The following is a 144,179-nucleotide window of genomic DNA, read 5'->3' on the forward strand; positions in this document are numbered from 1 at the left end:
ATCTGACCACACTGTGATACTCAGGGACTGTTAATAAAGCTAACGTGGAATCAAGGACCAAGTCAACAACTAGCTGACCGGAAATAGACATAGAGATTTTGGAGGACCCAAGATACAATATGACAGAGAGGCACAGGAAAGAGTAGGGAGGGCCTTTTGACCTGGGAAGAATGGAGAAAGGGTCAGCTGGGTGTTTCTCTGCTGTTTTCTCCATCTATCAGGTTTTGACCAACATCTGACTTCTGAGCTTTTATTGATAATAGAGCAATTTAGGTAAACACATCACGAGTCAGCCAAGATCCCAGCATGGACTAGGAGGGGGTCATGAAGTTCCACCTCTAACTGGCAGTTGAGGGCTGGGAAAAAAAGGTTGTTTTCTTCAGGGATGTGGGTCCTGAGGCTACCCATGTTCCAGAAGAGGATACCGTACCCATGCACATGCAGGCAGCACTAAATGGACTCAGTGGGTATTAAGTTTAATAATTTTAAAGAGAGAGAGCACATGATGTTGGGAGGGAAAGGGAAACATCCAAACACATATATGCATGCATAAACCTTCAATATTTAATAAAAATAAAGTTTTATTGAGATACATTATGTTTGCTGATTTAAAACTTGTCTATGGCTACTTCTGACTCAACAAAAGAGTTATGAAGTTGCAACACAAAAGCACATGGCCAATATACTCACTGTCTGGCTCTGTCCCAGAAAATTTTGGCCAACTGATGTTAGACCTGAAGGTAACACTGTAAGCCCCACTGCCCAAAGATGAGATAACTTCCTGGGATTCTAGGAGTTGGAGTTCTTAGAAAATAACAACAAAGCCTCATGGAAAATTACAGTAGACTACAGGCTTTGCCCACGTAAGCCCGGGCAACACACGTTCGAGGCTACAGCTGCAAAGCTTTGAGGTGTGGCCCTGAACAAATTCCATCTTGGTCAGTATTTAATATTTTAATAAAAGCTTGCTTATACTCAGCTGAAATGATGGAACTGATTTTTCTGTGAACTCCAGGATCAACACTGACCCCTGCTCTTATATATCTGGGCGCCTTCACAGATGGGCAAAGGGGAAATTATAGAAGCTGCATTGATGGCACAGAAGAGACCACCACTTCTGCCCCAGAAAGAGGCTTAAAAAAGGTAAGTCATAATCTCAGAGGCAGAGGCAGGCGGATCTCTGTGAGTTCAAGGCCAGCCTGGTCTACAAGAGCTAGTTCCAGAACAGGAACCAAAAAAGCTACGGAGAAACCCTGTCTCGAAAAATCAAAAAAAAAAGAATAAGTTATTTTACTGTCAGAAACCCTTCAGTGGTATACAATTTTGCCAATTTAAATAAGAGAGAGTGTGTGTGTGTGGTATGGTGATTCCTGTCATCTCTCTAAAGAATGAGCAGGTCAGTTGTAAGGTGTGGGTGGCCCCATTCCCCTCCATATAGCTTGCACTCTTCTCATAGAGGAAGAACCCCCAGCAAAAAAAGGCCAACTGGCTGGATAACTGAAGTTCAATCTCAGGCAGAAGTCTATAGATCTATGAGTTCGAGTACTGCTGTCCCCGGAACACGAAGGGTGTGTGAACTCTTCTTAGCAGTTCCCACAGCCTGGCATCTGGGAGCTTCTCTTTCATTAGGCCTAAGAGTATCAGTGACCCCCCAGAGCCTACAGAAGCCCTCCTGGAACAACAGAGGAGGGGTCCATGTCCTTCCCATTGCTCATATGAAGCCGAGCATACACAAACCTTTCCCAGTGTCTCCTTTTAGCTCACCCGGAAACCTCTCTACATTCACTTCACTGAAACATGGATGCTTAATCAGCTGGAAGTGATTTCAACGTACGAAGAAGCCACAATGAGAAATATTATAAAGGAAATATACTTTATTTATCTGATCCTCTGAGATGACATGGCCAACAGTCACTGATGTGCATACAATAGGATTATGTATTGACTATTTACAATTTACAGTAGTATTTTTTCCTCTGAAAAATAATATAAGTATAAAAGCTAGGTAAACATGAGGTGCTGCCATTTGGGACTTATCATAGCTTAAAGAATTAGGCTTTAGCAAATAGTCAAAAAAATCAATCTGGGAAATAGAGAATTTTCTCTTAATTTATCAGAAAAAATCCACTAAGTTTCACCTCAAAATATATTGCACAAGTCTTTAAGAAGAAAAAGAAATCACCCTAAAATAAATAAGGAAGATAGGCAGTTCTTTGAAAGGGGGAAGGAAAAGATGACAAGGGCATTGAGTGACCAGTGCAAGCCAGTCAGAACAGCCACAACCACAAAAGACTTCTCAAAGAAAAACTGAAGGAAAAGAACGAAACCATCCCCATTTCTCCACCCAGAACACCTGCTTTGCAAGCAGTGCGCGTGCGGGGCAGGGTGAGACCTGTCTGCAGGACACAGCATGGGCAGTTTGCCAAGCAGCGGTTGCCCAGCCTCACTCTCCCCATTTCTTCAAGATGAAGTTCGGAGCCATGACTGAAAAACAAAAAGGAAATGAGGGTGAAAAAACAAACAAACAAACAAACAAGCTTTTATAGCCAACTTCATGTGAGAATTGTTTTGTGTTTTCGAGGTAAAATAACTTACACTCTAAGAATGACATAAAAAAGTAAAAACATTTCAAATACTGATTCCTAATGGAATCTTCTAGAAACTACTTTTAGAGTAATTTAAACTGATTGAGCAGTCCCAGAGAACAGTATTTAGGTGTGGATTTTTTTTTTTTTTTTTTTTTTGCTTTTTCGAGACAGGGTTTCTCTGTGGCTTTGGAGCCTGTCCTGGAACTAGCTCTGTAGACCAGGCTGGTCTCGAACTCACAGAGATCCACCTGCCTCTGCCTCCCGAGTGCTGGGATTAAAGGCGTGCGCCACCATCGCCCGGCCTAGGTGTGGATTTTGAGGCTGAGACCTGGATCGTGAATCCAGTGCTGCTTGACTGAACCCGGAGGAAAGCCGTTCCTAAGTCCGACCTGTCTACGTGGAGAGCTCCTCCCCCACAGCTCTTCAAACTGCACTTCCGGGAAGGAGGTGGCTCCACTTTCCCAGGGTGTAGATTTCCTATGCCCTGCAATTCTCTCAGCATGATATGTATGGCAGAAAAAAGAATAAATGGCATTGGCATTGTGGTGTAAAAGACTAAGCTTCATCCAGAGTTCATTAAAATGAGACACAACCCCAGGATCTCCCTAAGGGTTTCCTAGATTAAGAGGCTAAGAGCTAGTGCATAGAGAATGTTACTTAGAATGCTAGAGGTCAAGCAGGAGAGACAAACGAGTGTTTTTTAGAAAGCTAGCTCCACGTCTTGCCGGCCCCCAGGACCTGAAAGGGAGCTGTGAGACCCCTGCTAAGGTTCTCCTCCAGTCAGGAGTTTGAAACCTCGGTTCAAACACTTCTAGGAAACAAAATTCATTCAATGAAGTGGCACAACCATGATGTTATGAAAGCAAAAAACCAAGTTCTCTAGTTTAAAGGAGACCTCAGAAAACACAGTCGGCAATGTGTGCACTTTGTGGAGCCTGGGGTCTTAAACATTTATGAAAGATCTCATTCAAAAAATGGAAAAATTGAATATTGTATATAATATTAGATAACACTAGTATTATCTTGGTATTTCATTTACTGAGCATGATAATCATACTTGTAGGTTAATTTTCTTCTTAAAAACACATTTATTCGCTTGTACTTGCAGGCATGATGTCCACAGGTAACAACCAAACATGACAGAAGGCAGAAATAGATGGAGAGAAGGCGAGAGTGAGAACTGGGAGAGTCTCACAGAACGCTATAACCTGGAGAGTGATGGCAGACGTGGACATTCACTCAGTTTCGCAAAGCTTGGGTCTGAAATGTTTCACCTGAACGCTGAATGGACAAGCAGTCGCTGAGCAGAAATGCCGAGGCAGGTGTTTCCAGCGTGAGAGCAGCTGTCTGCAGCCTGTGCAGCTGACACAGCGCTACTTCACTAGCTAGGGAGACATCCGACTCACAGACACTCAAGGCTCATAAACTTGTTGTTCTTTCTATTATATTTTTTTTTACTAAAGTTACCAGCATGTTTTTAATATCTGAAGTAAAAAAAGTTATGTTTAAATGTCCGTGAGGCTATCTGCAATCCTGTCTCCTGTGTCTTTCATCAGTGTCTAGTTAATGCTGTAGCCATCTTTGCCCTACAGGAACTCAGACACTTCCACTTAAAAGGTTTTAGAAGACTCCCTTAGAAAATCATCTCCCAAAGATTGTATGGCTAGATCTACTCTATTTAGCCCTAATCTCTGACATCAGAATAGAGGCCACTCAGCAAAATGAAGGTCATTCTAGCCAGGCCCTATGGCATATGCCTGTAATCCAATCATTAGGGAGGTTGGGTAGGAAAATCCCAGCCTAGGCTACACAGAAAAACCCTTTCTTCAAATAAATATATATTAAAAAGAAAAAAAAACAAACAAATCAGAAGTCATTGCTGGTCAACGCCTGACGTCCTTACTGCCAGGAGACAAACAGGATAATCTATTCCCATTCTTGCCTATCCCAGTCCCAGAAGCATTAAAACCTTGTTTCTTTATCATTTATGGTAAGGGGCTGTAAAGGGGATTTTTGGAAGAGGAGGCAGGGAGACTGTGGGAAGGCCAAGACCTGCTGTTCTGAATAGAAGGGAGAAGTGCTTCTGTCCCCTGCCATATTTCTGTCTGACTCTGAAGGTGTTCCATAAGCTGTACCTAGACTTCCTACAGCCACCTAATAAACCATGCTCTGCACTGCCGACCACTGTAAAGGAGACAGGGATAGGACGGCTCTAGGTAATCATGCAAGCAAGTCAGATGACACACTATGAAGATCAAAAGGAGACTTGATGCAGGCAGTTTGAAAAAAAAAAAACAGAGGGGCTAGAGACATTCTCCACAGAGTAAGAGCACTGGCTGCTCCTGTTCAGGTTCCAACACCCACAGGGTGGCTAAAGCACCTTGTAACTCCAGTTCCAGGGGATCTAATGCCCTCTTCTGGCCTCTGTGGTGTACATGCACATAGACAAACACACAACACATAAAATAAAAGTAAACAAATCTTTTTAAAATGAACGTCTTTAAATTAAAACAATCTTTAAAATATCCTGCTATATTTGTTCATGGCTGAAACAAACCATCATCATGAAATATAATCAGGTTTTACTGACTGTGATTCAATTTATCTGTGAAAATTGCAGCCAAGTTTGAGGTCTGTGTGGACCCTAAATGTTTATGGCAATATTAAATCAAGCTAAAGACATAAATACTGTGTGAGACTCAGAATGCTTAAAGACAGTAAATCATGGGAAACATTTAGATAATTACATTTCATTGTAATAAAATGTTCATCAGAAACAGCCATATTCAATTAAACTAGGCTGCCTAGCAGCATGTGCTAACTCGAATCGAGCTGTGCAATCCTAGGATGCAACGAAACTCTTTATTTTAATCAGCTTTATTAGTTTTCATTGTGTTTAAACTAGCATTATAATTAAGCTTTGTAGCAATTTAGGATCCGGATGTGTGAAATACATCTCTTCATTTGAATCTGAAACACAGTACACACTGTATTTCACCACTTCACATTGAAAAATTATTTTTCATTTCTCTATCATAATCTGTAGTAACTTCAAATGCCATTTTTGTTGGTTTTTAGTCTCTCTCTCTCTCTCTCTCTCTATATATATATATATATATATATATATCAGTCCATTTAACATAAACAACAGAAAGCAATTACATTAACCCAATGTAATAATCATGCTCATTAAAAAGAACAAAATAATCCCAGTGAAATGGTTAATAGCATGCAATATCTGTGATTTCAGTACCAAAGTTACAAGACATATGACTCTCCACTCACCACGCGCTTACTAAGCACAGACTCAGGTATCAGAAGATGCCACTGCGAGGTGAAGGAAACTACAAAGCCAAGAGGAAAACTTGTTGGGTTAGTTTTCAGACAACAGTGCACAGGTTAAATTGTGTATATGAAGTGGAGAATTACAGATAGTACTTAATTGTTTTCAAGCTGAGGGTCACCAGGCGAGCATAAGGACTATGTAATACTTCCCCATCCTAGACTTTTACTTTTAATTTCCATTTAGAAGTTTAAATGCTGAAGATGTACTTCATGCTAACGGTGCCTTTAACTGCCAGGTAAATTAGAGGAGGTTATATTATAAAATGATTTTTTCGTAAGTCCTTTATAGTATAAATTAAAATTTGATTTACCTAATTTTAGTTTATACTCACAAACTTTTGGAAGTTGATAAATTTGAAACACAGTACAATTGTATATTGAACTCTCATTTCTAAAAAGTATCAACTTTATCACTGAGTAATTCCCTTATAATTCAACAGAGTATCAAGAGTGTTTGCTGGGCCGGGCAGTGGTGGTGCACACCTTTAATCCCAGCACTCAGAAGGCAGAGGCAGGTATATCGCTGGGAGTTCGAGGTCAGCCTGGTCTACAGGAGCGAGTTCCAGGACAGGTTCCAAAGCTACAGAGAAACCCTGTCTCGAAAAACCAAAAAAAAAAAAAAAAAAAAAAAAAAAAAAAAAAAAAAAAAAGTGTTTTCAGGAATGAAACAGTGGCAACTTCAAGGTAAAGGAACTTGATCTCAGCCACGCCCTAATGTCAGGTGCCATCGCCCATCACCATTACGGTTTGCTTTGAGATGGCAGTATGACAACAGAGTCTGTTTGCCAAACCTGAGTCTATTTTTGGATAAATGACAAGCTTCTGAAGAACATACATATTTACTATGAAGTTAGTAAAAAGTAGCACAATTAAATAGAAAAATGTTTTTCAATACACACAACATAGTAGGTTAGTATTCTGTAGGAAAATCTGCAGAAGCACACAAGATAAAGTTTGTGGATATCCTGTCTATGCTTTTAAGAAATGAAAACCACTTAGTAAATCAAACAAAGAAAAATCTAGTGGAGCTATTTAATGTTTTATTTTGAGAGAGTCTCCCACTTTGTGGCCCACGATGGCCGTGAACTTGAGATTCTTCTGCTTTACCTCCTAAGTGCTGGGATTCTTGGCATGTTCCCGGGTTTGCCACACTATTAACAGACAAGATCTTGGCATGGGGCAAACAGTCTGGACGTTTAAGATTATAAAAGATTTTCCAAGTAATTTTTCTGAATTGTTTACATTTTAAAAAGCGATCTGACAGAGTCTTATCCTAACAGCGTCAGTCAAACCCACATTTACATATGCACTATTTTTCCTTATGTGCCATTTTTATTTGAATTTATTTTCAAACTCCAGGCATGTATGGAAGACGCCACCTATAAAGATGATTTATTAACTTAAGAGACTTAAAAAATTCTGACTCAAATGGAAACGGGAGAGACCAACAGTACAAGAATGATCGAGAGCTAAATCCAGAACTACACATGAGGCTGCGGATGCAGCTCACTGGTGCAGGGCTCCAGCATGCATGAGGCTCTAAAACCACAAAGCAGAGTAAGCAGGCAACATGGAGGATGAGTGTGAGAGCCAAGCACAAGCGAGTGAGCGAGGAAGAAGACAAACCCTCAGAGACCAGGGAAGGGGGTACCCCGACAGCAGCACAGTCACTCCCCAGTAGTGACGCGTTGATTTACGTCTTGGGATCTGCAGCACTTTACTGAGAAAGCTGGTCTTTTAGGAAAACTCGAAAAGAGGCTTCTTTATAACAACAGAATCTCCTGGTTCCAATTTCAGCCAACTACACTATACTTTATTAATGAAGCTCTCTTGGAGATAGAGGAAATGACCCTGAATCACTCTACAAACACCAACAACCCCTTCAGACTGACCCCCCCCCACAAAGGCCAATCATTTTGATTAATCTGCAGTTTATATTTTAGGATCTCTCCCACTTCATGCCCATAAATTACTTTGTATTTCCTACCTATTTTTATCACTTGAATGATCTATAAGGCCAATTTTCATTATATGTGATTGGATGAAAATAACCATTCTATGTCCTTCAAAGTTTCCACTTTCCTATATTCTCTGTAACAGCCGTAGTAGTAGGTGGCTGAAGACTGAATTTATTCAGCAAGTAAAGTGTCAAGAGACGTGAGGTTTTGTTTAAAGCCTGGGCAGGTCAGCCTCAGGAGCACGGGAAGATTAACTCAAGAGCCAGCCCCAGTTCATTCCTTTCTAGAATAAAAACCGCGTTACTCAAGGATAAATGACCTAATGTTTTCCTTTAGATATGCTTAAATATTTTTTGGTCTGCCTTGAGAGTTGTGTTGTTTGGCATTGCTCACTATCTGCCTTTGTCTGCTGAGTCATCTTATTGGCCCCAAAGATGATTAAAGTCTTTCGAATCAATGCCCATGAAAATACTTTACAATAGGAGAAAGGACATGGTGCTGTGGAGAAGCTGTGCTCTGTGCAGCAGAAGGACAAACACTCCTCCATCCTTACCATCAGCAGCTCAAGCTCTGGGAACTACACACTACACACACGGCACCAATGTCCACGCTACTGAGAAAGACTACTCTTTCCCTTCACATCCCCACCACATCCAGCTTAAACCTTCTTACTGTCCATCAACCACCACTTTCTAAGTTGTAGTACAAAGGACATTCAAAAAATTTCAATTTCTTTTTACAAATGAGGTAGAATATAAACTGTAAGAAAGCTGCTTCCCTACATCTTCCTTCTGGAACTCACCATCAGCCGGGCATCTTCTCTTTCCAAAATTTTCTGAGCCTGATCATCAGGGAATTTCAGGACAGTGGTTATAACTTTCGCCATGGTCTAGAAGCGACAGGAAGGAGATCATTAGTAGACACGAGGCGATGTAGTCTCACACCGTCTGACATGTTCTGCTGAGGGCTCTTTAGTGCTCTCAATGGAAGCCACGAACAAAGAAGTATGATGTGAAGATTAGCAGTCAAGGAAGCACTAGCATTTCAATTCAAGAAGGTTCCTTACAAGGTCCACATTTGAATTACTTTAGACGATGCATCTCCAATAGCATGAAGCTACATAAAGATCTAGCTCTTGGTCTTTTGGCTTAAGATGAAACATCATCATGGATTCATCTGAAAAGGCCTCATATTTGCAGTAACCTACAGTGATGCATTGCAAAATATATGCTCTAAATAACAAGGATTAGAAGCCCCCAGGGTTCGGCTCTAACTAAATCACATCATATATCTCATAAACATGGGCTACTGCATGGACATGAACATGCTTAGTAGTTACTTTTCAGGACATGCAGCACATTGGCCTAGTAGAAATTACATATTAAAAAGGAACACAATGTTTTGTTTGGTAGAACACATGATGAATCAAAACATTACACATGGAGGTTTGCAAAACAAGATCATAAACTGTGCAGATCAGAATAAATATACCGTGAGTCAGACTGTCACTCATAAGCTCCTGGAAATCTCCTCAAAGGTTGAAACTCCCTATTGTGTATCAAGCTGAGATGTTGTGAGGGAGAGAGAGGGAAGAAGATGTCACTTAGGAAGTAAGAAGGACAAGGAGTTCAGCGCTTACATCAAGTCAGGTGGTACACTCTCCTGGGGATTCCTACAGTGCATGGTAGAGCATCCCAGACAAGAGGACCAGTGCTCATGGCTACATGTACTCTGTGTATAGGCCTGTGTGTGTGCTGGCAGCAGTAAGTTTCTGGGAAAAGTTGTAGGGAAAAAAATCAGCACAACATTATCAACCCAAAGTTTTAAAACTTCATTCAAATCACTAGAAAAATTATTACCAGAAAGGAAATTAACATTTTAAAACCTGTAGAGCCAAGGCAAGACATTACACATTCCTAATAACTTACTTGATGCAGACCCCACACACAATAATTTTAGTTTCAGGTATCTTTCTTGCCTTTGCCTCTGCCATTTTAATAGCTTTAAAAAAAAAAAAACAACCTAAAAATGCCATTTAAAACAATTAGGCTCTTGAAGGGTTCCATATCAACTAGACAGAACACAAACTAGTGTGCAGAACTTGAGTATGGAGGTCAAGCATACACATCTGAACTGGCTAAAGGAAATCAGAAGTAGCAACTACTTCAGGGTTTTCTTTTCGTTAACACAGAGGCAACTTCCTGTGTCCCATTTATAAAAACTTTTCCCCCAGGTACCAAAAATCTAAAATTCAGTTATATGGACCATTTCCTTAATTTCAGTATCATACAAGCTAACAAAGTACAACTCACTCTGAACCCACACACACCCACGTCCAAACACGTTTATAATGACACAACCAGGATCTGTGACTAGTTGCCTCTTCACACTTCTAGGATTCACCAGTGACCCAGAATCTACAGCTGACAACCAGTAAAGCCTCCAGCTCACCAGAAAAGCTTTCATGAAGCAGCCAGGACTCTCCCTATACCCTGGAAAGAAATCAGACTGTCTGCTCTCCAAAACACATCCTCAGACCCTGAGAAGTATGGAGACGTTCAAATGGGCCAGCTGATTTATAGGCAAGCTCTTCAGCTACTGCTTCCTCGTGAATGCCTCTTCGATTAAGCTTACGAAGCAAAACAGAAGGCAGTCTGGATGTTGAATCAACAACAGAGTGGAGGACTAAAACCCAGCGGGAAAAGCAGGCTGGGGGGCTCCATGCTACAAGCCTATGTGTACTACACGAGTGTTTTTTAAGCACCTGCCTCACGAAGAATGCTGTAGCCAAAGCAGGTGAAAAAAAACAGGTAGGACGACACACGGAGACTGCTAGGTACAGACGACACACCACCAGGTCCTCCACAGGCTGGTTCACCCTAAAATATAACCTGCTCTCCACTCTGAGTTCCTTGTTAATATAGAGAAACTAAGCAAATCAGCAAAAGTTGTGTCAAAAACCAGCTTCATTCTTGTTGGTAGCATTCAGGGTCATCTTCTCTGTGATATATATACATAAAATTCTGAAACTCTTAAATCATCTAGCCTTCAAGACTGTCTGGTCCCAGCTGGAGACAACTGCACTTCACAGATACAGTGCTCAGCTGGACCAGACTACTTATGACTCAAGGAACTCACACGTCATTCTCTTGGGCCTTCTCTCTCAGCTGCTGCCCATCCTGAATGAGTGCTGAGAGCCTCTCCAGTCTAAAGCCCCGCAAGGGAAGCTCTTACCATCCTTAACTGCACTCCACTCCACAGTGTGGTAAGTTGAGAACAAACTGCTCAGTTCTAAAGTCAGGAGTGGCGTAGCTTCCACGTCCATGAATGAACGAACAGTAGACTACACCTACCACCAGCTTCAACACGCACATATAAAATGAGGGAAGAATTATAGGCTGCTCATCATCAGTAGTCAGAAAATCACAACAAATGCAGACAAAGGCCATGAAGAACCTGTGCCTCTGGGGCGACTGGAGCAGCGCTCTTGTTGCCTTCCACACTGTAAACTGAAGGGAACCACCGGCTCAGAAAGCACAAGATTACATTTGGCTTGGGCTGTCTCTTTTTCAAAGTTTTCAACTTGGAAATGGCATTTCACAAGCTACACTCCCCAGGAGCAACAGGCAGAGGCAGCTAGCGTGTTAGACTCAGGAAGGCCACGGTGTGTTAGCCAGCCCAGTTGCACTCCAACAGTAGAGTCCGAGTGGCTCCTGTCCTGAGAAGATCTCAAAGCCCAGTCTCCCACCTCCTGCGCATGCACACAAAGTTAGCCACCTCCCAAGCTGCCAAGGCTGCTGCTTTAGCTGCATTAAGAGCACAGTAAAGGGGAAACAGTCATTCATCGGTGTTACCTTAAGACAAGGGAAAAACTAGTAAAGCCCTGAAGGAAAGGGGACACTGGACCACTGGGAACTAATAGATTCCTCTCAAGATCACATTAGTGTAACATAATTTTTATCTGAAAGGATTTGATAGTCAGACATGGTAGTATATGCCTGTAATCCCAGCTCCTGGGAGGCAAAGCAGTTAACACAGCAAGACCATGCTTCAAAATCCAAAACTAAAACCAAGCAACAAAAAATACTCCCTAAATCTGCTTGATGTAAACAAAACATAATTTCTACAAATACTAAGGATTCATATGAACTCTGGCTCCTGTGTCTCCAGCCTACAAACTGGGAATACTATTTAAGGTGCTTATCTATGCCTTGCTCCTTTTGGCTTTATACCACCTTTCCAGATCACTGTCTGACTGGCCAGCATCTCTGTGACTCAGCACATATCCATAGCGACTGTTTCCAGGGACAGAAAAGGTCACTGTACCATTCTCAGTCATGACACAGACAATGCAAATCCCAAGAAGAGCCTATAAGTGTCAAAAACAGACAATGATTACAACAAAACTTTTACTGACAAAAAAAAGCTCATGAAACAACTTTCATGTTGTTCCCTAACAATGTTCAATTCCATTCAAGATATATTTGCCAAGTATCTAATATAAGGTTTTAAACCAACTGTAGAGGACACAAATAAGTCAAGACTCTATATCAAGGGCCTGATGTAGGAGCTACATTCTAGAAAGCAAATTGACTAGCCATTCCTACTTCCACAGTGTGGTAATTTGAAGATGATCAATATCCCACACATGCAGAAATGACCTGTAACAGACTTAACTATCCCTGGATGTTCCTTAGCAGTCATTGTCATGGTGATAACACAGTGATTCACAGTGCTATCTATAGTGCATTAAAAACCTCCTGAAAACTGGGCAGTGGTGGCACATGCCTTTAATCCTAGCACTCGGGAGGCAGAGGCAGGCAGATCTCTGTGAGTTCAAAACCAGCCTGGTCTACAGAGCAAGTTCCAGAGAAACCCTTTCTCGGGAGAAAAAAAAAAAAAGCAAAAAAATAAAACCTCCTTAAAATAAAATCACTTCTGCTTTTAAGATCTGCAGTCACACACACACACAAAAACTAGCCATATACTTCACTTTTTGTAATTTATGAGATTTGCATTGCAGCAGTATTCAGTAGCAGCTAATATCATTTTTAAATTTAAATATCATCTTCAAACAAACAGGACTGCCAGTCAGTTCATTTTTGTGAACACTGTCTGAGCATAATGATCTAATGTGTGTGTTAAAAAGAGCCTGACACCAGGTCATGAGGCAGGACCCATACCTTGGTCTCCCGGCCCATCATATATTCAAACAGGACTTTTCGTAAATATTCAAACTCAGTAGGTTCTCCGAAGAGTGAGACATCAGTGTGGTGTAGATTGCCACCTGTAGAGAAAGAAAATCAAACCCAGATAACTCGCCACTCAGAAAGCAGACACATCAGGACACAAAGGAGGGAACAGAAAGAGGCACTGTTTCCCACAGCTGCTTGGTAGAAGCGAAAATAAGAACTGTTATAGAATTTTTATTTCCTGTATCCTTCTCTTACAAGACCAAGTCAGTGTAAAAGTCCCTTAACATCAGTGTCTCTGCTAAATAGCACGTGGGCGACTTCAGGCACCCGATGACAGACACTACCATCTTCATTTTATTAATGAGTTAATATCACAGACATTTCAGCATTCTAATATTAGAGTACCCAGTTCAAATCAAATTTTAAAAAATGTTTTGAAACACAAGATAAATAAAAAACCTGAAAGTGTGCAAAGTATGGTGTCATAGTGATTTTCAAATATTTTTATGTAAACTGTGTCCGGTGGCACAAGCCTGAAATCCCAGCTACTTGGGGGCTCAAGAAGGCTATTAACTGTGTGAAGGGAGAAAACAGAAAGAGTAAAAAAGGCTGTGGAGGCCGGGCGGTGGTGGCGCACGCCTTTAATCCCAGCACTCGGGAGGCAGAGGCAGGCGGATCTCTGTGAGTTCGAGACCAGCCTGGTCTACAAGAGCTAGTTCCAGGACAGGCTCCAAAACCACAGAGAAACCTTGTCTCGAAAAACCAAAAAAAAAAAAAAAAAAAAAAAAAAAAGGCTGTGGATATGGAAATGTCCTGAGAGCTCATTAATTTGTATAATTAATATATGCTAATAAAAATAAAATAAGAGGAAATTTAAGATCTTATGAAAAAGAAAATGACAACCTAACTTGAGGCCACAGTGGTGCCAAGGAAAGTGGACATCAGTGGGCTGAAAAATTTTACATCCTGTGGTGTCCCAATTCCATTCTTAGTTCCGTATTCTACAGAAAATCTTCTACGGGTAAACTACAGGAGACATGGATAAGTATGTAACGAGCTAATGGAATAAAATATACAACCTAGATGATTCTCACAACGAGCTAATAGAATAAAATATACAACCTAGATGATTCTCACAACGAGCTAATGGAATAAAATATACAACCTAGATGATTCTCAAACTTACACTAAACAAAACGAAGAAAATCTAAACAAAATGTTGCTGGAAATTTATACATAGATATTAAATATAAGGGCAGAAGAATAAGTAGCACAGTGTCAGAGGGGTTCAGCATCATGAAGGTGCTGATTATAGATTACAGAAGTACATACAGGGGCTTATACGGAGAGGAAACACTTTATTTCTCCCTATAGGAGGGTGATCATTCAAATCTTAAAAGCAGCAGCATGCACAAGGTCAGTGTACACAGTCAGTCCATCAGACTGCTCAGATTCTTTTCATCATTTAGATGTGCTGGTGTATGCAATGTGTACGGAATAATGTCTGACACTCAGATTTAGTATGTATGTAAGAAATGAGGCTATAAGACACTGCATGAAACAAAGCAGGTCAGAAACAGAATGACAAGTACTGCAGGATCTCACTCACATAAATAAAATCTACACAAGCTAGATGCAAAGAACAGAATAAGACGGTAGTTAGGTAGTTACCACCAGCTGGGAGATCAGGTGGAGTGGGGGTGGTCATTGTTCAAAGGAGACAAGATGTCAGCATCCTAACAGAAACACCTTCAAGACAGCTGCTGTGCTGGGAAAGCAGCAGGTCTAGATTAACTGTGCTCACAGTGTGCTGGTCTGAATGAAAAAGGCCCACACAGATTTATGTATTTGAATGTCTGGTTCCTAGATGGTGGAAGTGTTTTGGGAGAACAGTAGGAGGTGTGGCCTTGTTGGAGGTGTTGTGTCACTGGGGAGTGAGCATTTGAGTTTCAAAAACCACACCAAGCCCAGTGTTTGTCTCTCTGCCTGCTGTCTGTGGATAAGGATCTAAGCTGTCAGCTACTGTTCCAGCACCAAGCCTGCCTGTCTGCCTGCTACCATGCTCCCAGACATGATGGTCATGGACTCTACCCCCCTGACACTGGAAGCAGCCCCTAGTCAAAGGCTGTATGTAATAAGCTGCCTTGGTCACGGTGACTCTGCACAGCAGGGCAGTGGCTGAGATAACCACCACGAAAGGTTACGTGTGTGAGGTGACAGCTGCCAACAAGCTCAACTTGGCACTCCGCCATGAACAAATATTTTAAAAGCAGCATGCTGCAGCAAGTATATAGTTTATACTTGTCGACTACTAAAAAAAGATACAAAATAAAAGTAAAAAAAGAATATGAATCAGCACACACACTCATAAATCGCCTGACAGCAGCCTGCTCACCTTTGTAAGGTGTCCCCACGGTTGTCGCACACACAGGCTTTTCATATCTCTTCAGACGGTCTTCTAAATTATGAACCTAAAGACAATATTCAAACCATACCATAAAGTTAATATGAAGATCACATGTAAGGAAAAGAATAGCTGCAGGAGAAGAGCTACTGGATGCTTTTCAATGCTGAAGGAACAATGTATGCGATAAAATCAAAAGAAATAGTTTCTTTGGCAGAAACTAAAAGCATATTCAATAGAGAAAAATACATAAAATTTGAATTTTATTATAATAAAAACCTTTTTGTATTAAAAGATTACACCAAAAATGTGAAAAGACAAATTACAAAATGGGAGAAAATATCTGCAAATCGCACACCTGATAATAAATTTGTATTCAGAATACATAATAAGCCCTTACACCTCAGCAACAAAGAGAAAACACAACCCAGAACAACCACACATTAATAAATATGACATCATCCCAAAGAAAGAGATACAAAGGGCCAAGAAGCCGATGAAAAGATGGCTGGAGTCAGTAATCATTTGACAAATGTGAACCAAAACCACGGTGAGGCTCCCTCCTAGCTTCTTGGGTGGCTACAGTGAACAATCTTTCTGGTAAGGGTGTGAAGGGTCCTTACAAACCACTGCTGCAGTGCGGAGCAGCTGCTACGGGAAACAGTGCGGCAGCTTCTCAACGAGTTTTCATACGGAAAGCAACCCACTCTTTCCTACACACACACCTGAAAGAACTGCAAATGCTCAAGCAAGAAGGGCACACAAGTTCAGGTGTGGGTATTCCTTTAGTTCCACCACTTGGGCAGGAGGATCTTTGTGCCAATCTGGTCTACAGCCAGGGCTATATTGAAAGACCCTGTCCCAAAAAAAAATCAAAATAGTAAACAAACAAAAACATGGAAACACAAATGTTCTTAACAGCACCACTTGCTACGGGCAAAAGGTGGAAACAATCCAACTGTGTGTGTAAACTGGTGAGTGGCTATCAGCTGTGCTAGGTCCGTACAATGGAATTTGATTCACATCCTGTTCACAGAAGAAAGTAAGAAGTAGCTGGGCATGATAGCACAGGCCTCTTTTCCCAGCCAGGGCAACTGACAGACAGAATATACACCGTTTCCCCGTTGAAGCTAACATCCTAGGCTGTGTACTGTCTGGGCCCATAAGATGAAATGCACAGAGCACACAAACCCACAGAAACAGAGAACAGTAATGGTTACAAGAGGCTGAAGGGAGAGAATAATAAGGATTGATGGTTAAGTAAGTATAAAGTTTAAATAGAAACAGGAAGTATACAATGATGACTTTCTGATATGAGAACTTTATCACAATAAAAATGAGCAATACAAAACTCGCTGTGCTGTGACAATTTTGAAGATTTAAAGACACTTCGGCAGGGAGTGCTAAAGCAGTGAGCTTGAGAACAGTGGCTTTACTGCTGGGAGAGGAGGCAAGGTGACTTACTTTACTTTAACTTAGTGACTGTCTTTATGAACTTAAAAATACAAACCATTTCAAGCATACTCAATGTAAAGTATGTTAATGTCCCATTGCAGCAACTGTCAGGTCTTGCTTATGTGTATTTTAAGAAAACTGGAAAAGTTGGGAGATTTAGTCTCTTACGGTGGCCTAGTGTTCTCCACAGCTCGGGGACAATCATCACTAGGCATCACATACTGTACATAAACACACACTGGCATGTGCTTACGCTGAGTCCCTGGAGAGCACTGAAACTGAGTGACAGACACTGTCCATGGATACTATGTGTAAAAATCATGTAACATTAACTCAATCATTGGGGAAAAGCACTAAAGAATGATTTTCATATTTTTCCTTTGAGAAACCAGAAAAATAATTCCTATTACAATGATAAAAATGCAAAACATTCAAAATGTCAAACACTAGAAATAGCAGGATACAGTGTTCTAGTTTGGGGCTGGAGAAATGACTCAGCAGTTGTGACCACAAGCTGCTCCTCTAAAAGACCAGGTTCAATTCCTAGTGCTCACAACTGGAACTTGTTTTAGGGGACCATGCCAACAGGCATACACACTGTACACTGATATATGCATGAATACAAAGTACCCATACATATAAAATAAATCTTTTAAAAAAATAACAAATGCTCTAGTTTAAATATATACAATCATAAATGTAAAGACCGTCTCAAAGAACTTGTGGATTTAGAAATAAAATTTCCTGCTTAAGACAGAAAGAATTTCACTGGGTGGTAGTGGGACACACCTTTAATTCCCGTACTGGGGAGGCAGAGGCAGGTGGATCTATGTGAGTCTGAGGCCAGCCTGGTCTACAGAGCGAGTTTCAGGACAGTCAGGGCTCTACACACAGAAACCCTGTTTCAAAAAAAAACCAAACCAAACCAAACAAAAATCCATCAACAACAACAAAATAAATGCCAGGCAGAGGTGGCACACACCTTTAATCCCAACACTTAGGAGGCAGAGGCAGGTGGATCTCTGTAAGTACAAGACCAGCCTGATCTACAAGACTAGCTCCATAACAGGCTCCAAAGCTACAGAGAAATCCTATCTCAAAACAAAACAAAAAGGCTGAAGGAATTTCACAGCAAATATTAAATCATTAACTCAATTGTTTTGATATTGGCCAAGACCCAAGCACACATCAACACACTGCACTCGCCAGTACCTGCTCTCTCAACTCCTGCTCCTTTAACTTGGAATCGCTGATCAGAGTGGTCTTCTGAGCTAGCTGTGCCTGGAAGAACACAATCCAGACTGAAATGAGAGTGTCTCATTGACTCGCGGACATGTTTCTGTAGTGCCTGCCAAAAACATTCTTTGTAGACAAAGTGTCTTTATGTTCTAACTTGTTTAAAAAAAAAAAGGTTGTGGGTTGGGGACATGTTTCTAAAATGTACTAGCTTCAGTAAACTTTAATGAAGAACTAATCTTACCTGTAGCTCCATAACTGTTACCTGGAGATGGAAAAGAAAAACAAAACAAACAACAAAGAATGTGAATAATAAAACTGACAAGGAGAGGAAACAACAAAACAAACAGCTATGACATGACAACAAAGCACGAAGCCAGCTTCCCATTGTGAGAGCCAGCGGGTCTGAAATGAAGCAGTTTCAAATCTTTGTTCTTAACCTTGTCTATTTCTGTGACACAGCGTCACACACACATCCACAGGCAGAGAGGCTGTAAGGCTGGGAAGTGAGGCTCCAGCAGCAGGGGATTCTTCACCCCCCAGGGTTACTTGACACGAGAATATGTTCGTGTGTCACTCAGAGAAGTCTGTGAGTAAACGGGTCAGATCTTTCAAAATCCTTCAGGACATTTATAAGCACAACCCCCTCTGATTACAAACTGTTTCTCATGGTGCTCAGCACAGATCCATGTGACTGAGGACCATCTAGAATGCAGAAGGAATACTGTATCAGTGTGATTCCAACTGTCTGGGAGGCGGAGACGAGAAAACTGCTTAAACAGAAGATTCAAACTAGCCTTGGAAACATGCCAGGGTTACCATCTCAAGTAAAAAACAAAATCAAAATATTGAGAAGCACTGAAGCATATTCAAGGAGAATTAGGAGACTATAAAAGAACAAATCTGTTTATAGTTATTATTTTCTGCTTTCTTTTGCAACAAGGTAAAGGGCTCGGCATTAATATCAATTTCACAATGTATCAACACTTTATGGTAGTCCGGATGCAACATTAATACTCTGTCACTAGGGGAAGTTCATGTTAGTAAAATACATGTGTTTTCATGGAAGAAATATTTAATAGCAAGGATGCCTACAGCCATGACCACACACTAAACAAACAAACAGAACTACAGGAATAGCTGTCCTTAAAGGAAAGGGGCCTTTCCGCTAGCTCAATGCTCAGTGTTCAACTGCATCTATAAGGAGTGAGGCTTCTAACTGCTGTTATCAGTGACTGATAATCTGTACGAAATCTTCTCAAGGGTGGAGTCACAGACAGTGTTTGCCAGCTCTGTCATGCTAGTCATCTCACTGTGTTTGTATCTGGTCCAGTAGCCAAGGAAAATGGAACCAGCACAGAATGACTGAAAAACCATCATGTTCGTGCACTACAAGCCAGGATACGCTATAAGGTAGAGTGTAGATTAAATATGCCCAAAGAATGCTGCTGGGGGTATGGAGTCACTCACGACTTGAGTGGTGCAACCACTGCTAGGTTATCCACACTTCAATGGCCAGCATCACATGCACACACACACAATAGTACAGGTTAAAATCAAGGGTCACAAAACAAAATCACATGAAGTGGGAGGGGGATTGTTAGGAGGAAAAGGGAGGGCTCGTGGGAACAGGAAGAGTTAGAGGATGGGGAGGAGTGAGTATGACAAAAATATATGCATCTATGCAATTGTCAAAGAACAAACAGTAAAAGAAAAAAGTGAAAAGCAGACATTTTTTAAGAGGCCATCTCAGGACGTCACATTTGCTGTGGATGGTCTCTGGACTGGCCCAAGGGTATAAGGCTCAGGCTGTTCTGTTACAGTGTCTGTGGAAGACCAGAACACCCTGGCAAACAGGAAGTCTAGGCTTTGAGTGGGAAGCCTGGATTTAAATTCCACTACACTTATCTGAGGAAGAGACTGGTCAGTCGTCTTCATCAATTAGACCATGAAACCCAATATTTACAGGTTCAACAGAACCGCCATATATGGGCTGCCCATGCACGCATCAGCACTGCCAGGGCACACATTTCAATTCTTTTTTTTCACAACATATCATGAGATCTGAACATTCTGTTAACCTTGTTGGGTTTTGGTTGTATTTACTGAAAAAATAAAGCAAGAAGCCTTAAAGGGTTCCTCGGGGTTAAATGAGATTAATATATGCCACAAACCGGGGAAATGGTGATGTTTTCAAGAACCACAAGAAGAAAATCAAAGTTCTCTCACATTGTCCTCCACGCTGTTCTCCTGATCTAGCCTGTGCTCATACTTCTTCTGCAGCTCCTCAAGTTGAGTCTGTAGGTCATTTACTTTTGCAGTCATTTCTTCTTCACGAGCCTTTAGGATGAAAATAGCAATGTGGTAGTAACATTAAAACCACGCAGAGAGGGAGCGGTGTATAACACTCTCCTAGCCACCTTTCCGACCCAAGTGAATTCCACTTCAGTGCTGTTCGCTCTTCCTGAGCTGCCATGGCACCACCCACATGCGCTCTGTCCATTGCCCAAGGTCATCAAGCCTCTCACCCTGGGCTGATCAATCTTGTGCTCTAAGGTTGGGGTACTTTCTACAGTGGGTACCTAAACACATTCAGGAAATAAAGTAGGATTTTTTTTTTCTTTTGGTTTTTTGAGACAAGGTTTCTCTGTAGTTTTGGTGCCTGTCCTGGAACTAGCTCTTGTAGACCAGGCTGGCCTTGAACTCACAGAGATCTGCCTGCCTCTGCCTCCCAAGTGCTGGGATTAAAGTCATGCGTCACCCACTGCCCGGCAAGCTTGGCTTCTGGACGGCAGCATTTTCTCAGGTGGGCTGTTTGCTAGAGTCCTAAAGTAGTATTTTTACGCACAAGAAGCTATGGAATGCTTTGGATTCTTTTTCTTCACCAGCTACTGAGCAGCTGTATAGCTCAGGAGTTGGTCTGAGCCTTGTCTACTAGCCCACACATTTCATCCATCTCCATGTGGAGTTGGCAGTTAAGTAACAATATAACCAGTCTAACATGTTGGTGACCAATGCAATATTCATTTCCCCCCAAATATTGCAAAAACAAACAAACAAACAAAAATAGAAAAGGCTGAACTAGAAAAAAAAATCTTTTAGGCGATTTTTGTCCCCATGGTACTACTCAGAAATTCTGACACACAAGTCATCTCTGTTCTGTCCCGAGGACACTCAGCTCTCCTCGGTCATAAATCTGGCAAGGGCTTTGTGCTAGAGAATATTTAGAGCTAGAATATCAATCTGACTTGAGTAATGAAGATCCATGTCCTGAGTGAAACAACTACCAACAGGTGTCATTTAATAGACACGAACTGTCAGAAACACGAGGAACACCATTCTCAACAGCAGACAGATGGTTAGGCACAGACAATGTAGAAAGCCTGATTTTAATATCACTTCTCATGAAGAAGGCTAATGGGAAACAAAACCACATGACCTTGTTCATTTTTAGGCAATGCTCAGATGCCTCCTCACTGAGGCACACACTGACTGACCTAGCCCCACCTCCAACACCATCAACCGGGAACTGGGCTACTACTGTCCTCAGTCATGGCTGTCTTGAGTCTACCATTGCACATCCCTATGCTTACTCAAGTCAATGTGCCTTAGTTTCTGAAGCCACTTCCTCAGGCACACTGTGACAGTCAGCTATGTCTGAAGCATCCTTTGATAGCTGCAAACTACTAACTAAGCTAAGGTAAGCCTTTTAAGAATTAGAGAAGAATCCCTAATGGATTATCTCTGACCTAAAAAAAAAAATAGTCTGGATCTGGAGACACATCAGTGGTAGGGGGGCTGCCAGAAAGACACTAGGTCCTATGTAAATTCCTAGTTCAGGAAGGGAGGGAGGGGAGGAAGAAAGAGGAGTAGAGAACTATAACTTTCCTGACTGTATTCTTTAAAAACAAACAGAATGAAAGTGATTTCACTGTGCATGATTTTCAAAGATGCATGCGAATACATTTGATTCAAGTTTTTCTAAATAAAAATTAAATTTCAAACTTTCTTTCTTTTTTTTTTTTTTGGTTTTTCGAGACAGGGTTTCTCTGTGGTTTTGGAGCCTGTCCTGGAACTAGCTCTTGTAGACCAGGCTGGTCTTGAACTCACAGAGATCCGCCTGCCTCTGCCTCCAGAGTGCTGGGATTAAAGGCGTGCGCCACCACCGCCCGGCTAAATTTCAAACTTTTAAAGACACAGCACAGAGAGGTTGGAGATCCCACGCGGTGGGTAAATGACACAATCGTCAAGACTCAGGGTCAGGTTCCCAGCACCCATGTAAAAGGCCAGGTTTGATGGCACAAGTCTATACCTCCAGTGCTAGTGGAGAGACCCTGGGGGTCAATCCGTCACGGGAACTCCAGGTTCAGGGGGTGACCACGCCAGGGAAAGCAAGATGGGGAACAGCTGTGGAAGACAACTGACTTGGCATCTCCACTGCCTGAGGGGCTATTCTATAGCTGTGAACAGGTCACCTGACCCCAGCAACTCTTAGGAGCATTTAACCGGGGCTTTGCTTACATTTTCTGAGGGTTAGTCATTTCATCATGGCAGAAGCATGGCAACACACACAGCAGGCACTCAGACAGTAGCTGAGACACATCCTGATCTCAGGCAGCAGGCACAGATCTAGTGACTGTGCCTGGAAAGCCCACTCCCAGTGACCCACCTTGTCCAACAAAGCCATTCCTCCTAATTCATGAACTAGGGATTAGACATTCAAATATAGGGGCCTCTAGAGACCATTCTCACTCAAACCAGCACACCCACCTACACACAAGCATAACAGAGGTGGTAACAATGACTCAGGAAGTCTGAGGACTCAAACATGAGCAGAGGTAAAATGAGTGAAGAACAAGCTCAACCCGCGTCCCCTGGAGACTGGACCAGATGAGACAGCAGCATACAGTAGTAGCATCGGTGCAGAGGAAAGAGGAACAAAAACTATGACTGGTGTGGGAGGTCCTTCTGTCTATGTGCTGCTTTTGGTTTTATTCATTGGTTAATGAATAAAGAAACTGTCTTGGCCTGAGATAGGGCAAAAGAACAGAGCTAGTCAGGGAGAAGCCATTACCCTCACCAGAGCCAGACGGAACTTTAGCTGGAAAGTCACAGCCACGTGGTGATACACAGATTAATAGAAATGGGTTAAATTAATATGTAAGAGTTAGCCAATAAGAAGCTAGAGCTAAAGGGCCAAGCAGTGATTTAATTAACACAGTGTCTGTGTGGTTATTTCAGATCTGAGCTACCAAGCAGCCGGGAACAAACTAACGGCCTCCTTACTACACTATGACTCAATGACAAAGCACATCTTGAGAGTCCAGCGTATGCTGGATAGCATGCTGGGATATAAGCAGATCTCTTGCCCTAACTGGAGAGATGTGCTTATGTGAGGGCCTTAGGGACACACGATTCAAGAACAAGTGTCTCAGGACTTCAGATGTGAAAGATAGGAACACTATCTAAAGAGCCATCAACCCTGGCACTTGGAAGGTAGAAGCTGGAAGATTACACAGTAAGTTCAGGTAAGCCTGGGCTACATGGAAGCCTGTCTCAAAAAACCAAACCAAACCAAAACAACAACAACAACAAGAAATGCCATTGAAGATAGGGAAGGAAAACTGAAATGCTTTGTGCTTAAGTTTGCTGTAACACACCACAGAAGAATGATAACTGAGAAAGCGCAGCACTGTATGGTCAATGTGACAGGAACTTTCCAGAAGGGAGAGGGAGAGGAGAGGAGAGGAGGGGAGTCCTTTGAGGCCTGAAGCCTGGAGCCTGCTCATAAGCTGACTTAACAGGGAAGAACTCACACTTTGATTGGGTTTAGCCAGCTGACACATACTACTAAAGCCCCCTTTCTAAGAATGAAGCTACTAGAACATGTTCAATAATTAAACAAGGCTATCGTGTGGTTTACATTAGGTGTGTAAAGGCAGCGCTAGCTGTGAGGCTAAGGAAGGAGTCTGTCCACCCACGCTGTCCCACACCTGCAGCTTGGGGGTCTATCCCCAGTTCCCTTCACACAGCTGCCAGAGCACTACAGCTACCTGTCTTTTTTTTTTTTCTTCGAGACAGGGTTTCTCTGTGGTTTTGGTTCCTGTCCTGGAACTAGCTCTTGTCGACCAGGCTGGCCTCGAACTCAGAGAGATCCGCCTGCCTCTGCCTTCTGAGTGCTGGGATTAAAGGCATGCGCCACCACCGCCTGGCGTACAGCTACCTGTCTTCTGTGCCTCAGCCCTGGACCTATGGAGGTTTGTCATGGTGAACAGTCTACTCTCTGATGACCTATCGTAGGACACTCGTTTACACTGTGTGAAGACTGTCACTGTGATTGGTTTAATGACAAGCTGAATGTCCAATAGCTAAGCAGGAGAGGTTAGGTGGGACTTCTGGGCAGAGAGAGAAACTCAGGAGAAGATGGACCTATGGAATGGAGGAAAGATAAAGAACCACATAGCAGAACACAGAGTAATAGAAATAGAGTGGATTGGGAACAAGCCTAAGCTAAAAGCCAAGCTTTCATAATTAATCAGTTTCCATGTCACTATTTGGGGGCTGGCGCTCCCAAAACAAGCAAGCAAACAAACAACAACAAAAGGCAGACAGTGATGACACACATGTCCACATACAGAGAAGGGTGACAAAACAAAACAGAGCTCATCCCTCCCTGGAGCTCCCAGGCTTGATTATCACAATAAGCAGCCATTACCCTGCTAAAGTTCCTTCCTTGGGAAGACATTTTTGTTTCTGAAATAGGTGACGGAATGACTCTCTGCTCTAGAACTCAAACAATGACCTGCACTACGGCTGCCTTCCCTTCTGTATAAAAACAAAACAGAAGCACAGTAACAAATACTAGAGGATAAACTAGACGGTACCTTAGGTTACTAGGTACACTGCATGGTCAGATTCAATAAGGAGTCAAGAAGTGACTGGATTTATTTATTCTGAGACAAGGTCTCATATAGCCCAGGCTGGCCTAACTCAGCTTCCCAAGCACTAGGACTACAGGATTGTACCACCAATACCTCAATAGATTTTTAAAAAATGCATTTATTATTTATGTGTATGTGCCTACATGAGATTAGATATAGCATGTGCATGCAAGTACCCATGAATTCATGTGTAAAATGAATGTGCAGTGCCACAGAGGAAAGAGGGCACTGGCCTATGGAACTAGAAGTACAGTTAGCTGTGAACCACCATGTAGGTGCTAGGAATAGAACCTGGATCCTCTGCAAGAGCAGTAAGAGCTCTTAACTACTGACCTATCTCCAGACCCCTGGCTGTATTCTTAAAATACATGTATACTGGCATAAATTCAATCTGAAAGTACAAGAAAACATGCGATTATTTTTTAAAGTTTCCTAGTGAGACTTAAAGCTAACAAATTACAAAAAGATGGCATTCCATATTCCATGATTTCACTCAATTCAATTACATTTAAAATAATGGATTATCACATCTGTTCCTAGCTCACACATGTACTGCTGACAGAGTCAGCTGACATTATGGCTTTTCTAGAACAACAAATACTTCATGGCATATGATAAAGTAAGGCTTGGAGTAGCCTTACAGAGAATAATAAGCCAACAGAGAACAACTGACATTGTTTTATATCTGAAAGCACTGTTGGGGGTCAAAGTTCTCGCCAGCATTTATGGTTTGTTCCACTCTGCTAGCACAGCACCACTAGAGTGAGTATGGTGAGATGGCCGCCCACTAGATGTAACACCCTTGCTGAGGAGCCCCCCTTTCGCCACCCCAACCTGGACCATCCACATGCTGAAAATGAGAGAAGGAACAAGGCTGGCTGGCCTTCCTGGGAAGACTCCAGCCGGCTGATCAGCCTTAGACACTGGCCTGCTCTAGTTCCCAGACCTCACCCAAGCATAAAGCCTCATTTTAATCTAGTTTCTGGCACAGGAAAAACGTCTCTACACCTGAAAAACATCAGCACTACCATAAAACACAGAGCACTTCTGAAGAGAATGGAAATACAGTACGTCAAGGATCTCCTCGTATGTCCTGGCTGTTCTTTTCAGGTCCTCGTCTTTCTCGGCGATCTTTCTATGCAACTGTTGGGTCTCTTCTTGGTGGGTCTCCAGAAGCTCAGCTTCCACCTCTTGGGCCTTGTCTAATTAAATGAGGGACACACATAAGAAAACATGGTTGTGAAAACATGAAAACATGCCAACAGTAGTAGGAATTCTCATTTCAAATTAATGTTCATGAAATTCAGCAGAACAGACAAGGCAAGGAGCGAGGCAGGTTAGAGAAGTTTCTAGAGTCCCTGGGAGAGCACTTTCTTGGACAAGGACCATTTCTCATTTCCCCTCTATGCACCAGGTGCATACAGCACCTGGCACAAGGGCAAACAGAGAACAGGCTTCAGTTGCGGACTTGGGTTTAAAGCTGTACTCACGGATGGTCTCCTGGATGGTCCTCTCCAGTTCCTGCTCCTTCTGGGCCAGCTGGGTGTTAAACTCCCTCATCAGCTGCTTCAGTATGGAAGTGTGCTTCAACTCAAGATCCTCTTGCTCCTGTCTGAGTAACAAGAGTGGACAGCGATGACGGCTGCCTCCACAGAGCACCTTACAAAGAGGTTTCAGAACAGTTTGCACAATGTGCTCTCACTGTTTTGGAGGCAGTGTGGACTGTGCGTGTGTCCAGGTGGAGAAAACTAGAGAGATACAGAAATGATGACTACCTTCGGCAACTAACCCTGGGGCCTGCGGACCTGTTCTTCCCACTTTAAACTTCTCCACTACACACGCAAGGGACAGCCATAGGACTACTACTAAAGACAACCAGCAATGAGCTTATTACTCAAGACATACGGCCAGCAGCTGGCAAGATCTTACCTGATGGAAGAGTTATTTTCATTTAATAAAGAAACTGCCTTGGCCCATTTGATAGGCCAACCCTTAGGTGGGTGGAGTAAACAGAACAGAATGCTGGGAGAAAGAAGTCGAGTTAGTGAGTCGCCATGATTCTCCCACTCCAGACAGATGCAGGTTAAGATCTTTCCTGGTAAGCCACCTTGTGGTGGTACATAGAATATTAGAAATGGGTTAGATCAATATGTAAGAGCTAGCCAATAAGAGGCTGAAATTAATGAGCCAGACAGTATTTAAAAGAATACAGTTTCTGTGTAATTATTTTGGGGCATAAGCTAGCCATGAAGGTGGCTGGGTGCCAGGAACGTAGCCCGCCACTCCCACTGCAACACTTACCTACATGAAAAGGCATGTCCCCTAAATGAACATGGACTACCACTGCCTGCTGCCCCAAATCTTCACTTCTCATCACTATCTAACTTACTGGATTTATGTAACACTTTGGCCAGGTTGGTGTCTGCATCACACACTACACACACTCATGCCCACAAGGTGGGAATATAACACTTACTTGAGTTTCTCCTCCGCTTCCTGCATACACTCTTTCTTCAGGATGTCCAGCTCCTGCTGATGCTCCTTCCTCAGGACCCGAAGATCCTTCTGCAGTCTAGCTACCTCCCTGCTCAGCTTCTGCTTCTCCCGCTCCGCCCCTGCTAACTTCAACTCCAGGTCATTGTGCTGGGTGTCCATGTTATTCCCCAATTTCGGTTTGTTCACATGGGATTTGGAATTTTCCTCAGAACTATTTTCTAAAATTTCGACAGGTTTATTTTCCCCATCTTGCTGTGAGGCTTGCAATTTCTTGTATCTTAAGGCCAACTTGTCCATTTCAAGTCTATGTGAGTCCCTCTCTCTTATTAAGTCTGCCTCCAGCTCTTTTATCTTCTGCCCCAGGGTCTGGCAGGTCAGCTCCTTTTCCTGGAGGGTTTTCTGGACACTCTCAACCACACTTGCCCAGCTCTGCTTCCCTCCTGGATTGTTCTTACTAGTCTCTTCCATGGACTGGGACTCAATGAAGGAACAGTTCATATTCTTTTCTTCGAGTTCTTCTTGAAGACATCCTATAGAAATCTGATGATCAAGTTGTTTGGCTCGGGTGTGGTCTAAGGTCATGGAGAGCTCCATTCCAGATGGAGATTCACCCTCTCCCTGCTCCAGCCTGTGCAGCAACTTCTCCCTCTCAACTAATCTTCTTTGTAGTGTGGAGATTCTTTCCTGGCACGCCTTGTGTGTGCAGCCTTGGGAATCTACTGTGTCTTGTTCAGAAGATGCTGCCATGCTTTGTACTGATCTGGATACAACCGGCATCTCTGATTGGGGAGAACTTTCTAGGTTTTTAAGTTTTTCTTCCAGAATGTGAATTTGCTTTTCTCTGTCTTGTAACTTAGCATTCAGCTCGCTCAGCTGGCTTTCTGCATCTTTCTCATACTGCTGCTTCTTCTCTTCCATCTGAGACACTAACTGCTTTCTGATGGCAGCGATCTTTTGCTCCGCCTTTCTCTTCAGCTCCACTTTGGCGGCACTTTCTAACTCCAGCTTGTCTTCCAGAGCCTTCAACTCCCCATCTCTGCTTTTCACACTGCAAGTCATGTGTTCTAGCTCTTTCTTCATAATTCCAAGCTCAGCTTCTAGGGAGGATACTTGCTTTTCTAGTCTCAGGACCTTTTCCTCAGCCTCCTTGACCTTGTTGTCCTTCTCCTCTCCCATCTTTTCAAAGTGTTGAAGTTTCTGAACCAGTTCATTCTGCTCAGTGTCCTTCTGTTGGTTGTAATTTCTAAGTATTTCATTTAGGGACTCAATTTCTTTTTTCCTCTGAGTAATACAGCCCTCTAACTCAGCAACCCTTGCTGTCTGCACCTTCAATTCAGTCTCTAAGTCACACTCCTTCTTCTCCATCTTGCTCTTCCTATCTTCTATCTCACCCTTTAAACATTCAAATCTTTTATTCTGCTGATCAAGGTCTTCCTTCAGTAAATGTATCTGCTCATCCTTTTCACTAGCTTCTTTGGCTTTTACATCCAGCTGTGTCTGTAGGTCTTTAATAGTGCTCTGGTACTGTGCAAATCTGGGCTGTGCTTTTTTCTTCCACTCTGAGAACTTGTTGGACCAATGAGCGACCTGCTCAAGAGCAGCCGTTTTCTCTTTACTCAGAGCATCAACTTTCAAAGACAGGTCTTGCACTTGACCTTGCAGCTCTGTCTGTTGCTCCTCGTGCTGCTTGCTCAGTGAGGAAATGGCTGCTGCTTTGTCACTTAGGCTGACGCTGTTCTCCAGCTGAGCACGGACCTCACTCAGCTGCTTGCGAAGGCTGTCGATCTCAGCCGTCTTCTCCGAAAGCTCTCCTCTCAGCAGTGTGACTGCATTGATGTTCTCCGATAACTCTTTCTTCAGCCGTGTGATGCACGACTCCTTTTCGCAGGCTGCCTGCTGCTGCTGGCCTCCTTCCTTTCGTAAGGCTTCCTTTTCTGTGACGAGACCTTCGATATCAGCCTTCATGGCCTTAATCTGATTCTCTTTTTCTTCCAGCTGATGGGTAGCCTGTTGGAAAGAGCTCTTTAGTGCGTGCTGCTCGTCTCTCAACTGTGTAAGCTGTGCTTCTAATTCAGAAACTCGGCCCATCCTCATGAGCAGTGCCTCCCTGACTGCGGCCGTGTGCTGCTGACAGCGGGAAAGTCTGGAGAGAATGGTGTCCGTTTTGTCACCGCTGACATTGAGTAATTCATTTGTTTTAGCTTCTAACAAAGCTTTGGTTTTCTCACAGCGACTGTCTAGCTGAGATGCTAGTTCTCCGAGCAGGGTTTTGAGGGTTAAGCTTTTGTCCTCTAGGCTCTTCCTACTGCTCTCCTGTAAAGCCCTGCAGCTCCGGAGCTCCTCCTCTGCAGCCTGCACCTTGCCCATAAGTTCAGAAACCCTGAGCTTCCCCTTCTCTGTCAGCATTTTCAGCTCAGTTAGCTCCTCTTGAAGAGAAACCTTCTCAGTCAGACAACGACCCAAATCGACTTCCAGCTTTTTGACCTGTGACTTCAGCTGAGATTCGTTCTGTGAGAGTGAGGTGACCTGAGCAGCCTTCTGCTCGAACTGCTCCTGCAGGTCGGCTAGCGCTGCCTCTCGCCTGGTCACTGCCTCCTTCAGCCCCAGTACTTCCTTGTTCACCTCCTCTTTTTCAGATTCGACTGTGAGGAGCTTCTGCTTCAGCTCTGCCAGCTCTTGTTCCTTCTCCTCTATCCGGCTCTCATGCTCGTCCCGAAGTTCCTCAGCTTGCTGACTGAGTCTCTTTTCCCAGGACTCTGTGATGTCATCAAGCTTCCGCTGGTGCGCTTCCGTCAGGCTGTCTATCTGCTGCCTTTGGTTGGCCTCCAGTCTTAACACAGTGTCACTGATCCCAGCTGAGTTGGCCTGTGCCATCTCCAGGATCTGGGCACTAAACTGCCTCTCTTTCTCACTGAGCTCCAGGACGCTATTTTCAAGCTCTTTCTTAAGTTTGGCTTCCTGGTCCAACAACTTTTTCTTTGTTTCTTGCATTTCTTTTGCTTTCTGCTTAATTTTTTCCATCCTTTTTTCCTGGTTTTTAAATTTGGTTTCATATTCCTCACGCAAAACACTAATACTCTCTTCTTTAGAAGACAATTTCTGTTTGAGGACCTCAATTTCTTTGGTCTGTTCTTCTCTCATTTGTAAAATGACATTTTCCTTTTCCAGCAGGATTTGCCTTGTCTGCTCCTTCTCCATGTTACTGTCCTTGAGGTGTGACTCGTGCAGCTCGGCTAGCGACCTGCCTTTCTCCTCCAGCTCCCGCTTCTGGTCCTCCAGCTGCTGCACCTGCGCTCTCCGAGTGTCTAATTCCACACACACGTGCTTTGTTTGTGTTTCCATTTCAGCTACCTGCTGGGTAAGAAGGTTCTTCTCTGTTTCCAGACCCAGCACCTTCTGCTGCATTTGGGCCAGCTGCTCCTCGTACGCACCCATCTGCTCGTGTGTAGTGCTCTGCTGTGAATGCTGGAGCTCCAGCTTAGCCAAGGCCTGCTGGAGCTCCCCGGCAGACTTTTCAAGATGAGCTTCGAGATCCTCTATCCGAGCCTGCTGCTCTCTCAGGTGCTCATCTCTCTCCTTCAGGAGAAGCCCCAGCTGGTTGACTTCATCCTTTAAGGCCTTCTCGGTCCTCTGCACAGTTATTTCTTGTTCCTTACTGATGCTGTCGACCTCACGCTGGTGGTGACGCCTCTGCTCCTCCAACTCAGCCTCCAAGGCCTGCTTCATTTTCTCTGTATCACACCTCAGGACAGAAAGCTCCTCTGTGAGCTGCTCACGGGCCTTCAGTGCTTCCGACAGCTCAGAAGACAGGGATTCCAGTTCTGTTTGCTTCACGTCCAGTTTCTCCAAGGTCTTTTCATTCATGTCTTGTATGTGGGCCTGGAAAAGACTCTCCTTTTCCTTTAATAAGGCATCTTTTTCTTGTTCGTACTTCTCTCTGAGCTCCTCCACTGCAGCCTGCTGCTGCTGCGTGAGGTCCTGGAGTCTCTTGGTCCACAGGCTGGTCTGCTGCTGTTGGAGGCACTCCAGCTCTGTCCTGTGCTTCTTGGCCATGGCTGTGAGTTCTTCATTGTGCTTATTCTTCTCAGCTTCCAAATGCACAGCTGAACGCTCTGATTGGGTTTTGCTTTCTTGTAAGCTTTTTTCCAAAGAGGTTTCCAATTCAAGAATTCTCTGTCAATGAAAATAGATGTATTTTTACTAAATCCCATAGCTGTTTATCAGCAACGACACACAGATTGTGTGGGCCTACACAGAGGCTGGAATTTGGACACTTCACGTACCAGACCAAACAGAAGACAAGGCAGACAATATGCTGTTCTCAGTCACTAACGGAATCTTGAGCACAAACTCAGTTCTGTATTTGTTCTACTTACTCAGGTAAACATTTCAATTACCTCTATTTTCAAAAACTGTTGTAATGGGAAAGTCAAAAAAATTAAATCACAAAACAAATAATAATGACAGTGAGTTAAGCAGGAAGATGATCCCCCACACTCCAAGCTTTTACATTACAATAGTATTTCATTACTTTCATAATTTAATTTTGGAGAAAAAAAGTATCTCATTTTTCTATCCCCAAAGGCATATACTTAAAAACTTTAAAAAATTTTTATTATTTGTGTGTTTGTGTGTGTGTGTGTGTGTGTGTGTGTTTAAGAGAGACAGAGAGACAGAGAGGAGGACAGGCAGCAGCTGTGGTTTTGGTTTTCTTCCTCCACTGTGAGTTCAGAATCAGACTCAGAGTGCCAGGCTGTGCAGCAAGCACTGTGCCCTGAGCCAACTCATTAGCCTGGCATGGCTAGCTTTTTAAAAAGCTTCTTAAACATATTTTACCAAAGGTTGATGTCACCTCACAGAGTATTAACCTTCACTTGAATGTCAGAGCTGGAAAAGTCCAAGCTCTCGGAAGCTGGCAAAGAAAGTGAGGTTTGTGCACGAGAGGCAGCGAGTGTTTCAGGGGCATCTGCCCCACCTGACGCACGGCTGAGGTGTGGGCAAAGGAAGAGCACAGAGGTTGACAACAGTGCAAGAGCATGGCTGTCTGTTTAAAAAGAGTAGGAGATCTAAATACCAGCACAATCTTACCATAGGCAACAGGCCAGAAAGCCTTAACACTATGCACACTGACACAGAAACAAACACTTCATTCCAACATCATATTCAATATAAAAAATGGATAAGTTTAAGCATAAAAGTAAGGCATTAGAGTAAGTAAACTATGACAAAACCAGAGCACGGGTTATCTATAGGCACAGTGTATGATGAAGCTGGACGAGCAGGAAGGTGTCAGCTCAGATGCTGCCTACAAAGGGAGGCCACTTCCTAGAGATCAAGTGATAAGCAGTAGAGTGGAGACATTGCAGAGTCTATGTGTGAAGAGGCAGAGTGAAGGCCTTCCAGAAACACGGGGAGCTTGGAGCAAACCAAGGACAATGTGGCAAAAAGAGCCCAAAGTCAGCAAGTACTCCCATGAACACTTCTCACTAAAGATGAAGGGCATGTGCAAAAACACCCAAACCCATAAACCAGCAGCTTATCAGAGCCTGATGCTGCCTGGAGAGTATAGTCCCCATAGACACCCGCTTCCCCAGAGCTCCAGGGACATTCCCCATAGACACCCGCTTCCCCAGCTGCAGGGACAGCCCCACAGACATCATCGTCCCTGGCTCTGGAGCCCACACAGCACATGAACTTACAGTTCGGTAGGCCTCTGCTTCCCGCCCAAGTTCCTGGAGTTTATTTTCACTCTCTGAAAGTATTGCTTTTTTCTGCAGCTCTAACTCTTCTAGAGCCAATGATTCTTGCTGCTCTTTTTCTTGGGTAAGCTTCAAATATTCTGATCGACTCTTTTCCTGTGCCAAAAACAATACATCTCAATCCCACATAAATCTTCAGCATTCCCAAAGCACTTCAACAACTTGATCTGCACCCAGCTCTGTGAGGTGAACAACAACATCTCAAATGCAGAACCTGGGTCCTGAGGCTTTCCAGGGTACCCACTCTGAAAATCTTAAATTCTTAGTACAAGAAGACATCCACAGCAAAGGTAAAGTATGCTTATTTATACTGCTGCTTAAAGAGTTAAGTACTGACGAGTATTTACACATCAAGATACAATGGTGACACAAGTGTTTACAAAATGATTTCATACTACAGAATACACTAATAAGACAGTACTATTCACAACATTGATGTCAGTATTTTTGAGTATACTTCATAGAGTAAATGTTCAAGTCTGTTGAATTATGAAGGGGTTAACCCCTCTGTGTGGACATGTGTTTGTCTTTCTTCCTCTACTTGAAATAGACCTGTGTGTCAGTTCCTAGAAGACAGTATTGATGCCAGGGTTTATGAGCCACAGCAGGCCCTTTTAGCACTATCCCAGCCTCATTTATGCCCCACTTTGTTCCTTAATTCCTATGCCCCTATTTTTATTTTATGTTCTTCTAACATACTTCAAATATTCTTATAAGCTACCTTTCTTTCTGGAGAAAAAAAAATTTTTTTTCCGTTTTGGTTTTTTGAGACGGGGTTTCTCTGTGTTGCCCTACCTGTCCTGAAACTCACTCTGTAGACAAGGCTGGCTTCAAGCTCAGAGATCTGCCTGCCCTGCCTCCTGCGTGCTGGAATTAAAGGTGTGCGCCACCACACATGGGTGCAATTTCAACCACACTATTTTCCTAGCCTTGCATAAGTGTACTCTAAGTCCAAATGTCTATTTCCTTTCCAGAGATTAAAAAATTTGTAATCTCATCAAGAATCAATGTTGCTGCAAATCCTGAGAAACTCAGACACTCAAGAGTCCAGAAGACACAGAAAAAGGGGAGGCAGGGGACCATAACTCCAGCCAGCGCTTCCAATCCTGCACTGAACATGTTTAAAAATCACACACATTATTTTATGGATGATAACTTCACATATTTTCTGGAGAATCTCATATCAAAACAAATGACATTTTGGCATTGGCATTTTTTATAGTGGTTCATATAAAAGGGTTTTCACAACTTAAAAAAATTACTTTTCATTTTAGATTTTCAAATCACATTTTCAGCGAAAATCTGAATCTTGGCTTTTGAACTATTTTGTTCATTCAGTAGTTTGTTATTTTTTATTTTTTTCTATTTATCTCTACTTTTTAAACACGGTATGAGTTCCAAGTTCTGCTCTTTCAACTCCAGTTCAGAATAACCTGTGTACAGCCAGTGTGCTAAGTTCTGAGACATCGACCATCTTTTCTTTTCCCCCTTCTACTTACTGCCTACGGCTAGTATGAACAGAGGCAGCAAACAAGTGACTGATGAACTGGACACATCAGACGCGGACTCTCCGCCATAACTGCTAAGCTAACAAACCCTCTGAACTTGCCTCCTATCCTCCCCTACACTGACGTCAAGGCTGCTAGACACCCCTACCTCACCGCAGTGGATGGCAGCTCTGAGGTTCACCTCTGACTAAACAGCACTTACCAGAGCTATTTTCATCTGCTCATGCAGCTCCCTTTCTCGGGTCTGGAGCTTCCTAGCCAGTTCCTGCTCTTTGCTGGCCAGCTCCTCTGCATGCAACTTCTGAAGTTCAGCAATTTGTTCTTCTGAGGTCTTCTGAAAAGAAACCAAAAGGTAAGTGCAAAAAACCCAGAAAAAGTCATGAAAGACGCTACAACTAAGTCGCCCTTTCCTGAAACAAATTACGACAGTGACTTGTTAAGAGGAAACGGAGAACACACTCCCAAGTGAGAGCAGGAAAGAGGAAAAGCCCAGTGAAGACTGGGGCTGCATGGGGCCCTGGGGGCTGCAGTGGATGCCCCGCTGGTCAGGGCAGAGCCAGACAAGGGAGGAAGGCGGGAGACAGGGCTGCACAGACCCTTCACTGACATCAGGATGCTCCAAGCTTTCAAGGAAGGTGTTATTTATTAAAGAGTTGCTGACTTTGTTCTTTCTTGGAAAGGAAAACTCAACTTTATAAAACCATCAAGTTTCCTTATATAAATGTAAAAAGTTAATGTAATCAAACACCAAGAGAATGGGGGAGGCTGCTCAGGAGACAAAATTTACACGTTAGAAGAGCCAACAATGTCCCATCGCCATTACCAAGAGAAACGGTGCTGAGGGGAGGCTCCCAGGCGGGGCAGCTCCTCAGACACAGTGAGTACAGCAGTAGAGCAGCAGTGCACAGTACACAGAGAAAAACTGGCATGTGCTCAATAGCTTACATTTATTATGTAATAGATATAACAGCATGCCGGGGGCAAAGGGCACATTATTACATACATGGTTTGAAGTCTGATGCCAGTTGCCTGGGAGCACGTTATTAAATACATGGTTTGGAGTCTGATGCCAGTCCCCTGGGGGCACGTTATTACATACATGGTTTGTAGTCTGATGCCAGTCCCATCTAAATACATGGTTTAGAGGTTGCTAACAGTGTCCTGGGAAAAACTAAGTTGGATTTCAACCTTATTCCTCATACCAAATAAATTCAGTCAGAACAAAAATATAAGCATAAACAAATGAAAGTATCTAAATGTCAGAAAAAAAAAAACAACAGAATTTTGTGAGAGAGGAATAACTTCTAAACTGTATCGCTGTAGTTTGTACCAAGCACTCTCTCAGACTCAGGCTCCTTATTCTTAAAAGACAACTCTAAAAGCCATGGGGTGGTGGCACATGTCTTTAATCTCAACACTCTCTTGGGAGGCAGAAGCAGGCGGATCTCTGTGAGTTTGAGGTCAGCCTGGTCTACAGAGCAAGTTCCAGAATAGCCAGAACTACACAGAAAAATCCAGACTCAAAAAGCCAAAAAAGAAAAAGAAAAAAACAAAAGTCCACAACTTTATGGGCCTGAAAGATGGCTCAGCAGGTAAAGCAGGTGATGTGGGAGTCCCTTCTGTCTCAGGCCTGCTCAGAGAATAGAGACAGGCAAGGAAAACTAAACTGAATGCTGGGAGAAAGAAGGCGAGATCAGTGAGAAGTCATGTAGCCCCGTAGATAGACGCCGGAAGTTTACCCAGTAAGCCACAGCCACGTGGCGATACATAGATTACTAGAAATGGATTAAATTAAAATGTAAGAGCTAGCTGATAAATTAGAGCTAACGGGCCAAGCAGTGATTTAAATAATAGTTTCTGTGTGATTATTTCAGGTCTAAGCTTTCGAGCAGCTGGGAACAAACAAACCTCCTTAAAACAAGCAGGTTTGTGTTTGAATTCAGTCTGTGGAACCCACATGGTAGAAGGAGAGAACCAACTCTCTCAAGTTTTACTGACCTCCACACACATGATATGGGACTTATTCATACACACAAATGCAATGGTTTAAGTTCTAAAAAGACAACTTTTTATAAAGATTATTCATTTTGAAAGTATCTATATATTTTTAAGAGTACAGAGAACACAGATAACTATCTTTTCAGGGCTGGGACTGTAGTTCAATGGTAAACAAGTGTTTACCCATATGTAAAATCAAAGGTTTGATCCCCACCAGTGCATAAAACTCAATAAACCAGCAATTACCCTTAAAAACATTTAAATAGCCAACCTTAGTCACATACTCCCAAGTTCCCTTAAACTCATACATGTTAGACAAGCAACCTTAATGACCGAGTTCCGAGGATATGCATGGAAGCAGCTAAGCAATCTGCCTTCCAGAGGCTCAAGTCAGGGAGCCAGTAAGGAGCACTGGAGCTGGGAAGGAAGCAAGGCTTTGAGGGACCCAGGTAACTGTCTAAACCTGGCTGTCTACCTGAGTGCTTTCTCACTGCATCTGAACATCGTTTATGGGGAAAATACAAACTGACTCTTTCTTACAATCAAAGATTCGGGGAATCAACATGGGACTGGAACCATTCTGATCAAAGTCACCCTTACTTTCATCATGCTGACGGCCTCCTGTCTCACCCGACCCAGCTCATTCTGAAGACGGAGGCGCTCCTCCTCGCTTGCTCTCTCAACAGCCTTTATCTGTTCGTCCATCTCTGCCTTCAGTTTTCTCTGTGCTTCTTCAGTTTTTTGGGCTGCACTCAAGGCTTTTTCAAGTTCCTCAAAAGCTTTAACAAAAAGAGCAGAAAACAAGTATCTCAAGAAATATTATCATTGAGCTCAAGTGTTTCACAATCAAGTCACAGGATCTATGAGCAGCTGTAGCAGCAGGACAGGTTAGAAGATGCGCCTCTGTTCTAAGAGATATTTCCCGGCTGTGTCCCGTCACTAGAATCCAAGTGTTGTGGCTGGTGAGTTCTGGATTAGAATGTTACAGCTGCTTCTATGAGCCTAAAGTCAGACTCTGAAAATACAGTAAATCATTAACATTCTCCCTCTCCCACCAAGTCTGCTTTGGCTGACAAATTCAAGAAAAGGGTCAGACCACTACTCTGCACTACGCCCTTCAACTGCATTCTGATGGCTCTCTCATCAACAGGGTCATACCATTGTGTACTCACTAGGACTCTCTCATCAACAGGGTCATGCCATTGTGTACTCACTAGGACTCTCATCAACAGGGTCATGCCATTGTGTACTCACTAGGACTCTCTCATCAACAGGGTCATACCATTGTGTACTCACTAGGACTCTCTCATCAACAACAGGGTCATGCCATTGTGTACTCACTAGGACTCTCTCAACAACAGGGTCATGCCATCGTGTACTCACTAGGACTCTCATCAACAGGGTCATGCCATTGTGTACTCACTAGGACTCTCTCATCAACAGGGTCATACCATTGTGTATTCACTAGGACTCTCATCAACAGGGTCATGCCATTGTGTATTCACTAAGACTCTTTTTCTTTTTTTTTGAGTCAGGGCCTCATGATATAGCCCAGCTGGATTTGAACTTGCAGTCCTTCTGCTTCCTCTTTCTGAGTGCTGGGGCTACAGGCATGTGCCACTCTGCCTGACTAGAACATTTTTAAGAAAAACTGTTCTTTGGAAAATCTTATTTTCAGACTTTTTAACCATAATATAAAAGAGCAGGGGTGGTGTAGGAGGTTCTTCTGTTCATGTGTTGCTTTCATTGGTTAATGAATAAAGAAACTGCTTTGTGCCTGATAGGGCAGAACTTAGGTAGGCAGAGAAGATGGAACTGAATGCTGAGAGGAAGAAGGGCAGAGTGAGAGAAGCCATGGATCCTCCGCCTGAGATGAACGCCGATTAGAATCTCCGGTAAGCCACTGCCACATGGTGATACACAGATCAATGGAGATGGGTTAAACCAATATGTAAGAGTTAGCCAATAAGAAGTTAGAGCTAATAGCCAAGCAGTGTTCTAATTAATACAGGTTTCTGTGTGGTTATTTTGGTGTAAGCTAGCCGGGCGGCTGGAACAAACAAGGGACCCTCTCCCTACAACACAGGGGTTTTGTTTCGTTTTAAACATTTACTGGGTAAATCACATACCTAAACAATGTACTTCTGAAACAAAACATACTATATGCCTAAGTTTCAAACTAGAGCTCTTTTCAGCTGACTAGAAAGAAAACTGCCTAATTCAATGGCATACAGAAGGGCTCTACTAACAGTTCATAGGTAAGATAAGTTAAGGCCCTGTAGACATAATCACCTCTAAGTCTGTAAGGGAGCAAAATCGCTCATTCAGCATCCAACCAAGTCATATAAGCACAACAGCTGGGTAACCTGGTGCCAAAGTGTGTGTGGGTGGATTCCTGTGGATGGATATGTGGATGGATATGTGTCTGTGTGTGTGTGTGTGTGTGTGTATGAGCAGATCCACACACACCATGAACAAACACCCTGTGAAAACCCTATTGCTATTGTCCTAGATAGTCTCCTTTAGCCCTACAGAAGTCCTGAGACTTCCCACTACACATTCAGTGGTCAGAAACGTTTCAAATCTATCAAGAAACAGTCCACAAGAGACAGTTCACCAACATATGTAATGTATCTTATATAACTAATGAAGCTGTTTAAGAAATATAGGGGCTTTAACTTAAGGCACTGACCCAGGTTGGTTTCAGGCAATGGTAGACACAGGAATATCTGAGCACAAACACCTATTCTAAAGCAATTTCTTAACAGTAAACAGCATTAGGTACAGAAGGGGTATGGCTGAACTCTGGAAGCATAGGTCAGTGTTCAACAGCATTATAAAGTTAATCTTTTTGACAACTAATAAGTCTTTGATATAAAATGCAAATCTGCCAACCAGGTATGGTGGCACATGCCTTTAATCCCAGCTCTGAAGAGGCAGGGACAGGCAGATCTCTGTGAGTTCAAGGCCAGCTTGGTCTACAGAGCAAGTTCCAGGACAGCCAAAGATATACAAAGAAACCCTATCTTGAAAAAAAAAAAATTGCCAATTTATTCATCTTGCATATGTAAAAGCCTAAAAACAAGGCTCAAATAAATTCTGTATTTCAAAGGAACAAGAAATTGGCTGAAATCATTTTTCAAGAATCTTAGTTTAATTATACATTTGCCTGGAAATACCAAGGTAATTTTTAAGACATCAAGATGCTGGAAAGTAAAATATTTAAGAAAAACAGTATCTTCGTTTTATTTAGCCATGTTTTTACTATAAATTCTAGTGCCAGGCATACAGCAACACTTAAGTATTGCTACTCCCCAAACATCAGTTTCCTCTCTTAAAACTCAGCCTGAGGAGGGGAGATTCTCTAAGTGCTCACTTGCTAGTCTGTACTGAAGATACAAAGACTGAGAAAGTGGGGGAACGGGACAGGGATGACTGCAGAAATCACCAGCACATTTCCACTGTTGTTTCTCAGGAAACCATCCATCAGCCTTCTAGCCTGCATCCCAGAAATCTCTAAAGCTAACTCTGCAGAACCTGATGATGCTCTGACCCTCACTCAGAATTTAGATGAAATGATGAACAGACTTGATTCCATGGTTCTTCAATTAAATTTACTCTCCTCTTAGCTCAGAGAACTAAATGATTCCACAGTTAGAAAAATGTTTTGTAATCTTCTAATCAAATATTCACAGTCAAACACAGTAATGGAACACCCCAATCTTCTCATGAGACGGTAAATCAATTTTAACATATGGGCTCGATGGGAGAACTGAGAAAGGGAGAAATCAGCCTTGCTCTGCAGTATTCTGAAACCTAAAGGTGCTGACATTGACCAAGCTTGGTTGAGTAGAAATCTCTCCCAGCCAGGATTTCTTAACCAGTCACCCACCATAGGCTCCCAGGTCTTAGCAGGTCAGACTGCACCATGTGCCAAAAGACACAAAACTCACTGACTGTTAGTTCCTTCCTACTTTAAAGAACTATTAAATATTTTTCCCAGAGCATTAATAATAAAATAAATTTAAAATATCCACACATAATAAACAGATGAAACATTCAAACCTACCATGAATTCTACACTATACCACAATGAAGACCACTTTCTCACATTCTGCTTCCAACCGTGAATCCCATTTTAACGTCTAAATAGGAGATAATGGGAGTTTACTGAGGAACCAGACCCTGCAAACACCAACCATAACAAAGTGGTGGTCATATCCTACAATACTATAAAAGTGAGTTCCCAATTCTTCCCCAAGTGAAAATAGGCTAGAATTTCAAAGTACTATAGTAGTGTGTTCTGAATGCCTACGTCCTTTATTTTCTGCTACAACAAAGGATAAGCGAGTGAGCCACAGCCGCTGAGTCACCTCACTACCATGCAGGGTGCAGAAGATCACAGTCAAGCCACACACGGGGCAGGAAGGCTAAGCACGAACAGCCGCGGTATTGGAAACACACACTGTGGTCTTCCAAAACAAAATTCAATGTACCTCAGGCAATTTTTAGTTTTAAAAAAGAAAGGCAAAAATAACACTCTGAATATACTTTCAAAACTTAATAGGCGCCGGGTGGTGATGGCGCACGCCTTTAATCCCAGCACTTGGGAGGCAGAGGCAGGTCTACAAGAGCTAGTTCCAGGACAGGAACCAAAAAGCTACGGAGAAACCCTGTCTCGAAAAATCCAAAAAAAAAAAAAAAACAAAACAAAACAAAAAACAAAAACAACTTAATAGGCAAAAATGTAACCAACAAAGTAGGACTACATAATTGTCTACGAGCTAAATGAGATGCAAGGCTGCGATGTTATTGCAAACTCTTCACTTTCCACTTCAGATAGGTTCATCCTATCTGTGAGATTACAAAAATGGACGCCTGCGTACTACAGAAGTTAGGTGAGCAGGGCTGGCAGCCTGTATACAGTTCAATAATCTCACCACTTACCCATCAAATTCTGACTGGATGTTTACCACATGCCAACTGTATGTTAGGAACTAACATACAAAAAATACTTCACAAAGATAGCTGACCAAGTAGACGAAGGGAATAAAAACAAACACTCAGAGAAACATTGTTTTCAACAGTCCACCACCTTTCCCTCTCCCCCTGAAGCATCCTAATCAATCATTAAAGCAAACAGCAGCGTTCTGGAGTTCCAGAGTATCACTGTTTTGTTCCCGTCCTAGACGGCACTCCATAAAAGGCTTGCAGGACCAGTGCTCCCATCTCAGGGAGTAAACAAAGATGGCAACCTCTAGATTAAATGTTAACCCTAAGACATTGGCTAATGATATCAAAATGAGTAAGCTGGGTCAACGTCTCTATTCCTGGGGAGGGAAAAATGCATGTGTCATTAGGAAAAGAAAAAAAACCTACAATAATACTAATACTAAAAGCAATAAGGAAGGCTTCTATTAGCATCCCACCCAGCTCACAGACCTAGTCTACAACAGAACAGCACCCAGAGCAGCGGTGTCCAGGAGCAAGGCCCTCCAGAGGGCACGGGAGGCAAATAGCTATCTGTATGAAGCAGGCTTTCTTAATGGATTACATGGCAATAGACTGACTGCAGACTAGAAGAGGCACAGAAAACCAGCCGGGTTCCACTATGCCAAGTAACACAATACATCAACACACACTAGATTTTATTTTGAAAAGCAGTTATATTTCATAAAAATCTGAGAATAAGTAATAAACATAATTTTTATTTTGAAAACAAATGAAGAATTTAAAAAACATTTTAGTTTAAATTACTAGCATGACCATCAGGAGTACAGCATCCCTGGAACTGTCCTGAGTTTGAAGTGTTCAAAAAGCTTGAAGATGGCATATGGTTTATGTAAATGAAAATAAAATACTACCACCCAGTGGCAGAAGCAAGTAGTGCAGTGTTCACATGTGAACCCAGGCCTTCAGACATTAAGACAGGATCTCCAATTGAAAGCCACTTCTTGCACTTGGGAGGTCAGCACTCTTGACCTTGAGAGTTCCAGGTCAGCTCTGGTCTATATAATATAGCCAGTTCCTGGACAGCCGGAGTTACACAGTGAAACCTTGTCTCAAAAGTCAAAAAAAAGGGGGGGGGGGGAGACAACAAGCAAGCAAACAAGCAAACTACTTCTTAAGCCACTTCCCAAACATGCACCAAGGCTTGTTCTAATCCCCGTGTCCTGACTCAAACACCTGCAGGTCTATCCGATATGGCATGTGCTTTCTAACACTACCTTAAGAAGTCTCTAATCCTGGAAATATTACATTACAGCAAAGCTAAGCAGATTTCACTGTTAGTCACAAATTTGTTTTTCAAGATGCTGAGGCTTCCCAGCAATAATGATTGTGTTTGGGGCATAAATAAAACAATCTATTTAAAACAATAAGTCTTGCTAACAGATATTTAGTATTAAAATATTACTTCCAAACATAGCATAAAGTTTACTTCAATTCGCTTTTTTTTTTTTTGCCTGAGAAACATGGAATTTTCTTTTAAAGGCTTATTCTAAGTACCCATGATAAGAAGAAAACAGAAAGAAAGCCAGCCTTACCCCAGTCCTGTTCATACAAGGCTTGGGAAAGGCACCGGGTTCACTTATTGGCATGTGTGGACGCACAAAAACAAGACGTTCAGTAAGACTTGAGACTCAAGGAGACCGTTACCTAGCATCAAGGCTAACTCACACACACTGGTTTAGGATGGTTATGTATGCATAAATCTGACACATTAAAGACAGTCTTATTTCAGAGACTCCCCAGACTTCAAATGCACATTTTCTACTTCTGTCTGGCTCGTCAGGCTGCACCATACAAAAGAAAACATATGACAGTAACAAAGCAAACAATGTCATAACTTAACCCAAGTTTTTACATGCAGTCAATCACTTAAAACACATAAATTCAGCAAAGGTGGGGTGTGGAAAAAAGGCTCTGAGAAACATACTAGTCCATGCAAAATATTCTACACATTTGCATAATGTGGGGAGAGGAAAAAGAGTGTGGGGGGGGCACGCGCGTGTGCACACACTTCTTCATATACATGTAGAAGTCAGAGATCAACCTCAGATTTTGATCCTCAGAAGCCATCACCTTGCTTTTTTTGTTTTTTTTTTTAAACATTTATTTATTACGTATGTAATATTCTACCTGTGTGTATGTCTGCAGGCCAGAAGAGGGCACCAGACCTCTTTATAGATGGTTGTGAGCCACCATGTGGTTGCCGGGAATTGAACTCAGGACCTTTGGAAGGGCAGGCAATGCTCTTAACCACTGAGCCATCTCTCTAGCCCCGCCTTGCTTTTTTGAAATAGGGTCTCTAACACTGGTCAGCAGCCCATCAAGCAGGCTGAAGTGGTTGGCAAACAAACCTCAGAGATCTGCCTGTCTCTACCTTCCCAGCACTGGGATTAATAGGTGCGTACCACCAATCAGCTGCTTCTCCGGGTGCCAGGATCAGAACTTCTCACCTTTCTTGTGTGGCAAGCACAAGCACATCACTGCCTGAGTTATCTTATTTCCTTTTACTTGCAGACAGAGTTAATGCTATAATTTATGGTTTCTTTTGTGCAATAGCTAGCTATATTTTAATCACCTAACCGTAAGTAACAAAGAAGACAAGCTTCATGGGTAAAAAATTCATGAGAGAAGAAAAAGCATCAAAGATGTAAACTGTATTACAGAACTGTTACAGTATTTTCAAGAGCAAAAGTTTAAAAAGAAGCTACTAATTATCAACAGAGAAATGGTTACCAAGGAAATTATGTACATACCTATGGCACAAACATGTTAGTATCTTAGCTATATATATATATACAGGGATTCTCAATATTATGCTAAATAGTGGCATAAAAACATACAAAGTTAAATAAATGTACAATACTATTCTAGTAACTGGCTGTTTCGTGTGTCTGCCACTCATCTAGAGTTTTCTTTTGATTGGTATCCACACTTTCCGCTGAAAACACTTTTTGTTTAGGCAGGTCTTCTCAACTAAGGCCATGGGCTGAGGTGCAGGAGTTACTGAGCTGGTTCTCATGGTGGGTTTAATCTATAGTGTCTTCAGAGTGCAGTCAGTCTTCTACAGACTCCACCACAGCACTTAAGAGTTAGGACTACAAACAGAAACGTGTCAACTGTGTTGTCTACAAGCTTTCCAAAATTAATGATCCATTAAGTAATTTAAATCTCTATTCTCTCCTTCAATATTTATTAATCTGTATTCTGATACTGACATAACAAGAAAGTTCTTCAACATACAGATGATAAAATATTTACAAAAGCACAGTTCTTGGCGTGAGGCTGCTGTTCAGTAGTAGAATACATATCTGGCTTCCATGAGACTCTAAATTCAATCTCTAGCACCCTACGAACTCCTGAAGCTGGATCAGACAGTTGTGAGCTGCCCAACATGGGTCCTGGAAACATAACTCAGGTCTCTCAAGAGCAGTACACACTCTTAGCCACTGAGCCACCTCTCCTGGCCACGATGCATTGTGAAAATGACATCTAAAGAGAAAACACATCTATCGGCTGTGTTCTAGAGAAACAAGGAAGGAAAGCTGCACCACTAAGATCTGACTGAAAGTTTCCTGGGGAATTTAATATTCATTAACTGCTTATTTACCTATTTACACTTCTCAACTTAATATTCACCACAAAGCATGACTCATTTTAAGAAAATTTCAAACCCTGACCATCATTTCTTTTTGACTAGCTATGTGGTTAATAGTAAGTTATAGAGCTGGAAGGCCTGATGGCAGGTGCTGTGGCTGCATATGGGCTCCTACCCACTGCGGCTGCACAAAGGCTCCAATGCACTGTGGCTGCACACAGGTTCCTATCCACTGCGGCTGCACAGAGCTCCTATCCACTGCAGCTGCACAGGGCTCCTATATACAGCGGCTGCACACAGGCTCCAATGCACTGTGGCTGCACACAGGTTCCTATCCACTGCGGCTGCGCAGGGCTCCTAGGCACTGCGGCTGCACAGGGCTCCTAGGCACTGCGGCTGCACACAGGTTCCTATCCACTGCGGCTGTGCAGGGCTCCTAGGCACTGCGGCTGCACAGGGCTCCTAGGCACTGCGGCTGCACACAGGGCTCCTAGGCACTGCAGCTGCACAGGGCTCCTAGGCACTGCGGCTGCACAGGGCTCCTAGGCACTGTGGCTGCACAGGGCTCCTAGGCACTGCGGCTGCACACAGGCTCCTAGGCACTGTGGCTTCACTGGGCTCCTAGGCACTGCGGCTGCACAGGGCTCCTAGGCACTGCGGCTGCACACAGGCTCCTAGGCACTGTGGCTGCACTGGGCTCCTAGGCACTGCGGCTGCACACAGGCTCCTAGGCACTGTGGCTGCACTGGGCTCCTAGGCACTGCGGCTGCACACAGGCTCCTAGGCACTGTGGCTGCACTGGGCTCCTAGGCACTGCGGCTGCACAGGGCTCCTATATACAGCGGCTGCACACAGGCTCCTAGGCACTGTGGCTGCACATGGGCTCCTGTGCACGGTGGCTGCACACAGGCTTCTATTCACTGACAGCAAGCCTGCCTGTAGTGTCTTATGACACTTGTGTTTAGGAGCTTGTATTCTTCAAGGAGCTAGTATTCCCCCCGACAGGAATATTCTTAGTTTAACGAGAACAAGTTTATCAACTAGAATCTCCAAACCTCTTCATAAAACAACACAAAGGAGAGAGAGATGCATGGACAACCACAGATGGCACAGATGGCATTAATCAAGTGTTTCTGCCACATGGCTGTTTCCCTCACTGGTACCTTACAATGTGTTTTCTAAGACCATTTCTTAAAAGTGTGTCCTAGAAATCAAATCCTTATCAAATTCAGACCTTTATAAAACTTCATCTACTTCCCACCACCCACTTCATGAAACATCTATTGTACTTCCCCTAAAACCTAAGAGTTCCTGTGACCACCTGGAGGAGAACTTCTTCTCATTTATTTCTATCAGTCAAACTCAAGACCTCTCAACATATACCCTGAAGCCACAGTGCTTGAGTAAAAATTCTTGACTACACATTTACTTTTTGTGCATAAATGGAGACAAATTAACCTTGGGTTCTCCTATTTGTAAAATGAGAATGATAGTATTGTTTGATAGAAAATAAGGATTAAATGTAGGTACAAGTGTAACAGCAGAGCCTGTCATTACGTGTAACTACTGCCACATAAGTGCCAACACATACCTTGCTATTATGCTTAACCACTACTGCAGTAGTGTAAACAAACACCAGCAAGCAGCAAAGACTAAAGCAGCTTTAAACCTCACCATGAAAGCTAATGCGACCTATCCAGTCTCTCCACAGACTGAACCACAGGCTGTGACTCTTAAAAGATGCTCCAGTTCTTACCTCCACATGCCTACAAGTCAATTCCACTGGCAATCCCATGGCTAATTCAAATTCAAAATATCTTAAACAAATGTTCTAGTAGTCAAGCCCCAACTTCCCAATTTAGAGCCCCTTACCATTCAGCACTGTCTTTACTTTAAAATGCTGGACCATCTCAGATCCTTACTTCTCTTCTGTTCCTCTCTCCTTTCCTCCTCCCTGAGCCACCACCCTAGGCAGCCAAAGCATTCTCTTCCTCAAACCTAACTTCCTGCTCTGCTTCCAACTTCATACATACAACACGAGCTTCCATATGCTCACCTATACTGCTTCCTATTGTCTGTTCTATACACAGAGGTCTGAAGGCCACAGCCAGCCTCTTCATTTCCCACTTCAGCAAACAGGTTTCCAGCTGATGCCCATGTGCTCCTCTGCAGACTCGTCTTGCAGGGACTGGCATGTCTAGAGTCCACCTCTCCCTAGTTACACTCTGCTCACTAGCTGAGGCCCTTGATGACCTGCTCACCCTCCTCTTCCTTAGGACTACTCAGTACTCAGTGCAATGGACACTACACTGGCCTGGATTCTAGTCAGCTAATATGTTTAATGCTGGACTGTTTGCTGGGACCAGTGGAAACAGATACATACTGTATGCTTTCTATTTACTCTATATCATCTATAAAGAAACGGTTATTTTAATTATGACTCATGCTGTGATTACTTGTTTGACTGATTAAGCCTTTATTTAACATTCTAAGGTGGAGATCAAAAAACATTTTCTACAATGGATAGATATTAATAGTTCACATATGGTCTCAGTCACATTTTCTTCTACCACTTAGAAATTATAAAGAAAAATCACCCAGGCCACAGAGGCCTTCCCCAACAAGCACTGTAACATCTTAACTATATCAACAACTAACTCATTTGTTAAGATACTCCGTGAATTCTGAAATGATCTAAAGTATACACCCCTGTGTTCTTACCAGCTCTTTCAGACTTCTCTTTCTGTTCCCGCAGTTCCTCTCCTTGGGTAGTCATTTGTTTGATACGACTACGAAGCTGAGCAATTTCCTCTTCTTTCAGTTCCAGGGTCTCATGCATCTGCCGCTTTGTCTCTGTTAATACCATTCCCTGAACAGAAGTGCAGACTCTAAAGCATTTGCATAACAAAACTGCACCACCAACACACAGCACAGCTTAAATGACATGAGAGGCAGAAGAAGCATTTCTTACTAAGGACAGTGGAAGACTCTTCAGCAGCTCACAAACTGAAGCCCATGTTTCTGCTCTGTGCCTTAGCAGACCAGGTGTGTCGATATGGAAATTTTTAACTGTAGGTTTAGTACTTTTAAGCACCCCATGTTTCAGTTACAAGGTTTATTTTACAGTTTTGCAATAGATGCAGTGATTCCCATATTAATAAATAGTAATGAACAAAACTAGCCTCTGCATGTGACTCGGGCAGAACAACCACAGCTGACATCTGTACTTTCCCACACAAATAATTCCAAACATCATGTTGCTGTGGAATATTACTTAACTAGGCAACGATGTGTTTCACCTTGCCTGGCTAAGGCATCTGATTGGTCTAATAAAAAGCAGAAGGGCCAATAGCTTGGGAGGAAAGGGATATGCGAGGCTGGCAGGCAGAGAGAATAAATAAGAGGAGAGAAGAGAAAGAAGAGAACGAGGGAGAAAGAGATACACCCAAGGCCAGAAACCAGGCAGTCATCAGACAGACAGACACTGGAGGAAGCAGAAAAATAAGATGCATAGAAAGAAAGGTTAAGAAGCCTCAAGGCAAAAGGTAGATAAAGAGAAACAGGTTAATTTAAGTTAAGAGTTAGTCAGAAACTAGTCTAAGGTAGGCCGAGCATTCATAACTAATAATAAGTCTCTGTGTCATGATTTGAGAGCTGGTTGATGCCCTAACAGACAAGGACTGGTCCACTATGTAGGCTAGCTGCTGCACAGCTGGATGGAGCAAGGCTGGAGCCCAGCCGTCCCTAGTCCTCTTCTCTCCTGTGACTCCCTCTGGCTCCACACTACCCCTGCCCATGCAAGGAAGGCCCTGCCATGCCTCCACTTTGCTAGAGGCTTCTCTTCCTGCTACAGAAATAAAGGTCAAGGTATGGGAAGAAATCAAATCATCACATACAAAATCAGTCATTCTAGATAAACAAAAAATCTGGGTAGTTCAGCTAGTCTACTGAAGAGGGCACTCAGACCTTCCCTTCAGGGCCTCCTGACCCTGCTGTGGAGCATGACTCCTCAGACGGCCAATGTTAATGTTAACAGGGAAGTAAAGCATAGTCAAGAAAATTAAAACAGAATAGTGGGCCTTCACTGTCTCCAAAACTCATGTCACAAAGGAAAGAAAACAACAGAGAGAAAGGACAACTAAATCCATAGATTAAAAGAAGTCTTAAGAATCTTATCAATTACAATGAGAGTTTACTTAATTTGTAAAAAGAAAAATGTATGAGATACTAAGAAAATTCAGAAAATGACTAGAGAGCAGACGCTATCATGAACTGCTGTTAAACTGCTAGGTGTGATCATTAGGTGGTTTTAGTTCTGTGGAAATAAAGAGTACTTTGTTTCAAAGCTAGGTTAAAATAATGTAGTTATGAACCAACACATTAAACAAGATGATAGATGGCGTGAAATGAACTGGGAGATATTTTACAAAAGGGCCGGAGAACCTGGGATGAAGCAGGGCAGCTGTCCCTGCTAGGTGCTAGCTGCTGTTCTAACTCCACTGCCTACCGTGAGCTCAGCCCTTCCTCACTCCTCCAGGACCCTAAGCATCATAACGTCCACACGTAGGAAGTCTCATGCTAATGTATACATTATCATTTTACTTTTACATTTATGCTTTACTTTTCAGGCAACTGAAATGATCAATCTACTTCTACAATGTGAAAGAAAATACTGAAACCATTTGCAGTCAACAGATCTTAACTTTAAATATTTTTTCTCTGCAAAATAGGTATATATTACAAACAGATTTCCTTTGTAGTCTCTACTATTGTCTCTAAGACAGAATGCTGACTGGTATTAAGAAAGCAGAGAATCAGGCTTATTAATGCTAAAACTACATAAATCTAGAAATTAGAAATAGTTTTCATGGAAGCAGCTACAAAAATTTAGAAAAGCAGACATACATATAAATGCTTCTAGCTGCTTTCAAAGCAAATTTGGGGGCCCCTAACAAATCTCAGTATCATAAATTTGGGAGTTTTACCTTATCTTGTTCAAGCTGTTCAATTAAGTTCTTTGCATCACGCAACTGAGTGATAAGTTTAGTCTTCTCAGCCATATGAAGCTCCTAAAAAAGTTTAGAAATTCATTTCCATCTCTAATATCTTTGCCTCATTTGAGAACTCTATGCAGCTTATCTAACCTAGATAAACCTTATCGTGTAATGGGGAGAAGTACAGAGGACTCTCCAATGTGTGGTGAGTGCTCTAAGACCCAGGGCACGTGGGTGCTCAGACAAGGACACCCTCACCATCCTGTCCAGAGGAGGCTCGGGCCACACTGGAGCCTGTCAATCTGGTTTTACTCATTTAAACAGAACTCAGTGGTCCCTCACCTTTATCTTTTCCAGCTCCTGCAACCTTTCCGCCAGCTGCTCCTGCAGGGCCTCCTTTTCGCTGACTAGCAGTGTGCACTGCTCCTTATGGGACCGAATTGTTTCCTTACAACGCTGCAGCAGATTCTCCTGACGTTTCACTCTTTGTTGAAGCATTTCCAGTGTTTTAGCAGAAGCTCCGCCTCCTACAAATGGTAAAGCAGCATGAACGGGAAAGAGAGATGCTCAGTGGGGGAAGGTGCTCATTCCCATGTGGTGAAGAGAACCTCCTGAGCTGTCCTCTGACCTTTGCACATACATCATAGCATGTGAACACTCACAGACACTAAATCAAGAAAAGGAATGAAATAAAAACATCTTTTAAGGAATACAAGAGAACTCTGGAAACAGTTCATCGTTTTAGAGGTGAGGGTGGTAGGGATGCTGGAAGCTATGTTTAGCCTTCTGCAAGCTAAACACACACTCTACCACTGAGCTACAGGCTCTGTCCCTGCAATGTCCTCTTCTATCCAAACCTACCCACCTTCTGAGACAAATAAGAAGAGAAAGGATACTCCAATAATCCAAGTAGCACTCTGATGTGGGATTTTCCTCTGTATGCTGTGATTATCATTAATGAATAAAGAAACTGCCTTGGCCTTGTGATAGGGCAGAACTTAGGTAGGTGGGGAAAACTAAACAGAATGCTGGGAGGAAGAAGGCAGAGTCAGAAGAGACGCCATGGAACCTCTGCCGGAGACAGATATGTTGAAACTTTGCTGGTAGGCCACAGCCTCATGGGGATGCACAGATTAATGGAGATGGGTTAAATTAAGATGTAAGAGTTAGCCAATAAGAAGCTAGAGCTAATGGACTAAGCATGATTTAACTAATACAGTTTCTGTGTGATTATTTTGGGTCTAAGCTAGTTGGGCGGCTGGGAATCAACAAGCGGCCCCTCCTCTACAGCACTCTTCCAAACTCTTATCCTCAAGTTTCTGTGTGATATGTATATGAAGATGCCAAGAATAAATTCACACCATTAGTGGTTCAACCTTCCCCTGGAATGGATCTAGCCTACTTAGAAGGCTGTCATTCCTAAGTCCCACTACTTTCCATCTCAGAAGTATTCCTAAATATTCTTTCTGGTCACAGTCTGATCTCTTCCTAGAAGGAGCTCTGGTAACTACAGCTTTTATGAGTACATCACACCTGAGAAACAGCTCAGAAAGCTGAGGCTCAGCAGCTTTCCTTAACTGACTGGACCAAAGTCTATCATGAGTCTCTTACTTTGTAAGAGAACAAAGCCATAAGGCAAGTGTGGTGGCACAAACCTGTAAGCCCCAAGGCTAAAGCAGAAAAAAAAATCACAACTTGGGTGATCTAGGTTACATACTGAGACCCTGTCTCAAAACTAAAGTAGTGTAACTTAATTTATATACTTCAATTATTTCAAAATGTGGTCTCCTTAAAGTTTATGTGATTTTCAAGTCTTAAATCAGTTGGTTTTTTTTTTCTCTTAAAAATAAATAAATAAATAAGTAGATGGTTTTAAAAAAACTAACTTAAATCTTTGAAGAAACATTAGGGAGGAGGCTGGAGAGATGGCTCAGTGGTTAAGAGCACTGACTGCGCTTCCAGAGGTCCTGAGTTCAATTCCCAGCAACCACATGGTGGCTCACAACCATCTATAATGAGATCTGGTGCCCTCTTCTGGCCTGTAGGCATACATGGAATAAATATTGTATACATGATAAATAAAAAATCTTTAAACAAAAGAGACATAGGGACAAGGACACCTTACTTTTGCCTAAGTCTACTCTATCAGCTCAAATCCTAAACTCTCTCAACATTCTCCTCTGATTTTTATTTTTTTATTTATTTTTTTGTTTTTTTTCGAGACAGGGTTTCTCTGTGGTTTTGGAGCCTGTCCTAGAACTAGCTCTTGTAGACCAGGCTGGTCTCGAACTCACAGAGATCCGCCTGCCTCTGCCTCCCGAGTGCTGGGATTAAAGGTGTGCGCCACCACCGCCCGGCGTCTCCTCTGATTTTTAAATTATACCCTGACAACAACAGAGCTTACCCACTGGCTCCCCGACATCCTCTATCTTCTCTTTGTCAGTGTCCACTTCTGCCTGGAGCTCCCCTGGAGGGGGCGGTGGTGGTACATCAACACTCATTGGGCCATTTTGTAAACGTTGCTTTAGGAGAGAAACCTAAATAATAATAATAATAAACAGTAATAGAAACAAGTTTGGCAGAATATTTACAATTTGTAAGAAATAGAGTAAGCCTGGTTGGTGGCAGTGCACATCTCTAATCCCAGCCCTTGGGCAGAGGCAGGCAAATCCCTGAGTTCAACAACAGCATCTACAGAGGGAGTTCCAGGATAGCCAGGGCTACGTGGAGAAACCATCTCAAAAAAACAAGAAAGAAAAGAAGGGCGGGAGGAAACAATATGTTTATTCTACCAAGCAGAATATAGCTGTTTGTTGCATGTGCCACAATCAGTCAAAAAGTACAACAAATAAGATATAGTGCTAAAATGGAAGAAAGGAAGGGTTTCGAAACCAAGCTTTTCATCTCTACATGTGAAGCTCCTCAGCTGTCCAACTACAACCCGTTTCCAGCACTGGCTTCCATGCCTTTGCTCACTCTTACCTGTGTCTGGAGAACGCTGATGTACTGATCTTTCTCCTCCAGACAAGCATCAAACTCTTCCTGGAGATGTCTCTTTGCTTGCTGGTCCATTTGCAGCTCCTAAAACAGAAGGTATTACAGGTAGCTTCCAATATAAAACAACAGATACAAACTTCAAGTTCACAGCATCATTGTTTCAGACTTGCCTCACTCTTACGATAACAGATACAGAAGAATTAGAGAATCCTCAGTGTGGAAGACATTACTATTTAAAATCTTAATATCAGTAAATAATTTCGTTCCTTAAACAATATGAAGGTCTGCAAAGAAACAGTATTCTTGTGAAGACCTGCAATGATCACCAGTAGTGTACAAAGGGAAAGTGGGCTTGAGATAAAAGTACAAGGTGGGGCTAAACTGTTACCACAGCAACAGAACGCCAGCAGTGTCCTCCCCATACAGCCTAAATCACTGCTATCTGCTGAGCCAAGAGGACATTAACATTAACATTCCACCACCAAGCAAGAAAACTTGCAGTTCCTGAAATCACTGGAAATGCTATGTTTAAGGTGGTTAACCGGAAATCAAGGTTTATCTCTGCTGCAGCAGGCACTAGAATGGCCCCCCAGCTCTGGTCTTCTCTGTCCTCACTGATTCTACCTATCCTTTGGGTGCAGTTCTGCGTCCTCTCCGTTCTCTGTCACTCTCCCTTTCTTAGACCGTTAGAGATGAACCAACAGGGGAAAGCATTAGGTAGGACACCAAGCCTCCTTACTGTTCTGGCATTGTTACCTCACTAATTAAATTTAAAATATCCCTGAATTTAAAATAGTCAAAGTTATATTTTGTTGTCTTGTTGACCTGCATAGGACCCAACTCTTACTAACTGCTCTCTAACGTCTAGGTTTCCTCTTCTACGGCTATGAACAAGGCTCAGTCGCCAAGTCTTGATTTTTAATTCTATCATCAGGGTTCTGAAGAGATTTCTTAGGTCAGCCCCCTTTGATTTAATTCATCCTTCTCGGATCTGCAACAGAAATTCTCTTTGGATAGGATTCTAAGGGCTTATCTCCCCAGATCTCGCACTGTTCCACACTGATTAATTCTCAAAGCGCTGAGGCATATCTTGTACTGAGTGCTCTGGATTCTTCCCTGCACCTAAGATACTAACAGGCAGCAAAAAGGAATATTGCATTGCTTACCCGTCTATTAATAAAGCAGAAGTCCACGCCCCACTTTCTTGAGGATAGCTCCCTCAGTGAGGGAATCCTTAGCAGAATGCGGCAGGACAAAAAAAAAAAAGTATTCTGTGTCTCTCCATAAACACCATTGTGAACACCCTCAAAACTTGTGCCCACCTCTAACAAACATTCTCTAGATTTTAACCAAGTCTGTACTCCACGGTACGTGTATCTAATCATCACATGCATAAAACCTAGACATTGAATTTCTTGACCCAAAAGAATCAATTAATGACCTTCATTTATTCTCAAAATGCAAGAAAATGAACAAACAATACATTAAGTAAAAAGACATTATTTGTGTCTCCAGGAGAAGCAAAGGTACTTGTAACTGGAAAAAAGCATCAAGGTGATTTCTCACCCCACCCTGCTCACTACACTCTCAGCCCATGCTCTCCAGACCAGCTGTCTTCCAAGTCAAACCAGCAACATGGACTTGGAAAGACTGGGGTGAGGCTTAGTCCCTTCACCATCACTTCATAGGGACAAGTGATTCTTCCAGGGTATTAGTTCAAAACGCACCTCAAAAAGGAAGAATGATATTGTTATCTGTATGATAAGGGGCAATGTTTATTTTAGGTGAAGTAGCAAAAATAAATTAGCTTTCAAGGTCATGTTTAGAATTTTTTTGTTTTGGAGACAGGGTTTCTCTGTAGCTTTGGAGCCTGTCCTAGAACTAGCTTTTGTAGACCAGGCTAGCCTCGAACCCACAAAGATCCGCCTGCTTCTGCCCCCCAAGTATTGGGATTAAAGGCAGTGCACCACCACTGCCTGACTTCATGTTTCAAATGTTTTAAAGAGCAAAACAATAAGAATGGGATATATACAAAATATAACAAGAGACTAGAAAGTAAACAGGATTCCAATATAAATGAAACAAAATAAGAAATTCATACATGAGCAACACAATGTATCATTAAAAATAACTAATGTACTGGGTGGTGGTGCCACACGCCTTTAATCCCAGGAGGCAGAGGCAAGGGGATCTCTGTGAGTTCAAGGTCAGCCTGGTCTACAGAGGGAGTTCCAGGACAGGCTCCAAAGCTACAGAGAAGCAACAGGGCTATTCTTAGTGACATCGATCACTCAGAGGAGCAAGTCCGCTGCTTTTCCTCTGCCTCTTCTCACAGAGAGCTCTCTCCCTCTCCTTCCCTCCACCTTCTCTAGACTGTTCCACCACTGAGCTACACTCCCAGTCTTACAGGAGCAACCACTATTTATAAATTTATCAATCTGCTACTTTCTAGACAGATTGGTGCTTTTAACACATACCTTGGACTGATAAATTCTATAAATAAAATTCTATTCGGAATACATAAAATCCTAAACTACTCTTATTTGTTCTGAAATCATTTGCTTCAAAGCTCTTAAAATAATAACAAAAGTAGCAACTGATACCCATGAACAACATTCACAACAAAACCGCGTAACAAGATATTCTGAGCAATATTAAAGCAGATGTGGTGAAAGCTCCGGTAAATGTCTGCTTATTGCTGAGCTCCGGGCAGGGACTGGCAACGAGGCATCTGAAAAGCCCTCCCAGTGTGGGCTCAGTGTAGAGGTAAAATGCTGCCCCGAGGGACATCAAGGAGCTCAATCTAACCCTTTGAAGAACTACCTCTCCAAATGACAAGTTCTTTTATGTCAGCAAAGCCGCATGGAGTAGGAAAAGCGAAAGGAAGCCTAGGATGTTGAGCAGTGGAACAATGTAGCTTTGCAAGTGGACACTGACTAGCCACAATGCAGACTTAGACCTTTCATTAATTTCAACAACAACTACCACAGAAAACCACACAAATGAAACCCCAGAGATGGTGTGTGAGCTCACAGGCTCATTTTCCCACCTCACTGTGTGGAGTATTGCTCTAAAGTATCAGTCACCAAACTTACCTCTCTCAATTCTGAAATCCTCCGAAGTGATTTATCTTGACTCTGACTCAATATCCCCTTTAAGAGAAAAAAAAAAGGCAGTTAAACATCTACATGGCATATTCACGCAGAAAAGCAAGGTTGTGTTAATGCAGGGAACCTGCTAACAGTTAAAGTGTGACAGCACAGGATTCCTCTCTGGCCATGTAGCTACATTTGCCAAAATGCATTGACATGCAAGTCAGACTACAAACTTAACTACAGTTAACTTTAGCAACAGGAAATCTGTAAAGTAAACGCAAACTTCAGAAGCAAATGATTTCACTACAACTTGGAGTTCACAGATCATGTTAATTATGATTATTATGTTGTAAAGATTTATGTAAAATAACATTTTTATTTTAAAAAGAATCTAATTTTTTGCAGGGCGGTGGTGGCACACGCCTTTAATCCCAGCACTCAGGAGGCAGAGGCAGGCGGATCTCTGTGAGTTGGAGGCCAGCCTGGTCTACAGGAGCTAGTTCCAGGACAGGCTCAAAAGCCAAAGAAAAACCATGTCTCAAAAAACCAAAAAAAAAAAAAAAAATTCTAATTTTTGCCAGGCAGTGATGGCCACATTTAATCTTGGCACTCGGGAGGCAGAGGCAGGTGAACCTCTGTGAGTTCAAAGCTACAAAGTTAGTTCCAGGACAGCCAGGGCAACATAGAGAAATCCTGACTCGTATAAACAAATCTAATTTTCACGAACAGCATTACAGAAGGTTAAATTAGTAACTGTTCATTAAAAAGAAATCAAGTGGGGCTGGAGAGGTGGCTCAGCAGTTGGCTGCTCTTCCACAGGACCCGGGTTCAGTTCCTAGCACCCAGTTTGCAGCTCTCAACCATCCATTACTTAAGTTAGTGGTCTGACACCTTCTACTGACCCCTGCTGGTACCAGGCACACACATGGTCACAGACAGGCATGCAGGCAAAATACCACACTCATAAAAAAATAACAATTAAATTCTTTTAAGAATTTTTTAATCAAGTTAAAAGAGTAAATTTTTTTTTTTTTGCCTCACACTTTGGAGGCGGGCAGGGTGCTTTCACTAGTACAAAGAATTAATGGCAAGTGGCAGCCATGGAAACAGAGTAACCATGTGCTCTTCTCTATCACCAATCAGAGGTAAAAAATTAAGGTGAGTGATGGCATATGCCTGGAACCACAGCACTCAGGAAGCCGAGTCAGGAGGATGGCTGCACAGAGACCCTGTCTCAGGAAAAAAAAAAAAAAAAATAGGATAATTTGTAGTTTCTAGACTTGTATAACAATGAGAGAGAGAGAGAGAGAGAGAGAGAGAGAGAGAGAGAGAGAACATAGGTAGGTGAAATGTCTGTTTACTGATATAGACAGATCCGCCTCTCTCTGAGGCGCTCTGGGGCAGAAGTTAAATGTTGTCGACTACTGTCAAGCTTAACGACAGACTTTTACTATAAGCACCCTAGTATTTATTCTTTTAAACAAGCTAACATGTCAGTGGGTGGAGCAACGGGACTCCCTCTTTGGCAGCTTTAAACCATTCCCTGGTATCCAGATGGGTGACAGGCTATCTGTCAAGTGGTTAGCCAGACAGCCCTCTGCCAGCACCAGCTACTCTGAAAATTTTGCAGATACTCGGGAACCTGGGGCCAAAGCAGCCTGTGGTTCCTGAAGGTCCATGTCCTAGCCACGATGGCTCAATGTGCTGGACTTTTGGCCCCCCCAAGTCTTAGTGAACTGTAAACGACCTGCAGCCATCTGTATCAAGAAAACGTTTCCCACTAGTGACCCAGCAGCAGCATCTAGTGGGCGCACATACTGTCCTCTATTCTCATGAGCAGTGTGATGGTGTAAACATATGGTACAAATACAATTCTGCAGGAAGCTCTGCAATGACTGGCGCAGACACTATGACCGCACGTTCTACGTTTACAGGCACACTGCGTGGCTCCTCCTGTGCTGCCCTGGGTGCTGCAGCAGGCTCAGTAACAGAATCGGAGCTGCTGGGATTGCTGTACCTACTTGTGGTCTTTATCATGGGAAAGGTCTCTGGGGTCTCTTTCACTCACTCTTTTATCAAACCTCTAGTAATGGTAAAACAGGCTAAATCTGGAACTACACAGACTATTTCAACAAGAGAGTAAACGTCTCTACAAGACCCTTTCTGACTTTAAAATCAAGTAAGAGACACAAGGGGCAATGAAGCACTTACTTGTAACTTTTTCTTCTCCCTCTGAAGAGTCTGATACGCTGTGACGAGCTAAAACAAACAAACAAACCACCAAAATGACATTAGCTATTTCTCAATAAATACAAGTCATTATTCTAAATGATGCTAAAATTTTCTCTTTATAAAAGTCAAAACCCAAAAGATAACTGAGCCTAATACAATCCATAACAACTAAGTAACGTGGCAAGTCCATTTCTAAAACGTAAGTTGTAAGTTTACTGTGAATCTCTGGGCATGTGTTTAGATTTCAACACCTAATTTACAGGTGAGAATTGAGCCAACTTGCCTGCAGGTGGAAGGTACCCAACTGTAGTCACGGACTGACTACATCTGCCACAGAAAGCACTGTGCAAGTGTTTGCTGAAAACAATTCCAGGGCCTAACCCAAAACTGACTCACTAAGAACGGAGGGACACAGTGGCATGCTGTGTGATATTTTGTTTGTGTTCTGACAAATAAAGCTTGCTTGGAGTCAGAGGGTGGGGCTAGCCACTATCTGACCAAAATTAACCATAGAGGTTTTGGAGGACTGTAGACAGATAGGACAGGAAGTAGTAAGGTGGGGTAGAGAGGGATCATGGCCTCTTTGGAAGAAGGATGGGAACAGGTGGAGAGGACTGGTGGCTTTTCTACTTCTCTGATCCTTCAGGTTCTTACCCTGATATTGACTCCTGAATTTTTGATAAAGAATAATTAGAATGATGCTTCACTGGAGAGACAGAAATCTGTTTTTAAAGTTCTCCAGGTGACCTTTGTGTTTTAGACTACAACATTAAACAGATTAATAAAAACATCTGAAGAAAGAAATGCATATCTAGCAGAGAGAAATGAGTAATCCAAGCCCTAACCCAAACATTAGAATAGACATTTCAACACAACTCGATGAAGCAATGGAGTAATATCCCTTTACCCCTGTAGGTTTCACACGGTTGACAGCTGCATTCGATGCACAACGGGGACCTGCATTAGCAGAGCCAATGGCTCTGACAAACTAGTGCAGCTATAGGGAGCATGATCTAGTAAGAGTCTCCATTTTCCTTGGAAACATGTGTGCCCCCAATGTCACTGCTGCTGTCTGAGTCAAGAGGGAGGCAGTTGGTGATGTAAGGGAAGTGAGTCTGGGAATAGACTTAAGAATCTGGAAACACCTTCTGCTTAGGAACAGGACCTTTATTAACTCTAGGCTGGAAGGGCTATTGGTAACCAAAAATGAGGTGGGGTGGGAGGAAGAACAGCTCAAGAGTTAGATGTCACTTACAGCATGACTTCATCCCGGGTACCTGCAGAGCAAGGAAAAGTAGATGCAAAGGCTATGAAGTCTCTGTGCCTGAACAGCTGCTTGATTCTAAGATAGCCTAGAACGGGAGAGCAACCAGAGTGACTGAGAACCAAACAGTCTACCAGCTGCTACCTAGCCGGCCTTAAGCAAGTTACTTCATCTCTATGGATTCCTTAATCCCTTTTCTACAAAAATGAGCAAACTCACATTTGCTTCGTAAGGATGGTACAAAATTAAATGCCATTATAAATGTAAAGGGTATCTGGCATACTTAAATGCTAACTATACTGTTGTCCCAGCCTCAGACATAAAACTATGGATAAAAATATAAAAATAGCATAAAGATAAACAAAAATATTTAAAACCATTATTAAAATTAGTAGAAATAAAATAATAATAGTTTAAGATTTTTGAAGGAAGAAATTACTTCGTTCCATTGCTACAAAACAGACACCTGGCTTCAATGTCCCATTTACATTTCCAGGGTCCATGAGATTAACTCCTTTCTATTTTGCCATAAACTATTAAACTATAAAACTATTTTATAGTTTTAATAAAAAGGTAATTTATGTATTTCATCAAGATTTTCATTTTGTTTTGGGCAGTATGGGTAGACGGTGAAACCTGGGCACCTTTCCACCCTAACCCTGAAGTTTACTGTTCATCAAAATTGATGTGACACTGGCATGCCACCCATGTCCAAGTCCAGTGCTGCACACTGAGTGTGATAACCAAGAGCACGGACAACCAAGGCTTTCCTGAAGCACAATTTCTAAACTGCACTTGACAGAGAAGGACTCAAGGGAGGCATACAGTTTCAGTTCCCGAAGTACCAAACAAACAAATCAGAAAAGCACTATTTACTTCCTCCCTTACATCAAACAGAGTGAGTCACCACGGACTTAGTAGTTAGCAGATTCCTGTTAGAGGGCTAGAGAGATGGCTCAGTGGTTAAGAGCATATTACTCTTTTCAGATAACGCTGGCTCAATTCCCTGCACCCACAGGGCAGCTCCCAACTGTCCACATCGTAACTACAGTTCCAGGGGCTCTAATATCCTCTTCAGGCCTCCAAGTGCACCAAACACACACATGGTACACAGACACACATACAAGCAAAACACTTATAGACATAAAAAATTATTTTTTTAAAGATTCATGATAGACAAAATTTTAAATGTCCAAAAACTAAAAACTGAGCCTGTCAAGATGGCTCATTGATTAAGGGCATTTGTAGCCAAGGACACTGACTGCTGGGATCCATATGGTAGACTGAAAGAACCACCTCCCACAAGATTGTCTCTAACCTCTCCTCTCATGTGTTATGGCATGCATTCATGCATGCACATGTAAATACAAAATACATAATAAAAAAATTTAAATTTAAATATTGGTACAATGAGAATGAGCCAAATCTTTGAGGTCATCAGGCTATCTAACCAGTGTTTCTCACCCTTCCTAACGCTGTGATCCTTTAATACAGTTCCTCATGCTGTGGTGACCCTCTCAACCATGAAATTATTTTATTGCTACTTCATAGCTGTAATTTTGCTACTGTTATGAATTGTAATGAAAATATCTGATATGCGACCCAAAGGGGTCTCGACCCACAGGTTGAGAACCACTGATCTAAAGCATGGCTGTCAGAAGAGATCATTTTGAAGCTACTCTAGTCAGAGATGAGTAACATGAGAGACAGAGAGGAGAAAGAGGATGACCTCTGTCCTAGGAGTCCATAGACACTGCAGAGAATGTGAAAACCAGGCTACACACCATATCCCAAAATGTCAGCCTGCTAAAAGGCATCTGTACCACAGGAAGACCACCTGCCCCAGGAACCAGGACCAGGTCAGGCGGCCTCAGACTTCAGGCAAAGAGCAATATGTGAGAAAGAACAAGCCCAAGGGGAGCGTACGACTGCGTGAGCCAAAGCCTGCTCCTACCTCTGAGTATTTCCCTCGGTAGCTACTTAAGCTTCGTTCCATTCTCCGCAGCCGCTGCAGCAGCTGCTCTCTGTTGAGACCGTCTGAACTCCCTGGAGTGTCTTCAGCCTCGCTCTCCATGTCAGAAGGTGGATCAAAGGTGGCAGCAGGACAGTCCAGGTCAAGTTGGTTCAATGACTCTCTGGAAGATGTTCGTACCATAGACTCTTTAGAAGACCAGAACAGAGATTCCTTTATGGGACTTCGAAACAGAGACTCCACGGAAGGCACTCGGAGCTGCAGCTTCTGCGCAAAGGTCTGTGTGTCCCCCGACTGTAGGCAAAGCCCAAAGGGCAAGAGTTAAATACACACTTCAGATATCTACTACCCCGTCACCGGCAGTGCTCTAACAAATTCCAGAGAAGTAATACAAAACACTGCTTTCTGAAAAGTAAAAGACACTGGCCAATCTCTGTAAAGAGTCTGGACCTAGAGTCAGAGACCCGAGCTCTGACTCTTGTGCCTGTCACCCAGCAGTACAAGCCTTCGCTGAGCCACTTTCCTCCAGTTTGTACATCTGTACAAGAGGAAGCATGCTTAGCAGGCTGACCCCACAGGACTGTGTGCCTCATCTACCCACCTGGTAGACCCTTTAGTGTGGGCATCCAGGGTGAAGTGTGAGGTGAGGGGCTCAATTCAAGTCACTTTTATCTGGTGAGAAGTCATAGAGTTAGTGATTCTAGATCATTCCTTTCACCAACAAAGGAAAATGAGCTGAGGAAGAAGGTAATGCACTAATGAGCCAGATCTGTTTAGAAGTGGAGTGGAGTGGACCTGGGACACACAGCTCTGGGAGCCCCTTCCTATGAACTCAGCTGTTTGTAATAGGTCAACCTGGAAACCACAGCAGAGAGTACATTACCAAGTACATACAGAAGCTCACAATGCACTACCAAAAGATCAAGATGGGGGGCTGGAGATGTGGCTCAGTAGATAAGAGCTTGTACTACTCTTCCAAAGGACCTGAGTTCAAATGCCAGCACCCATGTCAGGTGACTCACAACTGCCTCTAACTCCACCTTCAGGGAATCTGATGCCTCCACCTCCTTAAACACCTATACCCAGTGCATATCCCCCTGACACACGTATACATATACATAATCAAAAAGTAAATAAATAAAAAAGATCAATCTGGGAAGCAGGGTGCAGCCACGCAGTGGTGGTGCACACCTTTAACTCTAGCACTTGGGAGACAGAGGCAGGCGAACCTCTGAGCTCTAGGCCAGCCTGGTCTACAGAGAGTTCCAAGATGGCCAGGGCTACACAGAGAAACCCTGTCTTGAAAACAAACAAACAAAAAGAAGCAAGACGACAGAAAGGAAAGCAGCATGTGCACCATGAGCTCAAGTGACTTGTTTATAAGCCCTTTTTACTTTCTATGTATGTTTTCACAGGTGCCATCACAACAGTCACAAAGGACAGACATGCAGAAAGGTAAGATTTTAGGTGGATTTAGTTTTTGTATTATATTATTCTGCACTTTTTAGTTTGCTTTAGTAATGTCAAGTTTTATCCTCCTGATGGAGGGAGGGCCAGAAGGAAGAGAAGGAATTGCTTCCTGCACCAAATCTGTAAGAATTACTGGCAATTCCATTCCCAGCCCCTTCTGGGCCTTGTGAGAAATGCTCTCCAGTTCCTAGCACACAACACCTTACCAAAGACCCTAGGACAGACAGATGGTGCATACGTGAAGAAACACTAAAAACAGCAATTTCTCAGGGTCTCCACAAGTTAATGAATGACATCCAAGCCTGTATTTGCAGACTTTCACCAGCTTAGCTGCCACATCTACTATGACTGGAAGTAACTTCTACTGTTTATTTTTGGAGCTGGGGAGGACCTCAGGACCCACACATGTTCGGCAAGTGCGTATCACTGTCTCAGCCTCAGGCCCAGTCCCGCTCTGAACAGAGAACTCAGCCCCAGTGTTGCAGTCAGTCTCACCAAAGCTCAAGCCCCAACTCATCTGTGGTTCTACAGGACTTGGAGCAAGTTCCTGAGCTCAACAGTCCTGTTTCCTCCTCCATAAAACAGGGGTGGAAGGCACTACGACAATGTTGATGACGATGATGCCACCCACTCTGCATGGCGACAGTGAGGACTGAATGAGTCAACAAGCATGCAGCAACAACTAGCAGGAGGAGCCAGGAGAGTCAAAGAGACAGCTTCAAACAAAAGCAAACGTAGAAATAAGAGAATCATCAGGTGGTGGATGTAGCTCGCTGGCAGGGCGTGCACTCTCCTGGTTAGAAGAACTAAGGGCAGTTGCTATGGGGCCTGACTTAGCTTTGCCATGGGAGGTATGTGGCTTTGATGAAGTGACACAGCCTCTCTCTGCCTGTCTCTACCTACAGAAGATGAACCAGCAGCACCTTCTCCATGAGGTGGCTGTATATTAAGAACTTAGGCTCATCTACGGCAGGCACTACTTTCACATGACTTCCAACCTTCCCTTCTTCCTCCCTACCACAGCCAGGTTTTGGTGAGTGTAACAATACAACCAGGCTAAAATGTTTAGCTTCTCAAACACCAAGTAAAACCCACTGAAGTGCAAACCACCCCACCTGGTCCAGACGACGTTAATTAAAATCATGGTGATGCACAGCATGAGGATGTGATTGACACCACACACAATCACCCTCTGAACCAGCCATTCCATCCCTGCGCATGCACAAAACGACACTATTCAAAATGACCCCAAATCAAATTAGGATTTCTTTTTAACTGTCTTGTTCACTGTAGAATATCAGTCAAAATCCTGTTCACCACTAGAATACTAGAAAGTGACGAAAATGGTCTAAAACCATAGCAACAATACAGATAAATTGCACGGAGTAAGAAACAAAAGCAGCCAGCCATACTGGGCATGGGTGGTGGTTCCCACTGTAACTTCAGTTCTCCGGAGGCAGAAGTCAGCTACTAGTCTGAACCAGCCTGGCTTACACAATAAGTTCTAGACCAGCCAAGGCGAGATACGAAACTGCATAGAGCAGGGGTTCTCAACCTTCCTCATGCTGCGGCCCTTTAATAATACAGTTCCTCATGTTGTGGTGACCCCAACCATAAAATTATTTCCATTACTGTAATTTTGCTGTTGTTATGAACTGTACTGTTTTTAATGATTTATTTTATGTGCATTGGTATTTTTCCCACATGTATGGCTATGTGAGAATGTTGGAACTTCTGGCGCTACAGTTTATGAAACATAATGGAAGTGTCTAATATGCAGGATATCTGATATAGGACCACTGTGAAAGGGTCATCTGATCCCCCAACCCCAAATGATTGCCATCCATAGGTTGAGAAACACTGGTCTGAAGAAATAGAAGGAAGAAGGGAGGAGGCGAGCAGGCAGGAAACCAGACACTTTTGCATAAAGCCCAAAATAACAAAGTTAACTTATAGTTCTAGAAGCAAGAAAGCCAATTACCACTGAGAAAAAGAGAAAGGGCCAGAATTTACTAATTATTGCTGGTTCTGATTTTAATTCTTTATTATATCTATTAATTTATTTGTGCATATCAGGAGATAGAGCACATAATCAGAGGACCACTTGCAGGAGTCAGTCCCTACCCTGCACCAGGAGGTCACCAGACTTAGTGGCAAGTGCTGGCCACTTTGTCTGTCCTCATGCCAGCCTGAGTGCTGAGGACAAAGGTGTATCTGGAGGATGAATATGTTTACTTTTCTACAAATATTAAAGTTTGATACTGTTAATTTTCAACTACCATTGCTCTGACTTAGCTTTTCTAAGACCCAATAACATTGATAATAGACACGATATGAAAGCCCACAGGCTGGGACTTTTTGGTATAGCTATCAATGTACTGATAGAACATGCTAGAACAGAGATGCTATTTCCTGAAGGCCAGCCTGCATTCATAAAGTGACAAGAATGTAGTAGTCAAAGCAGGAGACAAGAAGTTATAGGGAGAAGGGTCCCAACAGCTCTACCCAGCAAAGCCACATTCTTTCAAGGCAGACACACATTAATGACAACGGACAGACCAGCACTCTGAGAGGACTGACATTTTTAAATAAATTACTAACGTACCTGAGGAGGAGATGCTTCACCTCTATTAACACCATCTGGAGGCTTTGTAGCTTGAGCTGATGCATTCTAAGAACAAGAAAGAACATCATAAAAAAAAAAAAGAGAGAGAGAGAGAGAGAACAGGAAACTAAAGTTTTAAAACTGTTAAAACAAACCAATAAGACCTAGTAGACTTTCATCTAGTGAACAAAATTAGTAATAGTTTATTAGAATATTTTCATGCAGGCAAAGAGGTGTGTGGTTAAGTATTTTAGAAAAATCATTTTGCTGCAAAACATGAAGCTAAATAGCAAAGATTAGTGTATAGCAAATCTACTTCACGCTAATCACAAACGTCTTCCCCTTAGGTCCCATATTTTGCCCCATGACAAAAATCAACAACAGGGAGTTGGTCAGCACAGTTCACAGAAAACTATCCAAAAAGAAGTCATGTCATCTGCTCCCTACAGTAAAATCACATTCAAATTAAAATCATTTGGGCAAAGCTATTAAAAAAACTTAGTAATAAAAAATTGAAATGCCTCATTCACTCTAAGCCAGCAGTATAAATGAAACTAGAGTAAACATTTTCAGAAAAATGTTCTACTGAACACGTCTTCCGCACGTACTGGCTTTTTGTTTTTTTCTGTTGGTGAGGCTAGTGCTCCCAGGGAGAGTCATGACACGGACTGCAGAGATAACGCTAGGACTTTGAGGTTCACAATTCTGTACAGCATGCACAGCAAACTGCTGCTACGATCCACCACTACAGAAGCAGCTCATGAGAAAACCACCTCCTTGCTTTACACAACAGCAGGGCACCACATACAGCAGTGGTCACCGTCTCAGTAGTCCGGCATTTCCGTGCTATACTTCCTCTGCCTCTACAGCTAACCCAAGGAAAGATCAAAGGAGAAATGGAGAGCTTATCAAAAGCATTCTCAGGTTTCTCAAGGTAAATTAAGTATTTAATAATAACAAGTAACCTTTGGGTATTATAAATTTATAAATAAATAAATTAATTAATTAATTATAAATTATATAATTTAGCCTTATTTTTCTAGAAAAAAAGGTAAAGTATTTACAAATGGAGAGTTTCTTTGGCATTCTTGTTTTATGAAGCGGGGTCTCACTAAGCTGCCCAGGCTAGTTTGAAAATCCTTAAGTGCAGAGGATCCTCTCCCGCCTCAGCTATTCAAGTCCTGGGTTACAAATGCACCCCACCCTAGCTGTAGGACTTAATTTCCTGGAGATCTCTAAAGTGGGGGAATGCATGTATGTGGAGTGGAGCCTGGAAACAATGTGGCCGTGGAAGTGTGAGAACGGGTGGTAAAAGACACCAGCACAGGACGGCTAGGAGCTGTTTATTAGTGGCCAACACCGGGTAATGGACATGTGGTGAGAGGAAGAGCCACATTATCACTATTTCTAATTCATAACACGCTTCAGCACCTTCTCTTCCCTCTAAAATAAGTTCCTAAGCTTTACCAGTTGGAGAGATTTCTTTAAAGTTTACATAGGAAAAGGTTGGGGGAACACAGGAATTACCTATCTTCCTGATCACAAGGTAATGCTACACAGGACATATCATTTACATAACATCATAATAATATACTGTAATGTCAAAATACACTTTAAATTATGAAGAAAGGTCTCAAAGGCTCCATCAAATAGGTCAGGAGGAAGCGTTAAAGCAAGACCCACATGTGGTGCACCAAGCTCACAGCATACATACTTAAATTATCACTTTACCAGATTCTCCAAATAGAAAAATGTCTACTTTCCCCAAGTAAATCATATATAAAGTTAAAAATAAGTGAATTCATTCATTACAAAATACAATGTAGTTCTTAACTATAGTTTCAAAATGAAGACATGAACCTGCTATAATAGAATCCACCTACCTAAACAATGTTGTTAATTACTGACTTACACAATGCATTATTTCCCTTAAAAAGTCAGTCGCATCTCACGCACCATTGGTATCCTCCTAACAGGAAAACAGATTTCTAATCACGCACACTGGCTTTTTCAGCATAAGCAAACATTTCCAAGGGATTAAACGCAAGTGCTAGTTCTAAAAGTGAAGGTTGCCTTGGCTCCATTAGTGCGAGGGGTGTTACTGTGAGGCTATTAGAGTACCAGGGAGCAGCGACTGCCAGACTCAGCAACTTGTTCTCTGAGGTTTAGAGCGAGGTTAGCAGCACGACACTGAAGACGCTCTGAGGGAAGGTAAGTGACAAACCACATGAGACGTGCTGCTACAACTACCCAAATGTTTGCTTCCCCGCACGGGAATGCAAAAAGCGGTGGAAGGACTCACCACACTGTTAATCTGTGTTTTAGGCTGTTTGGAGGAATCCAAAGCAAAGATAGTATACTCAGAGAGAAAGGCAGGTTCTGCTACCATCCCGGCTAGTATCTGTCTCAGTCCGTGTAATAAGCAGAGGTACAAAAACAAAACAAGAGATGAATATAAATCATGGTGTGTTCCAAAGTGATCTCACAGCACACACTACAACGCTTACAATACTACAGCTGACCATCATGATGATCACCCCCCTCCCAAAAAAGAAGTAGTAAGTTGCTGGGAAAGGTCAGGAATGGAACGAACTAGTGAGTTTAGGATTTCAAAGGCCAGCTTGGAAGCCAGTTGTTAACTGGCATACATGTCTACAGCAGGCATCCTGGCACCCAGTATAACTGGCAACTTGGTATAAAGGTTCGTTCCAATAAAAAAAAATGCACAGAAGTGCAAAGTATTGGCAACAAGCAAAGAAGACTCTGAAGGTCTAAGAGAATAATGCCTAGAGCTAACAAGACTGCATACTTCAATATTTCTAGAAGGCTAGAAGCAAGTTCCAGAACAGTCAGGACTGCGCAGAGAAACCCTGTCTTGAAATCCTCCCCCCAAAAAGTACATACACAAGAAATACCTGAAATAAACAAAATCTATAACATTAGTTCTTTTGCTACATATTTTGAGGTTATTTTCTTCCAGAAGCTGTTACACCAAAATATAAACAATTATGAATTATATATATATATCAAATTTTATTTAAAATGATTTATTTTGCATGTGTACGTTAACATCAGTTAACTTTCTTGATTGTTCTCCACTTCACCTATCGCAGCTGGGTCTCTCCCTGAGCTTGATGCGTGCTAACTCCAGCTGGTCTACAGCTAGTGAGCTTGTCACAGGGATCCCACCTTGGTCTACCACTTGTACAGCAAGTGCTGTCCCCACTGAACTGCCTGCCCTGACCCCCTCAATGGTAGAGATTGCATGCTTATTTATGCATGAAACTGCAAGATATATAATAAAGTATAACATACTGTATGGTATATAATACACTATATAAAGCAATATAGAATATACAATAAACTATATATCCTATAAAGGACATGCCTGAAAATAAGTATGTGCAAAAGTTTGAAAACATACATTTTCTCTCTGGACTTTTAAGACTACAGACACTGACTGAAGTGCTCACTAATTCTTTATACAGCACTATACTAGAAACAGCCTAATTACAGATAAAGTTTTGGTTTATTTGGTCTGGTTAGTGTTTTAAAACAGGTCCTCATGTAGCTCAGGCTGACCTCAAGATTACTATGCAGTAAGGATGACTTTGAACCAGTGACTCTCCTGACTTTTGTTCCTCCTAAATGGATTAGTTAGGTGTCATTATACCAGACTAGACAAAATAAAGCTGGATTAAACAATTTTTTAAACGATGCATGTGCACAGGTATATGAATGCATGTAAGTGTGTGGGTAAATGTGGAAGCGAGAAACTCATGTTGGGTGTCTCTTTTTATTGCTCTCATCCTTCTTTTATTTTTTAAAAAATTTACTTATTTTAATGTGCATTGGTGTTTTGCCTGCATGTATGTCTGTGAAGGGTGTCAGAGTCTCTGCAACTGGAGTTACAAACAGTTGTGTGCCACAGGTAATAGGAACTGAACCCAGATCCTCTGGATGAGCAGCCAGTGCTCGTAACCCTGAGCCATCAATCCAGCCTCGCCAGCCTTACTTTCTTGAGACCGGGTCTCTCACTGAAACTGAAATTTACCAATCTTACAAGAGTGGCCAACCAGCGAGCTCCAGGGATCCTCCAGCTTCTGCTTCCCCAGCTCTAGAATTTCGTGTGCACACCATCACTCCTGGCTTCTTACATGGGTTCTGGGGATCCAAACTTAAGTCTTCATGCTTCTACAACATGCATTTTACCAACTGAGCCATTCCCAAAACCAGGATACAGATTTTGTCAGAGCTCTTTTTCTAATATTGATGATTAGCACTCCTAGGATAGAATCCAAGAATTTTCTATGCTAAATTCTAAATGTTATCACAAATTATACTTTAAACTATGCTAAATGCCCAATTGGCTCCTAGAATCTCATCCAGACTTACTGAAAACCTGACTCTGGGGCCCTCAGAAAGGCCATTTTTTGAACAAATGTTAACTTTAAATTGAAAGCTATACAGATTCACTTCTCTTAGGTTTTCAAAGCTATTTTTTTAAAAACACTATTACCCATGCAAGCAAAAAAAAAAAAAAAAAAGCAAGTTTAAAAGGGAGTATAAATTTCAAGAAAGCACCAGCCAAGTTTGATGCTCATCATAAAGAAATGAACAGAAATTTCCAAGCCTTTTCCTCACCAAAACAACCTAGGGTCAGTTTGGCAGACACATACCCCGGAGCTTAAGGAGCCCTTCTCCTTGCCCTGTCCTTATGTCTGCGGCCTCACCAGCACCTGTTCTTGGCTAGCTGTACAGCTCAGTGGTAGAAAGGGCACAGCAGGTACCATTGGTTCCATCCCAACCCCAAACAAACAGAAAGCAAACAGCTCTTCTCCAACACTCGAAAAGATTCCAGCCAGTCAACTTCTCAACATTTGCTCAAACTCTAATGTAAAACTGCTAAAACAAACTCACCTCTTCCGTGGGGTCCACAGTGGAGTGGTCACGGCACCAGCACGGAGTGGAGTGATGTGCCCTGGCATCATGCCAAGCATAAGCAGCCTCTAGACTATCTTGGAGGATTTCAACCTACCCTGCAAATCCCATGCATGCCACCTCCACATCTGTGTCTGTTTACAGTGAGGTAGTCAGTATTTTTTCCGAATTCACTCATTTTTCCATAGTCTTATTATAACTGACACATTTACATCTTCTTTTTCCTTCTCCATAATTTCTAATTATTTATTTATGTCTACCTAGTCTTATTTTGTTTGGGCTAAATTTTTCTCACAATATTCCGCTGATTTAAAAATTATTTTTTCACTAGTCTTACTGTAGGGCACTCTACTGTTTGACGCTCATCTCTTATAAACTCCTCCCTCACTGTCTAGTTTTGACGCTGACTTCCTGTTGTTTCTTTTAGAATATTCTTTAGGGCTGGAGAGATGGCTCAGAGGTTAAGAGCATTGACTGCTCTTCCAAAGGTCCCGAGTTCAATTCCCAGCAACCACATGGTGGCTCACAACCATCTGTAATGAGGTCTGGTGCCCTCTTCTGGCCTGCAGGTATATACACAGATAGAATATTCTTTACAGCAGTAGTTCTCAACCTGTGGGTCACGACCCCCTTGAGGGTTTGAACAACCCCTTCACAGGGGTCACCTAAGACCATCAGAAAAACAGACATTGACATTATGATTCATAACAGTAGTAAAATTACAGGTATAAAGTTGCAAAAAATTATTCTATGGTTGGGAGGAACTGAATTAAAGGGTCGAAGCCCTAGGAAGGTTGAGAACCACTGCTTCACAGGCTCATTTTGAGAAAGGTACTGTCTTTCTCGTTCCTTCTGTGACCTTCTCTTCTCACCCAGTTAATCTGATTCCAAGGCTCCAGCTTAGGTCAAAATCTATGGCAGGAACTAAGCCCAACTGAGGTGTGATTTAGTTCTTGATCATGAGGCCTCCCCAAGGACAGACACTTCCCATAACAAATCACAGAAAGCCTGGCAGCAGGCAGCAGCAGCTAACTGCAGCTAGGAGAAGCATCTTAGCTACAGCTGTTGCTAACAGCACACACTCTAACTTAGCAACACAGCACACTTCAGTTCCACTCAGACCATCCAAAGAGAAACCTAAATAAACACCTACACTAAAGCACACTGCGTTCACCCAGCGTTCACCTGTGCCGCTACGTGGTGCCAGCTAATGCCATCCCTGGGGGACTGGCAGAGCAGTACCGAGGAGGCTTCCATTCTTACAGAGCTGAGACTGAAAACAGCTGCCTTTGGTCTCAATTCCAAGCCTCTCAGAAATAGCTTTAGTCCCTCTTGGCCTAGAGATGTTTCGTGTTTGTGGACCCAGATACACCTTCAATGACAAGAGAAAACGTTTTATCTCCTATGTCTGTGTCTCTGGCACAGAAAGGGCGCTTGGAAGTGAGTAGATTCACAGGGCGACCAGACCACAAGTCTTCCTGGTGAAGGCTCACACAGCAAGCTGCATGCACGGCAGCTTTAACAACCTGCAGCTCTTTAAAGGGCACCTCTCAAACTCCTTGAGAAACCACTGCTAATTGCAAGTAACTTTAATTTCTTTTTATTCAGTCTTTTTTTTCCCCGTTTTCATTTTATTCACAAATTTGATTGTCATCCCTCATACAGAGTAGTGGAGGAGCTGTGTTAAGGAGATTGGTGTCTCAAAAGCTTGAATTCTTTTTCCTCACTCAGATGCAAGTATCCAAATGGTCAACTAAAGCACCACAGTTGTCGCTGCAGCATTGTGCACCTTAGCGAGCGTCTGCGTCAACACAACTGCAGCTGAAACTGCTGCAGTATAGACGAGCGGGTTAGGACGGTCGTGCTCACGGCCACAGCTACGCTCTACAGTGTCTATGGCCACCTCTTTTTCTTTTAAATTTTATTTATTTATTTATTATGAATACAATGTTCTGTCTGTATGTATGCCTGCCCACCAAAAGAGGGCACCAGATCTCATAGATGGTTGTGAGCCACCATGTGGTTGCTGGGAATTGAACTCAGGACCTGGGGAAGAGTAGCCAGTGCTCTTAACCTCTGAGCCATCTCTCCAGCCCTAGCCACCTCTTTTTCTTAAAAGTCTTAAAAGCAAGCTTATGTACCTCTCCTAGCCCCAGCCCAAACACCAAGGATGTAAAAAGATGGAGAATGAAGCTACAATGTAGACTATAAGAGATTTCACTCAAAGTACCTAAGACTTCAGAACAAAGACTTCAAATATCAACTTGCCACTCCAATTCTGGTTTTTCTTCTTTTTGTGTTCCCTTGAGACAGGGTTTCTCCATCTAACAGCCTTGGCTGTCCTGGAACTTGCTCTATAGACCAGGCTGGCCTCAAACTCACAGAAATCCACCCGCCTCAGCTTCCTGAGTGCTGGGATTAAAGGTGTATGCCACCACACCTAGCAGCCACCCCAACTCTGAAAATGTTCATTACTAAACTAGAAAATGTAATCAAAAGATAATTTTTCAAAAGATCAACAAACCATTAGCTGGGGTAGAAGAAAAAAATAAGACAATAAAAACTTAACTCTCAACATCAGATAATAAAACTAAATTTCACTTAGATGAAATTTCAATTTAAATGAAATGGAAACAACTTTTCAAAATTGATAGGAAGAAGCAAAAAAACTGAATAAATCTGAATAGAACTATAGAGATTAAATTAGTAATCCAAACGCTTCGACACATTTTTAAAAAAACGGAGGGATAAAGGGAATTACAACAGCCTAAGACCAGATCAAATTCACAACCTCCTCCAAAAAATATATAAAAGGAGAATATGAATTTGTTCTATGAGGTCAGTGTGTCCTGATACCAAAATCAGAAATTACAAAAAGAAAAAGGGAACTGCTGACGGACATCTCTTATGAATACATGAGAATCTTCAAAACAATGAAACTAACAAAAGCAAATCCAGCCACACACCAGAAAATGGTACACCATGATCAAATAAGATTCCTGAGGGAAGCAAAGTAAATTTAATTTCAACATCAATTAGTACAAGTATCATAATCTACAGAATAACAGATAAAGCCATGGGTCTACCTCAATACACACAGAAAGACTACTGGGACTATAGATGAGTGACACTTGGCTGTTTTAGTCTTTGGGGGCAAAATTGCTCACTGAACAAGACACTTGCCACCAGGCCTGACGACCTGAGTTCAATCCCCAGACCCACATGGTGGAAGGAGAGACCTAAACCACCCCCGCAGTTTCCTCTTGACTTCCACATCATAGTGATGCACACACCCACACACATTACACCCACAAAATAGATAAAGTAATATCTTTTTCAATGTCGAATCATTTTGGATTCTAGCTGGATACTTTAATCAATCTCCTTTATCATAGGAGCAAGTTCCCTTCCACTCCTACTTTGTTCTTATGAGCAGAGTTGGATTTTGTAAACACCTCTGAGTGTTAATTCACTTTGAGGCTTCTTAAAACTACTATTCATAGAAATGAAATGTATGTTTATAAATTAATCTTATCTGTATTTATTTGCTGAACTCATTGGTTCTGATATTTTTTTTACTAAACTTGCAATTTTCTACCCTCTGCAGACTAACATGATTTTATAGCCTGAGCCTCTTGTTGCATGTCCTGTCCAGCACCCACAGACAGGATATCAAAGAGAAGTAGCATACACTGTGTAGTGATTTTTCATTTGTATTTTACTAAAGAAAGCTTGCCTGAAGGTCAGAAAAGCACAACAGCCAGCCACTGGCTCTCATCTCTACCTCAGTCCAAAATGGTGATACTTGCCTCCAGGAATTCTCAGAATGAGACTGTGTCTGAGACCTGTCTCCTCCAGTCTTGAATCCTCTCTAGGCTGGGATTAAAGGTGTGCACCACAACCACCCAGTTTCTATGAGCAAACTAGTGTGGCTACTGGGATTAAAGGTGTCACCACTGCCTGGTCTGTAAGGCTGACCAGTGGGGCTGTTTTACTCTCTGATCTTTAGGCAAGCTTTATTTATTAAAATACAAATGAAATACACCTGCTCTCTTGTTCTTGAGGGAAAGTGTTTTAATTCATTCATTTTGGTTTGTTTGTTTTTGAGGCAGGGTCTTTCTTTGATACTCTGGATGGTCTCAGAAATCCTTGGTACAAATGGTATAGTAGCTGTCTTTAGTTGATTTAGCATTTCCTTATCTGGCTTGGTTCCAAGTTGTTGCTAAAACATAATTTCTTCTCTCATTTCAGAGTGTACTGGGCATTGCGCCCTCAAGAGAAAGCTGCTCACAAGACAATTCCTGTATTAAACAGGAGAGACAACCATCCCAACAAACAAGCAAACTGCAATTTCCACACATGATACACTTACATACATGCAAGCAAACACTCATATACATAAAATAAAAATAAGTAAGTATTTTAGGGTAGGGGGATGGAGACATGGCTCAGAGGAGCACTGACTGCTCTTTCAGAAGACCCAAGACCAACCCCTGGCACGCACACGGTGGCTCATAATCATCTGTAACTCCAGTTCTGGAGATCTGATGCCTTCTGGCTTCCACTGGTACCAGGCATATATGTGTGGCACACAGACACAAACCATAAATGTAAAATAAAAGAATTGCGTTAAAGGATTAGACATTTCTTGGGCTGGAAAAGTGGCTCAGTGGTTAAGTGCGTCTGTCACTCTTCCAAAGGACCTGGGTTCAGTTCCCAACACCCACCACTGCCTGTAACTACAGATGCAGCAGATCCATCACCCTCTGGTAGCACCTCCTAGGGAGTCAGAACCCCCAGAACTGGAGTTATACACAGTATGCATCCCATGTGGTTGCTTGGAAATGAACCTGGATCCTATGTAAAAGCAGTAAATGCTCTTGACTGAGCCATTTCTTCAGTCCCCTTAACATCTTCCTATGTTTATGTTATACTTCATAGAAAAAAAGGGAACAAAAACAATGAATTTTCATGCCAGTTGCTAGTGATATGCAATTGGTTGTTACTTTTCATCAACTTGAAAATATAGGGCCTTTTCCCATATTTGAATAAAATATTACTGAATTATTCTAATAGTTACAAATATTAAATAAACATTTATTCTTTTAAATTATTTTGCCTAAGGAACAGTTATAAGAATTAACTGCTACTTGCATTTAAAAAAGAAAAAGCTCAGTTGAATTATTAATAAGTATAACACTCAGAAATTAAATAACTGACTTGTCAAAATTATTTCTCAGACTTCCACATCATCAGCACTGCAGTTTGATTTCCTATGAGAAGTACATGAGAATGTCACACTAACCTCTCTGCTGGGTGTCACGTCATCAAGCTGGTCTGTAAATGAAGATGTCCTGCTTCTAATCCTTGTTGGTGTTGAAGAGCTCAGGGAAGCCTACACATAAAAATTATTGTACAGGTTAGAAGACAGCACTGACTAGTACATTATTCCCTGAGCGATGTTTTTCTCATTCCATGCCCAGCAACTTGAAGAAAGGAAAGGGACATATAAAAAGTACGGAAGAATAATTACAATGGAATCAACTACCAGACTTAGCTATCTACTAGGTACAGTAAATCTTAGTAAAGTACATATAAGGATGTGGTTATACTTAGAATGATAATACTGGAGAAACCGAGAGAGTGTATGAAAAAGTCTACTATCTTTGCCACTTTTCTGTAAAACGAAATGATTCAAAATTTTAAGTAAACCAAACAAAAGTGGCTGGGCGGTGGTTGCGCACACCTTTGATCCCAGCACTCAGGAAGCAGAAGCAGGTAGATCTCTTTTAGTTAGAGGCTAGCCTAATCTACAGAGTGTGTTCCAGGATAGCCAGGGCTACACAGAGAAACCCTGTCTCGAAAAACTAAAAACAAACAGAAAGGTTGTCAATTTTAACTTTAACGTCCCTGAAACAGTCAATACTATGAATTTTACAGATAAATAGCATGTCCCACCTCTCTAGTCAGAAGTCTTTCATTTACAGCACAGCCGAACACTGAGATACTAAGGACAGCCTTGGTGCAGGAGAATTGTCTGTATTCTGTCAATCATGTTATAAATAAACACTGATTGGCCAGGAAGGAAATATAGACGGGAAAACCAGGAAGTAGAAATGATGTAATGAGAACAGAATTCTGGGAAGGAGGAAATTGATTCCTCCCATTCCTGGCCAGACCACTGAAGCAGCAGGATGTGATCTGCCCCACTGAAAAAAGGTACTGAGCCACATGGCTAACATAGATCAGAAAAATGGGTTAATCAAGATGTGAGAGTTAGCCAAGGAGAGGCTAGAGCTAATGGGCCAATCAGCTTATAATTTATGGAGACCTATGTGTGATTTTCTTTGGGGCTAAACAGTTGTGGGGTACTGGGTGGGACAAAAACCCCAACAACAAACAAGCAGGCCTGGCCCCCGTTCATGTTACACAGCCTGGCTACTTGAATCCTGGATACAGAACAAAAAGCCAAAATACTAAACCTGGGGTCTGAAGTCTACTCTAACATAAGGTAAAAATAGCCCTGAAAGTATAAAACCAAACCATAAAGACTCCTCTGTACTTGTAACAAAATACCTCTGAACTCACCTGCACACTTGCTTCCTTACTTGCCTATCTACACAGTAGTAACTACCTACCATCGACATGAGAGAACAAGTGAGCAGATGCAACTCTAACCTATGTGAGAACACACTGCTATGGCCAGGGAAGAGCTAAGGTCATGAGGTCAGGCATACACATACACACACCAAGACAAACAAACAGCTGTAAGCTCCACTTCACATCAGGGCAGATGTCCAGTAAACAGTGTAGAAACCAATGCTAGCTTCTGAATAGAAACAATGTTTATGTCAGAAGCAGACCGTGGAGTGAAAACAGCAAGGACACATCTGTATACCTTGACTCAATAATCTTCTTCAATAAACGGCTTTTATAAGGCCCTAAATGAAGCCTTAAAAATTTACTAGCCCAGTCCTCCCTTCAGCTGCAACAGGGAACTTGAGATCTGCCAATCAGACACACCCACGTGAGACTGAGTCACAAGAAAGAAAATAGACATGCAAAGTTAAAGGTCACCCTTTGGTAAGCAAAGGGACGACAGACCTGGAAGCAGCCATGGAGCACAGTGCAGTGGGGGGTGCCAGGCTGGTGCCAGGCATGAGCAGTTGAACATTTTTAAGAGCCCACGATGTAAAGCTTCTAGAAACTGTCAGCCATCAAACATCCTTTAACAAATTCCTTTTCTTCTTGCCTAAACTGAATTCTGTTACTTATAACAAACAATTCCAGCATATGCTCCTTCTAAAAAGTGACCTGAAAATCAGCAAACGATTCTCTGAAACCAGCTATGCTCAAGTCACCTTAAAATATATATATACACTGAACCCTGTTTACTCCACAGACAGCTTTCATCAAAGTTGAGGGAACTGAATATTGGGCAAAGTGCTTGCTGTACAGGCAAGAAGTCTGAGTTTTGGTTTTTTTTTTTTTTTTTTTTGGTTTTTCAAGACAGGGTTTCTCTGTGGTTTTGGAGCCTGTCCTAGAACTCGCTCTGTAGACCAGGCTGGTCTCGAACTCACAGAGATCAGCCTGCCTCTGCCTCCAGAGTGCTGGGATTAAAGGCGTGCGCCACCATCGCCCGGCCTGAGAAGTCTGAGTTTTTGGGTGCTTGGCACCCATGTAAAATGTGGAGCACAGCAGTATACATCTGCAACCCTTCTTATACCTAGAACCAGTTTCCACACCAAGCTTCAAAGGCTGAGATTAGAGACCGCCACAAGAAGGGACGCGCTCCCTGCGGAACAGAGGTGAAGACAGGCTACAAAAGCAGCTAGAAGTACTGACGAGAGGAAATGCCTCTGGACCAAATGATTCCCTGCTGTGATTCCAGAATGTCTAAGAAATCTTGGGTTATTAATTTAGGTCTCCAAATACCCAGCTGACAGGAAAGGACACCCTACACAGAGACTTGTACTCACTTGAAAACATAGCTCAAGGTGAATGTAAAATCACCCTTTCGCCTTTAATCCCAGCACTCTGAGGCAGAGGCAAGTGGATCTCTGTGAGTTCAAAGCCAGCCAGGTTTCGAGAGAAATCCTGTCTTGAAAAACAAAAACAACAACAACAACAACAAATCGTCCTTAAATCTCAGCCTCCTATGGGGCTAATCAGAAGGCCTCATCAACTGTGGACAAATATAAACCAAGTATATAAAGATGAAGAGTGAGCCCAGAAGAGTGCAATGCACCTGGCAGCTCCCAGCTTAAGGCCAACTGATCTTCTCTGGAGCTGCAAGAATCACAAGAGAAGCCGTGGGCTCCTGGGTCTACAGTGAACTCTCATACTTAAAAGAGGTCTGAATTTAAAGGGCTAGAGACTGTGTGTGTGTGTGTGTGTGTGTGTGTGTGTGTGTCTGTGTGAGTGCATGCACGTGTGTGCGTGCAGGCACTATTTGCTAAGAAAATTACTGGTTCTATCCAGGCTCATGTTTGTATTTCATTGCCTGCCAAGTTCTTTATCAGTTGACCAGAGACTTCAACTTCAGTATAAGAAAAATCAGTGTAGGGGGCTGGAGAGATGGCTCAGTGGTTAAGAGCACTGCCTATTCTTCCAAAGGTCCTGAGTTCAGTTCCCAGCAACCACATGGTGGCTCATCTGTAAGGAGATCTGGTGCCCTCTTCTGGCCTGAAGGCATACACGCAAACGGAATAGTGTATACATAATAAATAAATCTTAAAAAAAAGAAAAGCAGGGAAGTGGTGGTGGCACTCGGGCGCGGGGTGGGGGAGTAAGAGGTGGGTGTACCTCTGTGAGTTCAAGGCCACTCTGGTCAACAAAGTGAGTTCCAGGACAGTCAGGGCTGTTACACAGCCTGGTCTGGAAAAACAAAAACAAAACAAACGCGGTGTTGTGGTGGGTCCCGTATGACCCTTGGCCTGTGAATGACATTCACTCTCACAACTGTTACCATAGACAGAAGGGGGATTCTGAAAGTATGATTTTAGTTGAAAATGCGTTTACTCAAATTTAAATAAATAAATAAAATAAAAACAAAAAACAACTACCCAGATAAGTTTAAGCTAGTTACACAAGTCCTTCAAATCAGGGGAAGAGGACAGAGACTGTATACTCCTGCTACACTGAATGAAAGCAGAGGGCAGAGGGACATATGACAAGTGCTGGCTTCTCCGGGAAAGAGGCCTCTTCAACAGCCCGCCAAGAGACCAAGACCTCAAGCACTGTCTGAACTCCACCATAACCACATGGACGTGGTCATCCTGGACGACATCTTGACAGCCATAAAACAGAGACCAGTTCGGCCATCCCTGGCTGCTCACCACAGAACTGTGCAGTCTCAAGGCTATGAAGCACTAATATAATGCTGTATAAAAACCAACAGTAACTTTGGCAATGACCAGCTTTAGTCCCTGTCCCCACTCCTTACCCACTAGAAGCTCCTCGGGTGCTGCCCCACTCCTCACAAAACTGCTCTACACACACACACCTTTGTGCACGCCATCACAATAGCCACGGTCTCTCAGCCCCGCAGGGGCCCAGCACCGCACCTTGCAGGCACTGTTCAATAAAAACATTCTTGACAACTACAAATGTCTTCTTGTTTGTATGTAGTCACTCTGAGTCCTCACAATCAATCTGAAGGCACAAAGGAATGTGATACTATACCCAGTCCTGATAAGATTAGATTCTCAGAAAGCTCAGGCTTGCTCAAGTCAGAACTAGGTTAGCACACAGGCTCTAACTCCCTTTTCTCCCTCATCAGTTCTCTCTAGATGACCAGTTCTTGAATTTCTCTGGGACTCACAGTAAAAATAATAATAGGGGCTGGAGAGATGGCTCAGTGGTTAAGAGCATTGCCTGCTCTTCCAAAGGTCCTGAGTTCAATTCCCAGCAACCACATGGTGGCTCACAACCATCTGTAAAGAGGTCTGGCGCCCTCTTCTGGCCTTCAGGCATACAGACAGAACATTGTATACATAATAAATAAATAAAATATTTAAAAAAAAAATAATAATAATAATGCCACCATACTTCAGCCCAACTCATGGAGACACCCCCTAAAACAAAAGTTTCACAGAACTTTTAATTAATGCAGGGTATAACAGGTAGGCCTCAAACCCACGTCTTCACCATCTAGTTAACCACCCCCCTGCTGAACTGCACATCCCGTCTGTACAGCATGTACACTTTACATTACGGGATACATTTTCTTTTTGTTATTCTTGATTAATACATACACAATGAAACATGATTCCATTCACCATCCATTTCCCTCCTCTACCCGCCCCCATGTCCCCTCCAAGCTCAATTAGTGCTGCTCACATGTGCACGGAAGTGAGGCACCGCTGGAGGATGGGACTGACCTGAGTAAGAGGAGCCACTGACACCCCTCCCTAGCGGCCGTCAGCTACCGATAGCTGCTCACGAAGGAGCAGGTCCTAGAGAGAACCTCCCACAAAGAGCCCTGTCTTCTAAATGCATTGTCGCTAAACACAAGAGGAGACTCCCAGGTACAGCTTACTTCACAGCACCATGTCATCTTTGTAAGTACAAAGCTGCTGTACCTGGTCACCCACCCTCCAATCTATACACTTGAATGTATTTCATGTCTTTAACTATGATTTTTTTTAAAAAAGAATTAACATCAATCCCAGGTTGAACAGCATGATTTAAAGAAAGCAAAACCAAACATTCTGTATATTCCTATTAGCAGGATGGTCTACGTTTAAACTCACTCTATTAGAGGCTGCATTACCCAGGCGTTTCACGGACACGCGAGAGAGTGGAACTGTTAGAAACACAAGTCAACTCTGTACATACAAACCACTTTACGTATTGGTGAGGTTTAATTATCATGAATCTTTTTTTTTTTTTTTAATTTTCAAGACAGGGTTTCTCTGTAGTTTTGGGTGCCTGTCCTGGAACTAGCTCTTGTAGACCAGGCTGGCCTCGAACTCACAGAGATCTGCCTGCCTCTGCTTCCTGAGTGCAGGGATTAAAGGCCACCACCACCGCCTGGTATAATTATCATGAATCTTTAACTTTCTGAAATCAACTAATCACAGCTTCAAAAAAAAAAGGAAGCAACATTCACTGTTTGTTGAGGGGGATCAGGTAGTCACCTACTGCAAGTTCTCTCATCCCCTCAGCCCTTCCACTCTGGAAGGAACTGAACTGCTCCAGTGATTGGTGCTGAAGACAAAACAAGCATGGGAGCTCAAAATGAGGGGTTTTCCATGTCTTTTCATGAGTGATTTACATCAGCTATGGAATCTTTAGCTACTCACAGGCCTTGTGACTTAGCTCCTGCCTCTCAAGTTTTGCCCCGAGCAGATGCCACGTCAGAAGCAGACGTGATGTTAGACTAGCACCAGCACACAGAGCACCTGCTCATTAACTCCTCCCACACACCGAGGGTGGGGACAGGGCCACTGGACCTTCAGCATTACAACATTGCTCCAGTAACTGCCAATCAACTTGACAAGCCAGTTAAGTAGGGATCTATCATGGGCTTAGTTTCCACATAACACCATACTTCAGTCACTAGCTGGAGCTTCTCACATGCCCTCAACCAAGCACCTTTGTCATTCTGCAATCTAAAGTGTAGTTCTAGAAATGAGCCATCAGTCTCAAGCTATAAATGCTTAACTTCTCAAACACAATCTTTTAATACGTGAAATTCACTCATCAAAATGATTTAAGGCAACCTCCAGTTAAACATGGAATCTGAGGTACATACACTGCCTTTCCAGAGAGTTCTGAAATCTCAAGCTATTTTCAGGAGCCTGGAGGTAAATAAGAAACAGCTGGAGACCTAGCACAGCTGAGGTGCCACAACCCCAGGATCCAAAGAAGGGAACACTGACATGAAGAAAGTAAGGCAGTGTTCATCCCCGGCATCTTAGCGAGCTTTGGGACTGAAAGGAAAAGCTTATAGTTCAAGCTATAGAAGTAAAGAAGCGGATCAAAAGCCTGACTGTACAATGGAACCCTCTACTCCCACTCCTAAGGCCCGCACCCGTCCCGTCACTGCTTTCAGAAGACTTGGGATTTATACACTAGGTGCCTTGTGTCAGCAGCACCAATGCCAGCACATCCCCAGAGATAACAGTACAACGAGTGACCTTCTAAGAGCGTCACTAGTGGAGCAGTGACACAGTAAACAATGTGGCCCAGTCTCCAGTGACAATCTCTGTCCTAGCACACTCCAGTTCCTATTCCAAGGTAAGTAGTTTAACCATTCAGTTTCCCCTCCATCTTGAAGGCACAGCTCAGTGTGGAGCACAATGTCTAATATTCCAAGTTCATGGATTTGATGGCCAGTCATACACATGCACAGAGAGAGAGAGAGAGAGAGAGAGAGAGAGAGAAAGAGAGAGAGAGAACGCTAGAAAAAGAGAGAGTGTGTGTGTGCCTGTAGGGGAGTGGAGGGGTCATGTGTGTGTATGTGTGTAAGTGTATGTATAGTGTATGTGTGCCTGCTGGGGGGGGGGTAAGGAGGGTCATGGGTGTGTGTGTGTGTGTATGTGTGCATGTGCGCTTGCGCCCCACCATAACTGTAAGACCCTGACCTTCATTTACAAGTTGAGATGCTATAGTCATTTGTAGCCCTTTCTCAGCCAGCCCAGTAAGACAGACTGAAGTTGTCTGCATCTCCAGGTGTGTAAAGCTGAAGTGAGGTACACACAACATGCACCCCTGTTCATGTCTCTGGATCTCATAATTTCACAAATCAGGCTAGTTCATCCCAGTTTCTCAAAATTTTTATGACTCTAACATTCAAATTATAGATTTCCCTTTTTCTTTTCTATCTGAATCTGGGTCCAGACTGACCTCAAACTCTTGATCCTCCTGCCTCAGTCTCCCATGTGCTAAGATTCTAGATGTGTATCACCAAGGCTGGTTCTGAGACAGGAAAAATCTTGCTGCCAAAAAGGGGACAGAACCTGTGCCCCAGGAATGTGCTGGAGGCAGAACAGACTCGCACAATTGCTTGTGGCCTTTCTCCCTTCCCAGCCATAACCCTGCAGCTCCCAGGAATGTCGCCAGCAGAGGGCACATACTGGACCCTGCAATCCCGCACCTGCGGCTCCTGCTTTCACCTCATCACAACTCCACCAGAGGCTTCTCCAGAGCTGCCTCATGTTTTCACTTAGCAAATGAGAGAAGGAAAAATAAAGGTTTCTCAGCAGCCTTTGCAGATGCGGCCTACGCCACCTGAGTGGTAAACAAAGCATCGCTCATTCTCCTTGAGGAGCCTATACTCACACTGGGGTAGATCTTAACATTTGCAGCTCTTTCTTTGGGGAGTCTCTTTTTCTTAAGTCTTGTACTTAAGCCTGTATCAAAATATCATTAATAAAATCTACAATCTGCTTCCAACTGGCTAGTCCCATGATTCTTTCCGGTGTCAAAGCTGTAAACCCTGGTGTGGTCTGAGTCAAGTCCCTAACAGTCCAGGGCAGCAGTTCTCAGCTGGGGGTCGAGGGATTCTTTCACAGGAGTCGTCTAAAACCAGGAGAAAACATAGATATATTACGATTCATAACAGTAGCAAAATCACAGTTACAAAGAAGCAACAAAAATAATTTTACAGCTGGGGGTTAGCACAACATGAGGAACATTAGGAGAGCTGAGAACCGCTGGTCTAGAAGTACTTCTCAGGTTAGGAGGGTAGTATATGGGGTTGTCTGTCTCCTCTCTCCTCTCTGCTGACAGCTGCATGCAAGACACTTTTGTTTAATCACATAAACAAAGATTCTTCTATTAAAACATAACAATGGGTCTGGAGAGATGGCTCAATGGGTAAAAACACTGGCTGCTCTTAGAGATTCTGAGTTCAGTTCCTAGCTACCACATGGTAGCTTGCCACCATCTATAGTGGGATCTGGTGCCCTCTTCTGGCACGTAGTTATAAGTACAGACAGAGCACTCATATCTAAAAACAAATACATAAATAAAATTTAAAAAATAAAATATATAACACTATATTTCTATATAAAGCATTATCAATGGACACTGAGTCCTCTTTGGTAGAAACACAAATTATAAACAATCAGGACAGCCAGGCGGTGGTGACGCATGCCTTTAATCCCAGCACTCAGGAGGCAGAGGCAGGCGGATCTCTGGTCTAAAGAGCAAGTTCCAGGACAGCCAGGGCTATGCAAAGAGACCTGTCTCAAAAATAAAATAAACAATCAGGATAAACTCGGATTCTTCCCATCTCTGGGCCTTCTTTGAGAATTTAAGACAGAGACACACTGCAAACTCAGATTTACAATAAGACTATGTCCCTTCAGGAAGGGACTCCTCTGCCATCTGTGAGACATCTTGCTAGGACTTTATGGTTTGTTTTTAAAATTTCTACTACATTAACTATTATTTCAGGGCCCTACTTAAAAACAATAAACAGCCATGCAGGTTCAAGCAGGGCATATACGTTGCTTTTCAAAAATGTTTTAATTGTGATAAACCATGCACACCGCACAGTTTCCCATTTTGAACATGTGTAGGTGTGCAGTACCATGAAGCATATTCACAGTCCATGAGATCATCACCACCATTCATCTCCAAAGCTTCCTCAACCCACTGAAACGCTGCCAATCATTAAACAGTAACATCCACCCACGTCCCTGGGCCAGATTCTGTTCTCTAGCCTGATGAGTCTGATTACCCTTATGTATTTCATATAAGTAGACTCAAAATATTTGTTCTTTCCTATCTTTATTTTCATAATAGTTAAGCAAGTTTTAATATTTAATGAGAACAAAAATGTCAAAATGTTTTTATTTATGTAACACGCACGTGTCTGCGCGCATACACACACACACCCCACAGGGTCTTGTGAATGCTGGGCAAGCACTCTACCACTGAGCTACATTCACAGCCCCATCTGTTTAATTTTTCTTTTAGTAAGTTAATCCTACATAGTTTTAAAAATGCAAAATATGACTAGGAATTAGATGGCTATCATGTTAAATTATTTTGAACGAAGGAAGAAAGGAAGGAGGGAAGGAGGGAGGGAAGAAAGGAAGGAAAGAAGGACGGACAATATCACTGTTCTACTGCATGGATGTTCTGCAAGTATTTCCCCAGAACCACCAGCGCTGACAGGCACTCTACTAGCAACAAACATCAGACAGCATCTCCATGGAAAGCAAGCTAAGCACCAGAAAGCATGTACACAAAGGCCTCTGAGAAACAAAGAAACTGATGTCCAAATTTAGGTTAGTACACTAAAATGCACGTCATGAACCCTTCATGTAATTTTTACAAAGTTTATGTGTATTGTTCCAAAGCTTACAATAGTTTGAAAAGCAGGGAGAAAATTGACATAATGCCTTTCTTGGAACACGAACTTTCTAGGAACCCTAAAAGGAAGGAAGAAACCCGTGCTCAGGCCACTGAGACTCGGAAAGGCATTCATTCACAGCAGCAGCGCCGACGCCGCCAGTCTGTTTCTCTTGCGAACACGCCCCCCTGGCCCTGGAAACGAACTCCCTTAAAAGCAACCACCTTCCTGAAAAGAAGCAAGAGCAGGGTGGCAGACAGGCTCCGTGCCCGTCCTGCGCAGCGTCTGCCCCTCCGTCCTGGCCGCCATCACCCAAGTTCTGCGAGGTGACTAACTCGTGACAGCCTTGGGCGCTGGAACGCGGCCCTCGGCTCCGGCTCCGCCAGGCAGCCTGGCCCGGGACGGCTCGACCCTGTGCCCTCGTTTCTCGATCAGGATCCTGGCCATTCCAGGCTCGGTGCCCAGTGGACACAGAGGAGACCTCGGCCAGGTCGCAGAGGACCTGGGTGGCCCAACCCCCTCCATCACTTCCAGAGTCAGGGTCTCTCGCACGGGCGGGGGAGGGGACGTCCCCACACGGGACCCGCGCCCATCGCACCCATCCTCAGGCCGGGTCGGTCCTTAGGGGGGAAACTCCAAGGCCAGATGTCACCGTGGGTCCCGCCGGCGGGCACCGGGACGGAGTTCGGGAGTAACCAGGGCCAGGGTTCCTGGAGCACCAGGGCGGTCCGAAACCCATGCCCGGCTCCGGCTTGCGGGGAGGGCGGAGGTCACGGGAGAACTTTCGCCCGCCTCCCGGGCCCGGCGCAGGAGGACGGCGTACCTGGGCAGGGGCTGACGCCTGCTGCAGCTGCTGCTGCTCCTCGCTGATCTTCTGCTTCAGCTTCTTGAACATGGCGCGGCGAGGGGCCGGCGTCGGAGTCTCTCTACCCGCGGGACGGCCGGGCCCGGGCCTCGCCGTCTGACTGTGGAGCTCGCGGGCACCTCGGGGCGCTCGCCGTGCGGGTGTCGGCGTCGCCGCCGCCGCGTCTCTTCTTTCTGGGTGCCACCGGCTGGCCTCGGCCCCCCATCCAGCCCCGTCAGCGGCGGCGGCGGCGGCGGCGACAACGGCAGCAGGTGAACGCGCCCAGGGCGCCTGCGCGGCCGACGTGGAGCTGGCCAAGGGCTTGCTACGGGGCGCCGCGGCGGACAATATGGAAGCGGTGTGGCTGGACGCGTGCGCACGCTCGCTCGCACAGCGACTCCCACACTGACGCCGGCCGGGATCCGGGCGCTGTATAGTCAAGTGGGGAGCATCTCACCACGGGACAACAAAGTGAAGAAGGCTGGGGTGAGAGAGGAGGAAGCTAGGGAGCCAGGAGTGTGTTCAGTGTCGGCTGGCACAGTTACTGCTAGAATTCTCTCAAGGGCTTTGGTTGGTTGGTTGGTTGGTTGATTTTAAGAGAAGATCTGGAGCTGAGGATTGCCTGGTTGTGCCGGAGAGCTTGGTTCTATCCTCAGCACCGCACAAACTGGGTGTGATGGAGTACACCTGTAATCCCAGCGTCGAAGGTAGAGGCGGTAAATTCAAGGTCATTTCTGACTTTAAGGCCAGTTGGAGCTATGAAGAGACACTGCCTCAAAAATAAACAATTTGACCGTGTTACGTTGACCAACATTGAATTTACGACATGAAGTGATTTTCCTACCTCCAGAGTAGCTGAGAACCACAACCTGTTTCTACTACCTGGTCAGAATTTTCAGCCTTTAGTGTTTAATATTTGTGACTGAACTCCCGAGGAGCTGTCTTAAGACTCCTACACTTGCACAACCCGAAATATCTCTGTGACCTCTGCTTGTCATGACCCGTGTGAAATTTCTCAACAATTCTCTGGGTTCTGCACCAGTTACTACCTGAATGGCTTCCATTCCGTTCTGATACTCTGCAAAGTACGTTAAAATCTGGACAGGGTAACACACACCTTTAATCCCAGAACTTGGAAAGCTGAGGCTATTTGATCTCTGTGAGTTCCAGACAAGTCAGCCAGGGCTACACTACATAGTGAGATCCTGACTCAGACAGAGAAAGACCCGGAGGATGGGGGGGGGGGGGGGGGGGGGGGCATACCAGATATCACAAGTTGAGGCCTCAGTCCCCAGGTTGTTTGACTTGTGTTTTGACCTACTGGCTATTGTGGAGGCTCCTGGGATCTCCTACTGGTGATATTTGATAGATGCATTGGAACAGCACACAGAACTCAAGGAAGTGCTTTGCTTACATTTACCAATTCCATACAAAGGGATTCCCAGCACCCACATGGTGATTCACAACCCTCTATAACCCCAGTTCCAGGGCCTCTAATGCCCTTTTATGACCTCTGAGGACAGCACATAGTTCAGAGTCAGGGATGCAGGCAAAAGCTATATGCTACAAACATCTAAACAATCTTACTCTAAATGGAGAAAAACAAAAAACATTACCTGTAGTCAGGAGTGCAGCTTCTATGCGGGGGGGAGGGGGTGAGAGGAGCACAGCCCACTTCTATGCAGTGGGGGGGGGGGGCACTCTCCATCCACTTCTAAGTGGCATGGCACTAAGAAAAGAGAAATTAAAGGGATTCAGGCAGGAAAGGAAGCAGTCAAATTTTCCCTATTTTCAGACAATATGATCCATACTTGAGACCCTAAAGACTCTATCTGAACTCAGATTGAAGAAATACTTCCAACCAAGTCGCTGGATATAAAATGAATATCCAGGGTCTGGTGAGAGGACTCAGAGATTAGGAACACTGGCTGCTTTTCCTCCAGAGGTCCCAAGTTTCCCAGCAACCACAGGATGATTCATAGCCATCTATAATGGGATCTGGTGCCCTCTTTTGGCATGCAGGCAGAACACTGTATACATAATAAATAAATCTTTAAAAATAAATTAAATAAAATGGACATCAAAAATCAGTAGTTTTCAGGGGCTAGGGAGATGACTCAGAGGTTAAGGGCACTGTCTGCTCCTCCAAAGGTCCTGAGTTCAATTCCCAGCAACCCCATGTTGGTTCACAACCATCTATAATGAGATCTGGTGCCCTCTTCTGGCCTGCAGTCATACATGCAGACAGAATGCTGTATACATAATTTTAAAAAAATCAATAAATCTTTTAAAAAATCAATAGTTTTCTATTTGTCAATAACAAGCTTTAAGAGGAAGAAAGCTGAAAAAGATTTTCTTCGTAGTAACCAAGCAAAACAAAACAGACAGATCACCTTGGAGGATAGCTAATCAAAGAGGCAGATATTCCTGCAAGAATTAAAAACCCTGCAGAGAGAAATTGGAAAGGACATTAGAAGACGGCAAACCCTTCCTCCCCATGCATCAGCACAGTTAAAACTGTGAAAATGGTTGGTACACACACACGTTATGCAGGCAAGCATACATACGTATATGTAAAGTTAAAAATAACAATAAGAAATCTGTTAAGGGGAGCTGGAGAGATGGCTCAGAGGTTAAGAGCATTGCCTGCTTTTCCAAAGATCCTGAGTTCAATTCCCAGCAACCACATGGTGGCTCACAACCATCTGTAATGAGTTCTGGTGCCCTCTTCTGCCTGCAGGCACACACACAGACAGAATATTGTATACATAATAAATAAATATTTAAAAAATTTTTAAAAAAGAAAGAAATCTGTTAAGATACATATACATGTATATGTAATAAAACCCAAAATGTAAAGCCCAAGACTCAGAGAGAAGTTAAACGTCTTGCCCAAGGTAACACGGCTTGCACATGATTGAGGCAGGAACTGGATGTGAGAGCTTCTGTGCCCGCGGAGTATGTGCCTTCACCACGGCTCACACTGCCTGTGAAGCCTGTGCCCACACCACGGCTCACACTGCCTGTGAAGCCTGTGCCCACACCACGGCTCACACTGCCTGTGAAGCCTGTGCCCACACCACGGCTCACACTGCCTTTGAAGCCCACACCACGGCTCACACTGCCTGTGAAGCCCACACCACGGCTCACACTGCCTGTGAAGCCCACACCACGGCTCACACTGCCTGTGAAGCCCACACCACCACTCCCATTACCTCTGTATCCTTTGCTGCTGTCCCACAATCTCCCACTGACACTGACTTCTCTAAATTCTCCAACTCTGCTCCAAAATGGTGTACTGATTGGCATTCCATTTTCCCCATCAGTGTAGTAGGTCTTTGGGTTGCAGTATTAAACTTGTGCCTCATACAAGTATCCTCGGGTGTAGAAATGTATCTGCTGCATTTTCACTACATATCAGATTCCCTAACACTTGTATCGGGAAAGAAATTACACACATACCTTCATATGCACATATATGTTAGAAAGGGGGAGAGAGAAACTATTTGGAGTGAGTGAGCGTGTGTGTGCATGCATATGTGTGTATGAGTGTGTGTGTGAGTGTGTTTGTGCATGCATGTATGTGTGAGTGTGTGTGTGTATGAGTGTGTGTATGCACATGTGTACTGGAGATGACTCCAGAGCCTTGGACATGCTTCGGTGAGCATCATAGACACTCAACTATGCACTGTCTGGAGTTTGTTAGAGTAGGAGGCGGAGATCCGGAGATCAAAATACTTGCATTTCTCCACTGTTTGAATGTTTCATTTGAACATCCATGTGAATATTTACTTTTGCATATCTTAGTAATGCTATTAAAAATCACTGCTATAAAACCTTGGAAAACCTCCTTCAGGGCTAGGCCTCTGCATCAGAGTCTAAACTTAGATGTTGACTCGACTCGGCACTGGATCAACTTTTTGGCCTGGAAAAACTTTTCTTTAAAAAAAATTTTTTAATCTCTTCATTTTTAACTTAGTTCCAATTGTAGACCAAAAGTGTGCTAACTAGGAAAAGTGAGGGTCTGTGTTATTATTATCGACTCTAGCTTATGAATAGACATAGAGTTAAGGGGTGGGGGAGCAACGAGCTGCAACTGCCCAGAAGCTCTGATGACACAGAACTGGAGAGCAGGTGCCCTTTCTTGTTATTTATTTGGTCCCCAACTGTAACAGGCTTAGGCTTAGGACTTTCTCATCTCCTTTGAGATACACTTGGATTTTTTTAAGTATTCAATTTAATTATTAACAGTTTTGTATTTAGTTATAGGGCATGTTCCAGAAACAGTTGCAAAGCTTATGATTCAAATATTCACTTAAAACAGCCATTAGAAGGGGAAATTCAACCCACAGGACTGAGATACAAGACCTATTTTAAGAATGAGGTCTAGAGCGCAGAGCGGTTTGGTCGTTCGTTGGAGGTAGATCTTCTGTTCCTGTCGCCGATCGCGGCTCCCGTTTGCGCGCTCACAGCGTCGCGGCGGTCCCAGCACTGGCCTCAGACTCCGGCTTTGGGTGAAAGAAAATGGCCCGAACCAAGCAGACCGCTAGGAAGTCGACCGGGGGGAAAGCGCCCGGCAAGCCACTGGCCACCAAGGCGGCCCGGAAAAGCGTGCCCTCTACCGGCGGGGTGAAGAAGCCGCACCGCTACAGGCCCGGGACCGTGGCTCTGCGAGAGATCCGTTGCTACCAGAAGTCGACTGAGCTGCTCATCCAGAAGCTGCCTTTCCAGAGGTTGGTGAGGGAGATCGCCCAGGACTTCAAGACCGACCTGCGGTTTCAGAGTGCGGCCATCGGTGCCCTTCAGGAGGCCAGTGAAGCATACCTGGTGGGGTTGTTTGAAGATACCAATCTGTGTGCCATCCACGCCAAGAGAGTCACCATCATGCCCAAAGACATCCAGTTGGCTCGCCGGATACGGGGGGAGAGAGCTTAGGTCGAGGCGGTTTTTATGGCATTTTGTCGTAAATTCTGTAAAATACTTTGGTTTAATTTGTGACTTTTTTGTAAGAAATTGTTTATAATATGTTGCATTTGTACTTATGTCATTCCATCTTTCACTCAGGATGAATGGGGAGAGTGAGTGTTCATAGATCTCAGTGCTGTGGGCACTGCGGCTCAGGAGTGACAAGTTGCCGATGTGCAGAAGGATGGGTGATAGTACTTGCTTCTCATGATGCATGTTTCTGTATGTTAATGACTTGTTGGGTAGCTATTAAGGTACTAGAATTGATAAATGTACAGGGTCCTTTTGCAATAAAACTGGTTATGACTTGATCCAAGTGTTTAACCATACATCACTGTGATAGAATGTGGGCTTTTTCAAAGGTTGAAGATACAAGTTTTAACCACAGTGTAACAGTTTTCCTTAAAAAAAAAAAAAACCTGGCAGCTATAGAATACACTATGTGCATTTATAATAGCTATTTTATATATTGTAGTGTTCTAAATGTTTTACATTCACACACAAAAAAAAAGAATGAGGTCTAAACTGGGGTGTGGTAGCTCACGCCTTTAATCCCAGCACCCAGGAGCCAGAGGCAGGCAGCTCTCTGAGTATGAGGCCAGACTGGTCGAAAGAGTGAGTTCCAGGATAGCCAAAGCTTACACAGAGAAACCTTGTCTTGAAAAAACATCCCTCTCCCCCAAAACTAAAAAGGTGATGTCTTTTGCTAACTAGGGTTTATGGGATGAAGCAAGGTAAGAAAGAACCAGGTCCTCTGTCCCTTTAACACTGGTTTAACCAACCCTAAAGCACACAAATTCACTCTTGTGTGTTATCTAAAAGCGAGCAAAAACTTGCTTTATATTGATATTAGATTCTATAAAAAGAGTGAGTGTGGGTTTGGAGAGATGATAGCCCAGTAGATAAAGCACTTGCTGTCCTTACAGAGGACCTGGGTTCAGTTCCCAGCACCCACATGGCTGCTTCTAGCAGTCTGGCCCAGTATCAGCGCTTCTGACACTTCTTCTTTGTCTTTGGGGCACCAGGCACACACGTTGTGCACATACATTCAGAGAGGGTGTAATACATGACCATATTGGCATCAATGTCAGCTGAATGGATCTGAACCCACAAGCTTGCTACTTATTACATGTAGTGGGAGAACACACTCAGCCTTCAACCCCCTTTCCTTCTCTCTCTATCTTTCTTCACATATATATACACACTCCATTGCCCAACTTGGTGTCAAAAGTCTGGGCCCAACCTTCAAAATAGCTGGGACTCCAGACATACACTCCTTCACCTGACTTTCTGTTTTTGCTTTTTTAACGTAAAAATGGTGACATACCACAGTCCGGCAGTGGTGGCTCACGCCTTTAATCCCAGCACTCAGGAGGCAGAGGCAGGAGGAGCTCCATGAGTTTGAGGCCAGCCTGGTCTACAAGAGCTAGTTCCAGGACAGGTACCAAAATAAAATAAAATAATAAAAAAATAACCCACCACAAAGTTCCTATGAGAAAAAAAAGTGATTATTATAAGTTGTCTTAGAAGATTCTTTCCCTACTCCTCAAACGAAATCATGAAAGTGTCAGAAGGCTGAGGATGTGGCGTGGGGCAGAGTTCCTGTCTCACCAGCTCTGTGCCCCGGGTTCAATCTCCAGTATGCCAGAAAAATGTAAAGTAGTCTTAAAAGACTTTCTAAAATCCAGGTCTGATGACTTAGCCCTGCAATTCCCAGCTACTTACGAGCAGAAGCACAAGGGTTACAATTCAAGGTCATCTTGAGCAATTTAGCTAAACCCTGACTTAAAAATATTTTAAATGAGCCGGGCGATGGTGGCGCACGCCTTTAATCCCAGCACTCTGGAGGCAGAGGCAGGAGGATCTCTGTGAGTTCGAGACCAGCCTGGTCTACAGAGCTAGTTCCAGGACAGGCTCCAAAACCACAGAGAAACCCTGTCTCGAAAAAAACAAAACATATATATATTTTTTAAATGAGATGGAGCTATACTATAGCTCAGTGATAGAACACTTGCCTAACATGTATAAGGCCCAAGGTTAATATTTAGGAATGCCAGTACACACACACACACACACACACACACACACACACACACGGTTTAATACTTAGAAATGCTAGTATATGCACGCACCTGCATACACACACATACATGCACACAAGGTTTAATATTTAGGAATGCCAGTACTTATATACAGACAAGGTTTAATATTTAGTCATGCCAGTACACACACACACACACACACACACACACAAGGTTTAATACTTAGGAATGCCAGTACACATATACACACACACACACATGTACATACTGATATATATATATGGTATGATACTGTTATGAAAATAAAAATGTATGTAGATACACAAACACACAAATATATGATTCTCAATTTTTTTTTGTTTTTATTTGTTACTTTAGAAGGTTAATTTTATATGGCTTAATATACATATTACAGAATGTATCTGAAAAGATGATTAAGAAACCAGGAGAGGTGCTTGTCCCCAGCAAAGGGACTAGTTAGCTGGAAGGGTCAGTAGTGGTAACTGCTTTTATATCCCTTAAACATTTTAAATTTACACGTTAAGCATGCATTACCGCCTCCAATATTTATTTAACATGTTGAAGAAGAAAATAGGTAAATTATTTTGACCCCTTGAATTCATTTTCCCATAAACAGCATGTATGTATGTGTCCATAAATGCTTAGAGAAAAATCATGAAGCTTTGTGCTCTGTGCCAGACATGTTAACCTTGAATGGCATAATTAAACAGGGAAGAGATGCTTTTCTAGTTTCCAGTCGTGTGCTTCTGCATACTTTGGATGTTTCTTTTGGCGATGTGGAACTGAACAAGGGAAAAAGGTGCCTCCCTCCTGCCTCAGCCTCAGAATAGGAACAGAATTGGGAGTTTCAGAACTTTTTCAGAACCTTGATGGGGGAGTGTCATATATCAATCTGTTGATTTCATTGGTTAAGCAATAAAGAAACTGCTTGGCCCTCATAGGTTAAAACATAGGTGGGTGGAGTAAACAGAACAGAATGCTGGGAGAAAGAAGCTGAGTCAGGGAGTTGCCATGATTCTCCTACCGGACACAGACGCAGGTTAAGATCTTCCCTAGTAAGACACCTCGTGGTGTTACAGGGATATTAGAAATGGGTTAGATCGATATGTAAGAGCTAGCCAATAAGAGGCCAAGCAGTGTTTAAAAGAATACAGTTTCTGTGTAATTATTTCGGGTAAAGCTAGCTGTGCGGGCGGCCGGGTGCCAGGGACACAGCCCGCCGCTCCTATTACAACAGAGTGGCACCCAACGTGCTAACGAACTCCACATAAAACCTGAGAGGGCTTAAAAAGGAGAAAGAGAGAGAATTTAAGTCAGCTTTTTGCTGTTGGTGGGTTGCATGCTGCAAAGAAATTGTTCTGACTCAGCAGCAGGAAAAAACTGGCTGTTTTAAAATGGCGGCTTTCTGGGCTGTGCTGCCATTGCGATCTCTGTCTGGCTCCTGTGGGAGACAGAGCTTTTGAATGGAGCATTTGGAGTAAAGCTCTACAGCTTGCTTGATGGCAATGTGGACTGCTGTGTGCCTGGAACTGTGTGTGGCTCAGGGGCACCAAATGGCTCTGAGGCAGGAGCTGCTGGGCTCCACCATGCTGAACTGTACTGGTTGGCAGGAACTACCATAATTACTGTAATAACAGCGCAGTTAAGGTTTCAACTGGGCAGGACACAGACGGTACCGTATTACCTGTACATGGTGCAACTTAAGTTTTTAAGAACTGCTTAACCTTTTAAGAAATTCTCCTGGATAGTAAAAAAATGTTACAGATTCACAATAAAACAGCTTCAGACATAAAAGACCACACTGTTGGATGAATGTACGTAGGCTTGAGAGAGAGAAGAAAAAGAATATAGGGATAAAGTTAATGGTTTAAAAAAAAAGGGTAAAGTCTTTAAAGAGACAGAGTACAGATAGTTGTAGATTAAAAGAAATAAAGAAAAATAAGCCATGTAAAAATGGAAAATTCACAGAGAGTCTGGATTCTTTGTATTATTGTGTTTTCTTTAAAATTTTTGACTGTAAAGGAGCTAAGTACAGAGAGACATTTCATTACATGGGCTGCCAAGCTAAACCAGAATGGATATAAGGGTATTACAATTTCAAAATTTGGGTCTAAGGATATGATGCTTTGGAGAGGGTCTTCTTTTGTTTTCACAGAGGACCAGACCCTGTGGATTGCATCTATCCTGATATGGTATGATAGACCATGACCTCCGGAAAAGTTCCTGTGAACACCCTCAAAAAATTACTTCACTCAACTGCCAACTGAGATAAACCTGGCACACAGGCTACACCCTAAATGATCTAATTAATGACACCCCCATTCAGCAGGAAGCAGTTTGGAGAGAAATAACATATTCCCAAAAATTGTTTATAAATTTTCTTTTACATTTAAAGGGGGATATGATAGAGATATGAATAATTTACATTGATATGGATTTTGTTTTAGTGATTTAAATTTAAGGTCAATTTTGTTATATGTATATGTATTTCTGATATTGATTAAGGTATTGTGATTATGTAGTTCATTTAAAATGTAATGTATAATTAGGAAATATAGGTTGTTGATGGATAATCATAAATAATAGTCAAGTTTGTAGTCATGTTACTTAGATTTTCTAGATATATAGAGATATATTTCAGATAGGCGTTCTTCATCTCTTTCAAAGGCTGCAGAATATGGCATTTAAAATATTTTAATAACTTAGGGTTTTTCATGACAATGAGACACGTCTGCTCTTGGCAGCACCAATCTACTTCGAGAGGAAGATGGGCATCGAAGAGGATCCTTATGGAGTTTGATAGCCATTTGGGCAAGAAACTGCTCTTGCCTGGACTGATGCATAAACTAGACACAAAGAACCTGCAGAGAGAGGACTGCTGAACTTGCCTAAAGGTGAGATGGTCTTTCAGGGTTCCTGACTCATGAAAGAGTCTGCGAGACATTCTGCAGGATACAGCAGAAAGTGACTGAACTGTCTTTGGAATTTCCTGCTTGATGAAAATGTCTGCTGGATACTATGGGCCTGAAGGCTGAAGATGGATGCCCCAATGGTACAAAAGAACTTTGGGTGACTGTCCAGGCAGCGAGATGTCTCTGTCATTTCTAGAGTTTTCTTATTTCTTGTTTACTTAAGTAGTATTATATCCTTCTGGAGTCTTTGATGGAGTTGAAAAATGAATAGATAGTTATAGTTTTCCTTAGTTATGATAAAAGATAAAATAGATATAAATATTGTAACTGTAATTCTTGCTTGATAACTGTTTTGCTATATGTAATTTTGCTATGTTAAAGTTAAAGCCTTTTTTTTGTTTAAACAGAAAAAGGGGACGTGATGGGGGAGTGTCATATATCAATCTGTTGATTTCATTGGTTAAGCAATAAAGAAACTGCTTGGCCCTCATAGGTTAAAACATAGGTGGGTGGAGTAAACAGAACAGAATGCTGGGAGAAAGAAGCTGAGTCAGGGAGTCGCCATGACTCTCCCACTCCAGGCAGATGCAGGTTAAGATCATTCCTGGTAAGCCAGCTCGTGGGCTACACAGATTATTAGAAATGGCCTAGTCCAGGTGCGAGAGTTAACCGAGAAAAGGCTAGATATAATGGGCCAAGCAGTGTTTAAAAGAATACAGTTTCCGTGTAATTATTTCGGGGCATAAGCTAGAGCTAGCCATGTGGGTGGCCGGGTGCTGGGAACGCAGCCCCGCCGCTCATACTACTACAGAACCTACAAGAGGAAACAGATGCAAAACATTTTACAATAGGGGCTGGAGAGATGGCTCAGTCGTTAAGAGCACTGACTGCTCTTCCAGAGGTCCTGAGTTCAATTCCCAGCAACCACATGGTGGCTCACAACAATCTGTACTGTGATCTGGCGCCCTCCTCTAGCGTGCGGGCATAGAATGTTGTATATGTAATAAATAAATAAATCTTTCCAAAAAAATTTTACAATAGCATGTAGAATTTCTAAACATATAGTGCAGTCTTTGATTGCCAGCATCCTGGGATTTGGAGCCACCTGGGAAGCACACCTCTGGAGACCTACCATGAATGTGAGTGGACATCCCATGGGCTGGGTTCTCCACTTTTGTCTCTCTTTGCTTCCTGAGTGTGGATACCATGTGACCAGCTGCTTCTGCCTAGAACCACGATTGACTTGTTTCCTCGGACTCTGAGCTAAATAAAGCAAACTCTTCGCTAAGCTGTGTTGTCAGAGAAGAGTTAACTAACACAGGATTTCACTCCAAATATTCCTATCAAAGATGTCTTGGTGGGGGGCTGGAGAGATGGCTCAGTGGTTAAGAGGACTGGCTGCTCTTCCACAGGTCACGAGTTCAATTCCCAACAACCACTTGGTGGGTCACAACTATCTGTAATGAAATCTGGCGCCCTCTTCTGGTGTGTCACCATACATGGAGGCAGAATTTTGTATACATAATAAATAAATCTTTAAAAAAAAAGTCTTAGTGGGGGGAAGAGTAAAACAAGTTTCTACACCCTGATAAGCCTATCTGCCAACACAAATGCCAATCAAACCAAATCAGATAGAATTAGAAAAAGCCCAGGTTTAATAGACACCACACTCCCGGGTGGCTTTCCAGCCCCCCAGAGAGGACAAAGGAAAGCAAGACCAGAAAACCATGTGTTTATTTTCTGGGGGATGGTTTGACTGCCCTGTGGGGGTGGTCTTGAGCATCTCTGGGGAGAGGTCATCATTTAGTGGGCTTTCTCAGAGGTGGAGTCTAGACTGAGGCTACTGGGGGGAGGTAGGGGCTTAGGGTGGAGACTCTACCTAAACATTCCAGACTCTTTGGATATATGGATTCCAGGGGCTGTGGTGAAGTTTCCATCCGTACATCTAGAATGTATATTACCAGTGGTGGGAGGGAGCCTGGAAGGGGAGCATAGGAACAGAGGGATAGGGTTGAGGGAGATGTTAATGGAAGAAACAAATGGAATCTGGGGACCTCCCTAGGATGAGCTAGAAGCCTAGAGCAAATTCCCAGCCAGGAGGGTGACCCTAGCTCGGACTCCTAGGAATGAGGGATATGGAGCCTGAGCTGCCATCTCCTGTAACCATTTGTTGCCAGAGGCAACAAAAAAGATCGCCTTTAAATCTCAGCCTCCTATGGGGCTAATCAGAAGGCCTCATCAATGTGGACAAATATAAACCAAGTATATAAAGATGAAGAGTGAGCCCAGAAGAGTGCAATGCACCTGGCAGCTCCCAGATTAAGGCCGACTGATCTTCTCTGGAGCTGCAAGAATCACAAGAGAAGCCGTGGACTCCTGGGTCTACAGTGAACTCTCATACTTAAAGAAGTCTTTCATCAGCCGTTGCTCCTTCTTCAGCAGTCAAACAATTCAAAGACAACACAATTACAGACAGTATCCAGATTCTCTGTTTATTTTCCATCTTTTATAGACAGTATCCAGATTCTCTGTTTATTTTCCATCTTTACATGGCTTTATTTTAAACTCTATTTTTTTCTTTTTCTTTTTAATTTTTGATTTTTTAAGACAGGGTTTCTCTGGATCTTTGTCTGTCCTGGAACTCACTCTGTAGACCAGGCTGTCCTTGAACTCACAGAGAGCCGCCTCCCTCTGCTTCCCAAGTGCTGGGATTAAAGGTGTGCACCACCATACCCAACTACTTTCTTTCTTTCTTTTAAGGACTTTATCCTTTTTCTTTTCTCTTCCAAGTCTACATATATTTTTAAAAACACATTATAAGCCGTTTAGAGGTTTTCTTTGTCTGAATCTATCTTTACTGTCTCTCTTTTTCTGACCACATGAGTCTTTAATTTGCTAAGCAATATGGATAGGATTAATGGCATGACTTTGATGGCTGGATCCACCCATTCCTTAGCTTTCTGAGAGTCTAGCCTCATGGCAGAGGTACTGGCAGAAGTTATGTTTACTGCCACAATTCTGTGGAGTTTCAAGGTCCCTGCCACCACCAAAAAGCATGCTGTCAGCTATTCATAAGCACCATTTAAGTGCTTTGTTACAGAGCCTCTTAAAAGGGCTGCAAGGCTTTTGCAGCTAAAGCTGAGTCAGGAAACCTCTTAATGTGTCTTAAATGAGACACATTTGCCTCTAGCAAACAGCCCACCCGAGAAAATGCTGCTATCAATAAGCCAAGCTTGCCAGGCGGTGGTGGTGCACACCTTTAATCCCAGCATTCGGGAGGCAGAAGCAGGTGGATCTCTGTGAGTTCGAGGCCAGTCTGGTCTACAAGAGCTAGTTCCAGGACAGGCACCAAAGCTACAGAGAAACGTTGTCTCAGAGAAAAAAAAAAAAAAAAAAAGAAGAAGCTAAGCTTAATTCTTTTCTTTTGTATCTAGAATTACTTTCTAAGCTCTCTCAGGTTCTATGTGGATGCAGTTGTCCACGTTGGTACTATTTGTTGACAGAGGTTTTCTGTCCACCCAGGTCCCACAGCCGTTTTGTCCCAAAGAAACACACAGAGGTTTACATTAATTATAAACTGGTTGGCCTATTAGCTCAAGCTTCTTATTAACTTTTTTTTTTTTGTATTTTGAGACAGGGTTTCTCGGTAGCTTTGAAGCCTGTGCTGGAACTAGCTCTTGTAGACCAGGCTGGCCTCAAACTCACAAAGATCCACCTGCTGGATTAAAGGTGTGTGCCACCACCTGGCTGCTTCTTATTAACTCGTCTAACATACATTAGCCCTAATTCTTGTCTGTGTTAGCCACATGGCTTGGTGCCTTATATCAGCGAGACATTTTCATCTTGCTTCCTCTGTGTCTGAGCTATGACTGCAGATGGAGTCTTTCCTCTTTCCAGAATTCTCCTGTTCTGGTCACCCTGCCTATACTTCTTACCTGGTCATCTAGCCTATACTTCCTGCCTGGCTACTGGCCAATCAGTGTTTTATCAAAGCAATACAAGTGACAAATTTCCATTGTCCCACAAGCAGGAGCCCACCCCTAAGGGCCAGCCCTCAGAAACGGGATACCCCGGTGACCTAGGATAGAACCAAACACAATTGGTAAAAAGAAAGGTCAATGAAATCATTCCTAATGATAGTCTGCTATACTCATAGATTGGTACCTAGCCCAATTGTCATCAGAGACATTTTACTAAGCAACAATGGAAACAGATAGAGGCCCACAGCCAAACATTAGGCTGAGCTGGAGGAATCCTGAGGAACAAGGGAAAGAAGGATTTTAGGAGTCAGAGGAGTTAAGAACACCACAAGAAAATCCACAGAATCAACTAACCTGAGTCATAAGGGCTCACAGAGACTAAACTGACAACAAGGGAGCCTGCATGGGACTGAACTGAACTAGGCACTCTGCACGTATGTTACAGTTGTGTAGCTTGGTCTTCTTGTGGGACTCCTAACAGTGGGGACATGATGTGGGATTCCCCTCTGTATGCTGTGAATACCATTGGTTAATAAAGGACTTCTTTGGACCTATAGCGGGGCAGAACTTAGCTAGGTGGGGGAAACTAAACTGAATGCTGGGAGAAAGGAGGCAGAGGAGGGAGAAGCCATGGAGCCCTGCCAGAGACAGACTTTAGCCAATAAGTCACAGCCACGTGGCAATACACAGATTACTAGAAACAGGTTAAATTAAGATGTAAGAGTTAACAAATAAGAAGCTAGAGCTAATGGGCCAAACAGTGATTTAAATAATATAGCTTCTGTGTGGTTATTTCAGGGCTAAGCAGTGGGGAACTAACTAGCAGCCTCCCTCTAATAGGGGCAGGGACTAGATCTGACTTTGTTGCTTGTCTTTGGGACCCTTTGCCTCATCCAGCCTTAATAGAAGATATTCCATGGCTAACTGATATCCAGTGTGGCTTGTGTTGCACTTCATTCTCTCTCTCTCTCTCTCTCTCTCTCTCTCTCTCTCTCTCTCTCTCCCATCCACTCCATAATCCCCTTACCCATTAAATAAAATTTGTACTCAGGTTCTTTCTTCATGGCATATCTGTCCGTCTCCTGTATGGCATCAGGCCACCCATAGAGGCCTAGGTGACCTCCCACTGCCCATTGTGGGACCAGCCTCAGTCACCTGCATTTATGAATGATAACAGCCTGTCCTTTTCTGAAGAGATACAGAGAAGGAGAGGGGAAAGTTCGATTGGGATATTAAAACAAATAAAAAATGTCTTGGGCCTAGAGAGATGGTTTAGAGGTTAAGAACACATGCTGTTCTCTAGAGGACCTGGGTTTGATTACCAGCACCCACATGGCAGCTCACAACTGGTTAAAAACTCCTGTTTTGGGGTTCCATCTTCTTCTTCAGGCACTGTAGTGCACATATATACATGCAGGCAAAATGTTCATACATATAAAAATAAGTTAAAATAAAAAAGTCTTTTTAAAAATGCTTTTCTTTTTAACTCATGCAACTTCACCACACCCTGAGTCGCTACCTAATCCTCTCCAGCAAACTTCCTTGTTAGGCTCAGCCTTCTGTCCCCAGATGGACATTCTGTCCCAAATCAGACCCCTCCCCCACTTCTCAAGCCTTCCTGTATCTCTGTCGGCCCTTTCATGCACGAAAGGCAATTGTTACACTTGGCAAAAAAAAAAAAAAAAAAAAAAAAGAACCTCTAAATTCTCTTCTCTCTCTCTCTCTCTCTCTCTCTCTCTCTTTTTCTTTCTTTCTTAAATAAAACCATCTCTGCTGAAGGAGTTGTATTGGTTCAAGACCTCCAACTCATTAAATCCACAGTGGTTCCTCTTCATCCTGTAGTGCCTAACCCTTACACAATTCTTTCCACTATCCCTCCAACCTCCCACTTCTCAGTTCTAGATCTCAAGGATGTTTTTCTCTCTATTCCTCTCAGCTCTCAATCTCAAAATATCTTTGCCTTCACCTGAGCTGACCCTGACACTCACCTCTCCACACAGCTCACCTGGACCATCTTTCCCCAGGGATTCTGCAACAGCCCACACCTACTGGTCAGGCTTTAGCTTCTGATCTACTCTTACTGTCTCTCTCTAAGTCTAAACTCATACAGTATGTAGGTGATATTTTACTTTGCAGCCCATCATTGGAGATCGGCAAAACTGATACCTCTGCTCTTTTAAATTTCCTGTCCAAAAAGGACTAATAATTCCCCTTTCTAATAATTTCCCCTTCTTTTCCTCCCTCCTCCCACCATCTTCTATTCCAACACTATACCATTGTAATTATAAGCTTTTAATGTCTAAAATTTATTTCTTTTCAAACATTTTTTCATAAGCTCCAGGGAGTCAATTGGACCTATCTAAACAGACCAGACTTGCCCAGAATAAGTATCATTTAATTCTTCCCTTATCATTCCTGGTCTCAGGAACCTCTGGGAAATTCCCTCCTCCTCCCACCTCAAAAAAAAAAAAAAAAAAAAAGAAAAAAAAGAAAAAAAAACATCTTGGGACTCTCCTCCCTTAATCACCAGGATCTAAATTTTTTCCAGACATAATTCTCTGCCTTTCCAGCATCTTGCGAGGTCCAAGCTGCCAGCCAGCCTCTTCCACAGAGCCCAGAAAAAACACAAAAGTAATCAGCCACCTCAAGACATGGTCAAGCATCTCAACTCTCCAGTGCCCACAAAATCAGCAGGATGCAGTCACAAGAGACCTTGATGAGGCCCCATTCCCACCCACGAAAGACCCCAAACTCCCCAAAATTTTATAATAAACTTAAGGGTGGAATGTAATGATTTCAGCCACATAAGGCTGATACTTCCGGGTTCTAGGGGCCATACAGGTACAGATAAGACCTTAGGCAGAATTGCCTAATGCCCGCCCCCCCCCATGTTAAAGGGCCCCTACATGACCCACTTGAGGTGTGGATTACATCCACATATGTCTAAACTAAGCCCTTATGCACATGCATGAGCCCTGTAATCTGTGTATGATGTAACCACGTCAACCCCCTGTGCGCATGTGCGAGGCAGCTTTTAAAATCTAGACATCCTCCCTCCCTCCCTTCCTCCGTCCCTCCCTCCCTCTCTCCCTCTCTCCACACTGATTTCCCCAGGCCTGTGCACGGATTTCTAAATTATTTCAAATGAGAAAAGGAAGACATATTTTTGTCATCGATTTTTAAAGGGTCACCCTTACAATTTAGGAATACTAAATATCAAAAAAAAAAAAAAAAAAAAAGACAGCCAAACTGACTTTTTCTCATCATAGGACAGAAATTCTTCAACACTAAGGACCTTTATATTAAAGAGGGATTTTAGGTGCTGCACTTTTATAAAGAGAGAGGGGCTGGAGAGCTGGCTCAGCAGTTAAAACCACTGGCTGCTCTTCCGGAGGACCAGAGTTAAGTTCCCAGCACCCACGTGGTGGCTCCCAGTCATCTGTAACTCCAGTTTTAGGAAACCCAATGCCCTATTCTGACCTCCGAAGGCAGCAGGCACACATGTGGGTGCGTATACCCAATTGCACACACACACATACAATTAAATAAGGGTTTTGTTGTTATTAGTTTTGTTTGTTTGTTTGTTGGTTTTTCGAGACAGGTTTCTCTGTGTAGCTTAAGAGCCTGTCCTGGAACTTGCCCTGTAGACCAAGATCACAAAGATCCGCCTGCCTCTGCCTCCCGAGTGCTGGGATTAAAGACTTGTGCCACCACTATCCGGTTTAAATAAGTGGGTTTTTTGTTGTTGTTGTTGTTGTTGTTGTTGTTGTTTTAAGGGTGGAGAAAACCCACGTCTATGCAGCTTTAGTAAGAGTCAGGCTTGCAGTTAATGCGAGGAAGGTAGCGAGGCGATCAGGAAAAGTCTAGAGAAGGAGCTGGTGGGTCCTCCCATCAGGATAACAATCGCCCTTGGAGGCTCCCAAGGCAGCTGGGGGGGGGGGGCTAGATCACACTGCTCACCTGTTAGGCAGGCAGCTAAGGCCTAGAAGTCTAAGGCAAAAAGCCCCACCCTTCCCACACCCAGGACAAGCTGTCTACAGCATTCCTTCCCCTAAACAGAGCTCTCAAGGCAGGCCACTCCCGCGCACCAGTTTGTCAGCTTCCCAAACGGGGAGGTCGCACCCAAAGACCTCAGTTCCACATTCAACACCGACAGGTACCTGCATCAATGGCCAGCGCGGCTTCTAGAGCTGCTGTCTCAGATTTCTGAAAGTGAGAATCCTATTCTTCTCCCTTTGAAAGTCCATTATTCAGAGCGCCCTGACCTGCTCCTGTCTGGAACAGTCTGAGAGAAAAAGTCTCTCTTGTATCTTTTCCTATTATGTGTGAGATTTGTTTGTCCTCCCAAGGGACCAGGAGCAGAGGCCACAACCCAGCACTGTGGGATGACTGTGAAAATGTGGACCTTTTGCAACAGTCCCTAACCACCACTGACTGGACCCGACCACTCAGCAGCTGGCCTACCCCAGAGCAGTTATGGGTGCAGTGCAAGAAATTGTCTGCAACCAGTTCCCAGAAAAAGACGTTTCTGTTGGGGGACAACTCCGTTGATTCTGACAAACACACACACACACACACACGCACACGCACACGCACACGCACACGCACACGCATGCACGCACGCACGCACACCCGCCACAGACAACTGGATCCAGTGAGTGTCACCTCTGGGTGGGCATCTCCCTCTGCCCCCTCACCTTTCCCTGTTCATAAGTGGAAGCTTCACCCCAGCCTCTGGCTTCCATACACCCAAAGAGAATGGAATGTTCTGGTGGAAGCTCCACCCCAAGCCCCCTCCCCCATCTCTCTCCAAACCCTGCCACATCTCAGCAACTCCGTCAAATGATGAACCCCTCCCCCAGAGATGCTCAAGACCACTCCCACAGGGTATTTAAATTTACTGCTCCCCAGAAAACAGACATGGGGTTTTAGTCTCTTTTCCCTGTCTCCTCTGGCGGGGGCTGGGGGGGGGGGGGTATAAGGAGATCATCTAGGAGCGTTTTACCCACTAAACGTGGACCTTTTCTGATTTGGTTTGTTTTGGATTGCTGCGTCTGGGGAGAGGCTTATCGGGGTGCAGAAATTTTCAAATAAGTACCTCTCACCCTGTGCCCTAGGGAACAGTGTACACTGTCCTGTGAAAGAACAGACAGCACTGGCTGTCAGGATGGCGCCTAGGGAAGTGCCCACAGACAGTGACGTACTACCATCGCTCCCATCTCCCTGGTCCAGTGTTCGTCCTCTCTTTCCCCATCTCTAACATCTACCGTGCATTAGACGTGTTTGGAAAACCAAAATTCCAAACTCTTTTCTTTTAATGATTTTTTGAGACAGGATTTCTCTGTGTAACAGTCCTAGCTGTCCTGGAACTCGCTCTGTAGACCAGGCTGGCCTTGAACTCACAGAGATCTACCTGCCTCTGTCTCTCGAGTGCTGGGATTAAAGATGCACGCCACCACTGCCCCGCCAAAACAACCTATAACAAAGCCCCATTGCTCTGTAGTGCGCTTCCTAGAAGTCGTTTGTGTGGAGGAGGTGCAGGTACTTCAGAGCTTTGTGTGAAGGTCCGAGATTCTTGCCTGCCACCTAGTGGAGGCATCGTTTCTGCTCCTGCTCGCCCCAGGCTAGCTGGTCTGCAGGATTCTGGAAGTTTCTCTCGTGTCTACCTGCCATCTCCTCTGGGATTGCAGATGATGTGCATCACTGCGTCCAGTTTTTCTTATGGGCTCCAGGGATGTAGTTCAAGCAGTCAGACTTGCATGGCAAGCACCTTCACCTCCGGAGCCCGCTCTCAGGCCCTACCGCACTTTACTACCTAGATTGATGCCAGCGCATCGATTTTGATACTGCTGTCGTCTCCTCTCCAGAGAGTACTGAGGATTGTAAGTCAAAGCGAAAAATACCCACTAGTAACCCACTAAAGGGGCTGGAGAGATAGCTCAGCAGTTAAGAGCACTGGCTGCTCTTTCAGAGGACCTGAGTTTAATTCCCAGCACCCACATGGCAGCTCCCAAACATCCGTAACTCCACCTGCAGAGATCTGTCTCCCTTTTTTGTCTTCCGTAGCATCAGGCATACAAGTGGTACACAGATATCCATGCGGGCAAAATACCAACACATGTAAAACATCGGAAAAGGAAGACCCATCTAAAACAAAACAAACAAAAACAATGCACAAAGACCAACAAGAAGGATCAGTGGGAAAAGGTGCTTGCCACCAAGCCTGATGACCTGGGCTTGATTCCCAGAACCCACAAGGTGGGAGGAGAAAACCAACTTCCTTCCGCTGCACTCTGACCTCCATTCATGCAACGAGGTGCAGGCCCACACAGATACAATAAATTGACATTTTTCTAAATGTTAAAAGGGGGGGAGGGAGACACATACAACCCAACAAATGCTCAAGTGGCTACCTCGAGAAACAAATAAGAAAACTCAAGTCAGCATGAAATGGGTTGCTCACAATTCCTCAAAAATCAAATCAAATATAACAAACTAACTGAGACGAAGGAGAAACAGTTTAGATCTCTACTGTAAACTGTGAACCAGTTACTAGGCGTGCGAGGCAGCACACACCTTAATCCCAGCAGAGGCAGGTGGATCTCTGTGAGTTGGAGGCCAGCCTGGTCTACAGAGTGACCAGGACAGCCAGGGCTACACAGAGACCCTGTCTCAAAAAAAAAAAAAAAAGTGACTATTTTTCAAAGGTGGTTCAAACAAGTGCACTATGGCTGCAGTAAGGAAATCACAAGAAAATGTGAGCAGAATAGCGATAAATAACAGCGCAGGGGAATTCGCTAGGAACTAAACAACAAAAACAGAAACTGGAAGTAAGTCAATCAAAGCCACAGTGGAGTGTTACTGACAGACTAGAGCAAGGAAAAGAATGTCAGGAGGGCTGAAGAGATGGCTCAGTTAAGAGCATGGGCTGAGTCCAGAGGGCCTGAGTCCAACTCTCAGCTCTCACATTACAATTGCCTGTAACTTCAGCTCTGGGGGAATGACACCCTCTGTAGGTACTGCATGCCTGTAGGCCTCTGTAGGTACTGCATGAAATTAATACACATCAAATAAAAGATAAATCTCTCTCTCTCTCTCTCTCTCTCTTTTTTTTTTTTTTTTTTTTTTTTTTTTTGAGACAGGGTTTCTCTGTGTAGCCCTGGCTGTCCTGGAGCTCACTCTGTAGACCAGGCTGGCTTCAAACTCACAGAGATCTGCCTGCTTTGCCTTCTGAGTGCTGGGATTAAAGGCCTGCGCCACCACTTCCTGGCTTGAAAATAAATCTTAAAAAAAAAAAAAAAAAACAAATTTCTGAAAGACCAGAATAACCAGATATGGTAACAATAAAGTAAAAAAAAAGTCAAGTGTGATCACAACTTTAAAGACGTCTGATACTTATCAAGAAATCAAATCTAAGAATGAACAGGGTAGGGCTGGAAAAATGGCTCAGAGGTTAGGAGCATTGACTGCTCTTCAAGAGGTCCTGAGTTCGATTCCCAGCAACCACTTGGTGGCTCATAACCATCTAGAACGAGATCTCTGGAGGGCAGGCATACATGCAGACAGAATACTGTTTACAGGATAAATAAATCTTTAAAAACAAACAGGGCAGAAGGACAAAAGCTAAAGTCAGCAACTGTTCAGTGAGATCCAATAGACATTTCGCAGACTGAGGGAAAGACAGACAGAAACACACTTAGAACTTCAGACAAACACAGCAGAGAAGAACTTCTCTTTGGATGTGTTGTGAACTGTGCCTGTTTGACTTGGTGTGGTGGTCACACCTTTAGTTCCAGCACTCAGAGGCAGCAGATCTCAGCAATGTCCAGGCTAGCCCAGCTGACTTCTATTGCTCTGAAGGGACACCATGACCAAGGCCACGCTTATAAAAGAAAAACATTTAAAAAAAAAAAAAAGAAAAACATTAAAAAAATTTTTTTAAAAAGAAAAACATTTCTTATAAAGAAAAACATTTCATTGGAGCTGTTTACAGTGTCAGAGGTTAAGTCCATGTCATCATGGTGGGACATAATGGCATGCAGGCAGACATGGTGCTGGAGAGGTAGCTAAGTTTCACATCTGGATCAGCAAGCAGTAGCAAGAGAGACACTGGATCTGCCTGGAAGTGACACACTTCCTCCAACAAGGCCTAATAGCGTCCTAATAGTGCCATTCCCTATGGGCCTAAGAGGGTCATCTGCATCCAAACTACTGCAGTCCACTCCCTGGCCTCCATGGTTTGTAGCCATATTGTAGTCCAAGTTCAAAAGCCCCCATAATCTATCTTAGTCTCAGCTCTGCTTAAAAGTCCACAGTCTCTTCTGAGACTCATGCAATCTCTTTACTGTTACCTCCTGTAAAAATGACGCATTCTTCCAGCGGGAAGGGCACAGGATATGCATTACCATGCCAAAAGAGGGGGAAGGGACAGGTGCTGGCGAGGCAGCTGAAGCTTTTCATCGGGATCTGCAGGAGCAGAAAGAGACACACTGGGCCTAGCTTGAACATTTGAAACACAAAGCCCACCCCCAGTGACAGGCTATCTTCAACAAGGCCCCACACACCCCAACAAGGCCACACCTCCTAATAGTGCTTTGGGGACCATTTTAATTCAAACCACCACACTTGTCTGCATAGTGAGACTGTCTTTTAAAAAAAAAAAAAAGAAGGAATTTATATTATAGTTAAAAATGCTAACACTACCTACAAAAAACCAGTACTGCGGGGCGGTGGTGGCACACGCCTTTAATCCCAGCACTTGGGAGGCAGAGGCAGGTGGATCTCTGAGTTTGAGGCCAGCCTGGTCTACAAGAGCTAGTTCCAGGACAGGCTCCAAAGCTACAGAGAAACCCTGTCTCGAGAAAAACAGAAAACCAAACAACAACAACAAAACAACCCAGTACCAAAGCTACAAGAGGAGAAAGCCAACCTATTAAAGCCAAACCCGCCAGAATAACATCGGCCCCCTCAGTATAAGTCATGAAAGGCAGCAAGCTGGGATCCTAGATTTCAGACCCTGGAAGTAAATAGCAGCAGACTAAGGACTCAGGTCTCCAGGCTTGCACGGCAGGTGCCTTTACCCACTGGGCCACATCACCAGACTTTGAGCTTATCTCCCCTCCTCCCGACCCAGAGAGGGTCTCACTGCACTGAATACCTCTGGCTAGCCTCGAACTGGTAGGTACACCAGGCTGGTCTAGCTCACAGAGATCCACACGCTTCTGTCTCCTGAGTGCTGGGATTAAAGGTATGTCCTACCACGCCTGTGTTGAGATGTCTTTTTATTTTTCTGTGTGCTTTGCTTGTATATACCATGTACTTGCTTAGTGCCTGGGGAAGCCAAAAGAGAAAATGCTGTCAGATCCCCTGACACTAGAGTTACAGATGGCTGTGAGCTGCCATGTGGGTGCTGGGAATCCAACTTGGGTCCTCTGGAAGAGCAGCCAGTGCTTTTAAGCACTGAGCCGTCTCTCCAGCCCCTTGAGTGCACTCCTTAATGGCAGTTATAAAGAAGGCTACGAATGTGACATAAACCTTCCTTCCTCAAAGCATTTGTAAATGGTGCATCCTTCCTCCGAGAGGGCTCACCTCTTGTCTTCACAGAGACTCTTTGCCCAGGTGATTCTGGGTTGGATCAGGTTGATAATGAAAGCCAGCCACGACCGCCACGCTCTCCATACTGCTCATGTGGGACCAATGCTCAGCGTTAGAAACAAGTCTGTAAGAGTAATTGGGACTGCTAGAGCTCCAAGCGGCCAGGCTCACAGTCTCATTTCCCGCTAGCTTTTGTATAAGCATGAGATGCAAATGCGTGCAATTGTAAGAAAGCTTACGGGGGCATTTATTAAACACGGCCACCCAAAAGAGTCATAGTCTGAGAGAAGATTGCTTTCAAGGAAAACATTGGGACGATAAGGTTCCTGATTACCACACAGTTTCTGTCAATCACTCTCGGCGCTGTGCTCCTAAATTATAAATACACTCTATTATGAAAACGCTTCTTACAGCAATTTCTGAAACACAGGCGGGTGGAGACTCCTCTGGTGGCAGGCATCAAAGTGGGGGATGGGACGGTGGCAAGGCTTTCAAGCACTAGGATGGGGTTCTTCTCTAATGTCCATAACAGTAGTTCTGAAGCAGGGAGACTCTGAAGGCCCCTGATGGTGTGTGATCTTACATTTATAAAAAGTTATGTTGGCTGGGGACCTGGAGCAACTGCTCGGTGACAGTTCCCAGGAGCCACATCAGGTGGCTCACAACCACCAGCTCCCAGGGATCTGACACCATCTTCTGGCCTCTGTGGGCAACGGGCACACATAGTACATGTATGTATATGTAGGCAAACATATAAACACAAAAATAAAAATAATCTGTTCTTTCAAAATAGAGATACCTGTCTATCTCCGTCTGTTGTTGTTCTCTTCACGGTGGCGTCCCGGGGTCAGCCTGGGTGCCCCTGGACAGGTGTGTTCACACGGTGAGGAACTGTTCAGTCATGAAGAAGGAAGCATGCCCTTTACAGGAAAGTGGTGGGTCTAGAGGTCCCTGTAAGAAGGAAAATAAACCAGATACAGAAAGACAAACGGAACATGTTCTTTTGTTTTTCTTACATGCAAAAGCTAGGAAAAAAAAAAACCAAAGCCAAATGACTTGAAGATAGGCCAGGGGCTCTTTGGAATAGACTGTGTGTGAGCAGGAGAGAGGACGGAGGTGCGGGTGGGAGCGTGGGTACGACCAAAGCCTAGAATATGATGTATGTATGGAAATGTCACAGTGAGACTCGTTACAGTTAACCTGCAGTAATGACTTCTGCTATAAATAAAACTAGTCATTAAAGCCGGGCATGAATCCTGGCCTTTAATCCCAGCATTCAGGAAGCAGAGGCAGGGGCAATCACTGAGTTCAAGGCCAGCCTGGTATACAGATGGGTTCCAGGACAGCCAGGACTACACAAGAAACCCTGTCTCGAAAAATCATAACAAAAACCAAACAAACAAACCAAAAAAAAAACCCTCAAAAGCTAATATTTAACAATACCATTCTATAAAACAGTTAGTTTTATAATCTCTTTTTTTTTTCTCCTCACTTGGGGCTGTAGGTGAGGAAACGGATAGTGCAGCCAGGAAAGTTGGTCTTAGAGTCTAAGTCCTGGGCTCCGTCTACACCAAGAAGCTACTGTAAGGTGGACATGAACAAAGAAAGACACCTTACACTCGTGCTGCGTAACGACATAGATACACAGAGAAGCAGACTCAGACCTGGGCCAGCAGGAAGAAGTCCTGTTCCACGGGGAGAGCGTTACTCGCGACGGCCACCAGGTGGCGGAGGGCACCCGCGGCTGGAAGCAGAGCAGCCCAGGCCGCGCGCTTGGCAAAGTCAGCCATACCCGGACACCCGGCTTTGTAAACGCACGTTTTTAGTGTTTGAAAGGCGTAGAGGTGAGGGTGCAGTCTAAAATAAGGAGCGATCTGGGCGGACACCGCGGCAGAACTCCATCTGACGCGGGACACTATGGGGGACAACTCCTTCCCTTTGAAGGCTGCATGCGCGCGTTCTATGCATAGGATGACCAGGACGAAGGGTTGTGTCCCTCCAGATTGCTCAACCCTGTGGCTCACCAGTATCCGGGAAGTGAGGCAGGAGGATTACCCTGAGTTTGAGGCCAGCCGGTGTTCTAGTGTGAGACCCTGTCTCAAAACCTGAGAGACAGGAGAAGCAGGACGATCAGGAGTTCAAAGTCATCCTCAGCTACACAGCTGAGTTAAAGTGCAACCTGGGCTGCTTGAGGCCTTGTCTCAAACTCAAAAAAACAAGACCCCAAAATAAAATAAGATAAAATAAAAAAGAAAGAAAGAAAGAAAGACAGGGAAAAAAACGAAAGAAAGAAAAGGTGAAAGCAAAGCGAAGAGACTGTTCTCGCCACTTCACACTTGCTGACCGGAATCGCCCCAGCTTCAGCGGTGGGGAAATGAAGCCCACCCAGGGTTCGCTTAGGCGAGACGAGGTGCAAACCCGGAGCGCGCGGTGCAGGCCTCTGCGAAGGCGGGAAGGAATCTGGCTACCCGAACAGACAGCAGCAGATGGAACAGTCTCTTGACTTGGAGGACAAGGCTGACCTGCCGAATTTGTCTGAAAATCCAAACTTGAGGCCTCGGGGTGTGGGTGTGGGTGGGCATGGGGTTACCGAAGGGTTCCTTAGGATGCAAATAACACAGGTTGGATTTTTCCCTTCCTTCCTTCCTTCCTTTCCTTCTTCTTCTTCTTCTTCTTCTTCTTCTTCTTCTTCTTCCTTTCCCTTCTTCTCTCCCTCCTCCCCTTCCTCCTCTTTAAATTGCTATTTTAAAAGTCCCCTGGTTGTTCAGAAATTTTTACCGGGCGAAAGCGGAATTTTTGAAATCCGGGCGCAGCGGAGCAGAGGACAGTCAGTCGGTGACACGTCCCGGGGAGCAGAAGGAAGAAACGTGCAAACGCGTAAAATGCCAGGGCTTTCTTGTCCCTACCGGTGGCAGAATATCGGGAATGTTTTCATTCGCCAGCATTTCCATGACACTTGCAGGGACTCATTCCCCCACAACCCCATCTCTTCTCTCTCTCAAACCCCACCCCCACCCCAATTCGAGAAAGCCCGAGAGCCAGCCTTCTTTATTTGGGCTTTAAGCTTAATTAGAAAGGAGGGAAACTGGGTGGGACGAACAGGAAATTCGGGGCCTCAGCATCCCTTGAGGTTTGGGGCATAAATTACAGCAGTAACCCGGCTTCAACCGCAGCCTTAACACCAGTCAAGACGAAGACCAACTAAGGAGCAGCTTTCTCCTCGGCCCTTAAATTCTTTTAGGCTTTTTGCCGCCTTTCCCAGTTTTCCTTCCAGGCATCGGAAGTTCCCTACCACGCTCAGGGTAGCTATAACCCCCCTCCCCCCCCCCCCCCCCCCCGCCCATCCCAGCAATTCTTGGCTTTCGCACCACAGTAGAGAAAAACTGCACCCACTGAGAAGGAACCCGCAGCAGGACGGAGGAAGGTCCTGTTCCAAATTTCCTCCAAAGCAAAAAGTTAATTAATACGGGTATTGTTGGCTTGCTTTTTATCCTTTTTATCTCGGAAACCAGACTGTTTGGCGATGAAGAGATATTTCCAACCACGAATCGTTTTTTGCTTTTGTGACGATTTTTCCTCTTTCGTTGTAGTTTGTTTAAGCGGTTTTGTTTGTGGCAAGAGCTGAGGTCAAGCGAACTTGGGCGAGTCAGCAGACCCCCTACGCTTGTGTCTCCGCCTTGCGAGGGGGAGAGGCCTGCGCCGGCGCAAAGGTGCGCAGGGCCGGGGTTGGGAAGGTAAACATGCCGACCTGGCTCCTAGCCCTTGATCTTTATTTAAATGGAGTCTTGTTTATCGGTGTCATCCTAGGAGGATTAATTAGATACATCTCTTCACAATTTGGTGTCTGACACTCCATCTTAGGAATGCCTTATCACAAGGTGTTAATTGGGGCCACTCAGCCATTTACGTTTCTATTAAACACTGTGAGGGACTTTTCACAAGTACTAGATTCTTTTTACTGTACGGTGCAAAAATATACAAGACTTGAAATAGACTAGGCCAGAGGTCTCTTTATCCCGGCGTGTGATTAGCATTTTCGGGTTTTTCTAGAGGACAGAAACGGCAGAGCATCGTTTGATATTCCGGATACCCAACCGTTGGACGTTGGTTCTGACTAGGTTGGGCCAACTATGCTTCTCTCTCCTCCCTCCCTCTCTGTCTCTCTCTCTCTCTGTCTCTCTCTCTCTCTCTCTCTCTCTCTGTCTCTCTCTCTGTCTCTCTCTGTCTCTCTCTGTCTCTCTCTGTCTCTCTCTCTCAAATCTGCTGCCCACAGACATAGATTTTAAAAAAATCTCCAGGAAGTACACACATACACACACCTGACACTCCGGTAACAGTCGGGGGCGGCTTTGATAAAGAATCTTGAGCAGGCAATCTTGGGAATGTGGAGCTAGCAGGTCCCCAAGTTCATGGCGGTGCAGGGAGGGCTCTGGCCCCAGAAGTTTGGAGGACTTGAGAAACCCACAGTTCAGGTACATCTTCTTGCCGCCTTAATTGGGCGCAGAAGGGGAGGAGGGTCCGACTGATTGCTTGCCTCCCCACAGCTAATCCTCTTAGCAGCTGCATTTCCGCGCTCTGCAGTTAGAATGACCCTCCCAGCCAGACCTTTACCCTAGGGTGAGAAGGGGGTTCCAAGGGTTTGCAAGCTGGGTTTTAAACCGTCTGCAGATAACCCGGTGGGACGTCTGGCAGAGGGCGGGGAGGGCCCTCTCTTCCTAACGGCCTGGTCTGCCGCACATCTAGGGTTCAGCGAGGGCCTGGGGGTAGGGGGGCTTCGTCACCCGCAGTTAAGTAACTAAAGCGGAGCTTCGAGAGAGGAGATGCGCCGCTGTCCAGATGCTGTTTGCAGAACTGCAGTGCACGAGACAAGTGGAACACTCTGTGATCGCCGCACCCAGTGCTAGCCTGCGTACTAGCCCTGAGTCGAGGATGAAATTTAGCTGAGGGTAAGGCAACCGAGGACAACAGCTGCACCAATCGCGGAAAACCGCAGATGGGCACAAGGCTTGGGGTTAGCGTACAGCGCGCCCTGCGGTACTTAAAGGACCCGGAACTCGTAGGCGCTCGAATGGCCGCGGGGGTTCCCAGGGAGCTTAAGTGGGTCTAGGAACCGGTAGCCTAAAGTAAACCAAGGAAAAGAACTAAATGACTAAGGTCAGGGGCGGAGGGTGGGGAGCTAGAATTAAACCTGCAGAGTGCAATCTACGTCTCCAGGGCAAACACTCCCTCCCCAACCCACCCCCTCCCCAGCCAACACCCACTGTCCACACTTCCTAGTGGGGCGAGGAAGTAGATCCCATTCATCTTTGGAGTGGGGGTGGGGATGGGGGGATTAAAAAGAAGCACCCCCTGCCCACTCCTCAGGACCACAGTACCTAGTTAAAAGATACCAGTTTGGTGTGTGTATGTGTGTAATGTGTAAGAGACTGTTCACTCTGAAAAAGGGCAGAAGGAAACAAAATTAGATACATAAAATCCATAGCACAGAAGACAGAGCTGTATCCGTTCCCTCATTGAACCACATTTATTAAAAATGACTTACAACTGTACATAAAAATCCAGAGTCTCTAAAAAGTCTATAGGAACTGTGGCATCAGACTGCAACTTCTTCACATTTACTGAAGGGCAAAGTAGGGATGACCAAGGAAAGAGGATTAAACAGGTTTTTTTTTCTTAAGTGTGGTTGAAGTGAATACAGAGGCAGCTGAGTAAGTACATAACTAAGTGGAGGGAATAGCCGAGCTACTGAGGCTCCGCTCAACCCTGCAAATTCTTTGCAAAGCCTAGGCACCAAGTTTACATTAGTTTATCTCTGATACCTAGGCAGCTGAATTTGTACAATATATTCCAGAGTACTCTACAGTGTCTAAACACACAACTGTACAATTAAATTCTCCCTTTCTCTCTGATCCCCCTGGTATCATCCAGCAACACAGGGCCATCCATCCCTATGGCAAATGGTTTATCCCAAAATCCCGTAAGGAACTACAGGCAGCCAAGACTAGGATAGCCATGAAGAGCCCACTTTTGAAACTCAAGGCCCAGCCCTTCTTTTCCTGAAGCAAAAATACCTGAACACTCTGGGCTGCTGTTTTCTTAAAGATTTACAAGTAGAAATGAGAGCTAAAGACTTTTGCTTGCTTTTTGCTTTTGAAACTCACTGGATAGCATCCGGCACTCAGTTTCACAGCCTTTTCTTGAATGTTTGTTTCCCATAAATAAATTCAGCACTTTGAACAACCTCTGAATTTTAAAACACTTCCGAGTCCTCCATTAACTTTATTTTACAAAGGGTAAAAAAAAAAAATGCTAGGTTTGCTTCAGTTCGTTACCTGCAGCTATGGCAAAGCTTTGGCACCTTCTCTCAGAGAACTGCACAAAACAGGAGACAGCAAAGGTGGAGGGGAAAAGTCTTTTTGGTCACCTAGGTAAAGAAAACGACAACAGGAACACCACCAGGTCCACCTGGAAAACACTGAGGGTTAAAACAGCTCTTCAGGGAGTTGTGTAGAAAGCGTAATATGCCCCCATGCCTTTCGAGGCGTCTTTACTGTACTCTTCAGGGTTCACGTCCTCACACTTGACAGGGGGCGAGTTTCCATTGCTGGAGGTGCTAGGGGACAAGCGCTTTCTCTTGCAAGCGCTGCCATACACCCCTGAATCGTTGGAGTCTAGAGACTTGATGGAAGGGGGGTTTTCTATCCAGGAGGAGCTAATTTCTTCTTTGACTTTTTCCTTGGCAAGCTGGTCTTCTGGGAACACAGGGGGGCTCATTCTGGATGTCCATGGTAGGCCAGCTGCCATCTTCCTCTGATAAGCGCCTCGGCCTCCCCACCCTGCCATTGCAGGGAAGGTTGGATCAGAGTAATACCCCAGGGCATGAGATGTCTGGAGGGGCAAGGACTTAATACCATACGGGAGCAAGGTACTGGAAGTGTATTCAGATTCATAGGAACTGATGTCTAGCTTGTTGGTCACAGGTTGCTGGACAGGCGTGACAAGCCACCGCTGGGGAGGGTTGGTCACCTCTTCGCTCTGTTGGGGCGAAAGGAGGCCGTTGGTCTGTGGCACGGTTCTCTCACCATTATAATATCGGGCTTGAGGTAACGTGTTGACAAAGGGCTCCGGGAAGAAGTTTTGAACGCCGTACCGACCTCCAGGGACAATCTGATGGGATCTAGGAGAATCCGTGGGAGATGGAGTTAACCTGTCATTTTCTGAAGCGGTGTACATGCTACAATATAAAGAGAGACACTTAAAAAAAAAAAAAACAACCTGTGTTAGCCCCAAACAAACTATCTCCCAGAAACTAGAGCCTTGTTCTCAACTGCATGGGCTGAGTGGGCTGGTGTGTTCCACAAGAGACTACAGTGGAACTCCCACTCCTTAACAGGAACTTTCCTCCTAGCTGTCAGATCTGTGGCTAGAGACCCTTTTGTGGAGGGCTGGCCTTGCCAGCAGGAAGGCCTGGGTTCCGTGGCCGGATCTACACACACCAGGGCTAGTGCCAGGCCTGCAGTCCCAGCACAGGAAGTCAGAAGTAAAAGGCCATGGAAGCTACACAGCCAGTGTGAGTTTGAGGCCAGCCTGAGCTACATGAGCCTCTACCACCAAATAAACAAATGAGGAAATCTACTTTTACAAGTGCTCAGTCGTACACCCCCTCTTGTCAATGTGATGGACAGGATGCCATGAGGCAACCCCACAACTCAATGCTATTTCAAATGCAGGGCTTTGCTATTTGGTGTGGTGAAAACAAAGACCTTCCAGACTTTTCCTCATAGAACACGAGAAGGGGAATCTGCTAGGGAGTCTTTTCAAAGTTGGAGCAGGAGGTGAAGGCTGAGTTTGGTTGGAAGCACACACGTCAAGGGGCTGACAACCACCTGTAACTCCAGCTCTATGGGATCTGACACCTCTGGCCTGCTGGCACCCAATTCATGAGTACATACTCACACACAGACATAAACACACTTCATTAGAAATAATGTTTTAAAAAAATAGTTGGATCAAATTTAAAAAATAGGCACAAATAAGTAAAGCAAGATTGATTAAGGCAAATATATGCAAAAATAGGTCTGGGGATATAGCTCAATGGTAGAATGCTTACCTTGCATGTACAAAGACCTGAGTTTAATACCCAGTGTGTGCTGTGTGTGTGTTTGTGTATATCAGCAAAAACAAACATGAAAATAGGTAAAAAAAAAATCCCAGATATAAAATGTCATACTAAATGTCCTCAGGAAAACGATGACTCATTTCCTGTTCAAAGATGACGCAGGAAATGGGCTTAAAGATGAAGCTCAATTGAGAGAATGGTTGTCTAGCACACTCGAAGCCTGGGTGTGAGCTTGTGAGCTTGGCACTAAGGAGATGGAGGCAAGACCATCATAAGTTCAAGTTCATCTTTACTTCTCAGCAAGTTGCAGGCAGCCTGGGACGGGTGACAGTCTTTTAAAAGACGACCTTGTGAGAGCAGTACTTACGAATCGTAGTTGTCCCGGAAGCCTTTGGCGAAGGGGTTATGGTCAATCTTCAGCTGCGTAATCTAGAGAGAGGAGAAGGATAGTAACTGAGGGCTTTATCTGGACAGACCTAGCCTGAGAGGCTCCTGCCAAGCCTGAGGCACTCACGTCGGTGTTTTGGTAGGCTGTCACGGCGATGAACTGTGTTTCTGAGAAGGTGAAGGTCTGGGTCTTGGAAGGCTCATTCAGATCCTCTACACCATCCTCGGTCACTTCCACAATGTGCAGTCGTGGTTGGTATTTGTGCAAAGACTGCAGCACTATCATCTGGAAACGGAGCCAAAGAGAGACTTTAACAAATTGTGTATTGTGAAATGGGACTTCGGCTTGCCCACTACGGAAATTAGCAGACTCCCCCCCCTTTTGTGTTATATGCGGGAAAACCTCAAAGGATGTGTTCTTCACAACATTGAATAGCAAGGTCCTCGCCGCTTCTTGAAATAGAGCTGAGTTTTTTGTTATCATTTTTAAGATTCTTGGCATTAACACTTTTGCAACTTCAAGTTCCAATTCTGAACCTGGAGTGGTGGGATACACTCATAATCCCACCATCTGACCTGGGAGGTAGGAGGATCAGTAGTTCAAGGCTAGCCTGGGCTACATATACAGGTCTCATTCCTCAAAATAAATAAAAAACAAACAAAAAACCCACTCGAAACAAAAACTGGGTTTATGTGTATTTAATAAACACTCTTTCCTCTTGGTTCCAAGTCCCCCCAAATTACATTTCTATGCCTAATAGTAAGAAACTATAATAGTAACAAAGGTAAATAAATTTATTAAAAGTGAGCTGGAGCCAAACTGCAAACAATTAAACACAGGAACAAAAGTATGGCTCTCTCTCCAAGGGGCCCCAGGCGGAAGATCTCCACTCTTCCTGTCTCTACCTGTGTGTTGTTGCTGCTTGCTCCTTTGTTATTAGTGAGTTTTAACTTTCCAAAGGAAATCTCCTGCCTCATCCAGTGGGAACCAGTGTTAGGAGATTCCGGATGAACGTACATTTTGTTGCCTAAGAGGAAAACCGAAAGGAAACATAAGTGCGTACACAAACAGGACTGTTGAGTGCGGGGTTGGGGTGGAGGTCTGTTTGTTAGGCCTGGGTTTGCAGCAGCAGGTCTAAGACCTGCTTCCAGAAATCCCTGGATCACAGCGGGACTCCAGGCACCCCCTCCAGGGCCAGGGTGCTTCCAGCCTTTCTTAATCAAGGCACTGCTATCACCGGCCTCTCCAAACTGAAAACCGAGATGGCTCCCGAATGTTAATACGAAGCCTTCAAAAGCGGGACAGGATGTGGCTCATTGAATATTTACTTTCATAGATTAAGGAGGCCCCGGCTTTCTCAAGAGAATAGGAAAACACCAGGAGCTTTCCCCCAAACTCAGAACCTCATTGGACTATTTATTTCTCAAACACAGCCCGGTAGGGTCAAGGTGAAGGTTTGATATATAATAGGAAGCAAGAAAAACGACGGAGCAAATTTCTCTTCAACACAAGGCGACTCATGCTAACATCTCCAGGCCCCAGGCTCGGGGTGAGGTGCTTGGTTATTGAACTGTGACTGGTCCAGGACTGGGGCTCTGGTTCCTTCCCGGCCCAGGCCTCCTCTCTCCTCACCCTGCATGTTATTGTCGGCTTTGCCACAGGTCACCCACTTGCCCCCTTGGAAGCGCCAGTGGTTAGGGTCAGCCAGAACCACCTCCACGAACACGTTGTAGTGGGCGGTGGGATTGAGTCCGTTTATGTTGAAGCTCAAGAAAGGAAACATGCGCCTGTGTGCCAAGAACAGAACCAGAGGAAATGATTTCAGTAGGAACGCTCATGACACGCCCTGCCACCCCTGGACACACAATAGAAGACTGCAGTAAACAAAACAACAACAACAACGAATAGGTGCTATGGCCGGAAACTACGAAAACGGTTTTGAATTAACAATTTTTGAAACAGCCTCCAAATCAGTATTTCCCTTAATTCATATGCTTCTGAGACCTCCATCCACTCAAACTCCCTGGTCTTTCAGAATCTTACTCGTTTTCTTACTGGGATATCAAAAATTATTTTTAAGGACACAGGTAACACAAAACATTAAGCAGGCGCGTGCCCACTTACATGCGCGCGCACACACACACACACACACACACACACACACACACACAGTTTTGAGTTCCTGTCTCCCAGCACCCACTCCTCCGTTCCTCCAAAAGTAGCTGTTGGCAGTTTGAAGGTGTACCAGAATTTTCTTGTAGGTTCCCCGCAAACCCCCCATCATCTGGCGTCAAAAAAATCTACCCACCCACCAGCTCAAACTCAACTTCTTTCTTCTGCTCTTCTTACAGAAGCGCCCAACAAAGAGCATGGAGTCTGAAAAAACTGCATTTCAAATGCTGGTGCTCAGGCCGCAGCTCAGCTCCAACCTTCTCCCCCCTCCCCCCCCCCTCGTGTCCTCGCCTGCAAGCTGTAAATTGCAAGCTGCAAACCCAGGAGCCAGTGGCTCCTGTAGATCCACCTTCAAGGGTCCATTCCATCCATTTCCATCTCTGCCTCCTCCCTGTCAATCCCAGGGAGGGTGACTAGAGGGGAGAGTAACTTTGGCAGCCGGCCCAAGCCACAGGTGTGCGTGCGAATGGAAAGGGGCGCGACTTTGGAGATGCGGTGTCCCCTGTATGGCGTGCATTTAAACACTCCAAGCATAGGATGCAAAGAGCGGGCACAACTTCCTCAACCCGGCACTGTGCTCACCTGCCCTGTTTGGTGATGATCATCTCAGTTTGGTGACGATGGAATTTTAGCCATAGGGGCCGGTTGCACAGGTAGACGTGGGCGCGGAAGCCGGAACCGGGCACCCCGAGGCCTCCCAATCCTCCGCAAGATCCGGCCGCTGCGGCTCCGGCGTACGGCCCGTAGAGAGGAGAGCCCTGGCCGTAGGGATAGGCGCCAGGACCGCCAGCCCCGCCGCCGCTGCCACTGGCACCGGTCCCCGAGCCCGCGGCGGGGCCGTACTGCGCCCTCGCGGGCGGGCACACGGAGGCGGGGAATCCACCGGGGGGCAGCATGGAGCCGTAGGGGTAGCGCGCGCCATTGGACGCGGGGTACACGGATCCGTGGGCTGCTCCGGCCGCCGCCTGGTACTGGAAGAGCGAGCAGGGCGCGGCGAGCTCGGAGCCTTGCGGTCCCGGCGACGGGAGGTAGTAGCGCTCGGAGCTCAGGCTGTCCATGGAGTAGCGCGCGCTGGCCGCCGCGCTGGCGGCGGAGGGCAGCTCCTCCTCGGCGCACGGGGAACCTTTGCGGCCGTCCGGGGGACCGGGCTTGGCCACAGCCGAGGCGTTGCCAAAGGTGTCCCCGGCGTCTGCGTCACTGAGCATGGCCGCGGGGGCCCCCGCGCCGGCGCCTGTGGGTTCTGCGCTACCCGCCTGACACGGGAGATTGCCCGGAAACTTCTTGGACGCTTTGTCTAAGTCCAGTCTCTGGGGCGAGGGAGCAGCACCGGGGAGGAGGCTGACGTTCCCGCCACCTCCCCCACCTCCGCCTCCTCCGCCACCTCGAGCACTCTCCAGCGAGTAGAAGTGCGCGCCCGGCAGGTTCACGGAGCTCACCAGGAGCTGCTCTCCTAACTGCATGCTTTTGCGATTCGCAGACGGCAGCCGGCTGCCTCCTCGTCTCCCGCGGCCTGGTTATAAAGGCCGGCTGGGGGGAGCCAGCGCCCTCTTCCGAGGGGAAGGTAACGTTCCCTTCCTCCCTCGCCCGGGCTACCCACCTGGGGACCTGCGGGGCGGCTTCAGCGCGCGCCCCGTATCCAGCGTCCTTTCTGCAAGGGAACAAACCTCAGCTTGTAGGTGGGTGATGGAAACTGAGCAAGCAGCGTTTCCTTTTCCTTCCGTCTTTCCTTGTCTAGCTTCCAGGACCCCCTACACTCACACCAGGAAAGAGGACTCAGCTCTGAGTTCCCATTTAGCAACCAGCCCGCTTCTCTCTGTTGGTTCTGCAGTGCTAAACCCTAGGCCTACTTGACTGCTTGGAAACTTAGGAGCTGTCGCTGGCTGCTTATATGCGTGCTGCCAGGGAGGGGCTTCGCAGCCCCACGGCTAGGGGACTTTGCTATTGGCTGACAGAGGTGACACTAATTCAATTAAGCATTTATTAATTGGATCGAGTTGCCTTCAAGTTTCTTTTCCTCCCCGCCTGTTTGTTTGGCTGTTGTTGGTTTGGTGCTTTTAAGTTTCCTTGGGGGACCTCTAACCCACTGTGAGAATCAATCCCGGTGTCTATAAGGCGCTGGAGTTTATGGTTTGAAGTCTGCGTACCTGGTCTAACCCTAGGCTTAAGGGTCATTCCTGCGCTCGGGGCTAGATTGGCAAAGGCAGGTCCTAGAGGCCCGAGCAGAGGTCTCTGGACACTCCCTGCTCGCCGGAAGGCACAGGTTCCCGAGGGTGCAAATCTGGGGGCGGGTTGGAAGGCGACCCAAAGTGTGTGCGTCAGACGCTGTAACATCAAAGCGCACCTTCCCTCTGACTTCCTGGCCATCCACACACAGGAACCGCTTTTTGTTATGGCCCATCTTTTTACCTAAAGGGTTAGTGGCGAGAAACCTTGCGCTCGGCGTTTGGGATTTCTGGAATGACGAAAGATAGCCCTGTCTTAATCAGAAGGCCGAGTGCTGTGGGCTACTGAAGACCCAACAAGAGTCCGACCGAGCGAATCAAGCGCTTACCCTCACATCCACGCTAACAAACCGGCTTTCCGGGGCCATCATTTTCATCGTTTGCAATTTAAAAAATCCACACTGCTCGGTTTTCCTGAACTCTGTATGATTTCTACCTCCCCCAAGCCCCAGTTTCGCCAACATCTTGGTGGGGACTGACACCACGACACAAAGGTTCCCTAGCAGCTGTGCAGTTAAGATTCCCTGCGCCTCTCCTCTGCGGCACAATACCGAAGGCAGAATAATTAGTGAAATAATCAGTTTGATATTGAATTAAGCTCCTTTGCCCAGCTGCCTGTTTTCCCCCCTGCGTTTCCGCAAACAGTCAAGGACGGTGCCGTCATATTTTATTGTTTTATTATTGCAGAAGAGGGGACACGTTTCGTTGCAGATATAAGAAGACCGAACATTCTCCTTTAATAAGCAATTACGGACGCCTGCAGTAATCGCTCCGGGAGCGCATTTTCCGGTCGAGATGCGGTGACTCTGCTTCCCCCAACCGAACACGATCACACGGGAAACTTTTTGCCTAGAACAGATGAGATGGCCGCGGGATCTGCTGAGCGCCCAGACCCCAGCAGTAGAACTACGCGAAGCTTTCCAACCTGGTTCCAAACCCCGCACAGCACGAATATCCGCACGCCCGTGTTAGAGAGTGGAGAGATCCTTGACGCTCTCAAATGCTGTGTGGGGTTTTGATGTGATGGTGTTGCGAATCTTGGGTGCTCGCGAAGGTGTTCAGCGCCAAGTCAGAGGCTAGCGAGTAGGAGCGATAGCCTTGTCAATTTTGGCTCAGAGAGCCCAGGAGCTGGCACCCTGCGCGCCCAGCCCCTGAGATCCCAGAATTTGGTCCCAGTTCGGCTCTGGCATAGGAGCCTGAGTGATCCGGTCACTTTACTGTTTTTGTTTTGTTTTGATCCAGAGAAATCTTGGTGGTTAATTTTTATTCCCTTCAAAGAGTGCGAGATATTCAATGTGGGGATTCCACAAGGGGGATGCGAGCTCCAGGAAAGAGCCTCAGCGCTGGCGGCTCAGCCCTGAGTTTTCGAATGACGATTTTTAAGTTCGTGTTAGCCTTGACCTGAGCTGCAGGACGTCTGAGGAAAAAGCAGGCGTGAGACTGAATCTCACGCTATCTGCAGATGGGGTGACTGAAGGTGTATGTCAGTTTTGCGCTTTAACACAGCCAGAAGCAGGCTTCGGGGTCCCTTCAAAATGCTTTGAAGAGACCAGGGAAACGCTAGCGTGGCACAGTGCCACCACAGGCAATGGGCACCGTTCAGACCCACTCTGGCGCAAGTAACTCAGACCAGCTGTCCCTACAACCACATCAGAACCGGGTTCATTCTATCCTACCCCTAGAGCAAGCTCACGAAAGCGTGCAGGTTCATCCCGAGTGCCACCAAATTATTAACTCCGTGCAATTCAGTCTGTGAAACTAGGAGTCAGAATTCTCATGGACTCCTGGGGGCCCCACCCTCAGTAATATACTCGTTCATCTTATTTTTGACACATTTTACAGATGGAGAAATAAAGAGAAATCCCTCAAAAGTCAAAATAAGAGCGCTAGGAAACACTTTGGAAGCCGGGATTTGGGGGCATGGGGAACTTACTAATATTATTATTGTTGTTATATATTATTATTGTGACTCGAAATCATCTGATGATTCCCCCCTTTAAAATGGTGAAAAGCACCATTTCCACTAAAAATATTTTTCTGGCTTCATAAAGTCAAAAAAATAAATATTTCTGTGTTGATGAACTTATATTGTATTATTATTATTACTTATGGGCTACATTGGTCTAAAGTGCTGGAGCATCATGGAGAACAAATCTATGATTCCTACTTGGAATGGGCTTTGTTGTGTGTGTGTCAGTTCAGTAATACTGATAAATAGAGAGAGGGAAAATCAATGTTGTCTTGTGTCTCAGCCACACTTTAAAGTCCAAGTCCTCTTTTCCAGAAAGTGGCAGAGAAAACAAGGCAAAGGTAGTGATGTTGGGTGTCGGGCACACATCAGGCAGCACCTTGCTCCAACTGGGTGGGCAAACAGCAGAACCTTCCACTCTGTTTGCTGTTTGATTTCAATTACACCCCGAGCTTCATGAAATCCAAATGAGACATTTATTGAAAGGTGCCTGGTTTTCTGTGGCTTAACTGACAGTGATACATTGAACAAAAACATCAACACTGGGGAGGAGACCCCTGCAATACCAGACCCCAGAGGTGGTTGGGTTCACTCGGATGCCTCTCTGCAGCCTGAGATGGAGCAAGCAGCAGCCTCTAGAGGCTGAAGGAAGCCGAGGCCAAGCCTGGGTGTGAGCATATGAAAGACCTCGTACTAGTTTGTTTCAAACAACACCAACTTTACAATGCCAGCTCGCTTGTGGTGACAACAGCAATGTGGCCTGTGCCCTCTTGTCTTTCCTTCTCCTTAGAGGTAATAAATAACAGTGATTGAGATTTTTAAAAGTAAAACTAAGAAGCCGTGGAACCACAGCAGTATCTTGCATCACTCACACACACACACACACACACACACACACACACACACACACGTAAATTTCAAAGGAGAATTATAGATTAGTGCAATGACATGTGGTTAGAGCCCATCCACTCCCCCGCCCCCACACAACTAAGGGGGCCCATATAAATGCCCCAATAAATTCTATTATTTTCACCCCCACTAAAAATGTGTTATCAAAACACGGTCCGTGTTATTCAAACACTTTGTAAATTCTGAACAGACATGCTGCATGCTCCCCCTTTAACCCTAGGAAAACATTCCAGCATTAACGGGTCACCGGCACTTTGCCTGGACTCTGGGAAAATGTCAATGGGTTTTTTGTGGCAAGTTGGTTCTTTTACTATTTATCTATGACCCTCTCTTTGTTGACGTTACATTTTATTTCACCATCTCAGGTTCACTGTTTGGCCCTTTGTTCTCCGATGGCCAAATCTGCTACCTCTGCTGTGTTTCCCAAAGGAGAGACCTTTCTCCACTGTAAGCTGACTTGCTTTTCTTCCTTCCTTCCTTCCCTTCCTCTCTCTCGCTACCCACTTTCTTCCTTCTAGAAAATGTCTCATAAGATAAACATTTTGACAAGGACAAGCAATCCTTGAGAGAGCTCACAAACACAGTTTCACTTTTAAGAATGCATGCAAGTCTTTTCCTATTAAGACATTGAAATAAATAGGTTACCTTACTTAAAAATAAGACATTACTATACAGACTGGGACAGTCCATTCATATATCTATATTATATGCTGTATATGTCATCCAACACAGCATATGATTATATAACACATTGATAATTTATATAAATTATATAATGTACTATATATATATATATATATATATATATATATATATATATATAATTAAAAGGAGGCCAGAGGCCATGGTTTGAGAGAAGGATACCTGGGAGGGGTTGGAGGGAGGAGAAGAAAAGAAGAAAATGCTGTAAAAAATAAAATAAATAAATACCAGATCCACAACTATGTGTGGCAAAGAAACATGATAAACTCACTTATTTTTTTGAAACAATGGCCAAGTTAGATTATTATCTTCACTAGTGCAGCTGGAGTTCAGTGTTAAGATATGAAGAGGAGAGAGTCTGGAATGAAATGAACACACGTGTTAAGCTGCCTACACGTCAAGGCAATACTCTCAGGAGGAAGACCTGTAATCTTCACTTGTGTTTCTTATGAAAGTTTTCTTTTTAACTCTGGTGAATCTCTAGATCTAGTTGCTATATTATCACATCTTTCCCTTTACCCTGTTCTGGGAGCACGTTTATTCACACAAATAAGGAAGGCCACAGGAGGCCAAAGCCAAAATGCTCTCAGCAAATAGATTACTCGAATATTTGGTTAACCATTGCAACTCTGAAGTATAGGACTTGTGTGGCGCTCCATCTGTCCTCCTGACTTCCTGTTCTCAAGTCTCCCGGCATATTGCGTGGTGCTCGTCTGCCAAGGCAGTCTGAGCTGGAATAACCAGCTAGCACATCTCCAACCAGGCACTGTGTTCTATAAACAGGAAGACTAAAGGGAAATTATGGTGGGCTTTTTGTATTTAAAAGAAAAAGAAAACAAACCCTTCTAAATTAATAGACTTGATATTTTCACCCTATTTAGACTTAAAAAGATAAAAAAAAATGTTTAGACATTTTCTACCCTCCAAGACTATATATTTGCTTCTGCATGGTCACCCTTCCCCTTGTATGTCAATGTTAATATTTCCTAGAGGAAAAATGCAGGGGGCATGTATTTGCTGGAATTTTTTATAGGGGTGATTATTATGAAGAACCAGGAAGTGGGGGTGCACGCCTTTAATCCCACCACTCGGGAGGCAGAGGCAAGAGAATCTCTGAATCTGAGGCCAGCCTGGTCTACAGAGTAAGTTCCATCTAGGATGGTCAGGGATACACAGGGAAACCATGTCCCCAAGAGGAATGACTATCTTGTCTCCAGGTAACAGTAGCGTTCTAAGTGTAAATAGATTACACATCACTGGTAAAGTAAGTAGAACTTTGGGAATGGGTGCTTCCTCGGCAATCTCCTCCTGGCACAGGTGCTCAGGATGTCTGTACACCAGGCACCCACTTCCTACCCCATCGAGCCAAGTCTCCAGAATGACATGGACAGAATCTTGATCCAGGCCCTGAGTGAGAGATGAGGAGAAGGCAGATTCTTAAATAGCAGTCCTTCAGATAACTGAGGAAAAGAGAAAGAGATAGGAAGAAGAAAGGGACTCACAGAGTAGGAAAAAAAATCAGCAAACACAAAAATTGTTCTTGAATCTTTTTTCCTTTCTAGACGCTCAAGACAAAACAATGCTCCATGTGGCAGGTGTTTGTGGCTCTTCCTTGTCTGAGCAAGTTCCTTAAACCCCAAGTGCCTCCAGTCACCTCCTGTAGTAATAAAATCGAAATCAGTACCTACTCACAGAGTGCAGAGAGTCCAACCACACTCAGCTCAAAGGAAGGCTCAGTCTTGTTTGTTTGTTTATTGTTTTCCATTAGTCAGATGCCCAGCTTTTCTTGTCTTTTCTTCATAAGACCTGAGGTTTAGTGAAGATGAACGCACCTGGCCTGCTTCTTCCCAGGGATTTCAGTTTGATTTTGGGGAGGTAGTGGTCAAAGGCCACAGGAAGCAAGAGTAACTCTGAAACCTAGAAGGACGTCCCCAGCTGTTCTCTTCCCTCCTTTTCATTTCTGGGGTGGGTGGCAAGAATTCAAAGACCCCTCTAGGGATCGGGACTGGAAAGGTGCACTTCAAAGAGAGGTCTGGGGCCCTAACCCTGGCGAGCCTTCCGCCTCGGCTTCTCAAACAGTCATTAGCATTCTGTTTTTCCCAGGGCCTTCTTTCCCTCCTGCTCCCCCACTGCGGATTTTGCTTCAGGCCGGGACTCTTTCAAAGAAAGAAAATGGGGCATTAAGATGAAGGTGTCTTTTCCAACTACTGGTTACTGGTGAAGACATTGGGAAATGGGAGGCCTAGGGCAGATGCTAGCTCCAGAAGAATCCAGGGGTGTAAAAGACTCCACCTGGATCTCCTCTCTGTGAGCCCCTGAGAGCCTTAGTGGTGGCATCCTCAAAAGGAGAGGGCCAATACAAATCTCCTTGAGGCCTGAACGGCTGGAGTCCTTGGTGGGGCCTGGGACCACAGCCTCACTGTGATTAGTAAGATCTGTAGGGAGGGACCGCCTATTCTAGGACATCACAGAGCATCTTGGAGCCACCCTGCATCCCGCTGGAGACTGACTTCCCAAATGCACAAGAAAGAAAATAAAAGTAGCTGCTCACTGTAGGCCAGAGCCCCTTTACAATGTCTTTGGCATAAGGTCCCTGATTGTTATTGCTGCACGTCATACAGGGGCCAAGCCATGCTCAGGCAGAAGGAAGGCCCCGGGGAAGGTGCAGACCTGGAAAGGGTAGCAGAGAGAGTGATGTCTGCAAGGTCTCAGCTGCCAGGCTCCCGGTGGAGAGGTCACATCAGCACGGATGCTGTAGACCGTGGGTCCTTGGGTTGCGGGCCATGGGAGAAGAAGGGCCCAGAGGAAGGGGGTGGTGGTGTTGGGAGAAAGCAATGGACAGCATTCAGTGTCCACTCTTTATTCTGTTTATTCGAGGCTGGTCTCAAGCTCACAGTGTGGTGACCATGGCACCATTTTTATACAGGACTGGGGTGGTATCCAGGGCTCCCTGCCTCCTGGGCAAATGTTCTGCCCAGTGAGCAACATCCCTAGCCCCGCTGCCCATTCTTCACAAAGAGCCTCTTGGGAAAGAACCACAGCCCGTACATGTGAGTATGCATGTATGTATGCATTTGTCAGGATCTTGCTATGTAACCCAGGTGGACCTGCAACCTCAGAGATCTTCCTGCCTCAGCCTCCGTGAATACTTGGCTTACAAATGTGTCACACAATGCTGGGCCTAGAGCCCCCGTTTAAAATCTCCAAGCTAGAAATAACCCTAACAGGAGGGGAGCATTCTGCCAGCTGGAGCTAGGCCAAGGCCTGGGCCTTCCTCATCTCACAGTCTCCTTCTGCCTCTGTTACGTACGTCCACCATCATTTCACGCACAGGAAGCCCTATTTCAGGGATAAAGAAGCTGAGGGCAGGTGACATGAAGTGACAAGTTGAAGGGTATATATATAATCGGTGGGTAGCAAGAGCAGGTGGACCTGGAAGCTGTGGAGGCCCCATGGCCTTCTCCTCCAACTCTGAAACCCTTAATAGAAAACAAAAGCAAACAAAAACAGCAACAAAAACAAGGTCGTTTGTGGGGGCTTTTGCAAAGGGAGCTGCAGGGAAGCAAAGTCCAGTTCACACTGTGACTACCCCCCCCTCCGCCCAGCACTCCGAGTCCCCCCCCCCCCCCGCCCCTGCTCTTTCCTCTTTTCTCTCCCCTCTCCCAGCTAGCAGTCCCTCCTTCAGCATCAAGGCATGCTGGGGTTGGCTGGGAGAATCTTGACTGGGGGATTCGTCTCCCACCCATCTGCTAGCTTTTGTACGGTACCTTGCCTTCTTGTTTCCTAGGTCGCGGTTCACTGTAGGTGGGGGTGGGGGCTGGGGTCCGAGGGGTGTCCTTTGCCCTGTTCCAGGGGCTCTGTCTTAGGAATTTCTCCTCGCACTACGCTGGGGCGGTGCACAAACCATTAAGCAGGTTCCCTCTCAAAACAGGCTTTCAACGCTAGGAGGACTCGCACTTGGCCAACCAGCTCAAGTTCCATTCAGTTCCACCAGCGCGGTGCGGGACCGGTGGGTCTATTACAGCCCTGGGCTGGAGCCTGGACTTCCAGCGCTTAACTCCACTTGGCAAGATGGGGGCCAAGGTCTCTCAAGCACACCCCACGGCTTAGATCTTCGAATGCGCTCCGGTATTGGAGCATCCCTTTCTTCATCCCTCACAAACACCTACCTAGTCCAGATTACCTTTATTGAAAATGTTTGAGAAACAGGACCCCACCTATAGCAGTGAATCGAGCTGGGTTTTTTTTGAGGGGGAGGGGCAGTTTCCTTGCCTACAGGGCAGATGGTAATTAGACGCCTTGGAGTCTGCAATAGTTGGAGAATCTAATAAAAATACATTATGTTATACATATTATCACATTATGAAATATAAGCTTAATATATACGTAAAAGTAAAATATACTTGGCAATATTTGGCAGAAGTTTCTCTCTCTCCTTCCCTCCCTTCCTCCTTCTCTCCCTCTTTCTTCTTCCCTCCTTCTCTTTCTTTTTTAATTTCTTTTCTTTTTTTGTCGCCTGGTTACAGCGTCTCCCAGTTTCCAGAACCCAAGGCAAACAGGATTCCTTTCTAACTGTGTCTGGGGCTACTGTGTTATAGGATATTGGTGCACCCGCCTCGTCTCCCATCCATCTGCTTGCTTTTGTCCCGCGCTTGCGTCAGTTTCCACTTAAAATACATCTTGAAGTTAGAGCCTGGGGATGCCAGCACGCTTGCATCTCTAGGCACACAGGTAGAAGCGCTTTAAAAGTTTAATGTTGGAAGGGGAAAGAACATGATCAAAATATTGTAGGTTAAAAAAAGAATTGAAAAATGTTTCGTGCTGGTTTGATACTTTGAGAGTCAGGGTGCAGCTGCGCACCCACGCTGCGGTCCCGGCAGCCCTGGGGCTGGGAGAAGCCAGTTTCGCGCTACCGAAGGCGCAGCGCCCCCTTGCTCCGAGCGCACAGAACCCCCACCTGGGCCTCCCTGTAAGCATTTCCCTTCCGAAAGGACAACCCCATTGTTTGTCGTCTGAGACCCCTATAAGCTCTGGGACTCGGTCCTGAGCCCCCAAAGCTAGTGGGAGGAGCAGCTATCTGCTAGACTGCTCCCCAAACTTCCCGAGGTCACATCAAAGCAGAGAGCCTGAAAAGAGACCTTCAATAGTGTTAGCGTCCCGCTGGGCTTGGCTGCTGGGGGTGGGGTGGAGAAGGGGGTCTCAGGAGAGACTCACTAACTTTGTAAATCCCACCCCAAATCTTTCTGGGAGATAGAGCACGCTGCACCTTTACCACCAGTGGAGTAGTGTGTGTGCCAGCCATTCTGCAGGTGCCAGGGTGCAAACTGTGGTGTGGCGGTCAAGAAGGCAATGTCCTGGGGAGATAATCTCAAATCCACCAATGAGAGAGCGTAAGAAAATAATCAAGCAGGGTAATGCAACGAATCCCAGTTTGGGCTGTATATTATTAAAATAATCTATAGTTATTAAAATCCCAGCGCCCTGCCCGGAACCACCCCAGAGCAATTAAGTTAGAATTTCTGAGGATGAGACCCAGGTGCTTGCTTTTTTTTTTTCATAACGATTGAAGACGGGCTAAGTTTTATGGGTTTGGCGGCTGGGGGAGGTGTGTCCATAGATTTGACACAGGAAGAGGACATGGCAGCCCCGAGAGAGTCTGTGGAAGAGTCCTGCTCCCCCTCCCATGCCTGCTGGTGATCTGATAGGAGAAGAAGTGAGAAAGGAGGTTTACTTATTTACCAGTTTATTTTTGTTTTTTGAGACAGGGGTTCATGTAGACCAGGCTGGCTCCAACCAAGGATGACCTTGACCTCATGATCTTCCTGCCATTCTATCCTGAGTGATGAGGTAAATGGACATACCACATGTATAGAGTCACTGTTTTGAAATGTCCTACTTCATCACATTAGCATATGATAACATTTCTCAAAGTGTGGATTTTTCAGTTTTGTTTTGTTTGTTTGTGTTTTGGGACAGGGTTTCTCTGTGTAGCCCTGGCTGTCCTGGAACTCACTATGTAGACCAGTTGGCTGCAAACTCAGAGACTGGCCTGTTTCTGCCTCCCAGGTGCTGGGATGTTAGGTGCTAGCACCGCCAGGCTCAATGGGTTTGTTTACAGCTGTGGAAAAAGTATTATTCCCTCTGATGTGATGCATTGTTATTATTTTATTTTATGTGTGGTATGAGTGCTTTGTCTGCATGTGTGTTATGGGTCGCATACCCTGGAACTGGAGTTACAGAGGGTTGTGAGCCACTGTGGGGTGCTAGGAACTGAGCAGGGTCCCCTGCTCAAACCACTGAACCATCCCCTAGCCCCCTTGAATATTGTTCGTTCTCTGCGAGTCTGTTGGCAGCTCCGCTTTGTATTTCCATACACTCATAAGCATGCATCAGACTTCAGATTATGGAGTACTCCCCGGATATGATACACAGTTGCATTTTGTCATGTGTTGTGAGTATTTACTCTTATTTTATTATTTGCCTTTTGACTCAGTGAAACTTTGCACAGTGGCAGTATTGCAGCCAAAGAGATTTATCCAAGGTGCAATTATTGTTAATTTAAAAACTGGCATAGGAATGTTTACTTTTACAGCTATGTGTTGTCCATGTAATGACATATAATGAAAATGGGCAATATTTTTTAAAGTATTTGAAGAAATTTTATAAAAACTTGTTGAACTCATCTGGAAAGACATACTCATGATGAGCTTGGTGAATGTGCCTGTAGTCCAGCGTGTGGAAGGCTGATGAAGGAGAATCACAGCGTGATTCTGCACTGCGCACAGCAAGTCCAAGACAAAGCCTAATTCAAAAATAGCAAGTATAAGACAAAGCCTGACTCAAAAACAAATAAATGAAAGTCTTCAGACTTCTCTTCTTTTGTGAAAATACTTAATGAGGTAAGATAATACCTTTTGATCACTGGAAAGAAAATTAAACGCAGCAATAAAAGTTTGAGTATTTCACTGGGGGAAAGGACTGGAATTGAGGTATAGAAACCTAGTGCATTGGGAACTCCATGGAATCTATGGGAGTGACCCTAGCAAAGACTGCTAGTAACAGTGGACGTGGAGCCTGAACCAGGTGTCTTCTGTAACCAGGCAAGGCCTCAAGTGGAGGAGTTGGGACATCAACCCAGCCACAAACCCTTCGACCTATAGTTTGTCCTGCCTGTGGAGTGTTCTGGGACTGGAGCCTAGCAGAACCCTCATCAAAGATACCAGAGAGACTTCATCCAGCAACTGATAGGAACAGATGCTGAGTACCACAGCCAAATATTAGCGGAGCTTGGGGAGTCCACATAAATCGACTGAGTGGGCTTCATAGAGGCTCGAGGAGATCAAGAAATCAGTAGGGCTCTGACCTAGGTCATATATGCTATCTATGACCATAGGTGCATATATGTTATGACTGAGGAGTTTGGTCTTCTTATGGGATTCCTAGCAATGGGAGTGGGTATTATGAGCTTGTTTGTTCCTGTCTGCTCAGACTCGAAATAACCACATAGAAACTGTATTAATTCTTATTGGCTAGTTCTTACATCCTAAACTAACCCATCTCTATTAATTTGTGCATCACCACGAGGTCGTGGCCTACCTGCAAAGTTTCGGAAGACTCCAGCAGAGGCATCTGTCTCCATCAGTGGCTATATGGCTTCTCCTGACTCTGTCTACTCTCTCTATATATCTTTTCCAGCCTGGCTATATTCTGTTAAGCCATTGTCCGAAAGCAGAATCTTTATTAACCAATGGCAATAAAACATATTCACAGCATACATCACCTCCCACATCAAGTCGGGCTGTCTCTGATTCTTTTGCCTACTTCTGGGATCCTTTTCCTCCTACTGGGTTGCTTCATCCAGTCTTTATGTGATGGTTTGTGCTTAGTTTTATTGTACCTTGATGTCCCTGGGAGGACTGTTCTTATATAATCTATCTACCTGTCATCTATCAATCTATCATCTGTCTCTATGTATTTATGTATCTAAGTGTCTATCTATCTATCTATCTATCTATCTATCTATCATCTTTCTATCAATGTATGTTTGTATCTATGTACTATCTAATGTAGTGATATTTTGTTTGTGTTTTAACAAATAAAGCTTGCCTGAAGATTAGAGTATAGAGCTAAGTCATTAGATGCCAGGGAGTGGTGGCTCACACCTTTAATCCCAAGATTTGAGAGACAGAGGCAGTGGGATCTGTTAGTTCAAGGCCACCCTGGGGTATTCAATCTTATGACTGAATCTGTCTAAAAGAGAAACAGAGATTACACAAAGGTGATCCCAGCACTTGGGATCCCACACCTTTACTTCTAGCACTAGGGAGGTGGAGACATGAGTGATATGCCTGGACAGAGAGAGGAATGTAAGGTGGGAGGAGACCTCGGTGCAGTCTGAGGATGCAGTCTGAGGACAGGATTGTCTCTTCAGTCTGAGCACTGGTAGAGGTGGAAGGTCTCTCTAGTGACTCTGCTACTCTGATTCTTCAGCTTTCACCCCTTAATATCTGACCCCAGGTTTTATTTATTAAGACCAACTAGAATTTGTGCTACAATCTATCTATCGATATATGTATCTATGTATCTCTCTAAGTGTCCATCCATCCATCCATCCATCCATCCATCCATCCATCCATCCTTCTATCTGCAGAGTCATTAACTACCATGAACTGACTACTTTAGTTTCATCCAGGGGAAGAGAGAAGCCATACAACGAGTGAATTTTAGTGGCAGGCTTAAAGGTCCTAAGTAAAGGTCCTTTCTGATTAGAGGCCATCTGTCCCCACTCTACCCCCATCCTCCCACTATTTGGACTTTTAGGCCACATTCAGTTGGAATTGCATGGTTTACAGCTAAACCATGCTGATACATTAATTCTCCCAGAGATTTTTCTTAATAAAGTGAGAAATCTCATTATAATCCATAGTACTAGTTTTAGTCCCTGACGCTGAGCTATTTGCCCGAGTCATGTAATAGTATAACAGAAACATTCATTTGTCAAAGCATTTAAATCTTAGTAGTTCCAATAGGAAAGGACCAAGATACAGGGGAATATTTTAATGTCGCCAAGAAAGAAGCATGCAGATGTGGAGACAGCACTTCCTGACAGGGTTATGCACGCCAAACGGATCATTCGCATTTGCGCTACATGTTTGAGCTTGGTGCCATTCCTAATTTTGAAGGGTTTATAATTGACAGATGGTATCTAAAGCAGCCTTTCCCCCTGCCTATTGTGAAGAGGAAACCTTTGCCAAGACTTTACAATATGAAAACCATTGCTGGTTCCTAAAGGGCAGAAATGAATCACTTTCTTTTTGGAACAAGCTGAGGATGGCCCAGAAATACCAACAACATGGCCTACATGCCAAGGTCCTGGCATTCAAAGACATATATGTGGGGGTGGGGGTGGAGAAAGAGAGAGAGAGAGAGAGAGAATCAGCTTTGTTTGACACTGTAAAACGGAAGCTCCTTGTGTGTTAAAACAGGAGACTAGTCTCCTTTGGGCTTCTCGCCCAGGGTTGAAGAAGTGGAAATCCTTTTTTGTTGTTGTTGTTGTTGTTGTTGTTTTTCTGTTTTTCAAAACAGGGTTCCTCTGTGCAACCTTGGATGTCCCAGAACTAACTCTGTAGATAGACCAGGCAGGCCTCAAACTTGGAGATCTGTCGCCTGCCTCTGCCTCCCAAGTGCTGGGATTAAAGGCATGGTCACCACTGGTAGGCTTAGGAAGACTCCAGAGGAAGTTTTACAATGTGGCCTTATTACTGATCTTAGTTGGAGAAGTGACCACTCAGTTTTCAGTGAAAGAAGCTGACTTAATTTTTTATTAGTAAATTTTGTTATTTCACAATTTGATATATACACACAATCTATTTTGGTTCCTCTCCCCCTTCTCTCTTCTATGTCCCTCCCATCTCTAACAGCCTCTCCCTAAAATGTTTCCCCTGTTTAAGTTTATTCGTATCTAAAGCTTGGTTTTCTTTTAAGAAAAGAAAGTACCCCCTCCAGAATTTATTTTTCTTATAGTGATAGATTTCTTTTTGGTATTCTCACTATGGAGAATATTATTGTATTTTGAGATAGGGTCTTACTATGTAGCATTGGCTGGCTTGGAACTTGCTACATAGACCAGACTGTCTTCTAACTCACAGAGATCCGCCTGCCTCCTGAGTGGTGGGATTAAAGGCATGTGCCACCACGCCTGGATAGACTTTTTTACTTTCGTTCTCTATTTCTTTTTTTTTTTTTGAGGCAAGGTTTTAAGTATCCCAGGCTGGCTTTGAACTGTATAGCCAAGGATGACTTTGAATTCCTGATCCTCCTGCCTCTACCTCCCAAGTGTTAGGATTACAGTGTGCACAACCATAGCTTAATTTTTTTAAATAATTGATGTAGTGTTGCCTTCTCCATAAGCTTATGTGAATCTTGATTCAGATAGATGTTTATAATACATATATGATACATAAATGATTTGATACATATATGATATGATACAGGCATTTGTAACTAAATTATAATCTACATCCCTGTTCTAATTTGTTCTCTATTGCTGCGATAAACACCAGGACCAAAAGCAAGTTGGGGAGAAATGGTTTATTTCACTCAACAGCTTCCAGTCCCTCATCAAGGGAAGGCAGGACAGGGACTCGAGGCAGGAACCGGTAGGCAGAAACCAAGATTAAGGAAGAACACTGCTTACTGGCTTGTGCCTCTTGGCGAGCTCAGTTTGATTTCTTACATAACTCAGGGTCACCTGCCCATGGTCACCACCCATAGTGGACTGGATCCTCCAACATCAATCATGTGTTAAGAAAATTCCCCATGGACTTGCCCACAGGTCAATCCAATGGAGGCATCTGCGCAACTGAGGCTCCTCCAGATGACTCCAGATTGGGTCAAGTTGATAAAATCACCAGGGAGCACAAACCTGGAACCTGGACCCATTCTACATCAGCTCACAGGTAGACTTCCATGGACACTAATCACGAGAGACATACATTTCTAGAAATTAGTACTAATAAGAAAATAGGTTGTTAATTAAATACTTAGGATAATGAAATACTTAGGATAATAAGACAGCCATGAGCTACTCCCCGCCCCCCCAAATACTGACAATTGTTCCTAAGGTATCCCCATGTCTCAGTCATGTCCCATCTCCTTCTTCTCCTCCTCCCCCTCCTCCTTTTCCTCCTTCTCCTCTTCCTCATCCTTTTCTTCCTCCTTCTTCCCCCTCCCCCAGACAATGCTAAACATTGAACCTAGGGCTTCCTGAGTGCTAGGCAAGTGCCCTACCACAGAACTGTCTCAGTCCTCCACAGTGCTGCCTGAGCCCTCTTTTTAAACTGCAAACCCGACTCAAAATTCTCCATGCTCCTTTCCTTCGCAGAAGCATCTGTAATAGACGCCATAATTGGACCAGTGCAAGGCTCTACTGACACTAACACCCATAACGACACAAAGCCCAGCCCTCATCCTTCACAACACATATTAGTGAGGATCTGGTGGCCAGCCCCGCGTCCCTTAGAGTGTTCCCATGTTCATCCGTTGGTCTCTGGAAATTCACCATGGACCCAGCAGAAGGGGAAAATGGGCAAGAGTGCAAGGCCTGCATTTGTGTCAGAAGCAGAAGCAAATCCTTTCTAAATCACCAAGAGACCACAGAACAGGCCACAGAGAGACTTCATCGAGGGTTTTTAATACAACTAAAATCAATCCATCCACTTCATCTGCTCCGAGCACACCGAGGCTGCCACAAGAGATGTCACTAAGAGTTAGAGCTGCATGGAAACCTTCAAGGTGTCAAGTGAGCACATTTTTAGGTGTAGAAATGTTACATGAGCACACCACAGATTCACCAGTGATTCACTTCTTAAAAACCGGCAACAAATGGACCCAGGAATCTACAAGGGAATAAAAATATCATGAGAGCCAAGCTGAGTTGAAGCAGGGTAGCTCAAAAATCAATATTGTGCTTTTAAACTCTTAAAGGGAGACCCAGGAGGGCTGCACTCATTTTGTCCTTCTGAGTGGCACTCCTCAGAGGATGGGGGGCGGTGGTGGCAAGCGTGTTCCGTACTTCAGCCAGGACAGTCTCTACCAACACGCCACTTGTTAGAATTCTCAGTTTCAGTTTCCTGGCGAGTAACTTTTTAATTGTTCTGTTAACTGATGCTGGTCAAAAGAATCTCACCTCCCCTCCACATGCTACAGGTGGGACTTTGGATTTTTGTACGTGCAGTTGGTGGCTAACTGGATGGAGCAAAGAGGTGGGTCCTCTTCCCAGACACACTTGGCAACAGTGGGAGGAAAATTGCCACCCATTGACGCTCAGAAGAACTTTTCAGAGAGGAGTTAGAATTCCCTGTTATTGAATCAAACTATCTTGTGCCCCTTGTACATTGGGAAGGGGAAAGAAGATGCTTCTGTGACTCTCTCGGCACCTTCAATAGGTGCGAAAGGTAAGCTGGAGGCGTGTGAAGGAGTGAAGGGTTTTCTTTAGTAGTCTATAGAGGTTTTGACCCCAATGGGGTGATGTTATTGTCCTTTTCAAAACAAGATCGTGTCAGATGATGTCTGCAGCTTTTAGGTCTTGTTCATAGTGAAGCATCTTTCAATTCTTTCAACTTCACTTTTTTTTTCTAGCTAGGGTTTCTCTTGTAGCTTGCTTACAAGATGGTCTTGGAACGCATTCTGTAGGCTGGCATTGAACTCACAGAGATCCACCTGCCTCTGCCTTCCGAGTGCTGGGATTAGAGGCGTGCATCACCACCACCTGGCCTCAACTTCATTCTTTATTCATTGCCTGGCCAGGCGCTTTGACTCCATAGTGTTGCTGTCCTAGGAAATTTCCTAGGAAAGACAGGGAGAGACAACCTTGTTGGCTCCAACTGTCCTTCATGTGTATGTGTTTGTGTATTTTATGATGTAGTGGTATGTGTGGGCATGTCTGTATAGTATGTGTATGTGTTTGTGTATTTTATGATGCAGAGGTATGTGTGAGCATGTCTGTATCGTATGTGTATGTGTTTGTGTATTTTATGATGTAGTGGTATGTGTGAGCATGTCTGTATAGTATGTGTATGTGTATGTGCATGAGTGGCCCTGTGGACATATGCACGTGAGATCAGAAATCAACCTTGGACAATAGTCTTCAGACTTGGTCTACTTTTTTTTTTTTTTTTGAGACATGGCCTCTCAGAGGCCTAGAGCTTTCGAATTCGGTCAAGCTGGTTGACTAATAAACGGCAGCAATCCTCCTGTCTTTGCCTCCCAACACTGGGACTGCAAGTATATGCTACCACACCTAGCTGTTTTAATATGCATTCTGAGGATGGAGCTCAGGTCCCATGCATGCGTGGTAAGCACTGACCAAGTCAACCACCTTCCTGAGCCCAAATTCCGTCCCTCCCTGTTGATTGGAAGAAACATGTTGGAGAATGGTTAAAGTAGACAGGAAACTAACAGCACTCACATATTACAATGGTTCTAGTCGTCAGGCTTCCAATAGAAACTGCAGTACTGGGTAGTGCTATCTAGAACTAGTTTCATAGGTTTCTAGGTCCGAAAAATCTGAAAGTGACGCCTGAGGTAACCCCGTGACAGCAGCTCCTTGGGAGCTGCCATGACTTGGGGGAACAGAAGGACCTAGATTGCATCTGGGGTGATTAGACACAGAGGCTTGGAGGTGGGAGTTGTGCTGTTGAGAGGAGCCCTTCCTGGGGTGCATGGGTGGACCAGGGCACTATGGGAATGTGGGGACGACAGTTTAAGAATGGCTTCCTGGAGTTGGTCCCTCTGAGCCCGGACACTGCTCAGCCCGTGTGTCTCAGGGGGACAACATGAGACTGACCTTGGGAATGCTGTAGACAAGTGGATGGGTTGGTGCCTCGACGCCCATAGCCACAAGAAGGGCAACCGCCAGGCTCTGTTAACAGAAGAGTAGATTTCCATCTTTAGCCTTCCAACATTCTAGTCTGCCAGCAGCCCCTACAAGGGACCCACCCATTGGATGTGGGGACATGAAAATTCCAGACTCTCCAGATCTCAGCATAAACAAGCATAACGAAAGAGAGGGTGGGTTTGCAACTGAGACAACTGCTTATAAATGGCCCCCTCAATTGATAGCCCCTAACCCCTCAGAATAGACCAGCGACATTGCAATACGTGACTCCTGAATCTTGATAGCCTGAAGCAATACAGTCTACTTTTCAGCGTTATTGCAAGTCTGATGATGCAGGTGGGTGGGCTCAGCTCTGTGAATGTAATCACTGGCTGCAGACTAAGGCTGTCCCCTCCGTCTGAAGCATGTCTGTGACAATACAGAGGGGAAGAGAGGGAAACTGGAAATGTCGCTCTGGCGTTAGAGATTCTTCACGGAAATGACACAGGTTATGTGGACACTGCACACGACAGGACTGAATGGAGGAACTGCAGTCCTACCACTGGAGAGAGGAGCCGGAAATGTTGGACTGATGATTTCAACAAAAATGTTTGCATAATTGACCTGTTAAATTAAAAAGACAGATTCAGGCAGTCACATAAATTCTCCCCTTTACATTTAAAGACAATTTTTTAAAAATCTGCAATGGTAATTAAAATACATACTTGCAACTAAATGAAAAGTAATTGATAAGCCAAGATTTTGAAATGTAAACATCTATATTTCTTTTTTCATAGTAAAAGCCTTTGGCTCTCAACTACACAGGCTTGTTTCCTTTCTTTCTGACTTTCAAACATGCTTTAAATAAAATCTAACAGCACATTCTTGGGAATGTAAGTGCAGGGGCTGAAGAGACAGCTCAGTGGTTAAGAGCACTTGCTGCTGTTGCAGAGGACCCAGGTTCATTTCCCAGCATGCAGGTGGGGTGGCTCACAAGCATCTGCAACTCTAGTTCCAGGGGATTTTCTGGCCTCTGTGGGTATCTGTATGCATGTGGTACACATATATACACCCAGGCATATGTACATACACAAACTAATATGAATTGAAATGTGTTTTGAGTATGAGATGAAAGTAGTTTGGGAGCAGGAAATGTAGAGAAAAGAATAAACAACGAGGGGTCTTGAGAAATGACTCAGCTGTTAAGAGCCCTGACTGCTTTTCTAGAGGACCCAGGTTCAATTCCCAGCACCTACATGGCAGCTTACAACTGTCCGTAACTCCAAGGTCTGACACCATGACACAGACATGCAAGCAGGCAAATCTCCAATACACATAAGATAAAAATAAACAAAATTAAAAAAATGAACAACTAAACCAATATTCTTCTCTGCCAACCTCGCAAGCGCAGGAAACAAACTTGCCCACAATTCTCCACGTCACTGAACTTCTCCTTCAGCGTCTAGAAGAAGGATCACACTTTTAACTCTCTCCTCCCTGACTTTCAGTTTCCTTTTCACTTTGTCTCTTGGGGAATGTTTCCTGTCCACGATCTGGCTATATTTTAATGTTTTAGGTGATTATGTAATCTGACCAAGACAGTGTTAAGTGTGTTGTGATCATCTTTTACAGAGCTGACTTACAAGATCAAAGAGGCAGGTCTGGTGGTTATATAATGCCTCCTTTCCATGACCGTGGCAAGGTGACCTCGGAGTCCACAGAAGTACCCGTAGCTGACCTGTGTGGGTGCTGGAAAAGCACGGAGCAGGTAGGAGCAGCAGGCGTTAACTAAGTGGTCCCACTACAGCAGAAACCAAAGCCACCTGGAGTTTTCTTGCTCTGCACATTGGAAGGATGTTAGGCTGATGAGATGGATGGAAGGAAGGAGGTCACCATCACCTGCTTTCAGCAACTTCAGCAATGCCTGTGTCATTAGGGAAGAATCAACTTCACTGAGAAGCTAAAATCCTCAGTGTCTCAGACAGCTCAAATGTGAATATATACAAATATTTCAAAATAGGAAACACTGAATAAAACAGGATAAGAGGAAATCACATGGGAATCTGGAAAAGGATAAATGGAGATATGTATTTGTGTGTGTGTGTGTGTGTGTGTGTGTGTGTGTATGTGTGTGTGTGTGCATGTGAATGGGTTTCAGTTTCCTGAAGCTGGGTTTAAAGGCTGCTGTGAACTGCCTGATGAGGGTGCTGGAAACCAAACCACGTCCTCTGCAAGAGCAACAAGCTCTCTTCATTCCTGAGCCCTCTCTCCAGCCCTTTGTTTGTTCGTTTGTTTTTTGAGACAGCATCTCTCTACATGGCCCTGGCTATCCTGGAATGCACAGACTCTACCTGCTTCTGCCTCGCAAATGATGGGACTAAAAGGGTGTGTCACCACACCAGGCCCAGAGCCTTGTTTCCAAGGTTTAAGTTGTACCATGCTCTCTGTATTCTCCAACATATTGCCTTCCTGTTTTTACAAGAATTCTCAGGAAATATTTCACATTAGTGATGCAGATACATTTTAATCTTTAAAACTGTAAAACATTTTCCAAAAATGCCTTTGCCATCATTTCCCTCCTGATAGAAATCTAAGCTGTTTTCACTACAGCAATTTTATCTTTATTGATCATCATTATTATTATTTAACTATGATAAACAGTGTTCTGATAGGGAATTGTCTGCCCTGAATAGAATTTACATTGTAGGGCTGGGGAGATGGCTCAGTGTGAAAAGGCTCTTTCCACCACGCTGACAATCTGAATTTGATGCCAGGACTCATACAGTGGAAGAAGAGAAAGAACATAGTCCTCTGACCTCCTAGGATGTGATGTAGTAGCATGTTCACAGATAAGCGCGCACACACACACACACACACACACTCACTCACTCATTCTCTCTCTCAATAGCATGTAATAAAAAAATTTAAAATATTTTACATTATAGTTTGGATAAAACAATAAATAAGACAACAGACAAAATAGCTGGGATATGTCTAATTTCTCCTGTTCACTTTATATTTAGCTTATGTAATTATTTTATATTTAATTTTTGTAAGTTGTTTTTAAATATTTGGAAACAAAATCTAAGTAAATCG

At 44.2% G+C, this 144,179-nt stretch overlaps 3 protein-coding genes and 1 pseudogene across 8 annotated transcripts; 2 read left to right on the top strand and 2 right to left on the bottom strand.

The window, feature by feature from the left end:
- Positions 1-1,856: 1,856 nt before the first annotated feature.
- Golga4 (golgin A4) lies at positions 1,857-87,476 on the bottom strand. Of its 5 annotated transcripts, XM_041676765.1 has the most exons (26): positions 87,192-87,476; positions 76,364-76,453; positions 68,420-68,518; positions 66,118-66,183; positions 62,025-62,336; positions 58,786-58,833; positions 56,575-56,631; positions 53,465-53,563; positions 52,887-53,019; positions 50,825-51,009; positions 50,474-50,557; positions 48,210-48,357; positions 37,484-37,662; positions 35,088-35,219; positions 33,318-33,473; positions 27,599-31,791; positions 26,613-26,734; positions 26,194-26,324; positions 20,411-20,521; positions 18,426-18,446; positions 18,158-18,226; positions 15,482-15,557; positions 13,075-13,178; positions 8,694-8,780; positions 5,874-5,932; positions 1,857-2,484 (listed from the first exon to the last, which is right to left on the bottom strand). In XM_041676765.1, the coding sequence occupies exons 1-25, from the start codon at positions 87,261-87,263 to the stop codon at positions 5,903-5,905; spliced, it is 6,804 nt and encodes a 2,267-aa protein (XP_041532699.1). In that variant the 5' UTR covers positions 87,264-87,476; the 3' UTR covers positions 1,857-2,484; positions 5,874-5,902. The 5 variants fall into 5 exon arrangements, with proteins under 5 accessions (XP_041532699.1, XP_041532702.1, XP_041532701.1 ...); XM_041676768.1 differs by lacking the exon at positions 68,420-68,518; XM_041676767.1 differs by lacking the exon at positions 50,474-50,557.
- A 4,170-nt stretch (positions 87,477-91,646) lies between these two features.
- Positions 91,647-92,281, top strand: LOC121464243 (histone H3.3A-like). Its single transcript, XM_041677019.1, has one exon. The coding sequence runs from the start codon at positions 91,737-91,739 to the stop codon at positions 92,145-92,147; it is 411 nt and encodes a 136-aa protein (XP_041532953.1). The 5' UTR covers positions 91,647-91,736; the 3' UTR covers positions 92,148-92,281.
- Positions 92,282-116,239: 23,958 nt separating this feature from the next.
- On the bottom strand, positions 116,240-123,226 carry Eomes (eomesodermin). Of its 2 annotated transcripts, none has more exons than XM_041677281.1 (6): positions 121,988-123,226; positions 120,866-121,020; positions 120,139-120,260; positions 119,360-119,518; positions 119,213-119,274; positions 116,240-117,903 (listed from the first exon to the last, which is right to left on the bottom strand). In XM_041677281.1, the coding sequence occupies exons 1-6, from the start codon at positions 122,863-122,865 to the stop codon at positions 117,222-117,224; spliced, it is 2,058 nt and encodes a 685-aa protein (XP_041533215.1). In that variant the 5' UTR covers positions 122,866-123,226; the 3' UTR covers positions 116,240-117,221. The 2 variants fall into 2 exon arrangements, with proteins under 2 accessions (XP_041533215.1, XP_041533214.1); XM_041677280.1 differs by having other exon boundaries at positions 116,240-117,960.
- A 10,477-nt stretch (positions 123,227-133,703) lies between these two features.
- Positions 133,704-133,866, top strand: LOC121464584 (annotated as a pseudogene).
- Positions 133,867-144,179: the final 10,313 nt, after the last annotated feature.

This window comes from Microtus oregoni, unplaced genomic scaffold (genome assembly GCF_018167655.1).
Source record: "Microtus oregoni isolate MIOR12 unplaced genomic scaffold, Mior012 000028F_ref0000031, whole genome shotgun sequence".
Classification (NCBI taxonomy): Eukaryota; Metazoa; Chordata; class Mammalia; order Rodentia; family Cricetidae; genus Microtus; species Microtus oregoni.

Coding starts and splice junctions, on each gene's coding strand:
- Golga4 (XM_041676765.1), bottom strand. CDS start 87,263: ATGTTCAAGAAGCTGAAGCAGAAGATCAGCGAGGAGCAGCAGCAGCTG. Junction 53,020..53,464: donor TCAGCGTTCTCCAGACACAG/GTAAGAGTGAGC, acceptor ATTATTATTTAG/GTTTCTCTCCTAAAGCAACG. Junction 15,558..18,157: donor AGCAGGAGTTGAGAGAGCAG/GTACTGGCGAGT, acceptor TATTGTCTTTAG/GTTCATAATTTAGAAGACCG.
- Eomes (XM_041677280.1), bottom strand. CDS start 122,865: ATGCAGTTAGGAGAGCAGCTCCTGGTGAGCTCCGTGAACCTGCCGGGC. Junction 120,261..120,865: donor AGCCGACAATAACATGCAGG/GTGAGGAGAGAG, acceptor TTTTCCTCTTAG/GCAACAAAATGTACGTTCAT. Junction 119,519..120,138: donor CAAGCAGCAACAACACACAG/GTAGAGACAGGA, acceptor CTCCGTTTCCAG/ATGATAGTGCTGCAGTCTTT.
- LOC121464243 (XM_041677019.1), top strand. CDS start 91,737: ATGGCCCGAACCAAGCAGACCGCTAGGAAGTCGACCGGGGGGAAAGCG.